Genomic DNA, 144,179 nt, shown 5'->3' on the forward strand with positions numbered 1-144,179 from the left:
GAAGGGAGTCGCTGGGCATGGGTGGATGGAGGGGAGAGAACTAAGGGGCGCGCTGGGTATGGGTGCATGCAAGGCAGGAGGGTCACTGCTGGACATGGGTGGATGGAGGGCAGGGGAAAGAAGGGTCACTGGGTATGGGTGCATGCAGGGCAGGGGAGAGGAGAGGAGGGTCACTGCTGGACGGGTGGATGAGGGCAGGGGAAAGGAGGGTCACAGGGCAGGGGAGAGGAGAGGAGGGTCACTGCTGGACATGGGTGGATGGAGGGCAGGGGAGAGGAGGGTCACTGGGTATGGGTGCATGCAGGGCAGGGGAGAGGAGGGTCACTGCTGGACATGGGTGGATGGAGGGCAGGGGAGAGGAGGGGAGAGAGAAGAAATGCTGGACATGGATGGAGGGGAGGGAAGAGTGAGGGAGGAGATGAGATGAGGGAAAAGGAAGAGAGGAGAAAAACTGCACATGGATGAAGAAAATAGGCAGAAGCTGAGGACCAGAAATGAAGAAGAAAGGAGGAAAGGAAAGAAATAAATGGAAAGGAAGCCCTGGAAATGGAGTTAAGAGGATAGATAGCAACAGAATTGGATACTGGGTCAGCATGATCAGAAAAACAGTCACCAGACAACAAAGGTAGAAAAAAATCATTTTATTTTCATTATAGTGTTTGGAATACGTTCACTTTGAGAATCAGGTGCTCAACATTAAAAGTTTATATTTATTTACTTATGGCATTTTATTGCACATTAAACATGAATTAGATTGGAACCTGGGATCATTTAATTTTTTTTCCTGGAGTAATGCATTGCCACCCCCTCCCAGGCTCTCTCCCTGGCTATAGCCAGCTCTGCAATTTGGGGGGGGCGCAGAGGGGGACGGGGGTCGCAGAGAGGGTCCGGGGAGAGAGCCTGTTGTTAAACATTTACCAGCACACCACTGTGAGGGTCTCAGATAAAAACAGTCACCACCCCTTGGGCAGGACTTTTAACCTCCACTATCCCTGTACAGTCCTGTCCTCCACTCCCGGCTGTTGATATCAGAGTCTTACTTCAAAGCTCACAATGTTACCGCCACACTGTGGCCAAATCAAAGTTCCTTATCCTCCCCATTATTCTGGACTTCAGATAAGTACCTTGTCTTTCTTTAGGGATCCTCCTTTGGGGTCCAGGTCCCGGGGTTTCCAGCCCATCTTTATGAATCCTTTCCTTTGGTGTCCAGCCATAAGTTACTTGGCATCCTTCATTCTTCTTGGGGAGGGAGGGGGGGTCCTTCTCTCTTCTTGGGGAAAGGCATTTTTTTTAATTTGCAAGAAGTCTTTATTAACAGGTCAGGCATGAAGGAAAACATACAATACACCTTTAGTACCATTGTCTTATCTTTACATAAACAAATGTGTAATAACAATAAAAGAGAAATACAAGCAAAACAACATTTCCACCAGCCCAAACACACAGAATGTAGCTAAGCAAAACTTCAGAACTTTTAAGAACATGTTGTACTGAAAAGTTAGCCCACCTCCCTTCCCATACCCCCCTCTCTCATACCCCCCCCCCCACTCGCCCTCTCTTCTAAACAAAGAGGTATAGCCAATCTCCAGCCCAGGCAGTGGCGTACCGCGGTGGGGGCAGTCCACCCCGGGTGCACGCTGCTGGGGGTGGGGTGCCACGCACCTGTCGGCTCTTCGTTTTCATGCTCCCTTTGCCCCGGAACAGGTTACTTCCTGTTCCGGGGCAGAGGGAGCATGAAAACGAAGAGCCGGCAGGCGCGCGGCACCCCCCCCCCCCAGCGGCGTGTACCCGGGGGGGGGTTCTTTCGCTGGGGGATCGGGGGTTCTTTTCCCGGGGGGGGGCATCGCGCTGTTCCGGAGGGGCGCTGCACCCGGGGGGGCGGGGCGCATCGGCGATCCACCCCGGGTGTCAGCCCCCCTAGGAACGCCACTGAGCCCAGGTCACACATTATTCAAACAGAACAATGGCAAATAAAATGCTCTCAAATGGATTCCCATTTATGCCTCTGATGTCTATGCTCTGCTAAAGAACGCTCCATTTCACAAATATACTGGGGAAAGGCATTTTTAAAGGGCTGCTTTCTACCAACCCCACCCTTCCTGGGCTCCTCCTATATTCTGTAAAAGGAACAGAACCTTATCCAATGGGCTTGCCTTCTGCCAAGGGCCCTCCCCTTTCAACTTAGCAAAAGGGTAACCTCTGCCCCTCCCACTCCCCAGCTATCTGTGTCTGGGCTATTGTTGAGGCAGGGCTCCCCTTAGTGGCCTCTACAAAATAACACAAGAGCCACCACCGTTAGAATGCCCTCTAGTGGTCGCTACCCATCTAAGCAGGCTTCTACTCTTGAGCACCCTCTAGTGGCTCCCTTCAGGTCATTACAGCAGTCTTCCACCATAAGAACCTTCCTCTGGTAGATAGGTCCGGTTGAGGCATGTCCTATATTTATCACAGGTGTCAAACACCTGATTTAATAGCAATTGTTAGCCCATAAGAACCTTTTGACCTAGTCTTTCCACATTTTTGTATTTATTCTTCCTGTGCCCCTTTGGCAGTGGACCTTTAAGTTCCTTAGAATTTTATAAAGGTTAAAAGGAGATGGAAAGCTCAGATGCCATAAACAACCCCCTTGAGAACTTTCCTTCCTCACTAACTAGTCCAGAATAGAGACCTGCATGGGAATGGGGTTCACGGGAATCCCCTCCGGTGCTGTGGGGTTCCCGTGGAAGTGTAAGCTGCACCTGCACCAGCCTCTCACCTACCAAGTGCTGAGTGCCACTTTAACAGCACAGATGCAGAATGTCTTCCATTAACCCTCTCTGCTCCTGGGCTGATGCGCAGTCCTCAGCTCTGACACAGGCATGAGCATCGCAGGTCACCTGACCTACTGGTTTGTGCATGTGGCATCCTCTCAGCACACAGTGCCAGTGAATCAGAGATGAATCTTACGTGTGCACACCCGAGTGTTCCAGGTTCCAACTTCAATTCTTCCTTGCCTGTAGTGTTGCGGCTCAAACCCAGAGACAGAGAGCTGACTGGATTTTTTTTTTGTTAAAGGTACCATTAAATTCTTGCAGGGACGGGTAAGGTTCCAGTGGAGACAGGTTAGGTTTCTGTTCCCGTGCAACTCTGTAGTCCAGAATTAGTCAGCCTGGGGGGAGGAGGGATGGTGGTGGAGGACTATAATTAATGCAAAAGTTCAATATCTGATCTTTCTTAGCAATCTTGAAAAGGTCAGTAGTCAAATATATGCAGTCTATCAGCATGTAGACAAGCCTGTTGGAGACTTCCATTGTTGCAATCATGATCAAAAGTCACTAGGCATACAGAAGCTGGGTTTTTGTTTTGTTTTTTTCATGCTACAACTCAGTATCTTGCCCAGCTAAGGCTCAGCAAATCAAATTATGATCCATTCTGGTGGGTTAATGGCTTGGTTTTCATTTAATAAAAAGAATTTAAAATTATGATGTGTCCATGGGTGGGCCACTTTGATAGACAGCTCGGAGGAAACGCCCTAGCAGGTAGACAGGGCCGGTCTTAGTAACTGTGGGGCCCTGTGCAAACCAGTTCAGTGGGGCTCCCTATCTCCTTGAGTAGCCCCGCTCCTACCTAGCCCCACCCCACCCCCTTTTGACAAGATATTTTTTATGTGCACTGCTACCCCCCTCCCCCCCACCTTAATGTGCCCTGGTGGTCTAGTGGCCTCTTCAGGGCAGGAAAGAACTCCACTCTTTCCTGTCCACTGCCGCCACTTCTTCAAAATGGCTGTCAAGACTTCTTCCACGGAAGACTCACAAGGCCTGCTGCTGGAACTCTCTGCTGACATTTTTAAGACTGCAGCAGTGGGCAGGAAAAAGTGGGGTTTTCGTGCCCTGAAGAAGCCACTAAACCACCAGGGTGTGTTATGTTAAAGTAGGTTTGGGGAGGGGCACGGGGCACCTGGGAGCACAAGGCCCTGTGTGGCCGCCCCTGTCGCCCCTGCTTAAGACCGGCCCTGCAGGCAGACACCAAATAGAACTATCACAAGAACTCACCGTGGTCAAGTGCTAGGGAATTGTGAAGAGAATTTCTACAGTTCCCCATCTCAATAACCTGACTTCAGTCAAGCTCAAGATGTATAACGTATCAGCTCCATTTCCCAGGATGCTCACATTTGACAGGTTTCTGAGACTAAGCAGAAAAGGATTATTTATAAAACAGCAAAGGATGGCATCTGTGACCCAAAGACAACCCCCCCTCCACAAAAAAAAAAAAAAAAAATATATATATATATATATGTATATATATATATATATATATATATATATATATATATATATATATATATATATAGTACAGGCTGCATCCATCCATCCAAGTGCTTCAGCTCTCTTCATGCCTCTGAATACAGCTAATTACACATTACAGATCTCTAAGAGAGGAAGCTGACATTCCTTCCAAATAGATTCACATAAACTTGCTAATATCTGCCTTTTCAAGCCAGAAATTCATCAAACTGCAGATGTACAAAGTAGTAATTAACAGCTTCTATCAGCTCAACAGCACAGAGCCAGGAATAAAAGGTTTGCAGAGCAAAGGCATAAGGGGACAGGGATTCTCTGCATTCTGCATGGCATATACTCCATCCCTCCCCGTCACTTGTCTCTGACTGCTCTTTTTCTTTCTATGGAGAACCATGTAGTCTGGGCATGATGAACTTTATTTGGGCTGCCTCGCTACTTCACAAGTGTGGGCAGAATGGGTCCCAACTGTTTCAAGGTTACTACTACCATAATGCCCTGTCACTATCTTCATCCTTTCCTTTAGGATAATCCCATTCAGCAGTGGCGTAGCTACATGGGGCCAAGGGGGCCTGGGCCCCCGTAGATTTGGCCCTGGACCCCCCTGCCGATGATCCTTTCGACCCCCCTCCTGCCGCCAACCCTCCCCCCCGCCGCCGCCGCCGTGGGCTACCTTTGCTGGCGGGGGACCCCAACCCCCGCCAGCCGAGGTCCTCTTCCAGCGCAAGGCTTCATTCTGTTTCTGTGAATCTGAGGTCCCGCTGGCTGATCTGCAAGGCTTCGTTCTGTTGCTGTGAGTTGCTGGCTGATTCTGGCTGATCTGCAAGGCAGAGGCTGAGGTCCTCTTCTTCTGGCACAAGGCTTCGTTCTGTTTCTATGAGTGCAGGACGTCAGACTCACAGAAACAGAACAAAGCCTTGCAGATCAGCCAGCAACCGCCAGGAACTCTCAGAAACAGAACGAAGCCTTGCAGATCTGCAAGTCTTCGTTCCGTTTCTGTGAGTCTGACGTCCTGCACGTACAACGTGCAGGACGTCAGACTCAGAAACAGAATGAAGCCTTGCGCCAGAAGAAGAGGACCTCGGCTGGTGGGGATTGGGGTCCCCCGCCAGCAAAGGTAGGCGACGGCGGCAAGGGGGGTTGAGAGGATCGTCAGCGGGGGGGTTCAAAGTTGTTGGTGGTGGCGGGGGGGGGGGGGCTAAAGTGTGCCCCCTCACCTAGGGCTCTGGACCCCCCTCCCGCCGAAGTCTGGCTACGCCCCTGCCATTCAGTAGCCTTCTTAGGAAGCAATTTTCAAAAGTTACTTACCGGTACCTAGGCAAAGTGGTCTATCTTCAGGTAACATATAGGTTATGGAGCAAGTTATGTTTAACTCAGGGCCAGTGCAAAGGTGTTGAAACCTGCAATTTAGTTGTGTTCAAGCACTGATAAGGAGAATGTCTAGTGCTTGTAAATGCAAAAATTAGGTGTTCTAACTGGTGGGTCTACTGTGGTTTTAAAGAAAAAAAAAAACAAGTGTAAAGTCAAGGGCAAGGGGAAAATCTTAAAGAGACAATCACCAGCTTTGGAAGCAAGGTTACATCTGACAAGTGAAAAATCCCTTACAGACACTCATACAGACAGATTAGGCATTAATAAGTATAAACATTTTAAAAGATTGCACATCCCTAGCACTTAGCTGTAACCTATCTGTTCTCCACACTTTACAGGAAGATTATTATACTTTTCTTAATCCAGCTCTGTGTTTTGGGTCTCAGAGTTCCTGAGTTGTTGATCTGAGTTCACTATCAACATTTTATTTATTTAGTATTTATTAGGATTTATTTACTGCCTTTTTGAAGGAATTCACTCAAGGTGGTGTACAGTAAGCATAGATCAAACATGAGCAATAGGCAGTTACAGCAGTACAACTAACAATACAAAGTATGGCATGGTATACTATTTGCAATGTCAACACAATACGTAATAGAACATTATAATTGGTAGTGAAGGGTAAGGCAAAGTTGTAACATATAGATGAGTTAGAAAGTAAGGTGACTGATTTGAAGAAAGTTGCACATGAGGTCAGAGAGATAGTTAAATATCTCAGCTAGAGTAGCAGTGGATAAACATGTAACAGGATTGCTTATATTGTCGTTTTAGTTCAAATGTTGAAACATTCCTGATGCAGGCTTACAAAATAACATTCAAAATAAAATTGGCAATAAAAATACAAAGACAGCACTGCAAATAGTCAGTCATACAGTAAATTCAACCTCGAGCTCATTCCAAGGCCTACTGAAAATTAAAGCCTTTAATTGATTTCTAAAGGAGAGTACCAGTTGAATTTGTCGCAATTGTTGTAGTAAAGAATTCCACAATTTTGGAGCTGCCACTATAAACACTGTCTCTATATTCTTCTAGTCTCACTTGTTTGAATGATGGAATTTCGAGTAAACTCTGACTCTGTGATCTCATGGAGCAAGTAGGAGTGTAAATCTTCAAACTGGTAGAAAGACATGCAGAAGCTTGATCACATAGTATTTTAAATATCACCGTCATAATCTTAAAGCGAATCCGCAAAAGATGGGAAGCCAATGTAACTGAATTACTATAGGTGTGATAGGATCATAATATGACCCCCTCTGAAATCAAACGGGCTGTAGCATTTTGAGCCACTTGAAGGGCCAAAGAGACTTTTTTCGTAGCCCTACAAAAACAAAAAAAGCACTACAATTAGTCAAATAGTGGAAAAACAAAAGCCTGGACTATATTGCAAAAATTAGTTACACTTAGAAATGCGCAAACATTGCTTAAACATTTTAGTTTATAAAATATTTTCTGACGACTCTTGGCGACATTTACCACCCAACCTAGAGATTGCAAGAACGGCATCACTCGATCCGTGACGCGACAACTCTCTTGATAAGACTTCGCTCTGATTAACCAATCGTCGAGGTATGGATGAACAAGATACTACACTTGATCTTAGCCAAAAGGCCGAGAAGCGAAGTTTTTAGGGTTCCGCTAAACATTAGAGACACCCATAGGAATGCATTGGCGTCTCTAACGTTTAATGCACCCTGAATTTTAATGCGTGCTAAAAAACATGAGCGTGCCTTAATAAAAGACACCCTAAGAGCAGTATCTAAGGTCACTCCTAGATACTTGCTCTCCCCCCCCCCCCCCAAAATGGTAAAGTCACAACCATCAAAGGTGAAGGTACGAGGAAAAGATGGGTCATCCTTTCCTGACAAAATTAATATTTTTGTCTTTGCCATGTTTATACAAAACATGTTGGCCATCAACCAAGGTTTTTATTGTATCCAAACACAAACCAAGAAAGTTAAAAGTGTCTGCAGACTTATCTTTTGTTGGGGGGAAAAACTGTATATCATCTGCATATAGCCAATAATGAGTGGGGTCATGTAGATGTTAAATAGTAATCGGGATAACGAAGAACCTTGCGGTACACTAAAACAAATATTTAACTATGAAGACACATCGTCAGTCAGTTAGAAACGAACCAAACCACTTCAGTACCGGACCAAAGATTCTTAAAGACTTTAGTCTCATCAACAGTAAGTTGAGACTGACTGTGTCAAAAGCAGCTGAAGTGTCTAGAATATCCATTAAAAAATTCAGATGCAGCCTCCACCAACCCAGGAAAGTATGCTGCAAGCATTTGCTTCCCCAGAAAGTATATGTGGGGGGGAGGGTGGAAGTTGTAGCCTAGACAGTCTATTCAACCTATTCCTGAGCCCTTTAGCATTCCTGAGACTCTATAAAATCCATCTTAGACCCTTGCCCTTCCAGATTATTTTACATGCATTGGTAATCTCATAAATAAATAAAATGCTGTGACTCCAGCCACCCGGTGATTACAGAGAGACAGGAGTTGAAAGGGGCAAGATCAGGCCTGGTGAGATCTGGTGCAGCAGGTCAGTGAATGTCATCTGATTCCCTGTGTTTGAACCAGAAGTGCTAAAGGGCTCAAAACTGGACTATTACAAGTTGCTTATTAGTTTACCCAACTCTTAAATACACAGGTTACAATTAGTACAGAACACTGCAATTAAACTTCTCCATGGCCGTAAGATCATGTAACCTCTCTCTTTAGATCTGACTTCTTATATCTTACAGAATCCCATATAAAATTCTTGTTTTATACCATCAAAGCCAATCTTCTGGCCTCCCTTCTTTTTTGGCAAGTCTTTTCATCTCCTGTTCCCCAACTGGGATATGCAGCAAACAGGATGGAGAGATGCTTCAAAGAACAAACAGAAGTCAAATATTCCAAAAGGTTTTTTCTTCTTACAAAGTTACATAAAACACCTGGACCCAACACGGTCTGTGTTTTGGCTGTTATGCATTCTTCAGGGGTCACAGCTCTGAGTGTATGTGACCATAATAACTTGGATAAAATGCCTTATCTGATATTGAACAAATGTGAAATCCTTGAAGGTGTAAAGATGCACATAACGGTTACAGTGGTAAGGCTTCTGTGAAAACAGTGTTAATCACCCCTACCCTTTATAATAGTCTCCTCAGACTGGAAACCTATCTTGATGAGTTTAAATCTCAACTGAAAGTGTATTATTTTTCCCTTGCCTTCCCTGCAACTGCTTGGCCAACTTTTACTTTTCTTCTTTCTATCTATGGCATTTCTGACTGGAGGCTCAGAAGATAGAGATGAAAGATTTTACTCCCACCCTCTGTTTTTCCTTTCCCATTCTTCCCTTGTTCTAAATTGTAACTATCCCCTTCCCGTGTTTTCTTCTTGTATAAGTTCCTTGTGGTTCTGTATTGTACTTGAATGTATTGCTGCTGGATGCACTGTTAGTTTGAATTGTGCTCTCCTTCCTCATATTTGTATTTACTTTGTAAACCACTTAGATTTTTCTTTTTATATATTACTGGTATATCAAATAAACTGAACTTCAAGACAGCATTTCAAAAAGCTCCCCCACTTTGAAGTGTCCCTTCTCAACCCAAACTTCCAGACCATCATGCCTAACTCCTTGCTGTGGAACTGGATTCTCTCATCAGAAACAATGCTATAGACTAAGTTCCCCCTCATTAAAGCGGTCAGGTATTCCATTCAAATGTTTTCCTTACCCCCAAAAAATCAGGGGGACTCGATCCCATTCTTGACTTCCAGAGGTCTTGATGTATTTGTAAACTGAGAAAAATTCAAAATGATCTCACTCTCTACCATTCTCCCTCTCCTAAATCATGGCAACTGGTTAGCTTCCCTCAGTCTCAAAGGTGCTTACACTCTTATCCCAATCCACTCAAACCATTGGCAGTTCCTTCATTTCACCTTCCTAAATTGCCATTAGCAATTTTGGGTGCTACCCTTCAGCCTCTTCTCTTCCTTCAGCGTCTTCACAATGTGTTTAGCTTAGTCTCTGCATGTCTTTGAAAGCAGGAATGCTTCATCTATCCTTATTTTGATGACTGGGATCTCAGGACCCTCCAAGTCTCTGGTAACAATTTCCTTAAGCACCACCATATGCATCTTATCAGTCCTGGGATTCCTGATAAATGCAGAGAAGTCCACTCTATCCCCCAACTCAACAATTAACATTCATCAGTGCATATCTGAACACAATATAGACAAAGCTTTTCTTGTCAAGACCAGTGCTCCAGACTCTTCACTTGCTCTAAAGACCCCCCATATTTGGTCTATAACAACTGTAGAAATGAATAAGCTTTTAGGACATATGGCGGGGCATAATTGAACGAAAACGCCTATCTCCATGGGCGTTTATCTCCGAGAACAGGTCAGTGAAGGGGCGGACCGAACCGTATTTTCGAAAAAAATAGACGCCCATGTTTTATTCAACAATGTGTGAGCTGGGCGTTTTTGTTTTTCAGCGATAATAGAAAATGAAAGCGCCCAGCTCAAAAACGAATAAATCCAAGACATTTATTCGTGGGAGGGGCCAGGATTCGTAGTGCACTGGTCCCCCTCACATGCCAGGACATCAACCGGGCACCCTAGGGGGCACTTTTACAAAAACAAAAAAAAAGGTCAAAGAGCTCCCAGGTGCATAGCACCCTTCCCTTGTGTGTTGAGCCCCCCAAATCCCCCTCAAAACCCACTGCCCACAAGTCTACACCATTACTATAGCCCTAAGGGGTGAAGGGGGGCACCTACATGTGGGTACAGTGGGTTTGGGGGGGTTGGACGACTAATAAGCATTAAGCAGCACAATTGTAACAGGTAGGGGGGGATGGGCCTGGGTCCACCTGCCTGAAGTCCACTGCACCCCCTAACAACTCCTCCAGTGACCTGCATACTGCTGCCAGGGAGCTGGGTATGACATTTGAGGGTGAAAATAAAAATGTGTGAAACATCATTTTTTTGTGGTGGGAGGGGGTTAGGTACCACTGGGGGAGTCAGGGGAGGTCATCCCCGATTCCCTCCAGTGCTCATCTGGTCATTTAGGGCACTTTTTGGGGCCTTATTCGTGAAAAAACAGGGTCCAGGAAAAGTGTCCTAAATTCTAGCTAAAAACGTATACTTTCTTCCCATTATCGCTGAAATGCGCCCATCTTTGTTCGGCAGATAACCACGCCCCAGTTCCGCCTTCGCCACACCTCTGACACGCCCCCATAAACTTTGTCCGCATCCGCGACGGAGTGCAGTTGAAAACGCCCAAAAATCGGCTTTCGATTATACCGCTTTATTCGTTTTTGTGAGATAAACGTCCATCTCCCGATTTAGGTCGGAACTTGGGCGTTTTTCTCGTTCGATTATAAGCTGGATGGTGGTCTCTGTGAATGTAGTTCTCTTTACAAGATTAAAAATGAGTTGTTTTTTTTTACAGTGTCCATCCTTTGACAAGAAAAATACTTCTTTCACCATCTTACATCAGCTTCAAGAAATTGCTCAAAACCTGGCTTTTGTAACAAACCTACCCCACAGCCATGTAGTGACCTTTCTCTACCACTGTTTTCCATCCCTCTGCTGCTTACCTTCCTTATTCACCTCTGCACACTGCCCCTTCACGTCCTTTCTTTTCTCTGCTTGCCTTTTCTCTATTTTTAAATTTGTAAACCGCCTAGATGTGTGACTTATTGCAAATAGGTGGTATATCAAAAACATGTAAATAAACAAACTATGCATTAAACATTCTCTGCAATGATGGTGGATGGATACCAACATAAAGAAAGGATGTCCTTCCAAACCACACAACCATAGTTGTCCCTCACCATGGATACATTCCCCTTTGCAAGGGGAGTGCACTTACAGCATCTACAAACCCAGGGTTTCTGGTCCTCACAGGAAAGAAAACTTCACATCAGTCAACTCAAACTCAAATCAATTTTCAATGTTCTTCAAATCTTTTCCAAGTGGCTAAAGGGAAAGGTGGACCTCATTTGCACAGACAACCAAGTAGCCATGTTTTATCTAAACAAACAAGGTGGATCAGGATCACATCTTTGTCAGGAGTCCATAGCCATTTAGTATTATGTCCTCTCATACTAGATTATGCTTCAAGCTACTTATGTTCCAGGAAATGCAAATCATCTAGCAGATTTCCTTTGGATCCACATGAATGATCTCTGGACCAGTCAGTGTTACATTCTCTGAAATGGGGAACCCTGACAATGGACCTCTTTGAATCACAGGACAAACAACAAGTGCCTCCTCTTCTGGTCTTTAAGACCAGCTTCACAGCCTCTGACCCACAACACTTTTGCCTTCCATTGAGGGTTCACACCTCTATGCCTTCCCTCTCATCATCTCCCAAGTCCTGCAGAAATTAGTATGAGACAAATTTTGTGTTATCTTCATTGCTTCCCGTTGACCGATTATTTTGGGACATCATCCTTTTCTTATGACACAGAACAATAGACAGCTTTTCTACCCCAACCTAGAATCCCTACATCTTATAGCTTGGATTTTGAAAGCCAAATGAGTTTTTACCTTCCCTGGCTCCCAGGGAGTACAACAAGTCATATCAGCAGCTAGAAGAATTACTACCATACAGTTAAACAGCTTCAAATAAAAGGGATATTTTATATGGTGTAGCAGAAGCAACTATATCACAGAGTTTAGATCTATCCAATTCCGGTCTCCGAACCACTTCATGTCATCTAGTTGCCTATCATGACAGGATAGATGATAAACCCATCTTTCTTCATCATTTAGACTCATGAAGATTTCTCTTCCTATCAAACCTCCTTTACATAAACCAACCTGGGAACTCAATGTTGTCCTTGCCCAACTTCTCCAGTCTTCTTTTGAACCATTGGGACCAGCTATGCTCAAGCATCTCACATGGAAAACCATTTTCTTAATTGCAATAACATCAGCTAGAAAAGTTAGTGAGTTTCAGATGTTAGTCTATTCCCTACCCCCCCCCCCCCCAACCCCATACACAATTTGCTCATAACAAGGTCATTCTTCATACACATCCTAAATTTCTTCCCAAGGTGGTATTCTGCCTTTCATATTAATCAGTCATAGTTCTTCCAACCTTTTTTCCAAAACCCCATTCTTCAGAGGGTAAAAGGATTTTACATACCATGGATTGCTGTACAGCTCTGCTTTACTACCAACATCATCTTTACATGAAGACATTAAATATGATCCAATTAGACCCAGACAATATCCAAACAAGTTATCTCTCATTGGATTACTCAGTGTATTAACTTTTGTTACACCAAGTTGGACCTTCCTTCTCCATCATTAGTGATTGCTCATTTTCTCAAAGCAAAAGCCACTTCTGTAGCTCTTCTCCACTCTACTTCAGCGACTTGGTCACCATTCCCTGGATATTGCTTCACAATAAGATATTGCCTTTGAACAATCTGTGCTACGAAACTTTTACTTTTTTCTGTTTGGGTCAGCTAGTCATGTACAAATAAAATGTATATATGTTTCTGCTGACCCTCTCAGCTTTGGAATCGCCATCAAGTGTGCCTGCATGAAGAAAGCATAGTTGCTTTGTAATAGGAGTTTTCTGCAGTGGCATCAGCTCCAGGAAAGTGCTGCTGGCTGCTGTTTGGAAGAGTGCTGACTGCCTGAGCTTGAGGAAATCCTCAGCTGGATTTGTAGATCCCCTCCTGCTGAGGTATTTAATATTTTGGGCTTGCAGGTGGAGGGAGGTATGAAGAGCAGAGCAAAGCAGAACAGAGGGGAGCCAGGGACAGGGGAAGCATGAATTCCGTGCCCACCCAAAATTGGCTGTATGGCTACACCCCTGGTTTTCTGTAGGCAGTAATGGAATATAGCCATACTTTTTCCATCCTGCCAGCATCCCCACTCTTTTTCATTTACTGTGAAATGGACTGACATGCAGTGGGAGGGGCCAGTTTGCTTCGGCAGTGCACAAGCTCAGGGACTGAAAAACAAATTCCAGAACCTAGAGAGCACTGCAACTGGATCCACCTGGAGTCATCATGAAGTGTGGTTGTATACCCCTTCTGTCTACAGAATGTCCATTACAGGTAAACGATTGTGTTTTCTTTATCTACAGCTTTTACTCAGTGTTTCTTCTAATCATAATGTGGACAGAAGGAACTGAGGTAATCGTTGGACACTCCTTCTCAGGTCAGACAATAGTGAAGTGATTCACTCTCCCACTACTCTCACATTTCGTAAAATGTATGCATTGTCTGCACAGCATATACTTGGCACTCCAGCTCACAGATATAAATAAAACTCCCTTAATTTCTGCTGCTTGAAATGGAATGTTTAAGATGAAGTGTTGCAAAAATCCAACAGCTGCAGCTAATTACATCATATCCACTACACCCCTCAAAACCCCCATCAATTTCTCACCTTCATTTTCACCTTAATCCCCCTCTTCCACCTTCTCATTCTTTTCCACCTTCATGGTTCTCTCCTCCATCTTTCCCCCTTCCTCTGAAGATATGATGTAGCGGCAAAGCTTCTCGTATGGGTTACCCCAGCAGCCTTCTTGGCATACTTGCCTCTGTCTCTCAACTAACAAATCCAGCTTATATGCATTCTGCCTCAGATACTGTTTTACTAAAGCTTTCCTGAACCAGCAATGGGGCAGGGTGCAGGAACTCTTGAAGTCTATCCCTAGAGCCCACCCTTCACCCATCACATTCTGCTTTGAACAGGAAAGTGAAGGAGAATGGGCCCAGGGGGATGGGCAGCATGCACTTTTCCACAGCCTACAGTGCTGCTCCGAAATGGTCCAGGAGATTTAGCTCAACAAACAACAGAAGAACAGAGTCCCTCACAAGGCACAAAAGCAAAAAACACAGCGAAGGTGACAACAAAGAAAAGAAGTAGGCTAGATTATGTCAATGAATAACTTCAACTTTAATAAAAACATCCACAGACTCGACATGAATTGTGTTTCGGCCACAACAGCCTGCCTCAGGAATCTAAAAACAAAAACATAATGATTGTCAAATAATGACACAGAAATTAAAACATAATCATGAAATAAATTAAAGGTACATTTACATAGAACTAAAATCTTGGTACAAAGTCTAAGCTATATTTTCATTAAATTAAATAACAGCATACAAGTTCACATTTTTATCTTATTGAAATACATAGTGAAAAGTTAAAACATGAAAAGGTCAAAATAGGGCTACACAATATATATATGGATTGGTTTAGAAAAACTAAAACCTTTGTAAATAATATGTCTCTAATCAGTCTTAATGGTGATTTAAAATACCTTAGAAAGGGATGAATTCAAAAATTCTACTTCTCAAATCTCATTTGGTAATCTAATGTACCTGAAACATAGATAAAATGTAAACTGCAGAGAGTGTATATGTTTAGAGGAGAGCCTATGTCCAATATGCATGGCGTTGCTATTATCCTATATAATAATTCTCACCTCTAATGTTCTGTCTTGCTGCCTGTGTTTGTGGCTGAGTTGGTCTGCTAGGCTTCGAAGCCAAGCTAACGTCACACGCAGCACTGACCAACCGCACGACAGCAGCATGAGGCCCCGCCCCTGCCACCACGGCCCTCCCCCAAGGTTGCCGCCGCCGCTCACCCCTCCACCCCCCCAAAGTTGCCATCGCTCCCCCCCCTCCACCCCCTATGAGGTCGCCACCCAGGCCCAGCCACTTTCCCTCCAGGCCCGCCCACCCAAGCAACCTGCCTAGTCTCCCGCGAAACACGCGGCGCCAGATCCCATTTCCGGCCACTGCTGCTTCTCCTGTTGAGCAGCAGTGGCCACTACAAAAACAAAAACAGCTGTTTTTAAAAAGCAAGCGCGGCACAGCAGGCAGCTATCAGGCATTGGCTGTCGGCTCTGCAGCCGCTCCTCTCGCCTCTCACGTCACTGTCCCTGGAGGATGACCCCGGAGGAGCGCAGCGACGTGAGAGGTGAGAGGAGCGGCTGCAGAGCCAACAGCCAATGCCTGATGGCTGCCTGCGGTGCCGCGCTTGCTTTTTAAAAACAGCTGTTTTTGTTTTTGTAGCGGCCGCTGCTGCTCAACAGGAGAAGCAGAAGTGGCCGGAAATGGGAGCTGGTGCCGCGTGTTTCATGGGAGACTTGGCAGGTCTGTGGTGGGCAGGCCTGGAGGGAAAGAAGGGGATAGAGAGAGAGACATGGGATGGGAGAGGGGGATAGACGGATGGAAGGATGGGGAGAGAAAGAGGGAAAACAGATGGAAGGATGGGGAGAGAAAGACACAATGAAAGGATGGGGAGAGAAAGGGGGAGATGGATGAATGGATGCAGAGAGAAAGGGGAGAGACTGGAAGGATGTGGAGAGAGAAGGGACACTGAACAGAAAAGAAAAGGGTAGAGAGATAGAGAGACACTGGATAGAAGGAGGGGGAGAGAGACATTAGATGGAAGGATCAGGAGAGAGGGTAGATGGGTGGAAGGATGGGGAGAGAAAGAGGGAAGACGCTGGATGGAAGGGTACAGAAAAAAAAGGAGGCACTGGATGGAAGGATGCAGAAAGAAAGAGGGGAAACATTGGGAGGGGGTCCTGAGACCAGAGAGGGGGAGAGGGTCCTGAGATGAGAGAGGGGGGGTGGAAGGGGTCCTGAGACCAGAGGGGAGGGGGTCCTGAGACCTGAGAGGGGAGGAGGAAGATGGGGAGAGGGAGGGGGTCCTGAGACCAGAGAGGGAGGGGGTAGGTATCTCTGTCACACACACACTTTCTCTCTCTCTCTCTCTCTCTCTCTCACAGTCAGTGTCTTTATCTCTCTCACTCTCACACACTGTCTCTCCCACACTCTGTGTCTCACACTGTATCACATTCACTCTCTATGTGTCACACAGTCACTCTCAAACACTCTCTCGATCTCATACACTCTCTTGGTCTCACAGATAGTCTGTGTATCGCACATATACTCTCACACTCTATCTCACACACACGCTCTCTCTCACACACTCGCACCCACACTCACTCTCTCTGTCACACACATACATTCACTCTCTCTCTCACACACACAGTCACTCTCACACACACTCTCTCAAACATACACACTCCGAGGAAAACCTTGCTAGCGCCCGTTTCATTTGTGTCAGAAACGGGCCTTTTTTACTAGTGATATATAAAGCAATTGTAGACGTTAGATATAACATGATTTCGTTAATATCAGCTCGCTCAAGATCTGTCAAGCTATTGTAGTTTCTCACTATTAGACATGTTGGTAGTCCCGGTGTGATTATGGTAAGACAATTATATGTACCCTTCTCCTCCATCGCCAGCAGCTTCCCCACTCAAATGAGGGGAGTTCATTTAAAGAGATTATTGTATTTCATTGTGCCAGTCAATCTTAGCAGTATTAACAGAAGCACAGCCCTATGTTCCTCAACTCATCCATCCACAGGCTAATAAAAAAAAAAAACAGAACACCAAAAAAACCACATTTTTCCCAAAGGAAATACCTAACAGCAGTCAGACCTGTCCTACTCTATGACCGGAATCTGTTTAACCCAAGGCAGACGTGTCGGAGAACAAGTCAGGGTAAGGTGCCTCATACAAAGCCAGCACCTTCTCAAAAGTGTAGCTAATTAAGAAGATTAATGATTTTTCAACACTTCATTTCCTGTGTGCCTCTGCCCTGTTTCTATAGAAACAAGCAGTTCTTCCATTCATTCTCTCCTCCCCCACAATACCAATTTCAATATGAGTAAGAGCTCCTGACCCATCAGACACTGCAGCAGCAGCGCCTCAAGGAAGTGGCACCAGAAATCCCATACTCACATTACTGCTTTCCTCTTATATGTCCCTGCAGCTCTCATGTGACTATTTATCCACATTCCTTCAGAATAGCTCATTGGCATCAGAAATGTATTAAATAGAAAAATGGGGGAAAAAAATCACGAAGTGGCTAGCAGGTGAAAGAATAAAGAAACCAAATCCATCCCTGAGCTTAATGAAATAAAACCAAAGAAAGAAAAATAAGATGATAACCCTTTTTATTGAAATAGCTTAATACATTTTTCTTACCAGTTTTTTTTTGTTTATATTTTATTTATTCAAAGGTAAGACAATACATTGCAACAAGATAGCAAAATACCAAACTCAGATATCATAAACATGCTTAATCTAGAGGCTCAAAAAAAACAAATTTCCCCATCCCCAAACATATTATACAATATACAAAGAACCAGGGTTACAAGTGATCTATAGAAGGTCAAAGAGAAGGGGAGCAACAAAAAAACAAACAAACTAAGAGGTAAGGGCAGCTGCCCTCCAAACTGTATATATGTCCCAGACCTTATAATCAGAGGTAATGCGATTATATTTATAAGCCGTAAATTGGAAATCAAGCAATAATAGTCTACTTTTTTTTTTTTTTAAACAGTCTCAAGTGGTGGAACAGCTTCCGGTACTGTCTTGGCTGCCGAGAAGATTTATGTTGCCAGCAAATGAATTTCCCAGGGGACACCAGCAACCCTGTGATGTAGTAAACAATAGTCAGCATGAAATAGGTAAATAACTGGAAAGAATGTATTAAGTTCTTGAAGCAGCACCATCCAGAAAGCCCCCCTCTCACCAATCCAAACCCACCCCCACCCACAAGGGACCTGCCAATGAAGGCAGAAAGGCATGCCTGAAAGTACATTGTCATATGGGAGAGGAGGAATCATATCACAAGCCCTATGAGACACTAAAAGATAGATGCATCAGGTTATCCCAGGTTTGTTATAAAGTCCAAGCATTTGCCAGGACCGAATTAAGCAGGAACACATGAACCAATAAACTGTAATGTCACAAAAGCAGGAGATCCAGAGGACTGTCTCCAAACTTTACTGCTCAAAATGAAACCAAGAAGGGTAGCAGGAGTATGACCAGTTCCCACAGCAGCAAGCAAAAGGGAGCCCGATTCCTGGCAGGTCAGGTGCACCTTACCCCAAGTGACCCACTACCACTTGGGTCACGTGGCATGAGGCTTCAGGGTGTCAGGTTACAGGGTTTTATCCGGCGGAGACTTGGGGAAAATCCACTGCTTATTTCTGGGATACGCAGCTTAAAATGTATTGAGCTTTTTTGGGATCTTGCCAGGTATTTGTGACCTGGATGGGCCACTGTTGGAAACAGGATACTGAGCTTGATGGACCTTTAGTCTGTCCCAGTGTGGCAATACTTATGTACTTATGGAGATGAAAAGGACTGGAGGTCCAAATCCAGGAACAAGGGTCAGGCTTCTGCCAAAGTTTTCAGGACCTGCAGTTTCCCTTCTAGGTAGAATGCTAATGCAAATGGATGTTGCCAACGATATTTGAGGCCCTTGCCCGTTAAGTATTTAGTCAGAGACTGCAGTTTGTTCCAGTGGCAAAGAGACAGTGCCACCAGATCTTGGTAGATCTCAATGGAATAAGTGTCCCATATAATGGGGATTTGTGCTCAGGCTTAATGCAAAACCGCTTCCTTGGTTTTATAATCCGTAAAGCAGGCAATGATATCCCATGGGAGGCTTGCCCGTAGGTGAGTAATAACTCAATGGGCCCTATCCAGTTTGATATGATCTGGGGGTATAGTCTGATCTCCATTGGAAAGAAGCATGCTAGCACTCTGGACCACCAATTCACAGTTATTATAGTCCACCATTTCTAGGACCCCCCAAATTTGAATATTAGAGTGACAACTCCAATTTTCCAGATTTTCTAACTTTATCCATGAGTGGAAGGTGTTCCATTTGATGTTTCCAAAGTGATAATGGCCTTGTGGTGCTCTTCTAATCTTTCTCAGTCCTCCACCCTCTGACCTAGCTCACTGATCTCCCCTCAGAGATCCGCTGCCAGCATTGAGAGCTCCTCCTGCACAGCCCTGACATCTCATTTGATGTAATGAAGGAGCTCACAGAACTCAGCCAACGGCTCCAAGTGATCATCTATGTTAACGGAGGCACAGGGCCTTCATCTCCCAGCGAACTGAAAAACAGCCAAACACAATCCAAAGGGTTGTGTGGAATGAATGTAAAGAAATGAGGAAAGTGGGAAATACCCTCAGAAACCAAGGCTTCTGCCAAGGTCTAATCAACAAGACACTATTGTCTATAAAAGACTTTGTGCCTGTGATCAAGTTTCTTTCATGGGGTAAATATTCCCTACTCCACTCATTCAAAAATGCCATATAGGAGCATCATGCAAAATTGCCCATAATAGAGCACAAATGTTTTATACAAAAAAGCCCATAATAGAGCACAAATATTAAAAATAACTGAGTTACAAAAACTGGTCAAGCTACAGCATGGCATGCATCAACTTAGCTCAATAAATGCTGGCTTGACAACCCCACAGTTCAACTGTGGGGTTGACAAGCCAGCATTTATTGAGCTAAGTTGATGCATGCCATGCTGTAGCTTGAACAGTTTTGTAACTCAGTTATCTTTTTTTGTTTGTTTGTTTTTTTTGTTACATTTGTACCCTGTGCTTTTCCACTCATGGCAGGCTCAATGTGGCTTACATGGGGCAATGGAGGGTTAAGTGACTTGCCCAGAGTCACAAGGAGCTGCCTGTGCCTGAAGTGGGAATTGAACTCATTTCCTCAGGACCAAAGTCCACCACCCTAACCACTAGGCCACTCCTCCACTCCACTCTTTAATATTTGTGCTCTATTATGGGCTTTTTTGTATAAAAATTTGTGCTTTTATAGACAATAGTGTCCTGTTGATTAGACCTTGGCAGAAGCCTTGGTTTCTGAGGGTATTTCTCACTTTCCTCATTTCTTTACATTCATTCCACACAACCCTTTGGATTGTGTTTGGCTGTTTTTCAGTTCTCTGGAGTATTAGATTACCTGTTTAGGATTAACAGCCCAAACTGTTTTTTTCCTTCATCTCTCAGCACCATCTTTGCTGCTGCCACAAGGGGAGGTTGTGGTTGTGATCAATAAGCAAATTCCTTAAGGCTGTGTCACTGAGATTATGACATTGTACCCCAGATGATGACAGCCTTCAAAGCTGCGTCAAGATAGATAAGTGAAAGCACCCAAGGTCGCAAGATGTCTAGGATAAACTGATGATCTAGAAGAGGGCATCTGGAGCACAAAGCTGAGGCATCCATCTTGGTTCATGATGTCACTCCTCTCCTCTTTACAAGCTTTCAATAGCAAAACCTTCTTCCGGTCAGGTATGAGGAAAGATAACATCAGAATATATGCAAGTGAGACTTGCTGAACTAAACATGTATACTCTGGAGGAAAGGAGAAACAGGGGTGATACAGACGTTCAAATATTTGAAAGGTATTAATCCGCAAACGAACCTTTTCTGGAGATGGGAAGATGGTAGAACGAGAGGACATGAAATGAGATTAAAGGGGGGCAGACTCAAGAAAAATGTCAGGAAGCATTTTTTCACGGAGAGAGTAGTGGATGCTTGGAATGCCCTCCCGCGGGAGGTGGTGGAAATGAAAACGGTAACGGAATCCTATCGGACCAACCATTCACTTGTCTATTAGATTGTAAGCTCTTTGAGCAGGGACTGTCTCTCTTTGTTAAATTGTACAGCGCTGCGTAACCCTAGTGGCGCTCTAGAAATGTTAAATAGTAGTAGTAGTAGTAGTAATTCAAACATGCGTGGGATAAGCATAAAGGAATCCTGTGCCGAAGGAATGGATCCTCAGGAGCTTAGTCAAGATCGGGAGGCGGGGATAGTGCTGGGCAGACTTATACGGTCTGTGCCAGAGCTGGTGGTGGGAAGCGGGACTGGTGGTTGGGAGGCGGGGATAGTGCTGGGCAGACTTGTACGGTCTGTGCCAGAGCCGGTGGTTGGGAGGCGAGGATAGTGCTGGGCAGACTTATACGGTCTGTGCCAGAGCCGGTGGTTGGGAGGCGGGGCTGGTGGTTGGGAGGTGGGGATAGTGCTGGGCAGACTTATACGGTCTGTGCCCTGAAGAGCTCAGGTACAAATCAAAGTAGGGTATACACAAAAAGTAGCAACTATGAGTTATCTTGTTGGGCAGACTGTCATCTACTATGTTACTATGTTACTTTTGGTTAGACCAATAAACGTCACTTCTTGGGGATAATGTGGATATTCCAAAACACAGAGCCAAATACTTATAAATCAAATGTGCTCCTGCCTAGCATCATTTGTGGTTAGCTCATACTAGTGATACTAGACAGGAGCACATTTGATTTGAAAGTATTTTGCTCTGTGATTTGGAATATCCAAAACACAGCCTGTGTAGGGTCACTTGGGTTGCCTCTTTACTACATTGTGGATTATTATTGTTTTTTGGCAAATAAACCTTGTAGAAGCTCTTACTTCTAGTTTGCCTGTGTCTTTTGAAACTGCTTTTTCTTCCACTTTTGACTTCCTACCATACTAATACAACAGTGTCACCTTACTGAGATTTGGTATAGATATTATACAACAGGGTCACCAGGTGAAGGTACTCAACAAGAATTTGGAAGAAAACATATTCTCTTCCCCACAGACATACACAGCAATTCACCAGTTTATCTGCTGAATTGCTTTGTTGTGTTCTCTCTTGACCCCATGTCACCTTGGTTTGTCTCGGGGGCAGGTTTCCCATTTGGGTTACTTTTGTGCATACAATGAACCTCACTCCTAAGACAGGGCATGCGGAGTATGATTTTTAGCATCTGGCCCTGCTCCCTAATATAGCACTCATATATTAATATGATGCAGAAAATGCAAATAACATTTGAGGAAAACCACAAGTAGGATCCCTTCATATTGAATATTTTTCCATGCAGGTAACTGTGGGGCCCTGTGATATGTGCTGGTACAATTTGAAATTTGCTGTATTGCAAGGACTAGTGCCATTCTTGTCTTTTTGAGCTTCTGTTGGGAGTTTTCCACTAATTTTTGCTTCAGATTTGGCAATTGTTGGAAGACCAGCAGTGGGGGAGCTGGAGATAATCATAGTAACTCATTCTACAGGGGTAGTAGCGGTAGCTCTTTTTAAAAATACTTTTCTGTTTATCCAGTTCTGGATTGTTATGTAATTACAACAGGAACACTAAGGTTTTCTTTTCTTTATACCAGCATTAGGTTTTCCCTGGGTGTGTTAAGTGAAGAGGCAATCTGCCTAAGGTTCGTTTTGAGGCTGTAGCCTTTATTTGCAGGATTCAGTCAGGATGTTGAGGTGTCTGTCGCTGGGTTCAGAGTATATACAATAATTATCATATGGCTTGGTTGTGGCTAAGGAGAAATTTATTTTTACCTGTTAATTTCCTTTGCTTGAGTCCCACTAGAACTGTCCATACCAGTGGGATATATCCTCCAACCAGCAGATGGATGCAGAAATGTAGCCAGGTTGAGGGCACGGGGGGAATGGAGAGCGGATTGCCAATGGTGTAGCAACGTATTTTAAATGCGACAGATTGTATCAAAAATAGGCACTAGCGCTGGCTGAAGTCCATTTGGGGGAGCGGCCGCTCACCTGGCGACCCACCTAATTACGCCTCTGGATGGAGGTAGAAAAAAAACAGCTCCCAGTGACATCACTGCTATAACAGTAGGTGCAGTCTGGAGTTAGAGGTCTGACTAACAAAGCCCATAAACAAAAGAAGCCTGAAACATGCTCCAGGACAGGGGTGGGCAACCATGGTCCTAGAGGGGCACAATTCAGTTGGGTTTTCAAGATTTCCACAGTGAATATACATGAGATTGCATGTACTGCTTCCATTATATGCAAATAGATCCCATGCATATTCATTGTGGAAATCTTGAAAACCCAACTGGTCCTTCATGACCATGATTGCCCACCCTTGCTCTAGAACCTTTGCCTAAAAACAATAAACTTTAAACAAATTGAAACTATAAAAGTGCTCTGAAAGATAACCGATCAGGGCCACCTGACCCCCAGGGAATGACTAAATAATCCCAAAGCCTCAGCCTTTCAGACGAAAAGGTTGACTGGTTTAGTGAGACTCAAGGAAAGAAATTTACAGGTAAGAATAAATTTCTCCTTCCTTATTGTCCAGCTCAACCAGTGCACAGTGATGTAGCCTAATGCTTAGTGTAGTGGCCTGAGAACCAGGGGAACCGGGTTCAATTTCCACTGCAGCTCCTTGTGACCCTGGGCAAGTCACTTAACCCTCCATTGCCCAGGTACGTATTTGGTAGCTGCTTTGGCACTTGTGTTCATAGGCACTATATAGCCTGCTGATACTGCTATTTCTACTAGCATTATTGCATCAGTCATATAATTAGTTGCTCTAGCTTACAGAGAAAATTACTGTGGCCCTTGAGGCAGCCAACTCCTTCCACCGAAACACAGCCTTTGTTGGATCCTTCTCCTGGTGCTTTGATTAAAGGAATTTTCAAACAACATCTCTGCATTGGCTCATCATTTGGTCAACCTCTACTCTCTCCTGCTTTGGTTTGTATTTCCATAGAGGTTTCTTTCCTATTTTACTGAAAAAAGTACTTAGTGTTTTCCACAGAGGCCATCAGATCCAACTCCAGCATTCCCCAACAATCCACAATGAGCCAAGCTATCAGGGCTCACTCCCCTGGGTCCAGAGTGCAGTAGCTGAGGATAGACATTGACCACCCCTATGATGTGCATCACTGAAAGATGATTCTTCACACAACTTCACAGCCATCAATCTCCATCACCACTGCCTTTCTCCTGGTCCTGCCCTGATAAACACCCAGAGTGCTTGCTCTTAAAGGATGGGAAGGAAATTTTGTAGGACCACGTGAACTCCTCCTTCTCTGACTAGGTGTCCTGCAGCATGCAATTTGATATACTGCCCATGTAATACAAAATCTATTCTTTTAATTGAACTTGAAAATGACTTAAAGTAGGAGTGTAAAATTGAGTAGATGATAAAGACCATAACTACATTCAGGGGTCTGACAAAAGGAAATAAGAGATAGGAAAGTTTACAATTTATGATAAGAGAAAGGTGGGAAAGGAGACCATAAGAGAAGGGTTTTGAAATACCCTTGATTGCCCACCCTTCAAGAGACACCAACGCAGTCATAGAGGCGCAGATAGGCTAGTTTGGTTGGGGGGGGGGGGGGGGGGTTAATCCTCTCATGCAAAAAGCAAAGTCCGAGAAAAGAAGTATGTTTTTAAAAGGAAAGGGGTGGGATTTGATATACCACCTTTCTGTGGTTTACAATCAAGGTGATTTACATATTATCTACGGGTACTTATTTTGTACCTGGGGCAATGAAGAGTTAAGTAACTTGTCCAGAGTCCCAAGGAGCTGCAGTGGAAATTTTTAGGCCACGCCACTAACCATTAGGCTATTCCTCCACTTCTTGTTTTTAACAAAGACTTAAATGTATGAAATGATGGCTTGAGTTGGAGGTTGCTCCAGAATGTAGGAGCAACTACACTGAAACAAGAGGTCCTATTGGTGCCAAGGTAAACATGGCAAAAAGAGGGAATAAGGAGATGCTGTTGTGATGAACAGAGGGCCCTCAAAGTGGAGGGGAATAAGATGACTAGACAAAAATGAAGGAAAACCAGAGGACTGTAGCTAATGACATAACACAAGGATCTTGTAGGGGATTCTATATGCTATGGAAAGCAGTCAAGAGAGCAGTAATGTAATCATTTCTTTTCCCAGGACAAGGAGGCCATATTCTTACATGTGGGTGACGATATTCACGTCGCCCAGTGCAGAGAATAAAAAAGCAAGTGCCCTTCTGCCCATGGTGAGAGCATGGGACCATCAGTCTCTTCTTATCTGTTGTGAGAAGAGGACATGTTTTCCGCAGCTCCTCACACCATCTTGTGCGTATTTTTCAGAGCAAGTAGTGTCTTCTTAAGGAGATTTCTCTCCTGGTTTTTGTTTTTTTCTCCTTGTGTTTGGTCCCTTATTGGTTTATGTAGTTTTTATCCCCACTTTTAAGTTTCCTTATTTTTTATTTTATTTATTTGCTCTCTGTAGGCCCTCTTAGGCCTGAGCTCCGGTCGGGACTCATTCCTTTCATTTTTTTCAGGTGCTTTGCCCCTTTTTTCTGGCACCTTCGAGCCAGATTTGGCCACAGCTGTTTTCCCTTCCATGTCAGCGAATGTTCCCAGTGGCTTTAAGCACTGTACCTGGTGCAATAGGACCATCTATGGCAAAGACACTCATTCCTGGTGTCTCCAGGGTTTTGGGCCTGAACATACCCCTTCCAGCTCTGTTCTGTGTCTTCAGATGAAGAAAAGAACCCAGATGGCCAGAGAGGCTCACTGAGATAAACATTTTGGAGCCAGGTTCGAATCCTTGACGTCAGTGTCAGCATCAATGTCGAGATTTGTACCTGTATCAGGCACATCAGTCCTTATGGCTGCTAGGCTTGTCTCGAACACTGGCAGTGGGCATGCATCGAGTGGATCTCCTCCTGCATCGATGCTGACTGCTGTGCAGGGCCCCCAGGCCTGGTCAGCATCAGACCCAACCCTGAGGCGACGTGAGGATTCAACATCGTACTCGTCAGCACCAAGAAGTGTCAATGACCAGCATTGTGCAAAGGCCAAGAAGCATCGACATCAATCCCCTTCGATACATAGTGCCAGGAGCTTTGGGGCACCAAGGCAACCCCAGTCTCCAAGAAACGTCAGCACCGGGAGGACCGCTCCCCCTCCATAAAAGACGTGCCAATGTGCAGGTCTCCCTGCAGCCAGGACCTGGCACCCGTTTCAACCCAGCAGTTCAGCAGCCTGTTTCTGACACGACCCCAGCCTTTCTTGATGGCCTCTCTCAATGATACATCTGGGTCATGCTCCATGAACACTTGGTGAGGATTTTACAAGAGTGCATTGGCGTCTGGGGTGCTTGCGCCTGCCATGCCTTTATCTGCTGCCCTGCCATGCCCTCAACCTGCAGTAAGGTCTCCGATACTAGTGCCGCATATGACTCTGGTGTCAACAGCCGCCCGTGCTGGCACCCTCTCAACCTTGGTGGAGGAAGCTTTATTGGAGGCAAGGGTGGAGCAGATATCTCAATGCCCATCTCGAGGACATAGTTCCTTTGTATCAAGACAAGCTAGATCTTGGCCCTCCCATGAGTTTTTCTCGGACACCGATGAGGAGTGCTCATGGGAGTCTGATGAGGATCCACAGTACTTCTTGGCGGAGAAGTCCTATAGTATCCAATCTGACCCCTCCCCTCCTGAGGAAAGAAGAAAATCCCCACCTAAGAAACTTTCCTTTCCATCTTTTGTCAGGGCAATGACGGCTGCCATTCCGATTCATTTAGAGACAGAGGACAAGCCCAGGGCTGAGATGTTCAAGGTCCTGGACTATGATTCCCCTCCTAAAGAGGCTGTGATGGTCCCACTCACAAGATTCTATGGGACACTCAGGTGAAGAACTGGGAGCCCCCTCTGTCGGTCCCTGTTCTGCCTAAAAAGATAGACCTGATGTATTGGATCCAGAGCTCCCCTGTGTTTGATAGGCCCCAGATGCTTCGTCAATCCTTAGTGGTAGAATCCGCGCTCAAGAGCCAGGAGTTCTATGGACTATGCCTTGGCGCCCCCTAGCAGAGAAGCTAGAATCCTGTATTATTTTGGGCAGAAGATGCATCAGGCCTCTATGCTCATCTCCCATATTCAATCTTACCAGATCTACACAAGCTTATACTTATGGAACTCGATTTGTAGTATATCTGATTTGGAAGATTCTCTCCCACAGGAGCAGGCCGAATCTCTTTGCCAGTCGGTCAAGCAGCAGAAGGCGTGTAGAAAGTTCTTGGCCTGGGGTGCTTATGACACCTTTGAAATGGTGTCCATAATCTTTGCCCAGAGTATAGCGATGCACAGACTCTCATGGCTGCATATCACGGACCCTGCGGTCCCATAGAGCTTGGTGGATGCCACATGCTGTGAAAATAACCTTTTTGGAGACAAGGTGGAGGAGGTCACTAACCTCATTAAGAAACACACTGACACCCTCTCCTGCCGGACATCTTCTGCACCTTCCTCCTCATCTTGGAAGATTTTGGGCAAGTCGAAGGGGGGGGGGGGGATCCCTGCTATTCTCAGCGATGTAGGTATGCTCCTTCTTCTCACCTGCCTCAGCAGACTGTCTCTTGTGCTCATGCTCATCAATAGCATACACCCAAGGCCCATCCAGCTCCCCAGTCAAAGCCAGGGGAGAAGCTTTTGACTGGCTCCAGCAGAGCATAGCCACAATAAAAGTGACTGTTCTGAATGACCTACCAGTTGGGGGGGGGGGGGGGGGAGCCTAAGTTTTTTTTTACAAGAAAGGTGGCTCCTTGTAATCTCCGACTGGTGGGTTCTTCAAATAGTCCATCTCGGTTACGCCCTGCAGTGGTGTCAAAGACCACAAAATTGCCCACTGAGAGCATCTCACTTCAGCTCTCAGCACAAGCAGGTACTTGCAGAGGAACTCTCCGCCCTTCTAAAGGCCCATGTGGTCGAAGGGAAGCGATTCTATTCCAGGTACTTCCTTATACTGAAGAAAGCAGGAGGGATTTGTCCCATCCTAGACCTAAGGGCCTTGAACAAATTCCTAGTCAAAGAAAAGGTCAGGATGGTTTCCCCATGAGTAGTAAATTGATTTTTTACTCGTTCCAAAAGTACAAAGACTGGGGGACACTTGAGGAAGTTGCATGGAAATACTTTTAAAACAAATAGGAGGAAATATTATTTCACTCTACAAATAAAGCTCTGGAACTCTTTCCTAGAAGGTAACAGTGGCTAGCGTATCTGGGTTTAAAAAAGGTTTAGACCAGTTCCTGGAGGAAATGTCCATAGTCTGCTATTGAGACAGACATGGAGAAGCCACTGCTTCCCTGGAATTGGTTGCATGGAATGTTTCCACTATTTCGGATTCTGCCAGGTACTTGTGACCTGGCCTGGCCACTGTTGGAAACAGGATACTGGGCTGGATGGAACATTGGTTTGACCCAGTATGGCTACTCTTATGTTCTTATGGGGTTCCAGAGGGTTCTCTTCTGTCTCCACAACTTAATGTTTTTTCTTTTTTTATTGAATTTCAAATAAAAAATTACACTTTGCATAGGAAACAACGCATAATAACTCCAGCCTTAAAAGGAAAACAAAAATAAAGAAGATTCCCATTCAGCACCAAATAATAGTTCACAATAAGGGAGAGCAAGTGGAGAAAGTCTAGAAGAAGACAGACCTACTAATAACAAAAAGACAAAAAAATGCTATCTATAATTCTTATGCCCAAACTAAAGATGTTAAATACCAATGATAGAGATGACACTATCCCTTTACCAGTGTTGTATAGTAACTAAGTAAATGTAATTAGTTACCGTACATAAGTACACTTAACACTCGAAACTCATGCAAACAATACAACCAAAAAGATGTTCTATTGCATGTGGAAACTGAAAAGAATAAGACCATTCTTCCCAAGATCCGTCTTTCGCTGCCTAGTGCAATCCCTCCTATTAAGCCATCTGGATTACTGCAACTCACTATACGCAGGTTGCAAAGAGCAAATACTGAGGAAACTTCAAACAGCCCAGAATACAGCAGCCAGACTCATCTTCAGAAAACCAAAATATGAAAGTGCAAAACCCTTACGAGAGAAGCTACACTGGCTTCCACTCAAGGAACGCATTACTTTTAAAGTATGCACGTTAATCCACAAAATCATTCACGGCGAAGCTCCAGCCTACATGTCAGAGTTAATAGACCTACCACCCAGAAACACCAAAAGATCATCCCGAACCTTCCTCAACCTCCACTTCCCTAATTGCAAGGGCGTAAAATACAAGACGCTACACGCGTCAACCTTTTCTCACGTGGGCACGCAGTACTGGAATGCACTGCCATGCAACCTGAGAACGATCCACGAGCAAACCTCCTTCCGCAAACTATTGAAGACCCATCTTTTTGAAAAAATCTACGGAAAGAAGCAAAACACATAAAGCTCACACTCACTGTTCACTAATGCATCAATGCATCCACTTCTGAACTCTCATCCCCCGTAGTCTCACCTCACTCATACCCTTACTCACAGAAATATGTATACCATACATAATGCCCTTTTAACCTCCCGCTGTCTCCTTCCAATGTCTCAAGGTTTGGTCCCAGTGTTTATATTCCTTAACAACACTTCGATTGTCTTGTATAACTCTTCACAATGTAATCCATAACAAGTTGTAACAAATTGTATTTCCATCATTCATATCGTATTGTAAGCCACACTGAGCCCGCAAAAAGGTGGGAAAATGTGGGATACAAATGCAATAAATAAAAATAAAAGTTTGGTTAGTTTTACTTGTAAAGAAGTACAGGAAAATCTGTTACTTTTACTGAAGTAATTTTAACAATTTTTACTACTTTTACCTAGTTACTTCTGATGCTTACAGTTAAAAGTAAATATAGCAGACAGACCTAAATGATGATTCCTCAGTAAACCAAATGAAAACAGCAAAACCTGCAATAGGGTTTTGCAATTGCAAACCCATCACACCAACAGTGGATCATCTCATCTCAAATTTTGGTGCTCAGGGAATACAGCCTATGAGAACAGTAGAGTTGCCTGTGCTTGTTGAACTGGTTGCTAGTCTCCAGCTAGACAGAACCGTGATGAGTTTGGTCACTTTGAAGCGGAAATGAAGCTGAAGCCGGTTGCAGTTCTTGGTGAACAGACATATGTCTATCACAACAGACTTACTGGGCATCCCATGGAAAAGTTTACATTGGCATGACAGTTCGCCGGATGGATAGTCTGCTTGTCTGGCCTTAAGACTGAAAAGTTTCCATATATACAGTGGGGGAAATAAGTATTTGATCCCTTGCTGATTTTGTAAGTTTGCCCACTGACAAAGACATGAGCAGCCCATAATTGAAGGGTAGGTTATTGGTAACAGTGAGAGATAGCACATCACAAATTAAATCCTGAAAATCACATTGTGGAAAGTATATGAATTTATTTGCATTCTGCAGAGGGAAATAAGTATTTGATCCCCCACCAACCAGTAAGAGATCTGGCCCCTACAGACCAGGTAGATGCTCCAAATCAACTCGTTACCTGCATGACAGACAGCTGTCGGCAATGGTCACCTGTATGAAAGACACCTGTCCACAGACTCAGTGAATCAGTCAGACTCTAACCTCTACAAAATGGCCAAGAGCAAGGAGCTGTCTAAGGATGTCAGGGACAAGATCATACACCTGCACAAGGCTGGAATGGGCTACAAAACCATCAGTAAGACGCTGGGCGAGAAGGAGACAACTGTTGGTGCCATAGTAAGAAAATGGAAGAAGTACAAAATGACTGTCAATCGACAAAGATCTGGGGCTCCACGCAAAATCTCACCTCGTGGGGTATCCTTGATCATGAGGAAGGTTAGAAATCAGCCTACAACTACAAGGGGGGAACTTGTCAATGATCTCAAGGCAGCTGGGACCACTGTCACCACGAAAACCATTGGTAACACATTACGACATAACGGATTGCAATCCTGCAGTGCCCGCAAGGTCCCCCTGCTCCGGAAGGCACATGTGACGGCCCGTCTGAAGTTTGCCAGTGAACACCTGGATGATGCCGAGAGTGATTGGGAGAAGGTGCTGTGGTCAGATGAGACAAAAATTGAGCTCTTTGGCATGAACTCAACTCGCCGTGTTTGGAGGAAGAGAAATGCTGCCTATGACCCAAAGAACACCGTCCCCACTGTCAAGCATGGAGGTGGAAATGTTATGTTTTGGGGGTGTTTCTCTGCTAAGGGCACAGGACTACTTCACCGCATCAATGGGAGAATGGATGGGGCCATGTACCGTACAATTCTGAGTGACAACCTCCTTCCCTCCGCCAGGGCCTTAAAAATGGGTCGTGGCTGGGTCTTCCAGCACGACAATGACCCAAAACATACAGCCAAGGCAACAAAGGAGTGGCTCAGGAAGAAGCACATTAGGGTCATGGAGTGGCCTAGCCAGTCACCAGACCTTAATCCCATTGAAAACTTATGGAGGGAGCTGAAGCTGCGAGTTGCCAAGCGACAGCCCAGAACTCTTAATGATTTAGAGATGATCTGCAAAGAGGAGTGGACCAAAATTCCTCCTGACATGTGTGCAAACCTCATCATCAACTACAGAAGACGTCTGACCGCTGTGCTTGCCAACAAGGGTTTTGCCACCAAGTATTAGGTCTTGTTTGCCAGAGGGATTAAATACTTATTTCCCTCTGCAGAATGCAAATAAATTCATATACTTTCCACAATGTGATTTTCCGGATTTAATTTGTGATGTGCTATCTCTCACTGTTACCAATAACCTACCCTTCAATTATGGGCTGCTCATGTCTTTGTCAGTGGGCAAACTTACAAAATCAGCAAGGGATCAAATACTTATTTCCCCCACTGTATGATATTCTTGCATCAGTTCTTGAAGATATTCAGAGCTTGCCAGACAAAAAAATAGTTAGGACCACACTGATTTCAACTTTGTGAAAGCCTTTTCTGTAACTGGACAGCATGATAATGATAAAGTGATTAATTAGCACTACTACTAATGCAGATGAAAATGATGATAAAGCATTCTTTGCTAGAAGGAAGTCAAATGTTTCAGACAGTGATCCCTTTGATCAATACCTGCAGACCCAGTTAAAAACATCAGTAATATTGCGGCCTGTCCTGATTTGAAGGAACTTTTTATCAGACTGAACAATCCACTTCCCGACAGTGCAGCTGTTGAACACCTTTTTAGCTGTGGTGGATTAAAGACTGACAAGCGCACTCACATGAGTGACAGTCATTTTCATAAGTGCATAAGTGTTGAAATACTGGGAAAGACCGAAGGTTCATCAAGTCCAGAATCCTGTTTCCAACAGTGGCCAATCCAGGTCACAAGAAGCTGGCAAAATCCCAAAACCGTAGAATACATTTTATGCTGTTTATCCTAGAAATAAGAAGTGGATTTTCCCCAAGTCCATCTTAATAATGGCTTATGGACTTTTCTTTTAGGAAGCTATGCAAGCCTTTTTTTAAAACCCTGTTAAGCTAACTGCTATTACCACATTTTCTGGCAACAAATTCCAGAGTTTAATTACACATTGAGTGAAGAAATATTTCCCCCCATTTGTTTTAAACTTACTACTTTATAGCTTCATTGGGTGCCCCCTAGTCCTAGTATAGTGTTAACAAGCGATTAGTTTTAATAAAAGCAAAATAGATTGAATGGTAGAGCAATAAAAATGTTAATACTTGCATTCACTGTAGTTACAGTCCATTTACTTTTTACTCCAAAAGCATATTAGGCAGTAACTTTTTTTTTTTTTTTTAAGTAACACCCCTTTGTTTACTAAGCTGTGCTAGTGGCTGCCCTGCACTAATGCTGGCACTGCCCATTCACTAGCTCCCAACTCCAAAACCTTTTGGTGGTAAGCCAAAAAATTCCTACATCTAGTTTGAATGTATTTAGAAACATCAGGAAAAATTAGCCCCCCTCCTAAAGTTACAGTCCTTCAATCTAATGGAAAGATGCAAAAGAGCTTATTTGTCATGTAGAAATACAAACCAAACCAAAAGGATAGCTCCAGATATCATTTCTTCTGCAGAAGACTCCAAAATGTTAGGTTGAAACTATCAGAGGAAAGAGCTTCCTGATGAGGTTTAGCTAGCAAACTACTGCTCTTCTTAGAGGAAATAGGAATAAAATATATTTTATTCAAAGGTGGCAAAGCTGACTCTTCATACTTAAAATCCTCTTTCAGGAATTTATAAAATATCCAGTGGTGTGCTGGTAAATGTTTAACAGGCTCTCTCCCCGGTCCACCTCTGCACCCCCCCCCCCCCTCTGTGCCCCATGTCCACCTCTGCCCCCCCCCCCCAAATTGCAGAGCTGGCTATAGCCGGGGAGAGAGCCTGGGGGGGGGGGGGGGGGGGCAATGCATTACGCCAGGAAAAAAAATGTAATGATCCCAGGTTCCAATCTAATTCATGTTTAATGTGGGATAAAATGACATAAATAAATAAATAAATATAAACTTTTAATGTTGAGCACCTGAATCTCAAAGTGGACATATTCCAAACACTATAATGAAAATAAAATGATTTTTTTTTCTATCTTTGTTGTCTGGTGACTTTGTTTTTCTGATCATGCTGGCCCAGTATCTGATTCTACTGCTATCTGTCCTCTTAACTCCGTTTCCAGGGCTTCCTTTCCATTTATTTCTTTACTTTCTGCCATTCTTCTTCATTTCTTGTCCTACATCCGAAAGTAAAAGCTGGGTCCTCCGCAGACTTGACTGTCCAGTGGATCCAGCTTCTGCCTATTTTCTTAATCCATGTGCAGTTTTTCTCCTCTCTTCCTTTTCCCTCATCTCCTTCCTCACTCTTCCCTCCCCTCCATCCATCCATGTCCAGCATTTCTTCCTTCCCTCTCCTCCATGTCCAGCAACTCTCCTCTCCCCTGCCCCCCCTCCAGCCATCCATACCCACCCAGCAATTTTCGCTCCACTGCCCCCCCCTCCAGCCATCCATACCCACCCAATTCTCCTCGCTCCCCTGCCTCTGTCGCAGCAGCCGCAGTGAAAGCCCGTCTCTAGCCTTCCCTTCATTTCCTGTCAGTGTCCCGCCCTCCCAGAAAGAGGAAATGTCAGAAGAAGGCAGGACACTAACGGGAACGAAGGGAAGGCTAGAGATGGACTTTCACTGCGGCTGCTGCGATGGAGGTAAATCAACAATTTAAACGCCCCAGAGTGGCAGGGGATGAGGTAAGCATGGCTTGTGGTGCCCTCCTGCCATGCTTACCTCACTTACCGCCGGGTTGCGCCGCCCTGGGAGCCAGCTCACCTGCCACAACAATCGGCTCGCAAGAACTTTAAAAATTTAAGAGCCGGCTCCAGCACACCACTGTATAAATCATTTTATCCTGCAAGACATTTTGAGTAGGTTTCACCTGTTGCAACTGAAGCTCCAAGTTTGTCACCTTAGCACCGATAGCATCAGTATTCACCTCCAAAGTCTGAATCCTTCAAGCATTCTGTGGCAATGCAGGGATGACTTTAGAAGACAAAGAGGCATATTTTCAAAGCACTTAGACTTATAAAAAGTTACTTAGACTTACAAAGTTCCATAGACGCCTAAGTGCTTTGAAAATGAGCCCCATAGTGTATAAGGCTTCCAGGACTTGCCATATTGATTCAAGGGTAATTTTCTCTGGCTTGACTAGCGGCGGTAAACCATCCAAAGGGGCCGCAGCCTGTCCTTCCAGCTTCTCCCCAACTGGCACTCCATTTGAAGATGCTGCCACTGATGACATCACTCCAGAGGAACCACACCCTTCAGCCCACTCACCTGTAACTGGGGCAATGAAACCTGCAAGACTTGGCTAGGGTTCTGACCTGGGAAGCGGGGCAATACTGGGACCTGCAGGGCTGTGTAACTTCACTCCTGAAGCTCACAGTCTTCTCCCCACCACAAGCAGCTGGTTCACTCTGAATAGCACAACTGAACGCCATAATCTCTGCCTGGCGTAATGGAGGAAAAAAAACACTTGACAAGCAGGCTGAGTCTAGGGCTTCCCACAGCACTTCAGCATGGTAGAAGGTAAATGGCAAAATGCCTAGAGAGATCACACGTCCTCATACTGAAGCTGCCATCTTGGTCTCATCAGTTTTTAATGTTTTTGTGTGTCCTCTGAGTAAATATTTGGCTGATTTAGAATGAATATAATATATTTGTGTTGACCTGAACAGAAAACTCTACATGAGACTCCGAGTAATTATATAAATTAAATAAGCAGCAACAATTACTCTGGCTCATGGACATACAGTAGGTTGCATTGGTTATCACTAGGGAAATTCTTCAGTTTCAGAATAGATCTGAAAGTTTTAAGGGCAATTTTAGATTCTCAACTGTCTTTTGAGCCACATATCAATGAATTAGTACAGAAATTCTTTGAATGTACATAAATTAAGAGCTGTAAGATCATTTTGAGTATTGAGAATTTTCAGGTTATTAAGCAGGCAGTTTTAACACCCTATCTTGATTATAATTCCTTGTATAGTGCTATTAATGTGAATGTAAAGAAAATGCAGTTTTTACAAAATACAGGACCTAGACTGATTTTTTTTTTTTTTAAGGTGGATAAATTTCAGGAAACTTCTCCATTGTTATTTAAGCTAGATTGGTTGAAAATGGAGAAGCATGTTAAATTTTAAGGTATGTCTGGTATATAAGAGTTTTATGGTTTGGATTGGAGAAAGTGACTCATCTATTCCACATGTACAATTATCTTTGAGAAATAGTTCCAAATTAACTTTGTATTTTCCTTCAATGAAAAATATTAAGTTAAAACCCATTTGGGAACACTGTTTTGTTATCAGTATGGTAATTGTGCTCCAGTTCATATTAAACAATTATTTAATATTTAGTTTCAAAAAGTTTTAAAAACCCATTTGTTTTCATTGAGCTTTATTTTCACATTCATAAATTTAATTTTACATTGTTAATGTAATTCCTTTCTATTAGAAGTGATTCTTAGTGTAAGCCACTTTGCAGTTATGATTAAAGGCAAAATAGAAATGATATAGAATAGTATATAGGCAAACCCAAACCATTTTTTTTTTCATTTTTAGCTGAAACTGTAGCCAAAACCGGCCATCTCTAATCAGTACAGCACAGTGCTGTACTCAGTCCCCTCTCCCCAAACTCCCACCACCCGTAGGTTTCTCTTCCTCCGGGGCCCACCTTATACAATTGGTGGTCCAGTGATGCATTTGGAGCAGGAGCGATCCCCACACACTCATGCTGGTTCCCCTTGTCAAAATGGTTGCTGTAACTTCATGCAGTACTCTTGCAAGATTGTCACCAAAAGTAGTGGCAGCCACTTTTGAGATTGCTGCCAGCCTGGTAGGAGTGATTACCTATCCATGCCAGCTCCACTCTCAAAATGGCTGCCAAAGACTGCCATTTGAAGTTGTGGAGCCATTTTGAAAACAGAACAAGCAGGAGCAAGTAGGGATCACTCATGCCCTGATTATGTGTGCCACTGGACCACCAATGCTTATAAGGTAGGCCTCGGAGAGGGGTGGTGTGCAGGGAGGGAAGTTGTTCCTGTTTGGGACAGAGTGGGGGCTGCACCAATTTCAGGGAATAGTTTGTTTCAGCCAAACACACACTTGAATTTTCAGTCAAAACCAAAATAAGCCCAAATTTGGATTTTGGGCTACTTTCAGCAGTTAAACCACTGCATTTGTATGTACCCTTATAAGAAACAGTGGTGTCTATAATGCTTAAAACAATGGTTATTATACAAGCAGTGGTGTGCTGGGGCCAGCTCGCAAGAGCCGCTTGTTAAATGTTGACAGCTCTTGCGAGCCGGTTGTTCTTGGGGGGGGGGGGGGGGGGGGGGCGAGCTGGCTCCATTACAGGAGATAAGCATGGCAGGAGGGCGCCATCACAGGCCATGCTTACCTCCCCTCCCACTCCCAAACATGTCCAACGATGTCCTTCGCCCCCACCCTCCCCCTCCGTCAGTTTCTATTACCTCCCTTGAAGAGCCGCGTTATTTAAAGCTCCGCTGCCCGTCTCCAGCCTTCCCTGCTTGCGTCTGATGAGTTTGTGCCCTTAGTCCCGCCTTCTGTCATTCTGATGTAATTTCCTTTTTCCGCGAAGCTGGGACTGAGGGAACGAACATCACGAAACAAGGGAAGGCTGGAGACGGGCAGCAGGGCTTTAAATAACGCGGCGCTTCGACGGAGGTAATACAAAAAGATGGATGTGAGCGGGAGGGGAGGAGAATCGCTGGGCATGGATGGGTAGAGGGGGCAGGGGAGAGACGAGAATTGCTGGGTATGGATGGATAGAGGGGGGCAGGGGCGAGAGTTTCAGGACATGGATGGAGGGGAGGAAAGGGAGAGAGAAGAAATGCTGGACATGGAGGGAAGATACAGGAAGGAGATTAGATGAGGGAAAAGGAAGTGAGGAGAGAAGCTGCACATGGATGGAGAAAATAGGCAGAAGCTGGATCCACTGTACAGTCAAGTCTGCGGAGGACCAGAAATAAAGAAGAAAGGAGGAAAGAAAAGAAATAAATGGAAAGGAAGCCCTGGAAACAGAGTCAAGGGAACAGATAGAGAGCAGAAGAATCAGATACTGGGCCAGCATGATCAGAGAAACAAAGTCACCAAACAACAAAGGTACAAAAAAATAATTTTATTTTCATTATAGTGTTTGGAATATGTCCACTTTGAGAATCAGGTGCTGAACGTTAAAAGTTTATATTTATTTACTTATTTATGGCATTTTATCCCATATTAAACATGAACATGAAGTGGAGAAGTGACCTAGTGGTTAGGGTGGTGGACTTTGGTCCTGAGGAACTGAGTTCGATTCCTACTTCAGGCACAGGCAGCTCCTTATGACTCTGGGCAAGTCACTTAACCCTCCATTGCCGCATTGAGCCTGCCGTGAGTGGGAAAGTACAGGGTACAAATGTAACAAAAAAAATTAGATTGGAACCTGGGATCATTTAATTTTTTTTTCCTGGAGTGTAATGCATTGCCCCCCCCTCCCCCCCCCCCCAGCTATAGCCAGCTCTGCAATTTTGGAGGGGCGCAGAGGTGGGGGGGGGGGGGGGGGGGGCGCAGAGGTGGACCAGGGAGACAGCCTGTTAAAAATTTACCAGCACACCACTGTATACAAGTATCTAGCTCTTATCCCGTGAGAAAAAGTAATGGAGTTGCACATAAAATCTAAGTTTAAAAATATGAGCAGAAAGCCACAACTCCAGTATTGCCAAAAGGGAATATCCAGGTTTCCATAGCAACAGTGGTACTAGATTGTTGAATGTAGTGGTGGGGGACTATTATAGGCCCAGGACCTTACAACAGCAATACACCCTTTATCACCTCATCAGTGTCTCCCCATTCATAAGCAAAGCCCACTGCTTCAATCTTGTAAGATGCACTGTGATTTCTCAAAGTACTGGTGACAAGTACAGCAGTGATGCAACTCCTATTATATCATTCAACCACTGTTGTAAATTCCAATCAAGCAAGCCCTCCAAGGTAACCACTCCCCTATCTTCTGAGGTAAATCCTACATTGCTGGGGTCCCACCATTTGAACTTCTGCCACTGCTTTCAAGGATTCATTATCCATTCATCCATCCTCCCCACACATGCTCCAGCAAGTCTGCAAAGGTGGTTGGTGGTAGGGCTCTATTGAGAAGTGCATTTAGAACAGTATCCACTAGATCAGATAGCAAATACAGTTCTTAAAAATGTGCTACACTGTAGTATCAAGCTATAGCAATACTGGCATCAAGCTCTGGCATTTCAGTTAAATTCTCTGCCCCTTCTTAGTCTCTTCTCAATTCCATCCCTTGGCTTTTTGCTCTTAAATTGTCTTCTTCCTACATTCACTGGTTGGCTGGCCTGCTTTCTGCACTCGTCTGCCCTTTTTCCTAAAATTTTGCCCTTGCTTAGCAGCAGTCTGTCCACAGGCATGGGTCTGTGTCTAAGCAAGCATACAGTCACACCCCCAAGGGGGTTTGAGAAGGCATGATAGCACAAGGCTGAAACTGGACTCTACCCATGATGGTTTTAATTCTCCCCAATGCAGCCACCATCAATGGAATTGATAGGGCAACAAGCTCAGCCCACATGAGCAAGATAGGCACATGCCATCTCCTGTTTGATTACCCCAATCCTAAAGAAACTAGGAGCAGATACCACTGATCCCCTTAATAGCCAAGGTTATGTAGTTGGCTTACCAAATCCTTCTTGGGGTATTGATCAGTTGTCCAATTACAGACCCATTGCTAGTATTCTGATGTTTGCTAAATTAGTTGAGGGCTGGGTTGCTAAACAGTTAACAGATTTAGGGATAAGTTTATGCTGACACCACCACTTCCTGCTCCCGTTTCTTCTACTTTGCTTGCTGTGGGGGGTTTTTCTTTTCTTTTTTTTAGGGGGGGGGGGGGGGTTAGTACTTTTTGCACGTTCAGAAGTGGATGTTATTTATACCATTGTAAATTTAAACAGCTAAAATGATGTGGTTGTGTCCTCCTTGTTAACCATTATCCATTTTTACTACTCAATCATTTTTGTGCAGTTTAATTTTTTTAATGTGTTGGATGTGATTCTGAAACAGAATAGTCAGATGTCTAAAAAGGCTTTCATGTTTTGAGAAAATTGTGCGGTATCAGTGATCCTCCTGAACCACATTCAAGAAAGCAATTAAAGCCTGGCTTTTCAACCTTTCCTTTTCTATAATATCATGTCTCCTCTACACTGGAACAGTATACAATTATAAGTGTTTCCTTATTTTACTTTTATCATAGACATCAAAGTTTTAATATAGTAAATAAACAGGAAGGCACTTGTGTAGCAATTTTCATTAAGAAACTTCTCAGGCTTTTGGATTTGGATAGAGTTAACAGTGGTTTGGGGATCCAGGTTACAGGAGGCTGATTGTTGGTTTTGATGTATATTGCATTTGTGCATGATTGCTTTAGGATTTAATGTGCATGTGAAGTCCTGTGGCCAAAATGTTGGCCATATACTGTGGTTTTATTGATGTAACTGCCCCCCCGAGCCCACATTGGCAAGTGAAATAAATTAGTAAATACAATATTTTAGTTAATGCATTGTTAAGGCTTTACCAAAAACAATTTCCCTAGTCAATACTAACAGGACTTCCCTGGTTACACTGAAATGCTGCTTGTGATGCTGCAACTGCCCTGCCCCCTCTTGATCTGCTGCTGGACCAACTGTCATCCTGGAGCTATTCTGAAACTTCCACTGTAGCAAGAACAGAATGTAGAGGCCATCACATGCCCTGACAAATTTGCCACTCCAGTTCACTGTAGTTATAGAAAGCTGCTAAGTTTGTATAGAGAACATGCTAGAAAACCATGACATGTTTCTTCTTTGCTGACAATCTTACTAAACTTTACAGCAGTAATCTTCAGGGCCAGCACTGAAAGCATCCAGCCTGAGCCAAAGAGTGACCTGGCAGTTCTCCCCAAATTTTTGGGAACAGGAATCAGAAAATTGGAGCTATGGCTGCAAGCCAAGACTTTAATTCTGCTACCATTCTCTACTACTTCCACAGACCCATAATAGTTAAGAAAGCTTATGAATCTTGGTACCTAGTGAAGATTGTTACAAAAAGGCTGAATTCAGAAATTAGTGGAATGTGCAGAAGGCAGGCTTAGTTATTTCTTTTTAAATGCACTATCCCAGTTAAAGCAGTAGCCTCCAGCCTAAACCCTAAAGTGACTGGACATTTAGACATTAAGGTACCAAGGTGGTACATAAAACACCCTCACACTACAATAACTAGATCAGGCTTTTTAATTCCTGGAAATCATGTGGCATGGAGGAGTAGCCAAGTGGTTAGTGCAGTGGACTTTGATCCTGGAACTGAGTTCGATTCCCACTGCAGCTCCTTGTGACTCTGGGCAAGTCACTTAACCCTCCATTGCCCCTGGTACAAAGTAAGTACCTGAATATATGTAAACCGCTTTGAATGTAGTTGCAAAAACCTCAGAAAGGCAGTATATCAAGTCCCATTTCCCTTTCCACTTGAAGGCAGGCCCCAGGCTTACAGAGCACTATAGCCAAGTGCCTGCTTGACAGCACAACCATGGTATGTCAATGTTTGCAGCAATGCAGTTCAGAGCCAAAGGAGCAGGGTAAGTTGGAAATCAGAGAAGGAAAGAGCTGAGGAAGCTTCTACAAAGGCACAAAGAAGGAAAACATCAGAGTGGAGGATACAGACATTTATTTGAAAGCCCAGATACAGATTATGAATGACTGCCCAATAAACACTGAGCAGCAAATAAGCAGTCTACAGGTAGGTACAAAAGGCTTGTTATAAAATGTTTTAATTTTCAATTTTTTTTTGTATTACAAACAGTCACTGAAACAGGTAATGGAATTCTGTTGTGGTTGTCCAGCACCTCCCTCTTCACAATACTGAACCTAGAATAGCTGTTATCAAAATATACAATACATCTCTTCTCTATATAAAACTGGCTTTTGCTGCCCCCTTATGCCTCAAACAGGTATAAAAAATTATAAATATTTACACCTTTTTTTTTTGCTTCTTGCACACTTTCCACACAAACACAGGGAGCCACAGATTAAGCACTTCATGAGGTTTTGGGGATTAACTCCCACTGTTTAAGGTATTTTAACCAAGTCACAACTACCTAACCAAGCTGCTGCCAAATGCCATTTCCAGGCACCTGAACTTGTGAATCTATCAACTTTAAAGGGATACCATCCAGCCACAAGGAGTAATTAGGGAACCTAAAGCTAAGAATTCATTCCACACCCCTCAAGATTTACAAAGAACAACTTCATTTTGTATTGCATGAGAGAAATGTAGGAATCCAAGCTCGGTTAAGTATGCACATAAACCTCTCCAGCAGGAAATGTCTGCATGTCTAAATCCACCAAACAGTACATTGTGAATTCTTAGTCTCCCCCCCCCCCCCCCCTTCCCAGGGTAACATATCTAAGCCACTGATGGAATTCTATAAGAACTCTGAACATGCTGCAGGAATGTAGGCACTTTATGAAAAAGAACTGCTCCGCTTCTCCCTACTCCCATGAAAATTACTTATGGTCATAACCAGAGGTGATTTCATACCCCAATTTATGCAGCCCTGCATGGTGGCTAAGTATGGCCAGAAAATATTCTAAGGAATGAAAATCTTTGCTTCAAATGTAAGCAGTCCCAATACCCTTGTGTATTCCTGAGTCTGCAGGAGAGAGTTCTTAGCTACTCTGCATGGACAGGAGCCAGAAGTGTCACCATATGTGGATCTACAGCCAGTTTCCATCCTGGCTAATAATACCTCTCCAAACTTCTGTGCTACTGCGTTATCTGGTGCACGTCCTACCTGAACCTGTGGTCACAAAGCAGAGTTATCTTACTTGGGGAATTGAACTCTAGACCTTTCCCCCACTGTAAAACAGATTACACTATTGAGAACTTGCAGCTCTGTCTCAAGTCACAGTATAGCCTGACAGCCAGGTAACACCACCTCAAAGCAGGTAGAACAAGCCCAAGGTACATGCAGCACATGCCACTAAAAAGATGGCTGTGAGGAAAAGGGTTAAGACTTTATATAAACAGCTTTGGTCCACAATTTTCAGGACAACACCCTGAAAACGATTTGTTTTGCATCTAAAATTGTTATTTGGAAATGTAAGGCAAGATTAGATTATACATAAAGGCAAAATGCAAGGTGGTCTAAGGAGGGTTTAAAGAAAGCTATAATGCATACAACATAGAAAACTAAGGAAGAGGATTGCTTTGTGCTCCATTTCCACATTCAACAACCCCTTTCAATATTCACCCTCCTAAGAATGGCTCCCTAGAAATACATTCTAGCCTAAAGGTACAAACACTGAAAAACACCTGCTCACAAGCCATTTGTTATTCTTGCTTCCCACAAATCTGCTCAGCCAGTCCTGGTGAACCATTGTTATCACACTCCCACCCCCAGACATGCTATATGTCTGCCAGCCTTCTAAATCTAAATTTCTGAAAAAAAAATTAAACAAAATCTAAACAGCATACAAGGATATGTTACAGAGTAGTAACTGATTACATTTATACCATCTTTCTATAAAAAGAACTTAAAAGCTAAAATTTGCATATAAATGGAGATATTTGGTCAAATGAATATTGCTAGGCACAGGTGACAGCAACTGCAGAGTACAAGGATTTAACCTACAGAAAATATAAGAAAAGGGGACATCACCCCACAAAAGGTAAAGTACAAGAGACTGCATTTGAAAAAAAAGAAAAAAAAAAACAACCCCAAAAACACTTCAAATTAGAAACTTATGAACATATCACCTTATGATTAAAGCAGCAGAAATTAATGTGCAGTGGAGGGTAAGGAGAGGGGGGGTTTGGTTACTGGTCAAACTGGAACCACCTCTTAAGACTACCTTTTCAACACTGACCTCTGGATACTGAAAACCCACAGGTCTCAAGTGTTGCCAAGGAGTCCAGACCTGGATACTGAAAACCCGCAGGCCTCAAGTGTTACCAAGGAGTCCAGACCTTTTAATTTATCTACTTACAGAATCCTCTCTCCCATGTTTCCACTAGCAAGATACTCAGCTAGGCCATGTCCCTTCACCTAGCCTCAGCCACACTGCGAAGGGACCTTTGAAAAGTATGTAAGGCACAGGATGGTGGAATTCAGAACCATGGTTTTGGAAAACCACCATATCACTTCCTTTAACCCCATGGCATGAGGACAAAAAGAGGGCAAATGCACACAAAATCCAACACAGGGAAAAAGGAAGTTACAATGCTTTTAACTCTTGAAGCCTAAAATGGGTAACGAAAATACAAGGCATCAGTGTGAGCCCCACAAGATTGAGGAATAATTGGCTTCCCATGAGATTTCTTGGGTCCATTAACAAAAAAGAGAAGGGGTATTCTCATAAGTTTCTGCAGTGAACGTAAACATGTGATTACCAGTCAGCAAGACAGCCTGTTACCACAAGCTGGACCAGATTTAATTGTTTTAAAAAACAGGTAAACTGATTTGTCTTAAAAAAAAAATAAAATCTCTGGTCTAAGGTCACTTCAGCTGCATTTTTCTTAAAGTGGCTTTTTCTGGAATGATGGAAGTTGTTCCCTGTGTTTGGAGCCTCCGACTTTGGATAATTTGGAGGCTCAAACCACAAGGGCTGTCAGGTCCATTCCTCTGGTTCACCTCTCAGATGGTGGACTTTGAGAAGGACACCCGCAGGTGATGGTTTTCTCCAAGATCATGGTTATGCAGCTCAATCAGAACTTGAATGGCCTCTTCTACGGAGCCCATCTGAATCAATGCCATCTTATGGTCCTTCCTGTACATAAAAAAGCAAGCATATATAGCATGTCAGCGCCCTGAGAGCATACCCACTTGACTAGATAGCTAGCCTAAGTGTGGCTTACAGTTCATCCTAATTCAAATCTTACACCATCTGCTTAACTTATTCCGCTTCAGATGCATCTCAGAAAAATGTCCTTTCTCCAACCCTGTCAAACAGGTGATGTGAATTTACATGGCGGCTCCCTTCCCCTGCTCATCCCAGCGACTATCCACCATTGCATCAGAAATTACCCAAAGAACTTACTGGAAGAATTTGAATCCTTTAACTATAGCACCATTACTAGAAAACAGCATCTTGATGTCATCTTCAGTTATTGCAGGCCTAGAAATAAATAGAAAAGATGTCATCCGCCTGATAATCTCCAAGGAAGCAGCCATATACTGTGAGGAAGTTCAGGACAACATCTCTGCTAGAACCCCTAGTATGAACACATATAGGCTGAAAAGAGGAAGGGTTAGCATCCCTAGGCCTAGAAATGCCCTTTAGAGGAAGGAAGAGCCTCTAAAACCAATCTGTCCCACAGCTGAATAGGGGGGTGAGACTTTGGACAGGGGGAGGTGAAGAGAGCCCATGGAATGTGAATTAAAATTCTAGCCAGAGGAAACAGCCACAGCCATGGAGGAGGAAGGAACTGGTTCCAGGGAACCGGAAAGACCCAAGATGCTAGAGAGATAAGTGTTAAACCTTCCTTTGTATTTTTGTTTTGGATCTAAAAAGGTTTGCCAGAGTATTTTTGGAAGTTGATACAGCAACTGTGGGCGAGTCAGTGTGATTAAAGGGGGGGGGGGAAAAAAAAACACACTGAAAGAGGCTGCTGCTCAGCCCTGGCCGAAGCTAAGAAGAACCAGGGCTGTATTTTCTTTTGAGGAACTGTTGAATGAAATGGTAACTTTAGTGTCAATGAGTTTTTGAATTGGTCCTCTGAAGATATCTTTGACATTCTCTGACTGAAAAACTCCCAGCAATTTTTGAGCAGAGTACTGCAGGGAGAATTGCCTGGGGAAGATTAAGCAGTGCTTGAAACAAGGTTTTGTGAAATTTTTTACTAGGGGAACTTCAACCAGGCTCTCAGGAACAGTACGAGGAGAATAAAAAGTTTTCTTGTGAACTGTATCATACCTATTGGAACTAATTTATTTGTTTCAAACAGTTTTGATTGACAGGATTTTGAAAGAAAGATGGAAAAGCTGAGGACAAGGATTGCTTAAAAGGACAAACTTTCTGCAATTACCCTTTTCCCCAAGACATTACACTCCCATTAAGGGAACATGCTGGATCATTAGAATCTTTTCAGTAATTCCACAATAGCAGCTCAGGACACCTGCACTACACACCCATCTTTCACCTAGGTACTTACGGGATGTTAGACAGATGAAGTGTAGCAGAGGGAGGGAAGATATTCTGAAAGTTCTTTGACCCAGGTTTCTTGAAACGATGGAGAGGAGAGTTACAATAGTCCTTAGTTAGGCCCTGGTCTTCCTGGCCCTCACGAGGGAGCTGTACAGTCTGGTGCTTGGACAGTGCAATACGGATTGGCTTTCCATAAAGCCTCTGGCCATTAAGATGACTCATGGCTGCCAAGATGCATAAGAGGAAGACAATTAAGTATTTCCCAGTATATGTCTAGTAAAAGCAAAACAGTACTAGACTATAATGCAATGTATGAAACTCTGTGAATGCCCCCAAAACAGCTGTTCCAAGTATTGAAAAGAATTTCAGAGTTCAACATAGAATTATTGGTTGGCTAAAGGATAGTAACCAGTTTACAGTTGCCAAGCCATGCTCCATTTTTCTAGCTAGCTGGTGATACTATATATATATACAGTAGGCAGAGTGAGAGGGGATATGTGAAACCTGGTGGCCAGACTCAGGACCCATGTGTACTAGATTCTAGCAGCTCCTTGACTATAGCTGTAGCTACAGCTACACAGGGAGGGAGAGTAAAAAATAATTATGAAAGCCATCAGTTAAGCTTTCTGAGCTGATAAGCTAGAAGAGGGAAATTGCCAATAAGCTGAAATGAGCGGTATCTGAGTCTAGCAAATGTTTTTATAGGCTATGCTTACCCAGCTGAGCCTGGTTTCCATCAGCCATTTGAATCAAGGCATTTTCTTTCTTATTAAAGAGAATCTTCACCCTCTGCACATCACCATACACTCCTTGAGAAAAGCATGGACAAAGTTCAGGCAGCAGGTAATACTTCCAATAACTAAGCAGCAAATCTCTACTAAATTCACAATGCCGGTCATTCCAACTAAAGATATTCTGCTCTGCTTATGAAAAAAGGACAGCTGCCCTGCAGAAAAGAATATAGCCCCAACATTTACAGCAAATAATTTCTGAAGACCCCAAAACCAAATACTAGGGGCTTTAACTGAAAACGATTCACCATGTTACTATATTTTAAATTCCTATAAAAGGCATGCAACACAATCAACCATGCATAATAATAAATTTTAAATAAAATAAAAAAAGCAAACTCCAAACAATTATGCATGCAAAATTATGTGAAATCAAACAGTACATTTCTGAAATGTAAAGTAACTGAAAACAAAAGTAATAAAAGTGCGAACGATAACATACCGAAAAGAATAAAGAGGCAATGGGGTGTAACTCTCTTTAGAGGACAGCAGAGGAAGGCAGCGGAGGGACAGGGGACAGGAAAGGAATCAAGGGAAGAGCGCAGGTTGCAGAAATCGTCCACGAGGAAGGGCAGTCGCCGCAGGAAGTGGCGGGATTGGTTGATGGATGATGATGTTTTCAAGATGGTTAATATTGAAGGACAGGTTGTTTTCCGAACAGCAAGGTTTGTTTGTTTGAGAGGGGATTTTAAAAATTGTTTCAAGCAACAACAGGAAGCAGAAGTACCGTGCAGTCAGTTGGCAAAGAAATTCCGGAACAAGGGAAGAAAAATTTGGGAAAAGGGATGGGGAGAAAAGAAAAAAGTAGCAAAAACAGGTCAGTAAATACACAAGGAAATATGGTAGCGTTCCATCAGTTATATTGAGCTTTCTTACATGTTTATAGAATTATAATATAAGTTTTTACTTGAATACAATGAAATAAAAGCATTTTGACCATGCAGAAGAGGCAACATTACAGCAGGGTCACTGATACATTAACTGGGCAATGCCCTTGATGGAATAAGTAATTTTAAATGGATGTTAAGAGCAAAAAGGGTCTCAACACCCATTAACCCTCACTGACAAGGCAGTCTACCCACCATACAGGTGAAAGCATGTCCCAGTGGTCAGCCAGCTCAAACTCCTCCCCCAATTTCCAAAAAACCCCCAAAAAACACCATTGCTGCATGGTGTCATTTCCACAGGGTAGCTGAACCTGAAAGCCTTCCATTTTCTAACATGGAGTGAGCCTGGGATGTCAGCAGCACTCAATGTCTACAAGAAGAAAATGGAGTATTCAGGGGAATAATCCAATACAAAACTGCAGAGTAAAAGCTTCTTAATCAGTTGTGGCAATGCTTTCACCTGTCTGGATATTAAGTCAGAACTTCCTATTTTCTTGACATTTACAAACTTCTATCAGCAAGAGTTACAGCACTAGTGAAATAATGGGATTTTCAGGAAATCCTTTAACCACATAAGGCCATCTCATTTCTGGTATGTATTAATATGTGGGTCTGGAGAATTCAGAAAAGGGTACAATTAAAATTGCCAGATTTTAAAACCTTGCTGTCAGCTCAAATACTGCCTCAACTGGTTGCAAATTGTAAGTTTCTACAAATATGGATTACAGAAGCAAAGAAAATACATTAGCAAGTTTGCCTGTACACGAAAGCTGAATAGTCAAGAGTTCATTCAAATTTAGGAATGGCACAGAATAAAAATCCAACGAAAATGATTTAAACTCCCATCACTATATGAGAGAGGGGTCTAAAGCACAACAGAAATGTCAACATATACCAAGTCCCTGGCATTCTACACCATGTAACTGCTACAAATTGTTCCAAAAGTTTAAAATGAAACCAGCATATATATACGCCATGGGGTTCTGCTCATACTCTGCTCAGTGGACAGCTCTTCATAGCACTATTAGAACAGCTGCACAATAGAGGTCCTTTCCAAATGGCATCCAGACCTACTTTCTACACATGAGCCAGTAATCACTACCAACGTTGTGGAATGGGATGACTTTTTTTTTTTTGTTAGCAAGCAGATTTAGCCAAGAACCTGTCAACTGCAAGCCCAGAACACAAGAGGTATTAAAATGCCAGGTGGTAGAAAATATTTTCTTTAGCGTTTATGTGAGAATACTTTCATATTAAGTAGAATATTGACTTTTTTTGTGTTGTGCTTCTGTTTTTGTAGGGACCAGCCTTGAGAAAGCTTAGGGCAAAATGTCAGCAAATTGGTCCCCATATCAATGCTGGAAACTAGCTTTAAAACTGCTATAATTGACATTGCTACCGCTTAGAAGCTAAATGCTTGTATGACTTTTACGTTTAAGTTAATGAACTAGAAAATGACTTATGTTTATGTATTAAGTTAATGAGCCAGAATATAAATGAAAATATTTCAAAATTTAGAAACCAGTGAGAATTTGGTACATAAAGCTTAGGTAGCAATGATTTTATGAACTACCAGACTGGTACTGCTGAGGTTCTTGAAATTGGTTTCTAAGGTGTTCCATTATTACAGTAGAGTTCTGTCTATTAGATGTTATATGCTCTACCTTTACTATCTTATTTTTTGAGATAAACAGCAGCTGAAATGTGCTGTTGGGAAAAAGATTCAGCTGCTACAAACAAGTTTCTAAACAGTGTCATGGAACTAGATTTAGTATTTTTGAAAGCAGCACTACATTGATAATGCCCCAAGGCTAATTTAAAGTAATGCATTCTTCAAATACACAAAGCAAGACGACTATACATTTTATCACTTGTGTCCCTCCTATAGACACTGGTTTGTGTTCACATGCAAAAGGGGAGAATATGAAGAAATTACATAAAATTGAACATGTGAAGAACACATTAAGGAATAAGGAAAACTAAGGACTGTTTAGAAATGAAAGATAATGGAGCATGTGTCAGGAAACACTGCCCAGGTATATAAAGGTCACACTAACATTAAAGCAATTCAGTGAATCAAAGGAGAGGGAACAGGCTGGAAAGCAACCTTCACCTTGGTGTTCAGGGCTGATGGAAAAGGAAGGTAAGACTGCAAAGGCAGTTATATAATAATCAGGTCAACAACAAGCTAGGAGGCAGCCTCAGAACTAGTATCACCTACAAGCCTGCATGGGAAGCCAGACCTCAACGTAAGCAAAAGGAGATGAACCCCAGGTCACGACGTACTTTCAGAAAAAAAATAAATGATATGGTTAACATGATAGGCACAAGACTATGAAGTTGTCTGGGTTCTGGAGTGCTAAAGTCAGAGTTCCTGTATGCTAAAAGTTAAGCACACTAACCTCTGGGTTCAGACTGCTCACCAGCAGAACACAGTTCCCAGGCCCAGTGAGACCATGGATACCGAGTCTGCCAGCAGCAGCTGCAGCAGCAGCAGCTGACGGAATAGCCAAAGGAGCAAGTGTTCCAGGAACACCTGGCACTGACAAACCTGCAAAATGGAAGATTCACCAACAGGAAAGTAAGTTAAACACTGCAAATATGCACATCTGTTAAGCCCCTTTGTGAACTTTATTGGAATACAAGAACCCAGACTGCCAAGTTACAATGTACTTTCAGAAATGCCTTGCTATGTGCCCCCCAAATTCACATTAACATCCCTTGGCATATCCCAAATACCACAGGATCAATTACATTCATTTGGCAGCTAAATTCAAGTCATCCAATGAATGCAAGAGTCCAGGCCTTCTATACAGCCATAGCAGGAATGTGTGTTACCTCAACCCCTACCGGGGGAGGGAGGGCTGGGGTTGAAAGGCCAAGTTAGCCCTCTCTTGGACAGTCCATATAAAGCTGCTCTCCAGAAAAGCAGATTTACTGTCCCTCTTAAAAGACTCCTAACTTTAGTAAAGAGCTGATCCTGTCAGCACTGAAGACATAACACAACAGTTGCAACCACTTGCATGCATTTCAACTTCCATGTTACCTGCAGCTTGAGGAATTGCGAAGGTAGGTGGGAAACCTGCTCCTCCATAAGGACTGGCTGAAATGATACCTGGTGCACCTAGTACAAAAAGGTGAAATTAGATCTTACCTGCTAATTTTCTTTCCTCTAGACCCTCCAGACCGGTCAAGACGCGTGGGTTATGTCCTCCTACCAGCAGAGGGAGACTGAGAAAACACTAAGCTTTTGAAGCCTGTATATATAACCTGTGCAGAACCTCCACTAGCCAGTATAACCCTGACAAAGCAGAGAAACAAAAAACACTAACAACAACTAGCAACCCTGTACGTGGTCACAGTAAACTGCAAAAACAAACATCTTCCGCTTGCTCTTACGGAAACATGTTCCTTTGCCTTTGATAAAACAGTTGGGCTTCTACAGGTGGACTATCAAAGAAGAGCCCCACCTGTCCCGGACTCCTATCACAAAACAGAAATAAACAGTCTGCAATTAGAGAAACAACAATCTACAGCAGCCAAGAATTATCCAACAAACACACCTCCTGGCCTCCAATACAGACAGGGCGGGCTCTTGACCGGTCTGGAGGGTCTAGAGGAAAGAAAATTAGCAGGTAAGATCTAATTTCACCTTCCTCAGCGACCCTCCAGACCGGTCAAGACGCGTGGGACGTACCAGAGCAGTAACTAACTTACGGGAGGGACCTACTAAGGCCAGAGGTCAAAACTGCTGCCCCAAAGCGCACCTCGTCCTTTGCATGCACAGGAATCCTATAATGCTTCACAAAGGAATGCAACGAAAACCAAACCGCAGCCCGACAAATATCTAACAGAGAAATCATACTATTCTCCACCCACGAGGCTGCCATTCCCCTAGTGGAATGAGCAGACCAGCCCCTAGGCACCACAGGACCCTTCACCAAGTAAGCAGATGCAACCGCCTCCTTCAACCACCATGCTATGGTCACCTTAGGAGCCGCTGCACCCTTCTTTGGGCCACCATGAAGAACGAACAAACGGTCAGAGGCTCTGAAGTCCTGAGTTCCAGAGAGATAACAACTCAAAACTCTCCTGCATCCAGCTTGGCAATACCACGCTGCTCCGAATCTCCAGCCATATCACCCAACACTGGCAGAGAGATGACCTGATTAACATGGAACTCGGAAACCACCTTGGGCAAAAAAGGAAAGCACCGTCCGCAACGAAACCTTTCCCTCAGAAAGGACAAAAATGGTTCCCTACAAGACAAAGCCTGAAGCTCTGAAACACTCCGTGCTGAAGTAATCGCCACCAACAAGACCGTCTTTAAAGATAAATCCTTACAAGATGCCGATACCAGAGGCACAAACGGAGGCCTGATCAAAGCATCCAAAACTAGCTTCAAATCCCACGGAGGCCCCATCCGTCACTGAGGCTGACGCAGCAACTTAACACCCTTAAAAAAACGCACTACCTCAGGCACAGACGCGAAGGACTTTCACTGAAGCTTCCCACGAAAACATGACAAAGCTGCCACCTGAACCTTCAGTGTAGACAAGACCAGACCCCTATCAACACCATCGTGCAAAAATTCCAAAACTTCCGCCACCGAAGAGCGAAACGGCCGAACTCGATGGTCTTCACACCAGTGCTCAAAGATTCTCCAAACCCGGACATACGCCAAGGAAGTGGATCGTCTACGGCAACTCAACATCGTAGCAAAGCCACTGGACGAAAGCCCCTTCTTCAACTTGTGCCGCTCAAGAGCCAAGCCATAAGCGAAAACCGAGCCGGATCCGGCATGATTATCGGGCCTTGACACAGAACTGATCCCAACAAAGGCAGGGCCGCCGCCCCTGCCAACTGCACCAGGTCTCCGTACCATGGTCGACGCTGCCAATCCGGAGCTACCAGAATCACCCGACCGGAGTGATGTTCGATGCGCTATATTACTCGACCGACTAACAGCCACGGAGGAAACACATACAGTCAGTCCCGAGACCAAGGCAACAGAAGAGCGTCGATTCCCTCCGCTCAAGGGTCTCTTCAGCGACTGAAAAAAAAAAAATCTCTGAACTTGCGCATAGCGAGCCGTTGCGCTAAGATCACCGAAATCCCCAGACCGACACAACTCACTGGAACACTGACAGAAGAAAGACCACTCTCTGGGATCTAGAGTGTGCCTGCTGAGATAATCTGCATCTATGTGACCTACCCCGGCCACATGCGCTGCCAAGAGAGCCTGAAGATGAGTTCAACTGCGCCGCCAAGGCTCTTCGTCCCCCCTTGACGGTTGACATATGCTACTGCCATGGCATTGTCACAGAGCACTCGGACTGCCTTGTGGCGAACCACCGACGTCAAGGCCTGGAGCGCCACCCGAATGGCCCGAGTTTCCAGCCGGTTGATGGACCACTCTGCTTCTGCCCGAGACCACCGGCCTTGAGCTACCTGACCGAGACAATGTGCCCCCCAACCTTGCAGACTGGCATCCGTGACCATTACCAGCCCCTGTGGGGACTCCAACGGCATTCCTTTTCCCAAATTGCGCGGGTTGAGCCACCAGCGGAGACTGAGACGAGGGGCCACCGACAGCGGACAACACATTTCCAAGTCCTGCGACAGAGGGGACCAATGACTGAGCAGAGCTGACTGTACCTGACGCATGTGCGCCCTGGCCCATGGAACTACCTCTATGGTCGCCGCCATCAGGCCCAGGACCTGACGATAAGTACGGGCCGTCGGCGCCTTCTCTGCAAGGAACCGACGAATCGGACCCTGTAACTTGGAACCAAAAGGCTGCACGAAGGAAAGTGAAGATAAGCTTCCGTCAAATCCAGGGAAGTGACCGACCGCAACGTCTCCATCCGGAAAGAGGGCACCTTGAGTGCCGCATTGACCCTTTTGAGATCTAAAATGGGACGAAAAGTGTCCTCTTTCTTGTGGACCACAAAATAGATCAAATAGCACCCTGAGCGTTGCTGATCTGAAGGAACAGGAACCACGGCTCCCAACGCGAGCAGCCACCGCAGAGTGTCCCTCACTGCTGCCCTCTTGCTCCAAGACCGACAGAGGGATTCCAGAAACACTTCGGGAGAACAGCTTTCAAATTCCAGCGCATATCCGCCTCGAAACACCTTGAGAACCCACTGATCTGACCTGATTTGGGCCCAGCTCTGGTAAAACAGACTCAGCTGAGCCCCAACATGCACCAGAGCCTGAGCCCGCACACCTTCATTGGGAATTGCGGCATGAATACTAATCTCCTGCGGAAAAGCCACGCCCTCCGCGACGCCTCTCACGAAAGAACTGAGTGCGCTGGAAAAAACCGACCCGTAGAGGTCCTACTACTATTAAACATTTCTACAGCACTACTAGACTTATGCAGCGCTGTCCAAATTAACATGAAAAGACAGTCCCTGCTCAACAAAGCTTACAATCTAAATTGGACAGACAAACAGACAGCTAAGGGTAGGTCCCACTCGATCTGCCCGGCCTATACCGCTGAGCCTCCCTAAACCGTCCCCGAGAGGAACTAGTTCTGGCCCCTGCCTTGAACCGAAAATCTGGAAGCCATAGAACCTTGGTATCACTAAGACCTCACACTAACTTGTCCAAATCTTCTCCAAAGAGCATAGCTCCCTTAAGTGGCAGAGACCCACAACCATAGCCATATTTTTTGTCTGAAGTAGGCAACAAATCATAAAAGCCTCAGACAAAAAGGATGAACCCATGTCCAAGTCAGCTAACTCCTGACCCCCAGAAGAACCAACATCTACCGAATCATCCAGGAGCTTCTCGGCCCAACAAAAACATGCCCGAGCTACCAGACCCCCACAAACCGAGGCCTGCAGGGCTAGAGCCGACAAAACAAAACTACGCTTGAGAAAAGATCCCAACTTCCTATCCTGAGGATCACGGAGGGCCGTTCCTCCATCAACCGGGATAGCCGTAGCTATAATTACTGCCATCACTACTGCATCTACCGTGGGAGCCTTAAAGGAATCCCTATCGTCCTGAGGGAGGGGATAAAGCCTCGCCATTGCCTTTGCCACCTTACACGGCAAATCCCATTCCTGACAAATCATCTCCCGGAGATCCTTGTTCATAGGGAAGGATCACGCCTGACGCTGAATGCCCTTCACCAACGGATCCTGGACAGTTTCCCCCAAAGCCACCTCAGAACCAAACTGAAGGGAGGACGACACCTGATCTATGAGTTCTGACAGCTCATCTCTATGGAAAATCCGCACTACTGAAGGATCCTCTCCAGGAATCCAACAATCCTGCTCCTGAGAGCCATCAATTCCATCTGACTCCCCCAGATCACTAAGCACAGCTTCTGCAGCCACAGGAGAAAAACATTGCCTGTCCTCTGACCACTCTAACCGTGGTCTCTCAGCCAAGACGGAAATAGCCCCCTCTTCCAATTGGGGGGGGGGGGGGGGGGGGTCCCGATCTCCAGGCCTGATACCGCGTCCAGACAAAATCTGGAGGAAAGCCCACCATTCCTGGACCGTCATTAGGCCCTTTTGTGCCAAAAACGGAGGCCGCAGGCCCAAAAACAGCTGGCTCCACGGGCTGCGTCAGACTCAAGATGGCGGCTGTTCCCGCCGAAACTGTTCCCGCTGACAGCGGCCCTGCCTACGCTCCCGCTGACCCGGAGACTCCCGACACCATCGATCCCTCCGCGGTCAAGTCGGGGGGTGCCGCAGCCACCTTTATAGGTGCACCGCAAAGCTACACTGAGCGCCCGGCGCCTCTACCCCTCGCCACGAGCACGCGCGACATCGGAGGAGCTGGGCCGCCATAAACCACGAGGGAAGGGAAAAGCTGTTCCGCAAACGCGCCAAACCAAAAACTCACTCACACTGCAAAAGCACTGAAGAAAGCGCTGCTCTCTCGTTCCAGCAAGGAATCGAAACCCCCGTTCGGTCCGCTGAAAATAAAGAATTAAATGCCCTTAAAGGCACAATACTCCAACTCTGGCAGCTGGAAATTGTAAGGCACTCAAGGCTACAATACTGAGAAAGCAGCCGAGGCACAAAGCTGCCAAGCAAAACGAAATAGAATAACTGACCTTAAAGGCACAGTACTCTAATTCTGGCATCTGGAAATTGTAAGGCACTCAAGGCTACAATACTGAGAAAGCAGCCGAGGCACAAAGCTGGCCAGCAACATGAAGTAGAATAACTGACCTTAAAGGCATCTTACTCTAACTCTGGCATCTGGAAATTGTAAGGCACTCAAGGCTACAATACTGAGAAAGCAGCCGAGGCACAAAGCTGCCAAGCAAACAGAAATAGAGAGCAGCACAGGGGGAGGGACCCAAACATAGGTGTAACACCCCAGGGGGAAAAACTGGGCCCCACCAGACCCAGGGCCCCAAAGCACTTTTTTTTTTTTTTTTTACACACACGTACAGGGTACTGCAACAGAATAAAGTTTGGAAGGAAAAAAAATCCTACGACCCAATGACAAACTACCTCACCAGATTATTGGAGACTGCACAGGCTATCAACTGCTACCTCTGCTGAGACTGAGAAAATACTGGCTAGTGGAGGTTCTGCACAGGTTATATATACAGGCTTCAAAAGCTTAGTGTTTTCTCAGTCTCCCTCTGCTGGTAGGAGGACATAACCCACGCGTCTTGACCGGTCTGGAGGGTCGCTGAGGAAGAAATGAAGTTTGTGTTACTCATTGTACAAGCAGTAGATAAAACTGCCAAGGAAAACAAGTGAGCATAGGTCTACAATGTGACTAAACCCACTGCTCCCAACTACTGCCAAATCCCAGAAAAGAATGGCTAAACATGGAACAGATATTGAACTGCAGAGAAGTGTTTGGGCAAAATGCTGATCAAGGTTAAAGTGAAATCACATTCAGTGCCAGCATACTGGCTGACACTGAATATCTGGGTTGATCCCAACCTGAAGCACTCTATTGGCGATAGGACAAAAAGGCTGAGTATCTGAATAGTTATCTGATTTGTCCGATATGGCTACCCTCTACCCCGCCTATGCTCTGTCCATGGACCACCTCAGATGGTGCTACAGCAGTCAAAATATTCGAATATCCCTCACTGGCATTTATCTAGTAAGCACCACCAGCTAACCAGTTACGTGCCTTTTAAATATATCAATCCAAACATTTTCTACTGCTACTCATATACTATCCTTATAGCATATACTAAAAATAGCCATCATCTTAGTGGTTGTTTATTCAGAGCACAATGAGGAACCAAAAGTAATATGTATCAGAGGAAGACTGCTAGCAGATAACCTCAAGTCAGAGTAACCCCCACACTTACACTCTCCAACAAGGCTCAGAAAACCTTTCCATTTTATGTCACGGGGTTTAATTTTCAAGAAATTCACACCTGCACTATAAACTGATTGCAGAATACAAGAGGAGCAGCATCAGCAACACTACATAGGATGTGACAAATATGGGTGCCTGATTGGGCTGATAGAATCTTCACACCCCACTTCCCAATCCAGCCTCTAACAGTCTATTGGCATCACCCCAGAACTGATGTCTTTAGTACACTTTAGGTGAGTGAGCCATAGTGTCTACACTCCAGAGTTCTCATGAGACAGCCTAGACTACAAGCAACACAATCATGTGATACAATCTCTGATGCCCCAGGGTTAACACTAGGAAGGACTACATAGTGGAGACAGGGCATATATTCTGTCTGCTTTAGGATTAATGCTTACATTTTTGTGTATTTTGGTTTACTAAAAGTGATCTGAACTTGAGGCAACACTAACTTGCAGTTGCAGCCATTTGTGGCAACAGAACCAACTACAAGAAGGCTCCAGACTTCAAGTCCCTGAAAATCAGAAGCCCTAGTCATGGTGCACTACTACACAGCACTCCATGGGGAATGCAGCAGCAAAGAATATCTGAGCATCTCTCCTATAATGTAGTTTCATACTTTGACAGAGTACACTGAAATCCCCTAAGCGTGCATAAAGGGAATGCAACTGGCCTAGCACTTAGAACAATGACTGCTGCCTTTGGACAAGTCAATATGCTGCCTAGACTAAAGGTCTTTGGGACAGACAGCTAAAAGAAAATTAGGAACCTGGTACTAATTTTTATGCAATACTTTGAAGCCTCCAGCAAAATCTCTTGTACACCTGAAAGCAGATTTCATCATGGCAGCTCCAAACAAATCTTTCAATACTGGCAAGCAAATTAAAGCATGTAAGATTCATGCAACATGAGGATGAACAAATCAATATTTGGAGTGGACTAGTGGTTAGAGCACCGGTCTTGCAATCCAGAGGTGGCCGGTTCAAATCCCACTGCTGCTCCTTGTGATCTTGGGCAAGTCACTTAACCCTCCATTGCCTCAGCTACAAACTTAGATTGTGAGCCCTCCTGGGACAGAGAAATATCCAGTGTACCTGAATGTAACTCACCTTGAGCTACTACTGAAAAAGGTGTGAGCAAAATCTAAACAAATAAATATGCTTCCTTACCAAAGGCAGCCATAGTCTGGTCCAAAGAAGGCTGGCCATCCCCAGAGGGCAGGTCTGGTCTTGTATAGTCCCGGCTCTTGTCATTATTATACTTCACATTCAGACTGGTGAGTTTGGAGAAATCAATGCGCAATGTGCAGCATGCATTGTAAATGTTTTGCCCATCCAAGGACTGCAAGTAAAGCATCAGTTTTAGTAGACTATTTTCTGCCAGAGGGAAAATGTATCAATATGCCAAGAAGCTATAAATGCAAGGGCAAAGAAGTTAAAGTCTCTCCTTAGACAAGGCAGTAACATTTCCCAACTCCATTCCATTACTATGCTAGAACAACATGTTTGGGATGCATATTTTTTAAACTCCAGCATTTGATTTTACTTCAACTTGTTATAGGTTTTGTAACAGTACAGTTGGCACTCACCAGCTTAGCATGCTGAGCACTCATAGGATCAGCATATTGTAACAGTGCTTGGAACTGGTTATTTTTTGTAAATGTAATTATTTTCAGCACCGTCCCAAACTTAGAGAAAATCTGCAAAAGAAAAAAAAAAAATGAAGCTTTCTCCACGAGACTGCTATGAACAGTGTCATCAATACCAATCTTCTGTGCACAATCTGGAGGGTAACTATTTAGGGTTTGCTATACCACATTTTACAAGGCTGGAATATGGCCAGGTCTCAAGACCCACAAGAACTTCTTAAACGTGTCTTCTGAAGTCTGTGGTCCCTGCCTCGATCTCCAAGATCCTTCACAATCTTTTTCAAAACCCTCTGGAAGGGGGGGGGGTCTACTAAACTTAATCTTCATAAAGCCAATGTTGCAAACAGGTTTACAATACAAACACTGGGTGTTAGGGGTAAACATACAAGAGACTCAGTAACAGAATGACAGCAGATAAACACTAGCAGAGACCAAGACTAGTTATGGTTGTAATTTCCATTGATGCAGGTTACTCCCCCTCTATTTCTGAAGTCATTTAAGGTTGGCATCTGAGCAGAAATGCTCCATACTTTTATTCCATCTTCTTGCTATACAGGGATCCTGTTTATTCCACACCCTTTTGAATTCCTTCACTATTTGGTCCCTACCATCTACTCAATGTTGCCTGTAAATTTTGTTTTATTTCATGTCCAGTTTTTAGAAAAGGAAAATAATTTAGTTTGACTTGCTAATTTTCTTTCCTGGAGTACAACCAGAATGCTGCTCTTGTGCTGAGCCACCCCTCTGTTATCAAATATTGTAGTTTTATTTATTTAAAAATTTCTAGCCTGCCTTCAAGTAGGCAGGAAACATACACAATCTGGAATGGATTATCAATGCAAGGAACAGCGGATTGGAGACACGATCACATCGAGACACACTCACCAATAACCTGGCAGAAGCTTTCTGTATTATTTGAAGTGCATTCATCCCCTAGGTCCTGTCTTGTCACTTCTATCTTAATTTGTTTGATGGGTGAGATAGCAAATAAAAGAACAGTAGAGGAGACAACAGGAACCTCATACATATGGTGTCCAAAATTTCTTTACTGAATCTCCTAGGTGATTCCACAGCAAATAAGACCCAACATGATTTGTGTTTCAGCCATACTGGCCTGCCTCCAAGCAGTTCAGTCAAGCTTGAGTCAGACTTACCACTATTGGCTGCTCCCCACAAGTCTTACTCCAGATAAGAAAAGCTCATGACAGATACTGTCCCATGCTCTCCCGCAAACCTTTTTTTTTTAAAGGTTGTGCTAGAAAAGGAAATCTCCAAAAGAGGTTAAGGGAGGTAAGCAGTAAATTCACGGAGCAACACAAAGACCTTAATACCTCCAAATATGACTCTGCAAACTCAAGCCATCTGCAAAGCTCAACTGGGGACCAACTGACCAAGTTAACCAGGAGCAAATCACTCGGAACGAGAGGCTGAAGTGTCTAACTTATAAGGCATCAGCTACATAGGTCATTCTGGATTCTAGGCTGGAGATTCCATAGAATCCTTTTCCTCATATACTTCCATTATTGCCAAATCATAAACATGATATACATGTGACCATGTCTGGGAAATCTTGAGAATGGCCGCTTTCCAAATATTTGGTCCAAAATCAGGGCAGTGGAGTTTGAGTCAGAAGCAATTTTGGGTGGAGTCGGTAAAAACATACTAACTCCAGCTTCAAAACAAAAAATTACATTATAATAGGGCTAATTATTTTATACTAATATATACAGGTATTTACCAGTATTTTAGATCGAGAAAAAAAATATTAAAGCTTATCATCACTACGGCTCAGGTGCATACCTATCCAGACCTTAGACAAACTTTCTCCATTTGTACTAGATTGTGTCACCCCTTCCCTCATGGGTTCCAGAATAATTTGTTTGAGCAGAGCATCCTGAAAGGAATCCACGATTTCCGATTCTGCAGATGGGACATTTCAATCCACCTCTGGCAGACTAGAATCTAGAGAGTACTACCCCTTTCACTCCCAACTTTTGAATATTTATGACCAGATCTGTCCTGTTTGCGTTGGTCTGTAGACACCTGCATGGATGACATTTCATCTTTTTCAAGATGATCCATATTGCTTCCACCTTACCCCAAAGGTTCTGAATTGCAGCTGTTTTAAACATTTCACATACACAGCTATGCTATACTCTTTAGGATAGAGATGGCTGTGCGCTATTCATGTGGCTCACAGAACCATGTCTCTAATAGCAATACTCAACTTCACCTCTAATAGGTCTTCTAGATCTGGAACTTCAAGTCTGCAAATATTTGTGCTCACTGGCTCATCTTCTGTACTCCTTTATCTGTCTTAAGATTAAGACTTGATCACAGCATATCAAGTCTTTACTCAAGTTTGTAGATGGGTCCAAGCATCTGGAAGATAAGCGGGGTTCTCATATGAGCAAGCACATGTAATGGGGAGCAGATTAGTCAGGGACTGTCTTTTTGTGTATGGTGTACAGCGCTGCGTATGCCTAGTAGCGCTATAGAAATGATAAGTAGTAGTAGAAGGTACACAGAAGTCCTTGACATAAGCTTTGTGCCATAAGCAATACCTTGAAGTTAGTCACAGTAAGCCAGTGTTCACATGCAAGATGGTTGGAAGAATAAAGGAAGCTGTTTTCTATAGTTTGGATCCACTGTAAAGGATTTTGCAGAAGTCCAGTTAAGGAGAAATTGGGTCTCAAATGATATTTTCTTTACATTAGTACTTCCTACTATTCAAGAACCTGTGGGAATAGTTTGTCCATCAACCAGCAGGTGGAGATAGACAACTTAAAACTGAGCAGACATCTCTCGGCATCCAGTTCAGAACCACAGTATTTATGTAGACAAGCAGTAAGGAGAAACTCAGAATACACACCTTATACAACTTGCTTAACACTAACCAGACAAGTGAACATGTGTGGTCCTCATCTCTAGACAACTTATAGACAAGAGATATGCAAGATAATCATGCACGGTGACAGTCGATATCTAACCCATTACTTTGCACCAACATCTCAGACACCTCGAGTGGGTCACTGGAATAGTGGGAAGGACTAATGGAAAGAAAGTGATCAAGATTTAATTTCTCCTTCTATTATACAGCTTCCCACTATTCCAGAACCTGTGGTATGTTCAAAATCTATTCCAAGAGTGGGTAGGATCCTAACACTGCCACCTTGAGGACTGAAGCCCCAAAACTGGCTTCTGAGAGCACCACAACATCCACCCTATAGTGTTTAGCAAAAGGTATGCAGCATCAACCACGTCACTGCAAAAACAAGTCTCTACTCAGGATGTCACTGTACATTTTGTAGAACAAGCCTGCAAGGCCTGAGGAGCCTGTTGCCCCACCAGCAAATAAGCTGACGCTATAGTCTCCTTCAGTCATCTAGCAAATTGTGGGCTTGGAAGCCATGAGGTCAAGCCTCTACCAAAAAGCACAACTCATTTGTGACTTCCTGATGAGGACTCTACACAAAAGAAGCTAAGAAAGTGAGCCTCTGTCCTCTTTGCGAAAGGACAACCTCCACAGACTGGTTCAGATGAAATGCTGATACTACTTTCAGAAGAAAGGAACTGTAGGAAGGGAGACCCCCACCTTCCAAAAGGGATGAGAGGGATCCCGAGAGCCTGATGCTACAAAATCCTACATGCTGACGCAACAGCCACCAAGAATGCTGTCTTTAGTGTATTCTTTCAAGGAGGCCTTCCAGAGTAACTCAAAAGAGCCCAACGGACTAAATTAAGGATCCATTCTTGACAGAGTATGAAAGGGAGACCACAAGCATCGAATGATTTCTGGTGAGCTGCAGGATGTATGTCTTCTGTAGTTGGCCCCTGAAACAGGCCAAAACCGCAACCTTAACTTTAAAGAACCCAATGCCAATCCTTTCTGAAGACCTGCCTGGAGAAATACTAGGGTGTGTATGATCTGAGCAGAGAGGGGAGAAAGACTACTCAGAACATCAGCCCTTGAAAATCTTCCACACCCTTGCATACACCGTGGATGTAGAGCATTTCAGAGCCTGAAGCAAGGTAGCAATGACCGACCAGAATAACTTGTCTCAACAGAGCCCTTTCAATGGTCAAGCCATAAGACCAAAGTGGCATAGATCCTCTATGAGCACAAGAGTTTGCTTCACAAGACTGTGTACCTGCAGAATTCAGAGAGGACCCCTGACCAGCAGTTGAATCAGGTCAATATATCATGGCCTCCGCGACTAATCTAGGGCTACGAGCATTCGACCCTGGTGCAATGCAATCCTTTCCAACGGGCAGCTTAGGCCAAGGAGGGAAGACATACAGTAGATGTGTCTCCAGCTAGAGCTGCAGTAGGGCATCGATCCCATCAAGCCCGGCTCTTTCCAACGACTGAAGAACTTGGCCACTTTGGCATTCATTTTCATCTCCAAGTCCAGAAGTGGAGAACCCCTTTGGTCCACTATCAGCTGAAAACCCTGTCTGGATAGTTCCCAATCTCCCGGGTCCAATGAGTGACTGCCGAGAAAGTCCGCTTCCACATTTGAGGACCAAATGATATGAGCTACCGACAACAAGATTTAAACCCCTCATGATCGACGAAGGTGAACTGATGCCAAAGCAGAAGGCTCCTAACTGGAAAGCATCACCAGTGCCTCAGAATAAGAGTACCAAGCTCCTCTTTATGAAACCACAGTAATTCTGGATCATCCCACTCCCTCAGGAGGGAACTCTTCCTCCTCTAATGACTCCACTGAATAGACCGATGTCATATCAGAAGGAGGGAGAAGCAGAGATAGCCTCATCTGCCCACTCCTTGAGGTGTAAACAAGATATCTTAGGAGCCCGAGGGGCTGGACGGCGAGAAACTGAGACACCCTGCAACAACTCTGACTGTCCCTGTTTTAATAAATGTGCTTGGTGTAAGAGCCTAACAACCATACTGGGTCAGATTAAACATCCATTCAGTCCAGTATCCTGTTTTCAACAGTAGTCAATCCAGGTCACAAGTATGTGGCAGAAACCCAAATAGTAGCAACATATAAACCACGAGAAAAACATCCCAATGCAGCTGAATGCTGTCAGGCTCTGAGAATGTAAAATGGCAGCTGTGCTCTGAATACGATCAGCCAGAGGCTGTTCCTCTCACTGCCAGCCGGCCCTGACAAAATGGCACATGATCCCATGCTCTCCTGCGTCAAACTGCACACCTGCTTTGGCCAAAGACTCAGCATATTTGGATGCTATGCCAAATCCAAAGATGTGCTGCCGCAGACCCTTTCCTCCACGTACCGCGGGATTCTCAGCTTGCACACACCACAACACTGGCCAGCGGATCCCAAAGCAGAAATACTGCTTAACTGCCTCCATAAGCGTGGCCATTCACTCGTCACACCACTGCAGCATGGCATATCCCAAGCAGTAAGTCAGGACCCCTACCCTGCACCAAGTAGAACTTGTAGTCCCTCCAAGCGGTTCAGTCAAGTTTGAGTCAGACTTACCACTATCGGCTGCTCCCCACAAGTCTTACTACAGATAAGAAAAGCTCTTGACCGATACTGTCCCATGCTCTCCCGCAAACTTTTTTTTTTTTTAAAGGTTGTGCTAGAAAAAGGAAATCTCCAAAAGAGGTTAAGGGAGGTAAGCAGTAAATTCACAGAGCAACAAAAAGACCTTAATACCTCCAAATATAACTCAGCAAACTCAAGCCATCTGCAAAGTTCAACTGGGGACCAACTGACCAACTTAACCAGGAGCAAATCACTCGGAACGAGAGACTGAAGTGTGCCATCCACCTGCTGGTGATAGAAAATACCAAGGAGTTGGACCTGGGTTTTCAGGATATCCCCACTGAGCAACCCAATCACTGAATAAGACCAAAATCAGAAACTGAATTAAGGGAGGGGTTTGTGCCGGTCTGGAGAGACTAAAGGAAAGCTAATTTGCAGGTAAGACCTAATTTCTCCTTCCACAGCGTCCCTCCAGACCGGCACAGTAGGAAAGTTAACATAGCAGTGACCATTAAGTGAGGGACCTACGCAGCCCCATCTCCAACACCCCGGCTCGAAAAACTGCATCCTGACGGGTCTGCATATCCAATTGATAATGCCGTGCCAAGGAATGCAAGGAGGACCAAATGGGGGAACAAGCTCTGCGCTAAGATGCCTGAGCCCCATGTGGAGCGCACCTTAAGCTGCACTGACAATGGATGGCCTTTACGTACACAGGCCGAGGCCACCACCTCCTTAAATCCATCAGGCAATGGTAAAGGGAATGGGACTTGATATAATTTGTGATTTTTGTAACTACATTCAAAGTGATTTACATATTATATACAGGTACTTATTTGTACCTAGCACAATGGAGGGTTAAGTGATTTGCCCAGTCACAAGGAGCTGCAGTGAAAATCGAGCCCAGTTCCCCCAAGATCAAAGTCACCTACACTAATCACTAGCTACTCTTCCATAGGCAATAGTAGCTTTAGAAGCTGTCTCTCCCTGACCATGCCCTCCAAAATGAACCTGTCGTTCTGCAAATAGACACGAAGCGCCCTCCTTACATCCAAGTGATACACCGCTGATCTGGCATGCCCTTAGCCTCCCCACCAGCAAAACTGACTGATGGAAGAGAGACCACCCTGGGAAGAAATGAAGGAACTGAAAACACCAAATTCCTTAGACATCAAAAAAGGCTCCCTACATGACAGTGCCTGCAGCTCCAAAGTCCTCCTTGCACACAAAATAGCCACTAAGCGTTTTTCAAGGAGAGATCCTTCAGAAAACACAACTGTGCAAAAGGTGCAGACACCATTTCCAGAACCACGTTAAGATTCCACGAAGGTACTGAAGGCCAAGATGCACCACCCAGAGAAAAACCACGTCTGGATACAACGCCAATGGCTTACCTTTGTGTTCTGGCCTTGAAAACATGCCAAGGTCGCTACCTGAACCTTTAACGATGCCAAGGCCAGGCCCATCTCCAGCCCTACCTGCAGGAATTCCAGCAACTGCGGGACCAAGAGTGTGAAGAGAAACCTGACGCAACACCATCCTTCGAAAATATACCAAATGCGTACCTACTCTAGGGACGTAGATCTCTTCCTAGAATGCAGGAGTGTTGCTAGGACTCATAAGAACATAAGATTAGCCATACTGGGTTAGACCAATGGTCCATCTAGCCCAGTATCCTGTTTCCAACGGTGGCCAAGCCAGGCTACAAGTACCTGGCAGAAACCGAAATCGTGGCAATATTCCATACTACAAATCTCAGGGCAAGCAGTTACTTCCCCATGTCTGTCTCAATAACAGACCCCAGGAACTTGTCCAAACCTTTTTTAAACCCAGATACGCTAACCGCTGTTACTACATCCTCTAGCGAAGAGTTCAGAGCTAAAATATTTGTTGAGTGAAGAAATATTTCCTGTTTTTAAAGTATTTCCATGTAACTTCGTCAAGTGTCCCTCTGTACTTTTGGAACGAGTAAAAAAAAAAAATCGATTTACTTCTATTCACTCTACACCACTCAGGATTTTGTAGACCTCAATCATACCTCCCCTCATCCGTCTCTTGTCCAAGCTGAAAAGCCCTAACCTCTTTAGCCTTTATGAGAGAAGTTCCATCTTCTATCATTTTGGTTGCTCTTTGAATCTTTCCTACTTCCGCTTTATCTTTGAGATACGGCAACCAGAACTGAACACAATACTCAAGGTGAGGTCACACCACGGAGCGATAGACATAGTATTTTCATTCTTATTCACCCTTTTCTAATTCCTAGCATCCTGTTTGCTTTTTTGGCCACTGCCACACATTGAGAAGATTTCAGCGTATTATCTACACCACCTAGAACTTTTTCTAGGGGACTGACCCCCAAGGTGGACCCTAACATCAGACAACTATGATTCAGATTATTCTTGCCAATGTGCATTTGTCCACATTAAATTTCATCTGCCATTTGGATGCCCAGTCTTCCAATTTCCTAAGGTCTTCATGCAATATTTCACAGTTCGCAACAATCTTGAACAGATTTTATCATCTGAAAATCTGATCACCACACTCGTCATCCCAATTTCCATATCATTTATACATGTTAAATAGCACTGGTTCCAATACTGATCCATGCGGAACTCTGTTCATCCTCCACTGAGAGAAGTGACCATTTAACCCTACCCTCTTCTGTCCAATAACCAATTCCTAATCCACACCAGAACACTGCCTATCACATGACTAGTTTTCAGTCTCATGAGAAATGTCCAAAGCTTCCTGAAAATCTAGATACACTACATGAACGGGTTCACCTTTATCCACGCCGTCAAAGAAATGAAGCAAATTGGCGAGACAAGACTTCCATACATGCTGACACTGTCCCATTAAACCATGTCTATGTGTTCTGTAATTTTATTTTTATAATAAGTTTCCACTATTTTGCCCAGCACTGACGTCAGGTTTAGTAAGCCTAATTTCTCAGATCAACTCTAGACTCTTTAACCGGTGTCATATTGGCCACACTCCAATCTTCAGGTACTATGGATGATCTTAATGACATTACATATTACTAACAGCAGATCAGCAATTTCATGCTTGAGTTCTTTTGAGTACCCTTGGATGTATGCCATCCGGTCCAGGTAATTTACTACACTTTAATTTGTCGATTTGGCTCAGTACATCTTCCAGGTTCACCAAGATTTTTCAGTTCCTCCACATCTTTACTCTTGAAAACCATTTCTAGTACAGGCAGATCTCTCACATCTTCCAGAGAATCCTTGTTTTCTCAATTGTGCCCGCTCAGAAGCAAAACAAAGACAAAATAGAGCCGGGTTGGACATGAACACTGGACCCTGAAACAAGTCCTGAACACCCCGAAACCAAAGTGGAAAATCCACTGCCAGTCTCCTCAGATCACTGTACTACAGCCTCCATGGCCAATCCCAGAGTCAGCAACATCACTTGACCCGAGTGGAACTCGATTTTCTGAATGACTGCCGATCAGAGGCCGGGTGGGGGGGGGGGGGGGGTACGGGGGAATGTATAGGAGACCAAATGGAGGCCAACCCCACAACAGAACACTGACCACTCTGCCCTGGAATCTCACCTGTGGCTAAAACCTGGGTATTTTGGCATTGAAGGTCACCATCTCTGTAGACTCCACTGCCTACCACCAGACCAAAAGCTTCATCGCTTATGACTCCATTCTCTGGAATCCAGAACATTCCTGCAGAGGAAGTCCACCTGCACATTCTCAACACCTGCCACATGGGCTGCTGAGAGAACTTACAGATGGTACTCTGCCCAAGACAAGAGCAGAGCCACTTCCTCTGCCAACGAGCGACTCTTGGTACTGCCCAGACTATTCATATGGCGACTGACAATCTGTACTGCCTTCTCTGCTAACAACCCCTGAACTGACTGCAGGGTCTGACGAAACACTCATCTCCAGTCGACTGATCGACCATTAAGTTTACTCTTGTGACCAGTGACCCTGAGCCACTTGGTTCTGACAATGAGCTCCCCAGCTGAGAAGATTGGCATCTGTCACCACCATCTAGTTGAGTATGCAAACATCAGCCTACGAACAGATTCCACATCCGCACCACCACTGCAGACTGCACCTAGCCTACCTCCAAGTACAAGACGAACCTCTTAAGTGGAGCTGGGAAGACCACCTGGACAACAATGCTTCTTGAAGCAGCTTCATGTGCCCACTGAACCTCCTCCAAAGACACTGCCATGGACCCCAGCATCTTCAAGTAATCCTTGGCCCAGGGATGACCGAGGATGCACCTGGGACTGGAGCTTCCGAGATCCAAGCCTCAGGGAGAAATACCCCGCCTACCCAAGTATTGAAGCTTATCCCCAGAAACTCCAAGGACTGACACGGTACTAGATGACTTTGCAGAGTTTAACCAGCCCAATGACTGCAACATTTGAACCACCTGGTCCACTCTCCTGAAATGATTTCGCCCAAATCATCCAATTGCCCAGGTATGGATGAACTAAAATGCCGCCCTGTCAGAGCCACTGCCATGACCATCACTACCTTGGAGAACACTTGGGGTGCGGTAGCCAGCCCAAAAGGGAGCACACAGAACTGATAATGGCTCGCCTAAAACTGCAAAGCAGAGGAACTGTTGAGGACTGCCAAACAGGAATGTGCAGATAAGCCTCTCTCAGATCCAGCAACATCAGAACTCCCCAGGTCACACCACCAAAATGACCGAAGAGTCTCCATGTGAAAAGCGCGGAACCCAGAATAGGCCAGAATGAACTCTCCTTCTTGGGCACTACAAAGTAAATGGAATAGAGAACCGTACCCTTCTCCTTGATCAGCCTATCGGACCGACCGTTCACTTGTCTATTAGATTGTAAGCTCTTTGAGCAGGGACTGTCTCTCTTTGTTAAATTGTACAGCGCTGCGTAACCCTAGTAGCGCTCTAGAAATGTTAAGTAGTAGTAGTAGTTATTCCTGTGATCGACCTGTCCAGTCTCCCTGACCATTGCTGCCTTCCACGCGGCCTGGCAGGGAGACTCCAGGACAAGCCATCAGAAACTAGCTCAAGGGGGTTGTAGGGGAAGGATCTGACCACCAGGGTGTGGCACCCCAGAGCTAAAAGAGGCCTCCCACAGACCTCAGCCCAGCTGACAGACACCAGTAGCACTGAGAGGGAATCGACCCCCTTTTTTCATCAAAGACCCAAAAATTAGAGACTCATACCTCACACCAGGAAAGCACAGGTTAAAGCACAACCACCTGATAGAGACTGAGAACTACTGACTCAGGGGACTGCACAGTAGTTATAGGTGTTCTGATGAGTTGGTAGTTCTCAGTCTCCATCTGCTGGTTGGAGTGCCTAACCCTACTTTGCCGGTCTGAAGGGACGCTATGAAGTGCATAATTGCTATTTGGGTCTAAGGTCCATTAAGCCCAGCATCCTGTTTTCAACAGTATCCAATCCAGATCACAAGTAGCCATGGATACCAAAAAAGAAGACTGAATGCTGCTTACCCCAGGAATAAGCTTATGTGTATTTGATTCTTAATATACCACATTTCTGTGGTACAACCAAAGTGGTTCACATATAGGAATCGGCAGTGGATTTCCCAAATCCACCTTAATGGCTTACAAACTTCTTATAGTAACTTATCCAAATTTTTTAAAACTCTGGTACACTAATCCCACATTGCCTGGGAATTTTTGCAATTAAGCTGGATTTTATTGTTTTGTTCAAATGACAGATGGCATCCAACAGGCATTAAGAGGAAGATTTGGGCTTGATAGTTGTGTAGAAAGCCAACTGTACATCTTCTGCTGAGACTTACTACAATTAACTACAAATAAGCTTAAGCTAGATTGTTTGAGTATAGTTAGTGAAAATCAACACAGAAGTGCAGTTATACATTTGGGGTAAAACCAAGGGAATGGCATGATGGTGAAGCTGATGTGCACTGACCAGGCAGCAAAGCAATACGATAGACAACCAATAATAGGGAGAAGGCATAAACTAGAGGTTTGGCTCATGGGTTGAGAAAAACCAATAGGTTCAAATCCTACTTACCCAACTGACATTCTTTAGAAGACTTGTCTCACATCTGTGTATGTGTTTTTTAGGGCCAAACTTACTGAATCTGAATTCATATAAACTGGTTTGAGAAGAATTTGTTGGCTAAATAAGCTAAAACCTAATTATTTTATTACATTTGTATCCCACATATTTGCAGGCTCAATGTGGCTTACAGTAGAACAACAAATACAAGGTGATGTGGTCAAATAAGGTACGTGTGTTTCAGGCACAATAGGGGTCAAAGATAGGGAAGGTTATTTAGTGTCCAATACGATCTTTGGTTTAGCTGTGTTGCAGAGTTTAGGCATTTATGTTGAGTCGGTAGGGTATGCCTTCTTGAACAGGTTGGTTTTTAGTGATTTCCTGAAGCTTATATAGGAGAAGCTGGATGCATAGGTTGCTTTGTATTTGAGTCCTTTGCAGTTTGGGTAGTGGAGGTTTGAGAATGTTCGTGATGATCCGGTTCTGTTTCTGGTTGGTAGATCTATGAGGTCTGTCATGTATCCTGGGAGTTCGCCGTAGATCATCTTTATAAATTAATGGCCCAATATTCAAAGCGATTTAAGAAGGCAGTCAGGAGACACAGTGCTGCTGAACATTGACATTAACTGGCCATTTTAAAAAGTGTAAGAGAAAGGTGTTAGGATGCTGGGGGGGGGGGCTTGGTGGACCTTTGGTCTGTCCCAGTATAGCAATACATATGTACTATTTCCAATAGTGGCCAATCAGGTCACAAAGAGGCAGAGTTGGAGAGAAGCCAGGATTTATGTGGGTACCTGCATAGCTAACCAGGATATAGAACCACATAAATAGCCATCCTAACTTTATCTGGTTAGCTATGCCCGCGGGGGGGGGGGGGGGGGGGGGAGAGAGAAAAGCGCTGAATACAGACTAGCGCCTGCATAGTTTTCAGGTAGTGGCTGACAATATGGTTCAGCTTCCCCCCCTCCCCCGACCTGCACCAACTCCAATCATAAGTTGTCCCCCCACCCCCGCCGGCACCCTCCTAATAGCAGACCCAGCCTCTAAGCCACCCACCTGTAGGTCCCCTGCCCTCCAAACCTACCTTATGCCTTCTGGTGGTCCGATGGGGTAGGATGGGCAGGATTGAGCCCCACTCACACTTATTCCTAGCAGCTCCATTTGTCAAATGGCTGCTGAGATTACTGCTAGAACTTGTGAAAGTTATTTTACAGGTGGTGCCACAAGAGGCAGAACAGGTGGGGTTTGCTCCTGCCTGGTCTACTCCACCGGGTGAGCTAAAGTAGGTCCAGGATGAAGGTGGGAGCCTGGAGCCTACAAATGCATGAAGGGCATGTGAGATCAGTTTAAGAGGAGGGGGGTGATTGGAATTAAGGGGATGACCGTCTTATGCAAGTCCCAGCTGACTTCAATCAGGACTCCCAAGTATTTTATTGCGTCAAGGCTGAATATCAGCCAAGCCCCACAAGTTCAGGAAGCTAGCACAAGTCCGGTGAGAGACCGGCATGGCCCGGAATTGAATATCTGAGATTAATTTACTCAGTGATAGTTTTAATGTAGCGTTTGGCCAGGTCTTCTGCACAAATGAACATCTGCACTCAAAACCTCCAAACACACATTGCTCAGCTAGTAATGTGCACATACAGCTTTGAGGTAGCTTTCTGCATCAGCATCTCAAATACCTGAAAGGTATTAATGCATAAGTAAACCTTTCAATAAAAGCTCAAGAATCATAACACAAAGTTCCATAGTAGTAGAGTAAGGAACAAAACTGGGAAGCGTTAGATGTTTGTAATACTGTCTTCAAATGGTGGTGGAAAGTATTATAAACATGCTTTGGCTTCCTTATGTGCAGAAAGTGAATGAATGAAGCAGAGGCTACAACCTAACAGCAAATATAGCAAATGTGCATTGGGAAGTTGAACATCTTGGACAATAGCTTCACTAGATTAAGTGGTGTAGATTAGTACTAAGAATCAGAAGATAAGCAATCAACAAATGTGTCCAACTTTCCAAAAACACTCAAGACAGTTCAGACAGTACTTGAATAAGTGTTAGATTTCATAGACACTTGCAGCACTTTTACAGCCCTACAGTATAGTTTTCAATAGTGGAGACAAAGCAGATCAGTGATATGGTTCAAAACTTTATTTTCAGAGATTCGCCCAACACAGACTGTGTTTCGCCCACAAGGGTGCGTCAGGGGCTAATAGTCCAAAGCAGGACATGAGATTGAAACGTATAAAACCAGCAGGGTGCTTTCCTCAATCAAGGCGAGGACATCAGCTCAATACACAGGGTAAGTCTGGAAAAGCAGCTGAGAGATGCGACCAGACTTACCCTGTGTATTGAGCTGATGTCCTCACCTTGATTGAGGAAAGCACCCTGCTGGTTTTTTACATTTCAATCTCATGTCCTGCTTGGACTATTAGCCCCTGACGCAGCCCTTGTGGGCGAAACAGTCTGTCGGGCGAATCTCTGAAAATAAAGTTTTGAACCATATCACTGATTGATCTGCTTTGTTTGTCTCCACGTTGGATTTTGCGGATCGCTTGCCATCTTGTTTCTTAGTTTTCAATAGTGTCCAAACTCAAAACAAAGCTCAATTACACAGAACTATAGAAACTATTAGCAACCACAGGTTAATTCCTCCCTTACTCACATACAAAGCAGATGCTATGAAACGGCTGCCAGATCAGAACTTGATTGTCTCCCCTCACCAGATCAAAAGATTGCTTCTGCTGCTATGAGACATCTCCATTCTCCTCTTTGGAATGGGGAACTAATCACTGCTTTCAGTTCATATGCAGAAGGACATGCCCTTACCTGATGCAGCACATCCAGAGTGACAGGATAAAAGAGATTTTCCACAATGACCCTCAGGACAGGGCTCTGGCCAGCCATAGCCATGCCTGCATCCACTGCTGCAGCTGAAGCAGAGAGTGCAATGTTTCCCGACTGGACGGAGTTCACTGCTTGCAGTGCTGCCTGGGCTCTCTAAAATCAACAATAATCCATTAATGACGTATTTACATACTGCCTCCCTCAAACATCAATTCACAAACCATGCAATGACATTTTTCACCTCACTCCTAAATGCAAAACCCTGAAGAAATAAGTCATGCTGGGTGAGAACGGCTGAACCCAGCATGTTACAGTCAACCTGTTATTTGAATTTCCCAAATTCACTCCCTATTGCACTAAGATTTCCAAGCTTCATTGATTTAATGGATGTGTCCTTGACTTGTCCAAATTTCAACCTTGCCATTATGTGAATTCTATAGCTCAATAGAGAAATTCTACACCTAATTTGCTTTCCTTTAGTCCATCCAGCCCAGCCCAGAATGTGACTGATGGGTTGTGAACACCTTCCAGCAGGTGGAGACTGAACTGACTCTAGAGAGCCAATTAACAGCCCTGGCTAGCTAGAAGTAGATTCGGTATTATCAAAGCAGGAAGAACCATATTCTGTGCAACAAGGAACTTGAGCAGCCACCAACGAGCACGTGCTTCTTGTAAAAGTAAATACACTCACTGCACTTTTTTTTTTTTGGTAACAAACTGCAAATGCACAAGCAGCTCTACCCAAACTGCACAAACCAAATTTCATCACTTCAAAATACAAGGAGGGATCTGGGCTGGTCCGGAGGGACTAAAGGAAAGCAAATTAGCAGGTAAGAACTAACTTCTTCCTCTGCGTCCCTCCAGACCGGCCCAAAATATGACTGATAGGAAATAAAGTATCTTTATGGGAGGGACCACCTAATAACCCTGCCATGAGAGCGTTTGCCCCAGAAACTGCCTACTGATGACACTTCTAAACATTACATATTGGAAGTGTAAATGAATGCAAGGAGGACCATGTTGCTGCTTTCAAATTTCTAAAGACGATGCCAAGAAGAATTCTGCCCTCTGGTAGAATGGGCTTTCACTCCAATCAGCAGGAACAGACTATCCGTATGTCTAAAATCATCCACAGATTTCAAATAGTGCTTCAGAACTTTCCTGATGTCTAGGTTCCATAAACACCACTGATCCTCTGATCCGAAGAACCTAACAGGCAAGACTACCAACTGGGACACATGAAACTGCAACAAGACCTTAGGGAGAAAAGGGACAGTGTGTAAACTACTTGCTCCTCAGAAAATTGCAAAAATGGAGACAGGAAAACGCCAGCAACTCTGATACTCTCCTAGCCGAAGCAATGGCTACTAAAAATAGTCTTGAGCGTTAAATTCTTCAGAGAACAGGACGCCAAGGGCTCAAAGGGAGACCTAGTAAGAACCAAGAGAACCAGATTAAGGTCCCAAGCCGGAAAGATGGCCCTAGGACGAATGAGACCCAAGCCACAAGGGAACAGAGTTATATCTGGATGACTAGCTAAGGCCTTTCCCTGAATGCACTCCAAAAACAAGACAGCACCGCAATTTGGACTTTAAGAGAAGCTATTGCCAGGCCTTTATCAAAAACTCGTAAAAAATCCAAAACCTCTGCCACCAAAGCGTGAAAAGGAGAAATGTCCCGTTCTGAACACCAAGCCTTGTCCACCTTCTCTGAGTTATATCAGGACTTGGTGGGTTTGCAACACAACTGAAGCATCATGGCAATCACATTGGAAAAGTAGTAACCCCTCTTCATCAACTGAGCCCACTCAAGAGCCAAGCCATAAGACAAAGTCAAGTTGGGAGACAGATTCTGGCAATTTGAGCAGAGGGCCAACGAGAAGACGAATGAGACTGGCATACCAAGGCCTGAGAAGTCAATCCGGCGCCACTAAGATTACAAGAACCCTATGCGCCTTGATCATCCTTTGAATTAAGTGCCCCAGAAGGGGCCACTGAGGAAATGCATCATCTACACCCTTCGCTTTGAGATCTCTTCTTTGACTGAAGAATTGTGGCAACTTTTGTATTGAAATTTGAGGCGAACAGATCCATGACCAGAAGGCTCCAGCAATTCACGACCGTTTGAGCCCATTCTCCCGGGTCTAGAGTGTTGCAACCGAGAAAATCCACCTGTACATTTGAAGTAGAGAGCTGCACGGCTTCCGTCCCCGCGGGAATCCTGCGGAACCCGCGGGGACAGAGGCAGTTCCTGCGGGGTTCCCGCGGGGATGGAAGCAGTTCTGCGGAGTTCCCGCGGGGACGGAGGCAGTTCCTGCGGGGTTCCCGCGGGGATGGAACCAGTTCTGTGGGCTTCCCGTGGAAGTGTAAGCTGCACCTGCACCAGCCTCTCATCTACCGAATACCAATTTGAGTGTTGTCTCCTCCTCCTCCTCCTCCTCTTCTTCCTTGCTTTAACAGCATAAATGTGGAAAGTCTTCCATTAAGGAGGTGGTAGAGTCACAAATGATGACGGAATTCAAAAAGGCGTGCTAACCTTAAATGGCTGCATGTGTGTGGATATGTCAAGTGACACTTAGATGGCAACTCTGGCTGTGATGAACTAGAGCTGATACCTGGCAGACTTGTATGGTCTGTGTCTCATACATGGCAATCTGGTGTAGGATGGGCTGGAAAGGGCTTAGACAGCAACTTCAGTGGCTGGAACATGAGGACAGTGCTGGACAGACTTTTATGGTCTGTGTCCCACAAATGAGAACATGAATAGGCTGGAGTGGGCTTCGATGGCAACTTCAGCAGTTGGAACATAAGGATGGGGCCAGATAGACTTCTGTGGTCTTTGTTCCAGAAACAGGAAAGAAAGACCATAATCAAGTATATAATATCACACTCTTTGATTTAATGATGAATTGATCATGAGTGTTACTATTGGGCAGAGTGGATGGACCGCTCAGGTCTATTTGCTGTCACTTACTATGTTACTATTAATCCTCTTTGCTCCCAGGCTGGTGCACAGACCTCAGCTCTGACACAGGCACGAGGATCAGATGTCACCTGACCTACTGGCGCGTGCATGTGGCGACCTCTCAGCACACACTGCCATTGAATCAGAGACAAATCTTACATGTGCGCACCAGAGTGTTCCAAGTTCCAACTTCCGTTCCTTCCTTGCCTACAGTGCTGTGGCTCAAATCCAGAGAGACTGAGGGAGCTGACTGGAACTTTCTTTTATGTAGTATTAAATTCTTACGGGGATGGGTGGGGATGGGTTAAATTCTTGCGGGGACGGGTGGGGACGGGTTGGGATGGTTTAAATTTTTGCGGGGATGGGTGGGGATGGGTAAGATTCCAGTGGGGATGGGTGGGGACGGGTAAGATTCCTGCAGGGACGGGCGGGGATGGGTAAGATTTCTGTCCCCCTGCAACTCTCTAATTTGAAGTTCCAGCTACATGGGACACAGAGACAGCAGCCACATGAAGCTCTGCCTAACTCATGAACTGCACTGCTTTCTAACTTGCAACTCCTTGTTCCCCCCTGCTGATTGACATAAGCCACCGCTGTGGTGTCAGAGGATGCGTACCGACTCGCCTACTAGCAGAGGGTGAAAGGCTTCCAGCACCAACTGAATTGCTCTGGTTTACAAGAGGTTCATCAAGCAGGATGTAACCTGCAGAGACCAAAGACCCTATGTACACTATCCCTACCGGTAAGTTTCCCAGCCTCTGAGACTGGTGACTACAATCCACCATGGTGGATCCAGAGGTATTCCCTTGGACAGGTTGGTTGTCCGAAGCCACCAGCAGAGGCTGCTGCGCTCCTGAGTTCACAGTGGCAATCTCATCTGCGGCGACCATCTAGACAGTAGGAACCTATTGCAGAGATCTGTGTGCCCTGACCCAAGGCACTGCTTCTATCGTCACCACCACGGTACCGACCTGTGCAGAAACATTTGAATTTGAGTCTGCAACTTTGTGACATTTATATCCCACATTATCCCAAATACATAAAGAATAGTGCACAAGTAATTTGCTTTAAGAATCCAATTCTACAATACAGTATCATAAACATACTGGGATAGCTATGGATATTTAACATTTAGAAAGTCTATTATGAATGAGAAATTATACATGAAACAAAGAATTCTGGACTGGGAAAGAAACACATGACCCTGCATTGTGTCGGACACCCCTAGACAGTCTAGTGACCGAGACGGAACAAGGCAACTTGAGCAAGTTGACTACCCAACCGAAAGACTGAATGAATCAAAGGAACTGAACCACCTGATCCGTGATCTGTAGACTCTCCCGATACGACTTGCCCTGATCAGCCAATCACCAAGGCAAGGATGAACTAGAATGCCTTCTTTCCCAAGAGCTGCCGCAACTACCACCATAACCCAATTGACAGCCTTGAGGTCCAGAATCAGCCCAAAAGATTCTTCTTTCTTCAGGACAGCAAAGTAAATGGATTAACGCCCCTGTCTGATCTCTGAAGAGGGAACTGGACAAATAGCCTGCAGCTTGATAAGCCTTTTCAGAGTATCCCTGACCACGCTTGCCTTGAGGAGAGACTGATAAGGAGACTCCAAGAAAGCATCTGGAAGATGCTGTGCAAACTCTTAAGGCTTATCTGTCTCAAATAACCTCTAGCACCCACTGATTGGAGGTAATCTGGGCCCACCTCCAATAGAACTGTGTTAAGCGAGCTCCCACAGGAATCAGAGGCTGGACCTGGCAACCATCATTGGGCAAGACAGGCTGTTGATGGGAAAGAGGCTCCTGCATCTGTCTCCCCATTGAGCTCCTCAAAAGGACCGCTGAGCCGGAGCCACTACCAGGCCTATACCAGCAAAAAAAGTTGAGGCACCTTAGTACCTCCCAGACTGTGGAATAACTTGTCTAACTTTTCTCCAAACAAAAAGGGATCCCCGAAAAGGGAATCTGCTCATCTTAGACTTAGAAGCCACATCCGCTGACCTACCTCGAAGCCAAAGAGAACGTCTTACAGCCACACCCAAGGCCACAGGTTTAGAAGAGGCTCTCACTCGGCAAATCGTATAGAACATCCACCAAAAAAGCTGAACCCCTCTCAACCTTAGCCACTTGGGCGACTATCATAGTAACATAGTAGATGATGGCAGAGAAAGACCTGTATGGTCCATCGAGTCTGCCCAACAAGATAAACTCATATGTGCTACTTTATGTGTATACCTGACTTTGATTTGTATCTGCCATTTTCAGGGCACAGACCGTAGAAGTCTGTGCCCAGCACTAGCCCCGCCTCCCAACCACCGGTGCTGCCACCCAATCTCTGCTACGCTTCTGAGGATCCATTCCTTTTGAACAGGATTCCTTTATGTTTATCCCACACATTTTTGAATTCAGTTACCGTTTTCATCTCCACCACCTTCCGCGGGAGGGCATTCCAAGTATCCACCACTCTCTCTGTGAAAAAATACTTCCTGACATTTTTCTTGAGTCTGCCCCCCTTCAATCTCATTTCATGTCCTCTAGTTCTACCGCCTTCCCATCTACGGAAAAAGGTCGTTTGCAGATTAATACCTTTCAAATATTTGAAGTCTGTATATCACCCCTGTTTCTCCTTTCCTCCAGGGTATACATGTTCAGGTCAGCAAGTCTCTCCTCATATGTCTTGTAACGCAAATCCCAAACTATTTTTGTAGCTTTTCTTTGCACCGCTTCAATTCTTGTTACATCCTTAGCAAGATACGGCCTCCAAAACTGAACACAATACTCCAGGTGGGGCCTCACCAACGACTTATAGAGGGGCATCAACACCTTTCTTCCGCTGGTCACACCTTTCTCTATACAGCCTAGCAACCTTCTGGCTACGGCCACCACCTTGTCACACTGTTTTCATCGTTTTCAGATCCTCAGATACTATCACCCAAGATCCTTCTCCCCATCTGTACATAGACTCTCACCGCCTAACACATACATCTCCCGTGGATTTCTACTCCCTAAGTGCATCACTTTCCATTTCTTCGAATTTAATTTTAATTGCCAAACCTTAAACCATTCTTCTAGCTTCTGCAGATCCTTTATCATGTTTTCCACTCCCTCCTGGGTGTTACAAATCTTGGTATCATCCGCAAAAACGCAAACTTTACCTTGTAACCATTCGGCAATGTCACTCACAAATATATTGAACAAAATCGGCCCCAGCAGCAATCCCTGAGGCACTCCACTACTCACCTTTCCCTCATCCGAGCAAATTCCATTAACCACCACACTCTGGCGTCTGTACGTCAACCAGTTCCTAATCCAGTTCACCACGTCAGGTCCTATCTTCAGCCTGACAAGTTTATTCAAGAGCCTCCTATGGGGAACTGTGTCAAAAGCTTTGCTGAAATCTAAGTACATTACGTCTATAGCACGTCCATGATCAAAGCAAGATCATCCAAAGACGCTCAGACCACCGGAAACAGCCCTGGTTACCAATGAATTGCAGACAGCTGCCTGGACCACCAAAGCAGAGACATCAAAAACTACTCTAACAGGGCCTCTATACGGCTAATCCTGAATGTCCTTGAGTGCCATGCCCCCCCATCTACGGGGACAGTATTTCTCTTAGTAACAAGCCAAGACTATAGTATCCACTACAGGAGGCTTGAGGAACTGGATAAAGACAAAACATAGACCTAAAGAGTCTAAAGGAAGAATCCGGCACATCCCACTATGCCTGAATGATCTCAGATATCCTGGTACATAGGAAGGTTCTGCCTGGACTTATGCCCTTCACCAGGAGATCCACCTTACAGCCCTCCATGGCCATGGGCTCCTCTTCTTCAAAATGCAATGTAATGGCCACAAAAGAAATAAGCTCTTGCAAATCCTTTTTGTAAAAGATTCTAAGCACTGACGGCTCCTCCTTCTCTTAAAAGGATCGGTCTCCTCCAACAGGGGCATCTCATGGTCCGGCTCAGAACCCAGATCCTCCTCCAGATCCCAGGATGCCCTAGGCCACTTTGCTGAGACTACCTGCCTCTCCAAGAAACCTCCTAAAGGGGCTAAAGGTGGACCCGGTTTGTGCAACATGAAGGCTTTGTAGATAGATCTGTAGGACAAATTTGAGAAGGAAACCCCCCTCTGGTCCTGCTGGTAGTACAGGCAGAGCCACTCCAGACTGCTCTGCCGAGTGGAACAGCTGGGAAGTCTGCTAGTCTGCCGCCACAGACTGAGGACAAAACAGGAACCAGTGCCTTATCCTTCTGGATCCCTGAATCCAGCTGAGCTGCAACTGCCAACGAGGAAGCAGAGTGAGAGGGACCTGCCTCCAGCGACACTTCAACCACAGTGAAGTACTTGCAGATACCGCTCGCCCCGAGGCCCTGACAACAGTAGAATTTCTCTGCCATTGTGATGCGAAGTGCCGGCACAGCTTTTTTTTATCCCCAGCAGGAACTCGCACTATGGCAGGGCTAGAGCTAAACCCTGGTCAATGAAAAAAATGCCGCTGCGTGCAAAGGTGAAGACAGAACTGCCCTGCTTATTCCTCGATTTTTTTTTTTTTTTAAATAGATGCAACTGCCTCTCCCAGTCCTCAAAATCCTCTTCCCTTGAAGAGGAAGATGACACTGTCAAAGATGCAGCAACGTGCAGCGTTGCAAGGAGACAACAGGATGAGCTGGGGGAGGGACCCAGCCACCCAAGTGTGACACCCCCGAGGCTAAGAGACCCCCCACGGGATTCAGCCTCCAGAACAAGGCAAGAGACAAATGCACAGAAAGAAATAGTACCCCTTAGCCTGCAAAAGATACTGCTGGAAGGTGTACACAACCAGTCACATTCTGGGCCGGTCCAGAGGGACACTAAGAATGTGAATTTACAAGGAAATTCTTCTATTGTCTACAATAATTCCAACACCCTTTTCCTATGAGGGGGATGACTTAATATAGAACCCAGCATCATGCACATCTAATTAGGATGCTTTTTCCTTGTGTTATATCCCTTGCATTTCAATCAAGATTTTTAACGTGATCAAGCCTTTCCCTCTGACCTGGCCCACCCCTCTGACAATCTCCTGTTTTCAGAAGGGGCAGGCTAGGTCAGAGGGAAAAACTTGGTACAGGCCAGAGTCTGCTTATGGCTTGCCGTTTAAAAAGGTACACATGTGGGGGTACAGGTGGAGAGGGGAGGAAGCGATACCAACCATGTACAGTCAGGGGAGAAACGCAGGAGGGAGGCAGAAGGTGGGCAGCACGCAATAATTTATAATAATTAGCACATCACCGCATTAACTGTGATTAACGTGCAGCCCTAGTCCAACTTAAATTTCATGTGCTATTCAGGGGTATAGTCCTCCATCAATCCTCACAATTCATTTCTGTTTTAAACTGAACTCAAAATCTGACCACCAACCTTTTCTAGATCAATGAAAGCTATAGTGGTCCTAGTACAGAGGACAAAAACTTTGACAACTGAGGTACCAGCAAAATTTAATTAGAAGCCAAGGGTAAAAGCACCTTTAGACCCCAACTTGTCTTCTCACTTTAGTCCGATGTATTCATGGCATTTTGTTTTGTAATCTTTTGTCTAACCTCTACCCTTCTCTTCCAACCTCATCTGTGGCTGACCTGCAGTAGTCACTTCAACTTTTTGAATCTTTTTTTTAAAGGTAAAACTTCACAGTTTCCATAGAAAATATGAATACCCCACCCTAAAGCTTCCAAAATGCTCCCCACTATTAACCAAAATCAAATGGCTGCACAGGGTTTGGACTTCTAGCCCAATGCACCTAACTTGTATCAACTAAATAGAAAAATAACCTAATAAAATCTTTAGTGGTAAGGAAACATCACCCCTCCCCCCCAATCATCTGTTGGTAGCCCATATAAATATACTCATGAAGTCAGAATTACGATGTCACGTCAGCATTTTTATAAGTTAGACTGCATGCAGCAAGGCGATTTACTTTAAGGTATACTACATATTTCCCCAACAGTTTAGGTTTGTACCTGAGGCAACGGAGGGTTAAATCATTTGCCCATGATCACAAGGGACCGTAGGATTTGAACTGGGCTTCCCTGGTTGTCAGCCTGGTGCTCTAACCCACTGCTTCTCAACCTGGAGACACACCTTGCCAATCAGATTTTCAAGATTACAATAAATATGCACGAGAGTATATAATGGGTCCCGGATATACAAATCTCTCATGTCACTGCTGTGATCCTGAAAACCCACAAGGCTAGGTGTGTATCCAGAACAGAAATACTCGCTGAACTTACGAGGCCACTCCTTCACATCTGTCCTGAGAACCTCACAGCCAGTCAATATTTTTGGACACCCACAATGAATATACGTAAGGCACTAGTGCAACTGAATTCTTCAGTGTGTGCAGACTGATCTTGTATGTCAGATATTCCAAAACCTGACTAGCCATGACAACTGGTTCAGGTTTAAGAAGCCCTAGTAATGCCTGCAACACGTCCTGCCATGTAGCTTTAAGTTTTCAAACTATAGTTTCATTCTCATCTCTTGATATTTAAATACTACTGTAGTATTTAATATTCTCTTGCCAGTGACAAATGTGAATCATTATTGCCAGTTTTAACAGCACCAGGGAGTAAGATCGTTTCCAGGAACAAAGCTGAAGCATTCCTAAAATGCTTCTGTAGCAGAAAAGATGCTACAAGAAACCCATTACGCACAGTTTTAGTTACTACACTGACCAAGGCAGTGATGCAAGAAATAGATATAAGCAGGAATTGGCTGGATAGAAAAGGTTTCGCACTACTCAGACTGCAGAAATGAACTATCCAGGGCTCTTACACATTTGTTATATCAAGTTTTTGATGCACTACATCCTCCCTATTTGTCATTCATTATGTACTAGGTCATCAGTAGAATGTCATGATTCTCAAATTATCTATTTCAGTTTTTCATAATCTTGCAAATTAGACCCTTTTTTTTCCCATCTCCCCTGCCCCCTCCCACCAAGTTCTAGCTGCCAGAGAGTTTTAAGTTTTATGAAAATACAGGGATTGGCACACTTACAGCTTGGTTTGGTGTCGAGTTGTCCGTTTTAAGCTCCTTGTGGTTTGAGAACTGGATGAAGATAGGTTGACTCCGAAGAACTGGCGTGACAGTAGTGTAGTAACTTACCATCGTATTTGCAGCTTCTTCTGTGTTCATTTCTATAAAAGCCTAAATGAAAAAGGGAGGATTGTAATAAGCTTAACTATTGTTCATACAGCTTTCCTCACCCACTTTCAAACCTGTCAACACATTACCTGATTCTTTCCTTTCAGCATCAGGAGGTTGGTGACTTTGCCAAATGGTAATCCCAAGGAAATGACTTCTGCCTCTGTGACATCACTAGGAAGCTGGCGCACATGGATCACTCGAGATGCAACCCCTACACTTCTGCTGTCGCCCTTGAATTTTTTACTGTCATTTCCATTTGCTACGAAAACATTTGTAGAGAAGCAGGTGATGAGTATAGTAAAAACTCACTGTAAGCCACAGTGCATAACATTTGCATAAATAAAATTTAAGTCTTGCACCTAAAACTTTAGCAACCTTCCTTCACATAAAATAAAGGCCCAGATCATTACCAGCCTTCCTCTTTCAGTACTGTAACTGCCAAAAAGCTCCCTCAGAATACACATGTGAAACCAAATGAGACTCTCTGGGATGACATGACTAAAGTCACCAGAAACAGCCTCTCCAAAAGTACTTAACACTGATTACACTAGTTACAAAACTGTAGATTAAACTAAGCACAGTTATAATTTGGACCCATGACGTGAAAAGTCAGCCACATTTTATCTGTGACTTTAGTCATGTTTTCCCAGTCACAAATTACTTAGTGCTCAACTGGAGTCCTGGACATTCCAGGGTACAGGTAACTAGTACCTTTATAGCTGGGAGAGGGCAGAAAGATAAACAAGTGCTAACTACAAAGCACACTTTAAAGTCCTCAAGATACCCATGCATCTGAGGTAACCTCTCTGGCCAAAGAATGAAGACAGCTTCCTCAATATCAATCCTCAGTGGTGGCTCTATCAGCAGACCTTTCCTTCACCCCATCACTTGGTCAAACCACATACCGGGAAACAAACAAGTGAAATGGTGGATTTCAAATTATACTGGAGACAGCTCTCCTGTTTCATCAATGCGTTAACACGAGGACTCACAGAATGCAGTCATGTGGTGATGTCTGGTCATAGTCTCTGCTTAACCATCATCTCCCTTCCACTTCCTTTAACATACCATACAAAAGGGAGAACACTACTATAGGCAACATGGGAGATTTACAATGAGGCATCTCCCCTACAGCTAACCAAAGATGAAACTCCTGTCAGAGGGCACAACCATCATTACATGAGAAATGTACCTTCGGACATCAAACACCATTGGACACAACTGACAAAAAAGTTCCATGTAACTAAGATCTGTAGACCCATTACCAATGGATGAACCTTTTGATACAGAGGGGCAACAGAATGTACTTGCCCTAGATAATATTGCATTAACAAAGATCAAAATGCAGATACATCACATCAAGTGCCACAATGTTTTATACCCCCATTTTGATACACAGTCCGACATCTTGTCCTGTCAGGTAGGACAATCTATAGAGAAATTTTAAGGGACATTCCCCCCCCCCTTATATCATGAGCTGTCAGAAAAAAGTCAGAACAAGTAGAAATGAAAGATGGCCCTGCTCCTTTACAAGCAGAGCCTTAACATTCATAGACCAGGAAGGTTTTACCTGCAGAACCAGAGTTGCTCATGATAAAGGATCCGTTAGTAACACAAGAGAAAAGTTCGTCAGATCCCCGCTGGAAGAGAAGAAGGAATATTGACTTGATAGTATTTGGTGAAATGTAAGCAGACATTAAGAAAAGAACAAAATCAGAAGTGGAGCTGGTAGGAAACCTGGAGAAATGTGTGGAGAGCTGTAATATGAAGGGATGTTAAATGGAGGAATAAATGCACCTTAGTACTACTTTTTAGATTTGTAGATGCACTAATGTATAATTCAGTGAAGAAAGCCAAAAACAAACCTACATGGCTCTAAAGTCCTTGCAATTGCTTATATCTACTCCTGAACTCATGCCTACTGCAACTTCTGTACAATATCCCTGGTAACTGCACAGCATAAACTATTCATATTTCACATTTTATATCAGCTCATCCTAAATTTACTATAGGGTTAAGGAGAAAGCACATATTTGAGATCAATTGTCCATTTAAGTTCAACATTTATTAGCTGGTCACTTAAAAGCATGTCAGCCACCTTTTGGGTAGCTTGGAGCTGTGTACCATTAAGAACCTGGGACAAATCAGGCAGGCAATACGTTTTGAGTACACTACACTTTAGGGCTTATCATAAACCCCCCAAACACACACACACAATATGTGTAATTGCTATATAGTGAAGATACTTACCTGTAGCAGGTATTCTCCTAAGACAGGCCATTAATTCTCAACGACATCCACATCGCCCAGTGTGGAACATAATACAGAGTACTACAGATTTAACAGCACGTGACAGTGTCCCCACAGCGCATGAAGTGCCTTTCCACCCACGAGAGTGTGGGACTATCAGTACAGTACAAAAGCTATATGAGAACTCAAAGGGGAGGTGGAGGGTATGTGAGAATTAATGGCCTACTGTCTTCTGAGAATACCTGCTACAGGTATCTTCACTTTCTTAGAGGACAAGCAGGCCAAGTTATTTTCACATGTGGGAATCCCTAGCTATGATGCTCACTGAAAACAGGAAAATTGGAACATACAATGGCATGTTGAAATAAGTTGAAATAGCGATTAACCTGAAACTATATACATTGAGTGCAGCATGGGAACAAAACAAAAAAATGGGCCTAGCAGGGTGGAGCTGGATTCTAGACACCAAATTCTGCAGAACTGTCTGTCCAGACTATCACATCAGGCATCTTCTTGCTCAAGAAATAGTGAGATATGAATGTGTGAAGACCACATTGCAGCCCTGCAAATATCTTCTAAGTGGGCTATCAACACCATCATGGCTCTAATATGAGCCTTGACGTGACTCACAGTCAGTCCAGCTTAGGTACAATGAAAGCCTACTGGAGATTGTTTCCTGATGGCGAACCCCCCCATCCTGTTGGGATCAAAAGAAAAAAAAGCTGGGTGGTCTGTAGGGCCTAGTCCACTCCAGTTAGAAGGCCAATGTTCACTGTGCTTTCACCAGGATGGGAATAAGGTTTGGAAAGAATGTTGGAAGGGCAACATTCAGATGGTACTCCAACACAACCTTAGGCAAGAACTTAGGGTGCGTGCGGAGAACTACTTTGTTATAATGAAATTTTGTGTAAGGTGCATCTGCTATACTAAGGCCTGGAGCTCACTGACCCTTCAAACTGAATTAACAGTCAACAAAAATACTGCTGCACTATACCCAATTGCTCCTGGAGCATGGCCAGATGGGCTCATTGAGGGAGCACATCAGGAAAGGCTGAGGTGTCTGTTTCAAAGAGGCTGAACTGTCGGTGTCAACTTAGTACCTAGTCCCGGCTTCATGGAGACTCCAGTGCCGTACTATCAACAGAAGGTGAGCGCTCCTCCTGGTGCAGACACTTCTTGAGGAACAAATCCCCTCAGTGCCCTGGTGCTCCCAGTACCATGTGAAGGGGATCAATACTTGTGCTTCTTGGCCCAATGTTGAGCATCAACACCCCTCGCTGCCGACAAGGATGTCAAATCCTCATGCCTCCTCAGTGTCAAGTCCGATGGTAACTGGTCCCGGGGGCCGTGCACAGCGGAATGTGTAGAGGCAAGTAGAGACTTACTCTATGCACTTTCACTTCCAGTGTCAGACAGGAGTCTAGGAACCATAGGGAACGATGCTGGTGCAAGTGCCAACGCCCATGTCGATGATTCAGACCTGGCTCCAAAACTGGGCCTTTCTAGACAACCGTGGTTTTTTTTTTTCTGCATATGCAGGTAAAAATGACAGATGGTAGAGTTATGTTCTGGCTCCAAGCACTGGGATACTAGGAATGGCTGTCAGTTCCGGAGATGGTCAGATTTCACCAAGCACAGAGCTCGAAGCCACTGAGAACCTACGATGACATGGAAGGGAAAACAGCTGTTGCCAAATCAAACTATGATGATAGAAAAAAGGGGCAAATCACCAAGAAAAGAGGTGGGGAAATCCCAACCGAAACAGGTCTGATCGGGCTTCATGAGCACAAAAAAACAAGAAAATTTAAATGGGGAAAAAACTGTAAAGGGAAAGAAAAAAAAAACACGAAGGGAAGGCACAAAATAGCTGAAAAAGCAGACATACCAGATGCTTGAGAAGCCACGAGCAATGTGTTCTCTCCTCACAACGTATGGAGAGGCTGATTATCTACATAAGTATTGCCATACTGGAAAAGACCAAAGGTCCATTGAGAATACTGACCATTTAACCCTGCTGTTTTCTATCTTTTAACCAGTTTTTAATCCACAATAGAACACTACCCTCCTATCCCATGACTCTCCAATTTCCTCTGTAGTCTCATGAGGTTCTTTGTCAAACGTCTTCTGAAAATCCAGATACACAATATCAACCGGCTCACCTTTATCCACATGTTTGTTCATCCCTTCAAAGAAATGTAGTAGATTGGTGAGGCAAGATTTCCCTTCACTAAATCCATGTTGACTGTCTCATTAATCCATGCTTTTGAATATGCTCTGTAATTTTGTTCTTAATAGTCTCTACCATTTTGCCCGGCACCGACGTCAGACTCACCGGTCTATAATTTCCCGGATCTCCTCTGGAACCTTTTTTTAAAAATCGGCGTTACATTGGCCACCCTCCAATCTTCCGGTACCATGCTCGATTTTAAGGATAAATTACATATTTCTAATAGCTCCGCAAGCTCTACTCCAGTTTGTAGAACTGCCCCAATTACATCCTCCAGGTTTACAGAGAATTCATTAAGTTTCTCCTACTGATCAGCTTCAAATACCATTACTGGTATCCCACCCAAATCTTCCTCGGTGAAGACCGAAGCAAAGAATTCATTTAATCTCTCCACTATGGCTTTGTCTTCCCTGATTGCCCCTTTTACTCCTCGGTCATCTAGCGGTCCAAACTATTCTTTTGCCGGCTTCCTGCTTTTAATACACATTAAAAAAAATTTTACTATGTGTTTTTGCCTCCAACGCAATCTTTTTTTTCGAAGTCCCTCTTAGCTTTCCTTATCAGCACTTTGCATTTGACATGACATTCTTTATGCCATTTCTTATTTTCAGTCGGTTGCTTCTTCCATTTTCTGAAGGATTTTCTTTTAGCTCTAATAGCTTCCTTCACCTCACTTTTTAACCACGCCGGCTGTCGTTTGGTCTTCTGTCCTCCTTTTTTAATACGTGGAATATATTTGGCCTGGGATTCCAGGATGGTGTTTTTGAACAGCATCCACGCCTGATGTAAATTTCTGACCCTCGCAGTCGCTACTCTAAGTTTTCTTTTCATCGTTCTCATTTTATCATAGTCTCCTTTTTTAAAGTTAAACGCTAACGTTATTTGATTTCGCGAGCAGGAAGGCACTTGCAACAGCATCTCCATTGTGCATGCATATGTTCTTAAAGCCACAGTATGCTGTAAAAATGTTACGCACAGGGTGACATGGATGACATCACCCACATGTGAATACATGGCCTGCTTGTCCTCAAAGAAAAGCTATAAATATGTCTTATAACTTTAAAACTGATTAACCTATATAGACATGCAGCATTCCACAACAGGCTTAGCTTGTGATAAGATGCAGGCAGCCCTCCCCCCCCCCCCAAAAAAAAAAAAAAAAAAAAGAAGAAACACACCCTACAGAAGAGGCACACTCATTCTGTTCAAATGAGAAACTCAGCACTGCCAAGTACTACAATTACTGGTGTGAAGTAGCAGCCTAGTTACAGCAACTGGGTAAGATCTTGGGCAAGTCACTTAATCCTCTTGTTGCCTCAGATACAGATTGTAAGCCCTCCAGGGGACAGGGAAGTATCTAGTGTATCTGAATGTAACATCTTGAGCTACTACTGAAAAATGTTTAAATTAAATCAAATTACTGGAATTGCAATAGGCACAGGGATTGCCAACTGCATCAAGTGACATTACCACTTCAAAACCTATACACCAAAATCTAAACTTCTGTACCAAGGACAAAAAATGGTCAATAAAACAGAAAAATGACAGCAGAGACCATACAGCTTATTCAGTCTGCCCATCTATAAGGTAGTCAGCGTCCTTAATTCTCCCAGTCTAACACCCTTTCCCCACCAGATACATCATAGCCCAGTTCTACAATACCCATCCCGGTTGGACTCCTTATCGAACCTTGACAAAAGTATGAACATTTAGAAGTGCTCTAACAAGTGGTCATTAAGTAGCAAAAGGCATTCTACCATGTGTATAAACAAGGAAATAACAGAGCCAGTTTGCTTACAAACAATTGCTATCTGCCATTTCGTACTAGCTCACGATTTGCGAGATTTTTAATTCACTGATCAGATAATCAGCTCTAACCATTAGTCAAATTTCACTAATAAAGGTTTTTGTGGAGTTTATTCACATTTAAATACAATATTGTACGATATATTCCCAAAATAAAACCAACCTGCAAATTCACAAGATTTTTCTATAAGAATGTCAGTAATTAAGAGCAGTGAAGAATGGACAGTGCAGTTGCTTACCTGCAATAAGGGTTCTCCACAAACAGCAGAGGAATGCAGCCACCCTTATAGGTCACATCCTCTAGAGAGACCCTGTATGCGGTGCTCTCCTCAAGCTCTGAGAAGTCTTTTGTATTCCAGCCTTAACCAATGTTACTAGTAAGCTCATTACTTCATATCAAAGTAACACTTCAATATATTTAAAAAAAAAAAAAAAAAAAAAAAAAAAAAGAGGGATATGGAGGGAAAAGTGGCTGCATTCCCATCTACAGAGAAACTCCACTTAAGATAAATCATGTTTTCTCCATCGAAAAGCAGGAGAGATGCAGGCACACTTACTGGTGACCCCAAAGCAGATGGGAGATAATTTCTTAATTTAGGAAAGATTTTTAAGAACAGACTGGCCAAAGCTCAAGTCTACGTGAGACTGTCGAGCAATGTTTAGTAAACATGTAGACCGCAGATCATGTAGCTGCTCTGCAAATGTCGAAAATAGATGTATATCTCAAGTTAGCTATAGAAGCTGTTTTGCAAGAAAGGCATGATCTGTAAACATGTCTGGTGATATGTCCTCAAAGAAGGGGAAAAAATACAGAGATCCATCTAATGCTACTTTAGAAATTGAAAACACCCAGATTACTGAGACAGAGAAACTGAAGATGTGTTATCTTTGCTAAAAAGAGAAAAAACAGTCCAGGCTGCTTTGTTAGAATAAAGAATGGGGGAGAAAGGGTTATAAAATAAACTGATTAATATGGAAGTGATACCTTAAGAAAAGAGATGTTTGCATAAAGGATTTTGAATTGAGTATATGGTGGATAATGGATTAATACCTGTAGCTGACATGGCTATTAGAAATACTATTTTCCACATGAGAAACTTAAAGGTCAGCTCCTGTCAATGGAAAAGGGATCATGAATTCATAAGACTTCTCAAACCTTGATACAAGAGGATGCACTTATACTGGCTTTGACTATAGATAATGCAGTAAAACGGATTTGCAATGAAGTATGAAGGTCTAATTGGATAAATGCTGCTATTCCAAAATCTCAGGACAGGAGGTCAGAGCTAGGGTTTTATCAATGTTCCATGTCAGGAAATGTGACCAGACATGTACGATTTAGTGTTTCAAGGTTTTCCTGAACTACTTAACTTCTGGGAGGTTTAGGTGGGCTCTGATTTCACCAACCATGCTGTTAGATATAGTGACTATGTTTGAATGTAGCAGATTTCCATGTTGAATTGAGATGGGGAGAAACATGAATAGGTGGTTGTCTTGCTAAGCCAGATGTAGAAACCAGTGTTTGGACTGTTGTGAGGCTACTAGAATGACTGCAGCATTGTCCTGAATTATCTTTTGAATAACAAGAAGGAAAGGTGAAAAAGGAAAAACTGAATCCAAGAAAGGGTGACTATCATGCAGCTGTCAAGAGGCTGCCAGGTTATGAACAGTAGAGTGCATATTTGTGGCTTTTTTTTTTTTTTTTTTTTTTTTTTTTTTTAAGAGACATCTACTTCTGGTATTGCCCACTTCTGAAGGATGGGCAATAGACCATTTTTGAGGCTCTAGGAATTGACTTATGAATCGATTGTTTCCCATGACAGACTGCTTGAAGGGTCACTCGAAGTGAAAGAGCTAAATTCCAGCCTTCTTTACTCCTCTGCAAAGATGCAGTGATACCAATTCTCCCTTATTTGTTCACATGAACATGGTCACTTGATTGTCCTGATTTGTTCTGAAGCCAAGTTTGAAAGGATGACATGCACAGAAAATAGCTTGTATTTCCAGACAATTTATGTGTAGTGATTTTTTTTCTTATGGCATCCAGAATCCCTGAGTTCACAGGGCATCTGTATGAGCTCCCCAACCCCATGGAGATATATCCATGGTTAGACAAATTTCAGGTTTATGTTAAAAAGGACAACCTATTTGCAAATTGTGGGCATTCTGCCAATTTGGTGACTAACATCGTGAGGAGAATTCTCAAGAGATGCTGGAAGCAGATTCCAAAGTTTCAGATGATATTACAAATGGCCGATATAAAGCCTTGCTAAGGGGATAAACTGTAGCTACCACATGCCCTAGTAGTATGTTGTGAACAGAGGTTGACATTGAGACAGTAAATTGCAAACTATGATAATCCTGTTTTCCATGAAGAAAAGCTCTGGCTTTATGGGTATTCAAGATTGCCCTGATAGAGATGCATTGAATCAGATACATGGTAGACTCACATTATGAAGCCCAAAGCACTCCTAGAAATATTGCCAAGGATTTTATAGGAACCTTTAAAGATAACAGAATGGAGTTAAAATATGTAGGTTTTAGGATAACTGGAGCACCTAGAAAGTGGTTTAATGAATTTTGACAAAACTTTAGGCTATAAAATCACATTGCTCTTCCTGACAGAAATCCAGAGGAGCAATATGAACCACAGGTTGGCACAGCAAGACATGATATTAACCAGGATATTCATGAGATACTACAATACAGATCTCTTAATTGGTATGATATCTGGAGAGAAACTTCCCTGGAGAACAAAGCTAATCATTCAAAATCATCCACATGGGTCTAGATTGGGAGACAACCCAGCCATTTCCTGAAGGATATGAAAAATTGATTGAGCACTGTACGAAAATTGTGAAATGAGCAGAAATGTCTCACTGAGAGGGCAAGGAAGATTTAAAGGCTAGGCTCCTGCAGATGTTAATTTAGCAGAACTGTACAGTACCTTGATTTTGCTCATTTCACATCAAAAGAAACAAGTCAGACCGTTTCTTACCGTTAGCTGCTGAATGAGAATACAGGACTTGTTTTCAGTGTATTATCTTTTCCAGGTTTACTCTGCAGCTCCGTCTCAGCTATTCTCTAGCTGTCCAGCATAGGGAATAGCAGATGAGAAGTAAAGAGCAATACAGTCACATGGAGCTTAATGGCTTGCTGCTTAGCACTGGAATATCCATGCATGCCCAGAGACCCTCTAAAAGGGTTCTCTCAGCTTGAGAGCACCACACACAGGAACCATCCAGAGGATGTGCCTGCATCTCCCCTGTCGGAGAAAGGATGATTCTGGATAAAGGTTTAAGGTCAGTTAATATAGAATGCTCTTCCTCTGCACAGCTCTGGCCTGAATAGTTTTTAATGACATTTGGTGGCTCAAAGGATAAGAATCTATGCTCCACACAAACATCCCCCTTCCAGCTATGAATTTATTTACTGCTTCTTAGTTGAGAATTTGGAGATAAAGACAAACCTTTCAACAGTGGATATATAAATTTCATAAGAGCCTGTCCTTCCAAACATAGTAAATGGTAGAAACAAAAAAATGGTCCACTGAGTGCCATGTTTGCACTGGGTTTGTACCTGCCACCCAATACAGGCTACTGTCCCCATGATCAGAAGTGCAAAAATTAGATATTTCCAGCCAATCTTTTTCTATGCTTGGTTTACATCCTCTTGCCTTTTAGGGATCCACTGTGTACATCCAACTCCTTTTGGGACGTCCACTATGTTGTAGTTCTTGGTTTCTCTTTCAGACATTCCACTACTCACCATTCCTTCAAATAAATGCCTATTTTTAATCTAATTCAACACTTTGGGACCCATCCCCAGGCTGATCAGTTTACAAACGCTAACAGAAAACATACTTCTCAGCATTCCCTTGCCACCTACTTGACGACTCCTTCATATTACCCAGCTGGCAGAAATTTCAGGTGAGAACACTGGCCACCTTTGTTAAGATTTGAGTAAGGCTGGTCTTAAAACATCTATTCTCCCAGGTTTTTCCTGTAGATTAGCAACCTGCATTTGATCTTGTATCAGAATCTCACCTATTAGTTTATCTCTGGTTTCTGTTGAAAACCTGTTCTTTTCACCTTTCCTGTTCATTAATGGCATTCCTTTCCATTTTGTAATTAGTCTGTGCACACCTCTTTGCTGTGGCAATTTGGCACTATAGTCCTTAAACAGACTATTAGTCCCACCGCTACATAGAGAGGCTCTCACTTCCCAGTCTAGCCTGTAGGTGTGCTGTTGCAACTCAGACTAAAGGGTTGTGCTCAGAGATTAGAAGCCTGCATGGATGGTGGGACACAAGCTGCTTTAGCAGAGGAAAGCAGTTTTGATGAAGCTAGTGTGCCATTATGAAAATAATTATGCCCAGCCCCTGTTGAAACCTTGGTAGTCTGCTATGTGTAGGATTGGAAGATAAGTGTAAAGCAGAAGCCAATTCTGAGGTATTGTTAAAGCATCTCCCAACTAATGCAAGCAGAATGGGTGGACTGAACCATAATGCAGCAGCTTTGCATTTTTGATGCGAGTGAATAGACCCAAGTCCCCTAAGCTCAGACAGTCTGCAGGACCCTGTTGCAAAGACTGTAGCACTTAATTCTGGAAACAAGAGAAGAAAGTTGCTTGCAACTGTATGTGAATTGCTATGACAAAATCCTAATCTTTGCTGCTTGCTGACAAACCAGGGCAACTTGGTTTTAAGTTCAAAGCGATCAAGACGGACAGAAACACAAAAGCATGAATACAACTCCAAATTCCAGATGACTGGAGAAGCAGGACTTCAATCAAGTCCCTTGAGATAGGAACAACAGGGTCCCAAACCTGTGCCTGAAGCTTCATTTTCAGTACAGAATGACATTCCAGTACAGAAAAGGTACACCTTGTGTGCAATTGATATACACCACTACAACATATTTTGTAACTGAACAAATGTGAGTATATTTATACTGCACTTTATGCATCTTATGCATGAGCAACCAAAGGGTTTACAAAATAAAAACAAAAATGTGTATGGTCATGTCATTAAAGGAAAGCTCCTGGATAGAGGGTGGGTGGGTTCACTACACTGGAACTTAAATCAATTGAGGTAGTCTCATTTTTAGACAAACCAAACTGTGCATTGCAACAGGCACAACCCAACATCTAAATATACCCTGTACAGTGGCTCCCAAATGGAGACTGAACCCATATGCAAATCACATCAGGAGATAGGGATCAAAGAAACAGGAGTGGCCCCTTTCCATCTGGACCTCCATCATGACCTATGTCCAATAGTCAGCACTGGGCCTGTCCTGTGTGGGCTTCCTGTTAGGACTGGAAACCCATACAAAGTAATGGAATCCAAGTTCACACTAACAGGTTTTGTACTTTGCTGCTATTATTATCACTACTGCTACTTCATGCTTTAAGTTTATACAAGGGGAGGAGTCTTATGTTTTCATCAATCTGAGTTACTTGAATTTCTGTGTTAAAGAGAGGTTATACTGGCTAAATGTCTAGAATGACACCTAAACACAAAGTCAGCCTATAGGGTATAAGTTTGAGTTCTGGAAGTTGATCACAAAGCCCAGACTCTGGAGAAGGCAAACTCATTCTTGAACAGAAATGCAAGGTTCTGAGGACACTGCCAAAGCACAGTCAAGGTAGGGAAAATTTATCTTTGTTTATGAAGATGTGCAACTGCAACAAGGCATAAGGAAAAAAAACACAGGGGCCTGATGAGAGGCTGAAAGAAGGACTTCACTGATAACAGTACTTGCATAGTTGAAAAACAGAAATCATTTGTGGCCCCTATGGATTGGTATATTAATAAAAGCATCTGAGATCCAAAGTACAATCTCTCTTCAGGAAAAGGTAGAATGGAGGGAGGCACATTCAATTTGAATTTCACTTTGCAGAGAAAAAGGTAGAGATCCTTGAAGATCCAGGGATAGGGTTGTCTCCTGTTTTCTTGGGAATAAGAAACAATACAAAGCTTCAGTCACATTTGAGAGGCACTGGTTCTATGGCATCAAGCAACAGAGTGGTGAGGGTCAGGGTCTGGTAGGTTTGCTCCTACTGCCTAGAAGTCCACCCAATCCCCTGCAGGTAGGTTTTTAATACTGAATGCAACAATGAGCCAAAAAATAGATGTTTTGGTTGAGTAGGTGTGGCCTGCTTTGGTTGGCACCTGTCCTGCTGATGTGGGCTAACCAAGGACACAGCTTGTATGAGGTATTTCTGGAAGACAAATATATTTCATGGCAATTTGAGATACTGAACAGTACTAAGTTTTAGAAAGCAAATCTTTTTTTCTAATACATACCACATTACTTCCCTTCTAATGTGCCACAGAGTAAGCTGAAGGTGTTACCAGGCTAGTTGCCTAGCAACTATGGGGAAAAGTAAAATTCTTGAATCCAGTGGGGGAACTGTGCATTGCCAGGCTGATTAGCAGTAATGCAGAATAAATAAGATGGATTCTTGAAGACGTTTCCTAAATGGTCTAAGGCATGGGTCTTTACTAGGTTATCCATGGTGGCGTTAACACTAGAGAATGCAAGAGCTGGATCTAGTTGAAAAGATGGCTTTTGTTTAGGCAGCCATCTGTTTGCACAGTGACAATGGTCTGCTTTGTTCTATAGAAACATCTTAGAGAGACCCAAAGTATACTTGAATGAATATTGGGTAAGTATGGAGTTTTTGCAAAAATACACACAGAGGCCATACCTTGTTAGGGTGGCATTGCTCTGGCTCACTCTTGCAGTTTTCTGAACTGCTCCAACATGCTGTACTTATTATTTACTTGTTGCATTTGTACCTCACATTTTCCCACCTATTTGCAAGCTCAATGTGCCTTACTTAGTACCGTCAAAGGTGTTTGCCCAGTCGGTGGATACATACAAAGTTGTATAGTGATCGTATGAGGTATAAGTGGAGGGTCGGAATGGATGACGATTGCGTGATGTCCTGTTCGATCATAGTCATGCTGTGTTGATAGGTGAAGAGGGTTATTTGGGGTCGTTGGGGTAGGCCTTTTTGAAGAGGTAGGTTTAGTGATTTCCTGAAGTTCAAGTGGTCGTGGATTGTTTTCACAGCTTTTGGGAGTCCATTCCATAGTTGTGCGTTTACGTAGGAGAAGCCGGCTGTGTATGTGGTTTTGTATTTCAGTCGTTTGCAATTTGGGTAGTGTAGGTTTAGGTAGGATCTTGATGATCTGACTTTCATATTGGTAAGTCTATAAGGTCTGTCATGTATCCTGGGACTACATCATACATGATTTTGTGGACTAAGGTGCAGATTTTGAAGATGATTCGTTCTTTGATTGGGAGCCAATGCAACTTTCCTCGGAGGGGTTTGGCACTTTCAAAGTGTGTTTTGCCGAATATCAGCCTGGCTGCTGTATTTTGGGCGGTCTGAAATTTTTTTTTTTATGAGTTCTTTGCAGCCCGCATAGATTCCATTGCAATAATCTGCAAGGCTTAGGACCATTGATTGTATAAGGTATCGAAAAGTTCTTGGGAAGAAAGGTTTTAATCCTTTGGGCTTCCACATTGAACAGAACATTTTCTTTGTTACAGAGTTTACTTGGTTCTCGAGGGTAAGGTTGCGATCGAGTGTGACACCAAATATTTTCAAACTGTCCGAGGTAGGGAGGGTATGTCCTGGAGTATTTATGGTTGTGGGTTTGTATTTGTTATATGGAGAGGAGAGGATGAGGCAATGTGTTTTTTCAGTGTTCAGTTTCAGTTGGAATGAGTTTGCCCAGGAGTCCATGTTCAGACTATCATTGATTTTGTTGGTTACTTCTGTCAGATCATGTCTGAAGGGGATGTATATTGTAACATCATCTGCGTAAATGAATGGGTTAAGGCCTCGGTTGGATAAGGACTGTGCCAGTGGAATCATCATGTTGAAGAGTATTGGTGATAATGGTGATCCTTGAGGTACTCCGCAGACTGCTTTCCACGGTGGTGCTATGTTTGATTTTGATTTTACTTGATAAGTTCTGGTGGTTAGAAAGCTTTTGATCCAGTTAAGTACGTGTCCTTCAATCCCAAAGGCTGGTCTCGAGGCCCAGAGAATCAAACATGGATTTGGAGTCCATATGCTGGCACAGAACTATACTGAAGTCCATTTCAGGAAAGAAATGTATGACCAATAACAATAGAAGTGCTCTGTGCAAAGACTGTAGATAGAACTTCTCCATTCAACAATGCCATCTGTGCTAAACTAGAAACAAAATCACAGCACTGTGTGACATGTTATTGGCATAAAGTAGTTGTGCAGAATTCTTAGCACAGAGCATGTTATCTAATCTGCACTGAAGCACTGAGTTGGCTGTGAACAGGAGGAAGGTGTATCCCTCCTATGTGATGAGGACCCAAGATGGCTACTAGCACCAAGGAAAATATTCTAAGGCCTCAGCAACAGTCATATGATGTACAGTCCATGTTGAGGTTCTAATTTTATACATCATGGCCTCAAGCCCTAGAAAGCATTGAAGAATATTTCTGGCCTGGTAATTTCCTCAGAGTTCAGTCACTGTAGAACTGCCACTAAATTTTGCTCCCATGTGCAAGGAGTTAAATGAACACTCCAGGAAGAGGACGTCAGCCAAACAAATCAGTCAATCTTTGACCATTAATTTCTTCACATTGGCTATCTGCAAGAACCCCTAAATCAATATTTTTGGAGTCTACAAGATAGTCCATATTAAAAAAAAAAAAATGTGGAACTGCAGAAGGCAATCACTTGAACACGAGTTCTCAACCTACTCCTCAGAACACACCTAGCCAGTCAGGTTTTCAGGATATTCACAAAAATATGCATGAGATTTGCATAGAATGTTAGTGCATGCAAATTTCTCATGTATACTGTGGATATCCCAAAACCTCAAGTAGTTAGGTGCTCTCCCCCCCCCCCCCCCCCCCCCCCCAGAATAGGTTGAGAACCCGCGTATTTGGGTAATGGACGCCCGGGCAGAGCGTACAAGATGAGGATCTCTATTACATTATAACAGCAGATAACGACTAAGCACAGTCCATTTAGCCAGCACATTCTGGAGGTGACTCAACTGGAAACTTGGAGCTGAGGCACAGAAACCATGTAAGCTGCAAGTCATGTTTAAGCATGCACTCCAGGTTTAGAAAAACACTGAACCCCCGCAGGAGCCTAGTGAACCAGCAAGAGATATATTTATAACAAGGACAGGCAAGCAGACACCTTTGCTGGTACAACAGTTCTTGGTGGGCCTACCCTTTGTTTACTATTTAGTACTCATCTTGCTTCATGACTGGTTTCTGTTCTACCCTGCCTGGACCTAGTTGCTCCATCAATTCTGCTGGTCAGTGGAGGTCCTGACACAAAGTGACAAGCACAGCAACAGAAGCACATAATTCATTAACGTATAACATTAAATCAGAATTTCAGATAGTGCAGATTAAGTTTTTAATAAAATGTCACTATCCATTCTATTGTACTAGATACCAATTATACATAGTGCATTATTTTTGATCAGCAATGCCTTGATTTGGACTTTGCTCATGGAAAGCAATATATAATGCAATGTATAACAACAATTTAATCACCTCATTTAATAATGAAACCAAGGGAACATTTGATCTTACATTATATAACAACTTCCGTACCCCTTTGCTGTACACTTCCTAAGCTATCACTGAGTAAATAAAGACTTGCGCCCTTCCCCAATCTGTACTACCATGGAGATATTTTAAAACAAACCTTTCCTAAGACAGTGAATAAAGGGTGGGGCAAACCTTAACTGCCAGAAATTCCTGTGCTCAAAGTGCAGCAAAGCATCACACTTCCATTCTGCCAGTGCCTGGAATGAAAGCAAACCAGGAGCTTCATGCTCCCAGCTTTTAAAATAACCTCTGTGCACCCCTTCAGATAAGTGGTAGCACATTACATGTTTCTGCATTTTTTAAATGTTTAAGTATAAAAGCAAATGCTGGATTAGAAATGTTTTGCTATGAATCTGAACTATAAACATCTTGTACAAGTTACATATTAGCAATGATTTCAGGTCAAGTAACCTGAGACAGCAGAAATCAGCAAAACATTTGAACATGAATATTGCTTTCCTGGAAAAAATGGCTCCCAAATGTGTTTCCAGGTTTTTTGTTACATTTGTACCCCGCGCTTTCCCACTCATGGCAGGCTCAATGCGGCTTACAGGTACTTATTTGTACCTGGGGCAATGGAGGGTTAAGTGACTTGCCCAGAATCACAAGGAGCTGCCTGTGCCTGAAGTGGGAATCAAACTCAGTTGCTCAGTTCCCCAGGACCAAAGTCCACCACCCTAACCACTAGGCCACTCCTCCACACGTTTTCTACATTCCCAAAGCCCTCACCACTGTGCCAAGGATTAAGGAAAAGCCACTAAAACTTTGGACATGCCATTGATAACTCATAGCCAACTGCAAATCTGCACACAGCAGCTCATCCTATGGAGACAGCAAAATTTAACCAAGCTGATAACCTGTGGGAGGGTGAAGGCTTACAGACATGATGCTACACTCGTGTAAAAGTGTCAACATACAAAGCAAACTCACTGGATAGCAGTCATGTGAAATATAAAACATGAGACCAAACATGTACCAAAAGTAGGTCTCATCCTGAAAGTGATCTCTCTCTTCATGTATAATGTATAGCTCAACTCAGGGCCCAGTGAATGCCAGTAACGAATGCTGTTTAATTTCCATTTAATGTGTTTTTCATGCAATTACAGAATATAGCTTTATCACCAAAGGAACTGCTTTTTAAGCTTGCACATCCTTTTAGTTCAAGACAAGAAACAATGGTCAGCCTGATAAAGAGTATGCTATATGTTACACCTCACAGAAGAACTAGAGGGTTGCAATACCTAGACCTTAGTGAGTTGACCGAGACCAAGGTCTGAATGTGGTCTACATGCATGATCATGTTTGTTAACAACACACCCTAGAACCACCAACTCACTGCTGGCTTTGAACCGATGCCATAGGAGGGAACTGGAATTTCCTCATCACATTCTTGGCATGAGGCCCAAACCAGTAATTACTGTTACTATGGCAACAGCTCTGGTTTTCAAAAGGCATTTCTATGAAGTCAGCCTGCGTCATACTTTGAAAGAAGACTAGTTAATTCTTTTAACTCGGTTTCCAGCTCAATCAGAATCAAGGCCTAAAAGTAAAATTCTTAATCTAAGGCTTACAGAAACATTCACAAAATTGTAAATTGCACTACCATTTATCACAATGTAAAGCAGCCAAACCTGCTTGCTTTTGGCAGATCAAAGTAGCATAAATCCAAAATTGAGTCTCCAAGTTTCACTGCTTATATTCCACTCTACCCAGTAACCAGACTGACTACCACAACGCATAAAATACTCAAACATTAAATAAGCTGAATCCAAATTCCCATTAAAAAAAATCTTGTTTCACTACTGGAGATTTGAAAAGCATCAAAGCACAGATAGACTATCAAGGGAAAACCATGGGCTACAGGAAAATCTAGATACTTTAGTAGATAACATAAAACATGGCACATGTTAAACAGGATCAAACAAAGCAGGAACAAATAAATCCATACCTTTGTACCAACTACTATGTCTTGAACAATGCTGTAGAGAAAAAAAAAAGAGGGAGTTAGGCATTTTATCAACACAACAGATACAACAATGAACAGTATGTGGGAAAAAAAGAAAGCACTGAGCTAGTTGCTAGTCTCCCTAACACTGCCCATCTTTCTCGGGAATACAGTAAAAAGTGTTTTACTTTGATCAGCATTAGAGACTAAAGGAACTTAAGCAATTAGCTTGATACTTCAAATATGGCTATGCAAAGTGAAGCAGCACCAACTAAGAGCATCTGAATTAGGTTTTCAACAGTTTGCTCTGCAGAACTGTGGAAAGATGTCGGCTTATTTACATTTTCAGCTGTACCCCTATGTCTGCTCTACATTATACATGCCAACTTGTGACACTGAGCTCCTCAGCTGGAAATGCAAGAAAAATTATTACCTTCCTCTTCACAAGTCCACCTGCCAATGCAGCATAAAAAAGTATCTTAAATTATGTTCCCTGGTGTTTCCCAGTTAAGCCATTCTAAGGTTCTTATTGAATCCCACCAAATATGGAAATGTCGCCCACTTTCAAAAGCCAACTAGCACACCACAATATGTGTGTGCATTCTGAGACGAGTTTTGCTTCCACCACAGATACTATGAATCCCCCAAACCAAGAGAAGGATCATACAAAGCATTTCAAGCCTTCATAAGGGGGTGCAAAGTCAAACTGAGGGGCCAACATAGAAATCCACTGTGTAAGATCAGCACAGGGCTTCCTAATCTATAGGAAAATGTACACCAATATGGGAGAGCACACAATTCTGTACTAACAGCAGCTATATTTTGCACAAATTGTATCTGCACTTAAGTTGTATATTCATACATCTATGCACGTGCAGGAATGCTATTCTGTGAATTCTTGCCAATACCAATATTTATGCGACTAGCATTCCAGCACAGAGATAGCCATATGTGCATACCAACCTACAATTTTTTTTAATTATATTTGTCAACACACACATCTTCCCTTCAGCCCCTCCATAAAAAATTGCAGATACCATATGAATGCAGTAAGACATTGGAAACCCTCTCTAAATGCTGACCAAAGAATACGCTAATCTTACTTCAAAGACATTGTTAAAGCTCCAGAATTACAAACTTTACATTTAGCCTCTGAGCTTCCGCATACTTCTCTACATCTGCAATTGAACTTGCAACAAATATGTATGATTTTTTCCATATGCTAAACACTTGGCTGTTTAGAAAGTATTTGGATTGTCTGCTATCTCTAGTAGGCAAATTTTGTTTAGGAATTTATCCTAATATTGTTTAATTCTTTTAATCTGTTTATATCCTTTTGCGATCTTTTTGACGTTTAGTATATCTTACTTTTTCTATGTATATTTTTTGGTAATCCACCTTGAGCCACTGATTGCCTAAGCAGAACAGAAATTCACAAGTAGCTAATACCTTCAATTAGCATGGGATTTGCATGTGCTGCATGCTATTACCTGAATGCACACAGTTAACTTGTATACAAAACTCTTAATACAGAGTGCCAGGATCAAAACTAGCACAAAGCCTAGCACGCTACAGTACAGACTACTATCCAACCTTTGCTAATTCGACCACACTGCATATCCGACAGATTCCCCCTTCCGGTGACAAACACGGCTTCTCTTCTCGTTTTCCAGCTTCATGTGCTGCAAGGAAACCATCTTTCAGCCATGTTTGAGCTGAGACCGTGCTTCTACGCAAGGGAACCATGCTTTGCAGCTGATAATCCTTCATGAACCCCTCATCCTAAGGAAGCACCTTAATTCTCTTCCCGATTGACTTGAGCCCATGCTTCTATGCATGAATTTTTGGATCTGGGACCTCGCTTTTGCAATGAGGGAACCATATTAAGACCATGCTTTTCCTTTTTATTTTGAGACCATGGTTCTATACAAGGGAACCATAATTTTTGGACCTGGGACCCCACTTGTGCTGCAAGGGAACTTGAGAAAGTTTCAAACTGAGACCTTGCTTTTATAGTATTACAGTATGGCAGTCGGGACTCTGCCAGTGCAGCAAGGAAACCGTATGGCAGCAATTTTTGGCCAGTACAAAGAGGAAAAACGTTTTATTTAGATTTTGCTCACACCTTTTTCAGTAGTAGCTCAAGGTGAGTTACATTCAGGTACTCTGGACATCTCTCTGTCCCAGGAGGGCTCACAATCTAAGTTTGTACCTGAGGCAATGGAGGGTTAAATGACTTGCCCAAGATCACAAGGAGCAGCAGTGGGATTTGAACCGGCCGCCTCTAGACTGCAAGACCGGTGCTCTAACCACTAGGCCACTCCTCCAAGTTTTGTCTATAAACTTTTGCAGAAAGGAAGTGCTAAAGTGAACATTAAAAATGTTTTGAGCTGAGACCTTGCTTTCCTGCCAAGGAACCCATTTTTGATCCAAGACCATCCTTTTTCAGAAATTTTTGGACCTACACAATGTGAACAGAGAACCCGCTTTTCCTGCCAGTGATCCATTTTTTATCTAAGGCCATGCTTTTGCAGAAGTGAAACCATGGTAAGATTCTTGTGCACAATGAGTTTTATGCGGTACCATATGTAAACCTACTGTAATCCTGTTCGTTTACATTTACAGCACTTTTTGTTCTTATTAACACATCTGGAGGGTTTCCACTTGCAGTTCTGTCTTGAGACATGGGGCTCTGCTTGGTTCTGTTGTCTTGATTTCTGCTTCATACCCTACTGATTGGAAAAAACTTCTGTACTTGAACAGTACTATATTTCTATTCACACTGTCTGCTGTACAACAGCTGTGCATACTGCTCTGTATTTATACACAAATTGCCTGCTGTACAATTTTTTTTCATGTTAACAATATTTTAAAGATACATTACACCTGCTCATGCATAAAGTACATTTTCCGGGCATTGAGGGGTTACCATTGTTTTCCGTATTATCCTACTTTTCACTTACCCAACAATGGGTCGATTCTGTTTACATAATATAATTGAGATTGTACTGTGTTACATCGGCCCCCAAGTTTGTCATCATGCTTTAAATAGCTGTCTTTGGCTAGTGGAATCTGGAAACACCACCAGACTTGCTGTCATCACCATCATGCATAAAGCATATTCAGGCCAAGCAGCATGGCAGGCTGGACAAGCAACCCTGGGACCACCACCTGCATTTCCACTACCTTCCCTCATGATTCATCTTCTTTGTATATAAAACACCAGTCTCCCATCTTTTACTGGACCTCTTGTACAAGTTGTACAAGTGGTGTCCAAGAACTTCTGAGGTTTATTTCCTTATTTGATTGGGAAGACTTTAATTATATAAAGATTCATTATATGTTCCTTCAGCTATACAGTTGTTTAATAGTGGACTTTGCTACTGGATTTTCTTCATTCTTAACAGTCACCCCCAAATATCCAGCACAGCATTCCCACTTACAGCCTTTTCTTTGTTTGAATCTAACATTGTGCTCCACTGGATTACTGTCCTGCACACATTTCCTTTAAAGCAAGTGGATCCTACCACAGGAAACTGCTCATTTCTCTAAGTTGGCCATCTAGCTGTAGTCTACGCTCTGATTTCAGTTGCTGCAGTACATTACCTACTTTGAAATTTCTTTCCAATTACATTTTGACCCCCACATTTTGCCATTGCCCACTCTATTCTTGTGATCTTCAACACCTCTTAGACTGTGCACCACATCCTCATTTCCAGGATACTACTTGTTCCCTAATCTCTATGCTTAGCGAAGTATCACTAGCAAATGGAATGCACCTTATCTACATATCCAGAACAAATATGGAATAAAGGATGATTGCCACACACATTTTAACTAAAATAAACTACTGTCTTAATAGTGCATCATATCCAGATTCTATCTGGTATATGTCCTTCATTAGCTGTATGTAAGCCTCTGATATATGCTTTGATGCAAACGCCCAGTCTCTGGGCATCCTTTACTCAACACTTCTACAGAAAGTTTACATTAAAAAACTTGACAATCTAAATGGAACATCTGTACCAGTTTATCACCACCTCATGATTAATCAGCATTATCCATTATTGCAATCTTGACAATCCTTTGGTATTTTACTTTTCAGTCTGTGAAGCCTTAGTAGCTGTAGTGTCATTTCATCCATTTCCTCGACTGCAAAGCACCTAGGCCTACAGTTCCCCATTCAACATCCCTGCAATTTCTTCCTTGCTTAGTCTGTTGACAGCCATATTGTTTCTTAAGCGCTGGCCTAGTATTTTGTGCGTTCAATCCATTCAATAGAATCTCAAAGTATTCACAACACCTATTTCCAGCCTGGATTATTTGACCTTTATTGCAGACAAAAGACCACAAAGATTAACAGCACATCAAAGCTGAACCCAGGTCAGCTATATCCACTTCCCTACCCAACTTATGCCATGGACTACTAGGATAACCCACACTAAGCATTATTTAATTATAACACTATGGTTTTGGTACTACTTTGAATGGGAAAGGTGGGATGGGTGACTGCCTCCATACGAGAACTGCTGCTGTTCAGATTAGGCCATCCGGATCTTTGCCATCATTATGCTTTTGGTACTGTTTTATCTATAAACCCCTTGACCCACACAGCCAGGTGTCTTGCTCTGTGCAAGATTTAAATGTGATTTTTTTTTATCTGCTTAGATTTCAACATCTTCATGTCTGTTCACAGAAACCAATATTTAACCACTGCTAGTACTTATATTTCATCTGTTGCTCCTTGCTTCTGATTGTCAGCTAATAGCACATTAAAGGAGAAAACCTGGGCCTCCATATTAGCTAATTTCCTTTTCTGTTCATTGGTCAGCCTACTGACCAATAACATGGACTAGCCTAGTTAGTGCAGCAGCCCAAGAACCAGGGGAAAAGAGGGTTCAATTCCCACAGCAGCTCCTTGTGACTCTGGGCACGTCACTTAACCTCCATTGCCACAGGTACAAAGTAAGCACCAGCAGGTAATATGTAAAGCTCTTTAATTGTAACCACAGAAAAGCAGTATATCAAATCCCATCCCCTTTTCTACTGCCAGGTTTGTGAATATTTCCTTTGTATCCTCAACACGCTGTTACTTTTGTTTTCCCTTCCAGTTCTGCTTTAGTCCTCGATCTCCGGAAAGTCAAATACCTATACTTTCACAATATTAACGCACGTAATAAACACCACGTAATCGAATTAATCACTCTCTTGGGCTGAAGGAGCTACTAGGACAATAACTGAATATACTGATTACTATATCCATGCCTGAAATACTAAAAGCTTAACGCTGGCCAGTCTCAAGGACCACCCAAACCTTGTCTCACCCTTTGAAAGAAGAGACTCAAGCAGCACTCCTGCACACCAAGTCAAACAGTGAGCTAGCTGCTAAAGAAATCAGTACACAAACTGAAGACAAGCTGGACCTATTGCAACAAACGGGAAGCAAAGAAAGCAGGGCGAGGCGAAGCAGCGCTTCCATGTGGAGGACAGCGTGGCCAACCGAGTAGCCTGAACTATAGCAGAGCAGCCAGTTACGCCCGCACCACACAGAACTTTGGCCGAAACAAGACGCGGAAAATCACCGCACATTCGAGAGCTGGTTTCCACTCCCTTCTCCCCCCCCCCCCCCGCTCCCAAAGGAGTTCTCACTTCCTGGTGCCTACAAATGGCCTTTTGAGGGGAAGTTGGACGGGAAAAAAAACCCGGGAAATAGACCTATTCTCCAGAACCGGCCTGGATCTTGTGATCCGAAGAGCCGTTGCGCAGATCTCTGACCTACACTGAGCCTCCCGGGGGGGGGGGGGGGGTAAATGGAGGTTCTGTGCACGGCTTTCCCTGACCTTAACCCCCTCCCCCCCCCTTCCGCACACCAGAGTTAGGAAACAAAGGCTTCGCCCGTCTCGGGCTGCCCTAGCCACCGTCACACACACTTCTATCAACAAAAGAACGCAAACTCAGCGACTTACGGGCGCGACCCTCGTGAAAAAAAAAAAAAGAGCGAGAACCAAAATGGTGTGTGAGGAGGGAGGGCGTTAAAGCGACCAAGAGTCCAGGCAGAACTCCGAGTCTCACAAAACCCAACGAGGCCGCACCGGGCGCTCCGGCGAGCCGCTCCCGCACACCAGCACTCGCTCCAGCTACACGGGCGCGGTAAAGAGGCGGAACTCACCCGTCCATTGCACACGGAAACCCACTGGGAAAGGAAGTAAGACGAGGCAAGAGCGAAACGCCGCCAGACAGCCGCCTAATATAGACTCACAAAATGGCGGTGACGCCCGCCGACGCAGCCGTGCGTACTTCCCATTGGCTTAGCGGCCTGTCACTAAGAGCGAGGAGGAGGCAGGACGCGATCACCATTATAGATGGGTTTCCCTCCCGCGCCTGGCACTACCAGGGGGTGGGTGGGGTTTTGACGGTATTCTCGCGTACGGTACAGCCAGCCAGGTATGATGAGTGCACCACCCAGCCTGGCACGGGTTACTGAATGGGTAACGTTTCCCCTCCGCTCCCCTCAATAGGTAAGGGACGAGCATCATTTCAGCTAATAAATATCCTCCCTGGGAAAAGCGAGATGTCTCCTTCTTCCCCCCCCCCCCCCCCCCAGGAAGCTCCGCTCCGACCCTGGCTCCTCCCTTCCACGCAATACCGGCTCATTTCTCTTGGATTCTTTTTTCTCTGTTGATTATTTTCATTGTGTTTCACTGTTTGCCTTGTTTTCTTTTTTTTTTTTTAAAGGTTATAACACTCTTTGGTTATACAAATTTTATAAAAAAGAAAGATGTGGTAGCCGTGTTAGTCCACTTCTAAAGCCAGTCAATAGAAATAGAATAAAATAAAACATAGAAAAGACCTTTTTTGTATTGGACTAACAATACATTATTTTGATTAGCTTAATACATTTTTTGGATTAGCCCTTCTTCGTCAGAGAAGAGTGGACTAACACGGCTACCACACTCCTCTACTTCGTCAGATCAGAAATAAGCAAATTTTGATAAGTGAAACATCAAAGTATTTCAGTGACAGTCTGGCAGGGTGGGCTAGGTGAGAAACTGGCTGAGAGGATGAGGGACAGGGAGATATGCATGGTGATCAGAGGGTGACAAAACAGTGAAATTTCATGGTTTATAATGGGCTAGAAAACCCAGATCGTTGTTAAGTCCTTTCTGGTGGGTGTCAAAATATTTAATCTTTTTGACTTCAAAGGTCTTGCATTCCTGTATTGTTTTAAAGTTCTCATTATAAAATCATTAGTAAAGTGATTATTTTGGGGTTGTAGCCTTTCTGTTCGAAGGATGCAGTCAGGATTTTTAGGTGCCTATATCTCTGTCCCATGGGTCAGAGCAGATAAGGTGGTCTTGTGGCTTGGCTGTGGATAATGGATTTTGTTTGTATGTGAAGGGTGGAAGCTTTGAACAGAAAGGATACAACCCCAAAATAATCTCCAAGAATATTGCCTCCTCCCTTAAAACACCCAGAGAAAATCGGCTACAATACAAGGAAAAGAAAGCCACAGACAGGACCTCCCTTATAGTGATATACAACCCAGAGCTGGAAAAACTGAGGAAATCATAAGAGATCTGCAGCCACTACTCCAGGAAGATGAATTACTGAGAGAGATATTCCTATCCCCACCAGTGCTGGCCTTCCAACAGCCACCCAATTTAAAACACAAGTTAGTGAGAAGCAAGCTCTCAACAGAGACTCAAAAAGAAGAGAATGGCACACATCCTTGCATTATATCCAGCTGCAAACTATGCCAAAACATTTCACAAGACCCCACAGTCATTCACAAAGGAAACATATTCAACATAAAGGAATCCTTCACATGCTCATCTTCCAATGTAGTATATGTCATCATCCAGTGTAAAAAATGTGATGAAGGGTGCTATATTGGAGAAACAAGCCAGATGCTGAAGAAGAGATTTAATTTACATAGACTTCATATGAAAAATGCCAGTTCCAATCAACTACTACTACTTATCATTTCTATAGCACTACCAGATGTACGCAGCGCTTCACACTTGAACATGGAGAGACAGTCCCTGCTCAATAGAGCTTACAATCTAATTATGACACACAGGACAAGTAAGGGATAAGGGTTAGGACAGACAGGACATATCATGGATAGGGGACAGTTGAAGGTTTAGGTTTAGGAGTTAAAAGCAGCATCAAAGAGGTGGGTTTTTAGCCTAGATTTGAAGATGGCCAGAGATGAGGCTTGGCGTACCGGCTCAGGAAGTTTATTCCAGGCATACAGTGCAGCAAGATAGAAGGACCGGAGTCTGGAGTTAGCGGTGGAGGAGAAGGGTGCAGATAAGAGAGATTTGCCCAGTGAGCGGAGTTCCCGGGGAGGAGTGTAGGGAGAGATGAGAGTAGAGAGGTACTGAGGAGCTGCAGAGTGAATGCATTTGTAAGTCAGTAAGAGGAGTTTGAACTGAATGCGAAAACGGATAGGGAGCCAATGAAGTGACTTGAGGAGAGGGCTAATATGAGCATAACGACACTGGCGGAATATTAGTCGTGCCGCAGAATTTTGAACAGATTGAAGAGGAGAGAGATGGCTCAGTGGGAGACCTTTGAGAAGCAAGTTGCAGTAATCTAAGCGGGTGGGTGATAAGAGTGTGGATGAGGGTTCTGGTTGCATACTCAGAAAGGAAAGGGCGAATTTTGGTGATGTTATAGAGGAAGAAACGACAGGTTTTAGCAGTCTGTTGAATATGTGAAGCGAAGGAGAGGGAGGAGTCGAAGATGACCCCAAGGTTAAGTGCTGATGAGATGGGAAGGATGAGCGTATTATCCACAGAAATAGAGAAAGGGGGGAGAGGAGAGGTCGGTTTAGGTGGAAAGATAAGAAGCTCAGTCTTGGTCATGTTTAGCTTCAGATGGCAGTGAAACATCCAGGCAGCAATGTCAGACAGGCATGCTGAAACTTTGGCCTGGATGCCTGCTGAGATTTCTGGTGTAGAGAGGTAGATCTGGGAGTCGTCGGCGTAAAGATGAGATCAGAGTACCAAGCAAAGATGTTTAGATGGAGAAGAGTAGAGGGCCCAGGACAGATCCCTGAGGTACACCAACTGACAGCGGGATAGAAGAGGAGGAGGATCCACCAGAGTATACGCTAAAAGTACGTTTGGAGAGAGAAGAAGAAAACCAAGAGAGAGCAGAGCCTTGAAAACCAAGCGAGGATAGTGTATCGAGGAGTAAGCTGTGATCGACTGTGTCAAAAGCAGCAGATAGATCAAGAAGGATGAGGATAGAATAAAGCCCTTTGGATCTGGCCTGGAGCAGGTCGTTGGAGACTTTAGTAAGCGCCATTTCGGTTGAATGACGGGTGCGAAAGCCAGATTGAAGTGGATTAAGAATTGCTTTAGATGATAGGAAGTCAAGGCAACGATGGTGAACAGCACGTTCAAGCATCTTGGATAGGAAAGGGAAGAGGGAGATGGGGCGATAGTTGGAGGGACAGGTAGGGTCCAATGAGGGTTTCTTTAGGAGTGGTGTTACTACGGCATGTTTGAAGGCATCGGGAACAGTCGCAGTGGAAAGTGAAAGATTGAGGATATGACAGATGAAAGGGATGACAGTGGGTGAGATAGTGTTGAGTAGATGAGTGGGAATATGGTCAGAGGAGCAGGTGGTTAGTTTTGAGGAGGAGAGAAGAAGTATAGTTTCGTCTTCAGTGATTTCAGGAAAGGAAGAAAAGGAGGCGGGGGTTGGGGAGTTGAGAGAATGGACTAAGGGAAGGAGAGGTGGGGGTGAACTGGTTGAGAATTCAAGTTTAATCTTGTGGACCTTATCGTGGAAGTACTCAGCTAGAGTCTTGGGAGAAAGTGAGGGGGGAGTTGGAGGAGAAGGCACTTTGAGGAGAGAGTTGAGAGTGGCGAAGAGGCGTCGAGGGTTTGAGCCAAGAGAGTTTGTCAACTGGATGTAATAGTCAATCAAGATGTTACCTCTGTGGGACAGCACTTTACAAAACCAGAACACTGTACTAATGATTTATAGTGAGAATACTTAAAGGAAACTTTAAAACAATACAGGAACGCAAGACCTTTGAAGTCAAAATGATTAAATATTTTGACACCCACCAGACAGGACTTAACAAAGATCTGGGTTTTCTAGCCCATCATAAACCATGAAATTTCACTGTTTTGTCACCCTCTGATCACCATGCGTATCTCCCTGTTCCCCATCCTCTCAGCCCTCTCTGTTTCTCACCTAGCCCACCCCTCCTTCATCCTTTCAGACTGTCACTGAAATACGTTGATGTTTCACTTATATATGCTGTTACTTATCAAAATTTGTTTACTTCTGATCTGACGAAGAAGGGCTACCTTCCAAAGCTAATCAAAAAATGTATTAAGTTAGTCCAATAAAAAAGGTATCATCTTATTTTCTTTTCTATGTTTTATTTTATTCTATTTCTATTGACTGGATAAAAAAGAAATAAAGAAAACAGCAGTTACACACAGAAATAGATGTTTGAGTCTACCCACGCATTGCATGTTCGCGATCCTAGGTTGTGGGTTTGTAAGATATATACACTTATCAATTACTTGCATATCCATAAAGACTTAGCTAGACCATTTGTACCTTCCACCTTGAACTTCTGGTAAAGTAGTTAGCTTTTAAAATAGACTTAACCTATGTATGTTTGCCTTCAGAGCTTAGATGTCATGTTAGAAAATGACTCTCCCATTGTAAACAATGCTTTTATTAAATTGCCCCAACCTATATAACTGAGCTGGGTGGATCATTTTCAAGAGTGGACTTGTGCATACTAAATAAATGCATGGGATTCATTTCAAACTCAAACTATGCCTATGTTTTTTTTTCTTTTGAAAACATATAAATTATGCATATACTTGCCACACAAGTTACATGGCCTGTCTAATATTACCCTCTCTATCCCTTTGCAGGGGTAGCCAGACCTGATCACGTCTAACAAGCCTGAGCTCACTCTTTTCTGATAGTGGAAATTTGGAAAGATCAATTTTCAGCTTGCCTCATGCATTAACCACTTTCCCAGTGGAACAGTGAGAGATGCTTGCTCAGGTGCTTTTCTGTGGTGTAGCAGTTACATATGTGCCTTACTATGTTGAACTTTTCAGTTCAGTGTGCAACAACTGTTATAAAAGCAAATAGAATATTAAAGATTATGAGAAAAGGAATAGAGAACAAAACTATTATTTTGCTCATGTATAGGTCTTGGTGTAAGTGAAACATGAATATTGTGTGCAGTTATGGTAGCCCCATCTCAAAAAAGATAAAGTGAAACTATAACAGATTCAGAGAAGTGTGACAAAGGATATGTAGCATCTCCCTTATGAAGAGAAGATAAACAGGTTAGGGCTCTTCAGCTTGGAGAAAAATGACAGAGTGGCTGTGACAGAAGTTTTATAAAATTGTGAGTGGGGTGGAATGGTTAAATATGGAACAGTTTAACCTGTCAAACAAAATAAACAAGAGGACAATATGAAACTTAATAATTAGACTGAAAACAAATGGTAGAAAGTTGTTTTTATTCCTTCATATAGTGCACAGTTAAACTGTGGGATCTGTTGCTGGAACACATGATCAATGTGACCAATACAACAGGATTGAAAAGTTTCTGGAGGAAAAGGTCCTAAAGAATTAGTAGCCAGATAGACTTGGGAGAGCCATTGTTCGTTCTTGGAAATATGCTTTATGACCGGAATCATACTTTGGGATCTGCCAGGTACTTGTGACCTGGACTAGTACTTGTGACCTAGACTAGCTACTGTCAGAGACAGGATGATGGTCATGGACCTTGATCAGACTCAGCCTGGCTTTTCTTGTTTTCTTTTTATTTATAATTTCTTATATACTGCCTGCAAGCTTGAAGGTTATCAAAGTAGTATACATTCAGGTACTGTAGGTATTTTCCTGTTCCTGGAGCAGAGATGACTGAAGGGATGGTGATGCCATGAGACAACTTCCTTCAGCACCCTGCCCAGACCCCTCACATCAGTGGCCCCCACCATTGGCAATGCCCTCCTTCTACCTGCTTTGGCACCCTTTTCCTTGTGGTTCAGAATCTGTCACTACTGCCCATGGTCCTGCAAACCTGGCAGCAGCAATGTGAAAACGGGCAGCCTCTGGGTCTTCCCTCTATTGTGTCCCACCTACTCGAATGCAGTTTCCTGTGGGCAGGATGTTGGCTGAGGAAATATCCAGGGACTGGCCAGAGGCTAGCTTTTTTCATGCTGCTGCTGGTAACTTTGCAGGACTATAGGCAGGTGGGCGGGGGGAAGAGGGAGCAATGCTGGAGCAGAGGGGGGGGAGAGAGAATTATTGGACCAGGGCAGTAGGAAGATAGATGTTGAACCCATTGGGAGGAGAGGGCCAGAAATGTACATAAGTACATAAGTATTGCCATACTGGGAAAGACCAAAGGTCCATCGAGCCCAGCATCCTGTTTCCAACAGCAGCTAATCCAGGTCACAGACACCAGGCAAGATCCCAAAAATGTACAAAACATTTTATACTGCTTATCCCAGAAATTGTGGATTTTCCTCAAGTCCATTTAATAATGGTCAATGGACTTTTCCTTTAGGAAGCCGTCCAAACCTTTTTTAAACTCCACTAAGCTAACCGCCTTTACCACATTCTCTGGCAACGAATTCCAGAGTTTAATTACACGTTGAGTGAAGAAAACTTTTCTCTGATTCGTTTTAAATTTACAACATTGTAGCTTCATCACATGCCCCCTAGTCCTAGTATTTTTGGAAAGCGTGAACAGACGCTTCACATCTACCCGTTCAACTCCACTCATTATTTTATAGACCTCTATCATATCTCCCCTCAGCTGCCTTTTCTCCAAGCTGAAGAGCCCCAGCCGCTTTAGCCTTTCCTCATAGGGAAGTCGTCCCATCCCCTTTATCATTTTCGTCGCCCTTCTCTGCACCTTTACTAATTCCACTATATCTTTTTTGAGATGCGGCGACCAGAATTGAACACAATATTCAAGGTGCGGTCGCACCATGGAGTGATACAAAGGCATTATAACATGCTTAACCATTGCAACATTTGAGACACAGGCAGTGAAGTCAGCCCTTTACGGCTGGCACCCTGAGCCAGTGCCTTTCCTGGTTCAATGGCTAAGCCAGCCCTGCTCTGGAGAGCTTACAATTGAAGTTTATACCTGAGGCAATAGAGAATTAAGTGACTTGCCCAAGATTACAAGGAGCTGTAGTGGGATTTGAACCAGGTTCCCCTGGCTAAGGTTATACTAAATTCCCCTAGCAGGCCATCTGACTTAAATGGAAAATATGCACATTCTTTCCCTCTTAAATTCCCCCATGGACTGTAAATGCACACTTTTACAGCTGCAATTTAGTAAGCACAAATTTCCTGGTTTATTTCATACACATATGTTTGTCTTTTATAAAGAATGAACCTACCCCTGGGAAACTCCTCCGCCCAGGGTGTATGCACAGAAACAGACGTGTTTAGTCTGGGCAGTTTTTCTATATAAAATGTTGTTGGGCCTGTGGAAGTGCCTTTTAAAACGAGCCCCAGTATTATGGTACGTAAGGAGCCATTAGGTCCATCTAGTCTCTGGCCAGCTTTATTCCCAGTGCAGCGACACAGAGCCCAGTTGATTTTCAACTATCCCTTTGTTTCTTTGAAATGAACAGCTCTCTTTACAGATCTCAGGCTTTTTTGTTTCTGTTGCTGTTTTTGTCTTTCACCACTTCCACCCAGGAGACAGTTCCATGCATCTACCACTGTGTTTCTGTGAGGTGCCCTTGGAGCTACAGACCCTGACCTCTTGTTCTGGAACATTCTTTCTCTGAAAGAGGTTTTTCTTCTTGTACCTGACTTACACCTTTGAGGTATGTGACTGTTTGCTATTGTGCCCTCTCCTCTGTACCTTTTCTCTAGAAGGATGTCCTGTATTCCTTGTCACAGTCAACAAGTGACTGTTAGAAATCCTGACCTTCCAGTGGTATTCAAATGCATGGATGTCCTTTGGGTGGAAAGAGGGAGTCGCAAAATTCTTTTGAAAATTGTTCTCCTCCCCCATCCCAAGGTTGTATCACATTCTTTAAGAACAATGTAAAATCATTTGCCATCCTTGAACAGTTCTTTTTCCACATTTTGAATTTGATTTTGTAACTGGATACCTTGGGTGAAAAGTCTAGAGATGCCTGTTTTATAAAGATAGATTGTAAGCTCTGTCGAGCAGCGACTATCTCTTCATATTCAAGTGTACAGCGCTGCGTACATCTAGTAGCGCTATAGAAATTAGTAGTAATAGTATAACCACCCAGTTCCAAAAGTGCACTTCAGATACTGTGTGCAGTTCTGGGCACCGCATCTCGAAAAGGATATAGTGGAATTAGAAAAAGTACAGAGAAGGGCGACAAAAATTATAAAGGGGATGGGACAACTTCCCTATGAGGAAAGGCTAAAGTGGCTAGGGCTCTTCAGCTTGGAGAAAAGATGGCTGAGGGGAGATATTACAAAGGTCTATAAAATAATGAGTGGAGTGGAATGGGTAGATGTGAATCGCTTGTTTACTCTTTCCAAAAATACTAGGACTAGGGGGCACGCGATGAAGCTACAAAGTAGTAAATTTAAAACAAATTGGAGAAAATATTTCTTCACTCAACATGTAATTAAACTCTGGAATTCATTGCCAAATAATGTGGTAAAACCAGTTAGCTTAGTGGGGTTTAAAAAAGGTTTGGATAACTTCCTAAAAGAAAAGTCCATAAGCCATTATTAAGATGGACTTGGGGAAAATCCACTGCTTATTTCTAGGATAAGCAGCATAAAATCTCACTCTTTTGGGACAGTGGCGTAGCCAGACAACCAATTTGGGTGGGCCTGAGCACAAAGTGGGTGGGCATAAAGTTTCTCTCTCCCCCCCCCCCTCTCCCCCAGCACTTCCCAACTCAAAATATAAATACTTTAGCTGATGAGGATCCCCAATCTCCGTTAGCTGGGGGCCTCCACCAGAGATGACCAGAACTCCTCCCCGCCAAGCCCAGCAGGCAGTAGCAACTCCTCGAGCCACTGATGCCAGCACCCCATACATGCTTAGTTGTCAGTGGCTCCAGGATGCTGCCCCCATCTGCCAAGCTTGGCGGAAGGCAGCTCTGGCCAGCCCCGGAAGAGATCCCCAGCTGGCAGGGCTTGGGGATCCCCACTAGCCACAGCAAGGGTCAGGGCTGCTGTTAACCATGCTGGTGACTAGGGCAGAAAATAAAGAACCCCCTCCTCAATCTCTTCATCTGCAGTTACAGTCACACTGACAGACCCTCACAAATTACAGAACAAGGGATCACAAATTAGAAATAAAAATATGTAGACAAAATTGAACTGGGAACCTCAGCATGCACTGCAACACTGGAGAAAAAAAAACAAACAAAAGCGCATTTCCTTTTCTACTTAACACAATAAAAAGACATCCACTATGCACATTTTCCAAAACTAATATATTCCATTTAAAACATTCAAAATAAAATGATTTTTCTACCTTTATTGTCTGGACATTTTATTTTTCCATCATGTTAGTTCCAATTTCTCTTTCCTGCTTTCCTGTCTGTCTTCTGTTAATACTTCAAGTGGCTGTCCATTTGTCTTTTTTCTCCTGTCATTTCATTTCCTCACTACACCTGCCTCTGAAATATTGATCTTTCCATTTTAGCTCTTTCCTTTCTTTCTTTTTTCTTTTCTGCCTCTGTACACTCAAATTTCATCCTCTTTCTAAATCTTTTCTATCTTCTTACTTTTCAGATATCTATCACATTTCCATTTCCTTTCACTCACTAGCTCTCCCATTCCCCATCTCTCTCCTTCCTAGCCTATCATTCATCTTCAATCTACGCACCATTACCGTATTTCTACTCCTGTAATCACTGTTCTCTCATTTATTTCCTTGCCATCTTCACTCCCTGGGCCTCTCCCCCATGCTTTCCACCATTCTCAGTGTATCCCTCCCTCCACCCTTCCAGCCCAGCATCTGTTCCCTCTTTCTCCCATCCTCACCCTCTAGCCTGATATCTCCCTATCCCTTTTACCTCCCACCACCAGCATCTTCCTGTCCCATCTCTCTCCCCTCCCCGCCTCACCACTGTGTGGCAGATCGCCTCCCTTCAGGCCTTCCCTCCATGTGCCCCGCCCTCGTCTGATGTAGCTTCCACAAGGGCGAGACACAGGGAGGGAATGCCCGAAGGGAGGCAATCTGCCGCTGCCTACTGCACTTTCACACAGAAGTAAGGCGCTGTGATTTCAATGCAGGGGGCCCGGTGGTGGACAGAGGGGGGCGGGTAGAGGGGAGGGCGGCCTTGCCCCGGGCCCAGCCCAGTTTCTCGGCGGCCATGTCCTATGGACGTCGCTAATGTTTAGCGCGTGCCCAATTTTTGCGCACACTAAAAACGTGAGCGCACATTAGTAAAAGGACCCTCCTAATTTGGCCTTCTTTATCTGCTAAACAATGCCAAAGATTATTGTGGAGGAAGGAATTACAGAAAGCAAAGTTGTTTAAGCCATTGGTGTGATGAGGTCATGCAGTGATCCTCTAATGAAGCTGAAAAGGGCATCTCTTTTGACAGGATCTAATATGGCTTTCAGAAGAATATTTATCATGTGGGACACTAATGACTGCACCAATATGCATCAGTTAGATGGGTAAACTTGGAATGGGCAAACTGGGAGCCACTTCAACGTAGAAATGTCTAGCTCTGTTTTTTCAGAGCTGGGAATGTTGTGGCATTAAGGGGTCAGCCATTGAGAAGACACTAACTTTGAAGCTGTTCTGTTTTCCATATTTCATATCTGTTTTCAGTTTCGTGCACTCAACACCTGGGCCTGCTGGGCAAAGTCTGAAGAAAGAGAAAAGGTGTTTCTCATTTGTATCAGTTAGCATTGTACTAGACCAGTGATTCTCAACTTTTATTTCACTGTGACACACCTGACAGACAGTCACATCCATGACACACTGAACACATGGCTGAATAAAAAAAAAAAAAATCCCTTATATATCATTCATTATTGATGATACAAAAAAAAAGAAGAAGGTGACTGCTGGGGGGTTGGGGAGGAACAGCAAACTTGGTAACATTTCCAGTTGAGGCTGGTGACAGCAGTGAGTATTGTGAGTAACAGTGAAGCAGAACAAACCCAGTTATGTGGCTTTCAAGTACCTGATTCTCTTCTCTGCTGTCCCCAATCCACAGACACACATGGTTGTTAAGGAAAGTAAGGAGTTGCTGTCTGCCACATTTTAACACTGGTTGAGAACCACTGTACTGTATAAAAATGATGTATTCTCTAGTGAGAAGAGCAACAGGCATTCAGTGTATTTATTTAACTTTTAACGGACTCTGTTTTAACCAGCTGAAAGTGATGTTACAATCTTGGTCAGAGATCAGCAGAGATCAAAGATGATCATTTCACTTCTTTGTATTTAGTTATTTACAGACACTTGATATACCAACATCCGCCATAAAAACAGACTCTTCAAAATACTACAATACAGGTCTGCTTTTCTGCCCGTAAATTTGACCGCATTACCCCTCTTTTCAAACAGCAATTTGATTACTCATCCTTTACCATAGTCAACATGTACATATGGTTTGTTATATACAAGTATTCCCTACTACCTTTCCTCCGTTATATTCCTTCCAGGTTGCTACACTCCTCATCTGCAAATCTCTTTACCACCCTGGCAGTTCACTGCTCAAGACTGGAATCAACCTGTCATTTGGCTTTTTTTATTTCCTGTTGCCCCATCACTCTGGAATTCCCTGCCCTCGGAGATTCATTCAGAACAAGTTACTCCAAATTTAGAACCCTAATGAAGACTTATCTTTACATTCAAGCTTTCCCGGAGGGAGTTGGGACTTGACCAGACTGACAGGTTATGTTTGTGGTTGCCTTTTTCTTTTTTTCCAAAAAAGCTTGTCCCTTATCTTCCCTATTTCTTTCCTGTCAATTGTTTTAGTTCTTTTTGTAATATTTGTAATTGGTAAACCAATTAATGTTTTACTCGAAAGCCAGTATATCAAATTTTAATACTGCTCTTAAAGCTGAGGTGTAGCAGAGTTGTTTACAGTAAACCACAAGTAAAGGAAAAGAAGAAAAATTGAATGATAATTAAGGTAGGAGGAAGGGGAGAGGGCGTGGAGGTTAGAGTGAGCAGGTGAGGGAGTTGGGGGAACAGGAAGGGAAATTTGGAAGGTCCCTAAAATTAAATTGTCAAACTTTGTACTAAAGGCCAGTTGGAATACCTAAGTCTTGATTGCTTCCTTAAATTCAGGACATGATGATTCTGAGCAATTTTGAGTAGGAAATAAATTCCAGCGATAAGGTTCTAAGTAAGAAAAGGTAAAATCCCTAGAGATGTCAAGTTGAAGATGTTTGGAAGTGGGGAGGGAAAGGAGTCCTGCTTGGGAGGATCGGTGGGAGCATCCTGGAACATAAGAGGATAAGAGAATAACAGGTCCTATGTACTAAGATCAAGATTTTAAACTTCATGTGTGCTCAGATGGGAAGCCAATGGCAGCCATTATGTATGAGTTTCACAGCAATAGACTAAACCAGTTGAAAGCACTTAAGAGACCTAAGGGACAAAGCATTGCAGTAATCCAAATGAGAAATAACTATTGCAAGAATAAGAATTTGAAGAAGTAAAATGGGAAAAACAAGAAAGAGGAATGCACCACAGAGTCAAATTTGTGGTTTTAAAAGAGAGGCCTAAATCTGATATCCCCTAACACTCTAATTATGTCTTGGAATTAGAGAATGGAACCTTCCCCATTGGGGAGAGGGGAATACCAAAACAAGGCATGGGAAAGTGCATCGTTTCGTGAGAAACAAAGGTTATCTTGTAGCCAGTTACTGACCGTGTGAAGGCAGGTTTCAAGGGGAGTAACATTGGAAGTAGCATCAAGGGTGAGCAAGATTTGAATATCTGTGTAAAGGTGGGGACTGCAGCCAAGTCATTGAAGTGGAAGTGATAAGGGGGCAAGAAACAAATAAGAAGGGGGCTAATATGAACTCATGATGGACACCACAGATAATTGGGCAGGAAGAGTAAAGATAGGGAGTCGGTACAGATCTGATATGATTGGTTTGATAAATATGAGGCAACCCAGTTAATTACAGTATCACAGATACTAAGATCCTTAAGCCAGTGGAGAAGAAGAGTGATCAACTAGATCAGGGCTGGACAACCATGGTCTCAAGGGCCACAACCTAGTCAGATTTTCAAGATTTCCACAATGAATATACATGAGACCTATTTGTATACAATATGGAAATCTTGAAACCCCGACTGGGTTATGGCCCTTGACAACCATGGATGCCCACCCCAGAACTAGATCAAAGACAGCTAAAAGGGCGAGCAAAACCAATATAGCTAAGTGACATTTGATCTAAGTTGGTTCATATCTCATTATCATTGCACTGAGGAGAGTTTCAGTACTGTGGCTCTGAAGAAATCCTGCCAACTGAGGATGAAAGGCTAGGAATTTATCAAGACAGGGAGAGAGATGAAGCTCCGGGATACATGACAGACTTGATCGACCTACCAACTAGAAACACATCCAAATCAACACGAACATACCTAAATCTGCACTACCCAAGCTGCAAAGGACTCAAATACAAATCAACTTATATGTCCAGTTTTTCCTACATAAGCACACAACTGTGGAATGCAGTACCAAAAGCCTTGAAAACTACTAAACTTCGGAAAACACTAAAAACTAACCTGTTTAAAAAGGCATATCCTACCGATCCAACATAAATGCCTGATCTCTGCAACACAACAAAACTAAAGAACGTAGTGGACATAACACAACTCTTCCGTTGTACGATTCCCTAGTGTGGCTATGCCACATGAACTTTATCTTACCACAACATCACTTTGTATTTGTTTACACCGGAGTCTGTAACGCCTCTCCAGTACTATGCCACTTTGAGCCTGCAAAAAGGTGGGAAAATGTGGGATACAAATGTAATAAATAATAATGTAAGCCACATTGAGCCTACAAATAGCTGGGAAATGTGGGATATAAATGTAACAAATAAATAAATCTAAGACCATTTCTCTAGCAGTTTTTAGATCAATGGCATGTTAGAGAAGGCCAGGTCATAGTGTGTAGAATTTGTAAATTGGCATCTGGGATTTCATGCCCCAAATTTTGTTTTAGTAGAGCTGCCTCAAATGGTATATTTCCTGCTTTTGCACAGAGATTGAGCTGTCTGTAAGCTTGAGTCGTGTGATGCAGGAAGTTCACAAAGCCTTGTGGTCTGAAGGAACTTGAAACTAGGAGACCAAGCTGAACTTCCTGGACCACATGGCTTTAACTTCATAAAAAAACAAATAGCAGTGGAGAACTAGAAGCATGCTGTTTCTTCAGGGAATGAAGCCTGCAAGATGAGGGAGAAAGGCTACAGTGTCAGAGGGACTGGATTAAGGCTGGGGGGCTGTATTACAGAGAGAGAGACTGAGTGAAGGCTTGGGGATTGTATGAGAGAGAGACTGAGTGAAGTCTGAGGGATATGAAAAAAAGACAGACTAGGTGAAGGCTGGGGGGGGGGGGGGGGTTATGAGAGAGACACAGACTAGGTGAAGGCCTGAGGGGTATATGAGAGAGAGAGAGAGAGAATGAGTGAAGGCAGGATTGTGTGAGAGAGAAACTGAAGCCTGGGGATATGAAAGAGACAGACTAGGTGAAGGATGAGATGTATGACAGAGACACAGACTGGATGAAGGCTTGGGGGCAGAATGAGGGAGAGAGACACAGACTAAGTGAAGACCTGAGAGAGAGAGAGAGAGAGAGAGACATACACTGGGTGAAGGCCTGAGGGGTATATGAGACAGAGCGACTGGATGAAGGCTGGGGGGAGGGGGTGAATGAGAGAGACCGGGTGAAGTCTGGGTGGTATATGAGTGAGAGAGAGACCAGGTAAAGTCTGGGTGCTAAGAGAGAGAGAAAGACCGGGTGAAGTCTGGGTGCTAAGAGAGAGAGAAAGACCGGGTGAAGTCTGGGTGCTAAGAGAGAGAGAGAGAGAAAGACTGGGTGAAGTCTGAGCGCTATGACAGAGAGTGGGACCGGGTGAGATCTGGGCAGTATGAAAGAGAGACCGGGTGAAATCTGGATAGCATGAGAGAAAGACCGGGTGAAGTCTGGGTCAGTGGCGTAGCCAGACTGCCAATTTTGGGTGGGCCTGAACCCAAAGTGGGTGGGCACAAAATTTTCTCTCTACCCCCCCCCCCCCCCCCCCCAGCAAAATTTAGTCACACTCAGATGCATTTGTCACACAGGATAAAGTGCTGCTTTTCAGTGCATCCGATTTCAGACAATTTATTTAATAGCCTAATCCTTTTCAGTGAGCTTTCAGAGGCCAAAACCTCCTGCCTCAGGTCAGTATAATGCTGTTACGGTATCCTCTCCTGACCTAAGGAAGGAAGTATTGGTCTCTGAAACTTTATTAACACCATATTACTTTATCCTAAATTAAAAATGAAATTATTTTCTTTACCTTTGTTGTATGACCATTTACTTTTTTTCATTGTGTTGCTCCCAGTCTCTAGATTCTGCTTTCCTTCGTTTTCACTTAACTCTTCTGCCAGGGTTTCCTGGCCATTTGTCATTTATCTCTCCTTTTTCTTTGCTTTCTTCAATATTTTTCTGCCTCTCTCTGTGTCCAGATTTAATTCATTCTTACTATCCATTCTTTAATTTCCTTCATCTACTTATGGCTTTTCATCACCCTTGTTCTCCCCATGCCCCTTCCTCTTATTCTCCAATCTTTCACTACTCCCCCTTTCCATGCAGCAGCTCTTCTCTTTCTCTCCCCATCCTTCCAGTGTCTCCCCTCTCTCTCCCCATCCTTCCAATAGTCTCCCCTCTTTCTTTCTGCATCCTTCCATCGTGTCACCTCTTTCTCCCTACCCTTCCATCCAGCGTCTTCCCTCTTTCTCTCCCCATCCTTCTACCCATCTACCTTCTCTCCTGATCCTTCCATCTATTGTCTCTCTCCCTCCTTCTAACCAGTGTCTATCTCTCTACCCTTTTCTGTTCAGTGTCCCTTCTCTCTCCACATCCTTCCAGTCTCTCCCCTTTTTCTCTGCATCCTTTCATCCATCTCCCCTCTTTCTCTGCCATCCTTCCATCTGTTTTCCCTCTTTCTCTGCCATCCTTCCATCTGTTTTCCCTCTCTCTCTCCCCATCCTTCCATTTTCCCTCTTTCTCTGCCATCCTCCCATCTTTTCCCTCTTTCTCTGCCATCCTTCCATTTTCCCTCTTTCTCTGCCATCCTCCCATCTGTTTTCCCTCTTTCTCTCCCCATCCTTCCATTTTCCCTCTTTCTCTGCCATCCTCCCATCTGTTTTCCCTCTTTCTCCCCATCCTGCCATCCATTTTCCCTCTCCCGATTCAGGCCCACCAGCCCCAGCTGGTGCGAAGCAGGGGCAGTGACGTAAGAGATGGGAGGAGCCTGCAGAGCCAGCATCCAATGCTTCGAGGCTGCCTGCGGTGCCGCGTTTTTTTAAAACATTTTTTCTCGTTGAGTCATCGTTTGCGTTGGTGCTCAGCTCAGTCAGCTGAGCGCTTCTTCTTTTTGTAGCGCCGGCCCTGCTGCTCATCAGGAAAAGCAGCAGTGGCCGGCAATGGGAGCTGGGGCTGGCGCGGGCCTGAAGGAAAAGTGGGTGGGCGGGCCAGAGCTGAAATTGGGTGGGCCTGGGCCCACCCAGGCCAACCCATAGCTACGCCCCTGGTCTGGGTAGCATGAAAGAGAGAGAGAGGCCAGGTGAAGTCTGGGTAGTATAAGAGAGATAGAAAGACCGGGTGAAGTCTGGGTAGCATGAGAGAGAGGCCGGGTGAAGTCTGGGCAGTATGAGAGAGAGAGAGAGAGACCGGGTGAGATCTGGGCGGTGTGAGAGAGAGACTGGGTGAAGTCTGGGTGGTAAGAGAGAGAGAGAGAGAGACTGAGTGAAGGCTGAGAGGGTATTAGAGAGAGAGTGAGACTGGGTGAAGGTTTGGGGGTTTTAGAGACAGACTAGGTGAAGGCTGAGGATGTGAGAGAGAGAGAGATTAGGTGAAGGCCAGGGGTGAGAGAGATAGACAGACAGACTGACTAGATGAAGGTTTGGGAGTATTAGAGACAGACTAGATGAAGGCTGAGGATGTGCGAGAGAGACTAGGTGAAGGCTGGGGGTATATAAGAGAGAGACTGGGGGAGGAAGTGACGTCATGGACCAGGATGGCAGTTTGAACGCGGAACTCCGTCGGGGTATTGTTTAGAGTGAGCAAATCCCACAGACTTGAGCAGTATCCAGAAGAGTGCATCGAAGGGGAAAGGTCCATGAGGTATGCCGCCGAAGAAGGGACTGGAGCGATTCCGTTTTTCGACGGATCAAAGTAAGAAAACGCCAGCGGCTTCAGTGGGGCTAGAGCAGAGTGACGCAAAGATGGCGGCGAGTCCGGCTGCGGCCAGGGAGGAGTACGCTGAAGAGGGACTCGAGGCTGGCAAGATTGCAAAATCAGAAGTAGTGGCTTGGTTTCCTCCCATTTCTAATTTACCTAGATCTCTTGAAGAATGTGATGTAATACCTCTAACACATTTTTAGGAATCATTTTATTACATTGGTTTATAAGTGGCATTCTAACAGTACAAAATAATGTTTAAAGTGTGTAAGATAAGTTGGTTAATGCGCTATGGAGTGTCTAGATTTTGTCCCTTTGGTGCTTCTTCATTATAGCATATCACCAAGATGGAATTATCATGTGTTTAAAAAATGTTGTCATTGTTCCTGAAAAGAATTTCTGACTAATCAGCTGTTCGCCTATGTGCTGATTGTACATAATATTATACCAGTGATCTGTTAATATCATAGCTTCTCAGCTCTCCCACCCCCCTTGTGCTCTTTTCTCCGCCCCTTATCTCTGTTATTTCAGTCTTTTCCTGTCTTCCCTGTCTTTTGGGTGTTCTGAGTCATTTCCTGGAGTAAATAGCAAACTGCTGGAAAAAAATGGGGTTGTTTAGCCTTTTTTTGTTGTTGTTGTTGTTGTTACACAGATGGGGAAGTGCTTGAACAGTCCCATTAAGAGAACAGTGTTCACACAGCATGTTTACTCATGTAGATGGCTGTAAAGTTTCAGGAAGATTTTTCAGAGTTTTTGAATAGAAAAATGTGGCCATCTTATCACTAGGTTGCCTTGTCCCCTTTTGTAACATCTTTCAGGTGGATTTTCATTTTAGTTTTGCTGTTACACAAAAAATAATCTTACTCTGCTAAAACAGGAGTTTAAAATAGGTTTTGCTTTGGAAAAACAGCACATGCTTTGTGGATTACTAATGCATAATGCAGCAGCCTCCTGATTTATTCATGTGTGACGAGCAGAATAGTTTTTACCTGCTTTGTAGACCTTACAGTTCACACTCCATAACATAGGCAACTGTGACACCCGGACCCAGCCACTTTTGCACTCTGAACCCAAATTAATAAATAACATATACACTTTGTTAATGAAGTAGGAACAACTTGGCCACAGCTTTATTGAAAAGACATGATGGTTTTCAACATAAATGGCCAAAAGAGGATACCAGAGCCAAACTGTAAAAGCTATAAATAATGCACCCAAGTCTGGTGCCAGAAGCGAGACTGACCAATGCACTAGATGCTGTAACCAGGACGCTCCCACCATGCAGCAAGGTGCATCCAGCCCAGGTGCAGTATACCTATCTACACCAAACCATAACTTGATGACTTAGTGCTACTCTAATCACCCAGGCTGGGATATTCCCGCGCTCCAAACTGTGACATGTATTGAACAGAAAAAAAACAGCAAGGGGTGGGCGATAGGCTGTTCCCATTTGTGTCCTTAGGGATAAAGATGGCTCTTCCAGCAAACTTGTGGGCTTTAAGCCCATGATTCTGGCACCTCCCTTCCCAGCAGGGAGCCCAGCTTCAGCTGGGGGGAGGGGTGGGAGGGAGTTCTCTTCCAGCCATCAGGACTGCCTGCAGCTCTCTCCCCACAGCTGGGGATCAGTACACAGGTGCATGGTGCCATGTCAAGGTCAGCTCCGTGCACCCGGGCCCTCTGCCTTATTACTAACATATGCAACCATGACACCCTAAGCCCCTTTTGTACTCTGAACCCAAATTAATAAATAACACATACACTTCGTTAATTAAATGGGAACAACTTGGCCACAGCTTTATTAAAAAGACATGATTTTAAGACAAACAGCCAAAACAGGATACCCAAGATAAACTGTAAGCTCTTAAAAGCTACAAATATAGGGAGATCATATGATACTGTGATCCCAGCATAGCTCCCAGCATAATTGCCCCAGTTGAGATCAATCCCGTTCACTTTCTTAAGTTTGTGAATCATATCTTCCACAATCTGCAAAAAACAGGACAAAGGAATAAGACTGAACCATGCAGACATTAAGGATGAGTTGTTCCCACTTTTTGTCCCACAAAAATAAAAGCCCCAAAAACTAAGACCTAGATGCCAACTGAACCATCACACTTGGGCACTCCCTGGCAGGCATGCACAGGAATGGATGTCACCCAATCCACCCTGTCCAGACCCCAAGTACAGGCACAACAATGTTCAATACAATTAACATTTTTACTGCTCTCTTTACTGGTTCATTGTGTGTCCACCTCTGCAAGCCATCCCCTGACCAGCACATCCCGAGGACAAAAATGGATTGACTTCAGAATGAGTACTTAACGACATGTGTCTTCAAGACACCTCTCTTTGGATTCGGATAATGACAAATTTGTCAACCCACAGTACTGCGGAAGGAGAGTCATATAAAAGATCTATTCCAAAAGGGGTAGCTAGGCCCAGTCATATCACCATACAAATGTATGTATGGATAGACATTGCCAATCAGTATGAGTCTCTCCTGTCCAAGTTTGACTTTGGAGACCTGGAGTTACCCGAACTGCCTACTTAGACAGAGGAAGCTGGTACTTCCATATCTATGATGTTTAACACCCACCAAAAACAGTCAAGTCAAATTATGAAGCCATGTACTACGCACTGGTCCCTGACACAACCACCTGTAAGGAATTCTACTGAGCAAAATAGGCTATCTCCATCGCAGCAACCCACAGAAGATAATCTGTTTATTCTTGATGAAGAATACAGCCCACTTAAGATTCCTGCAGCACCACACTGATGCCTTGAGAACACATATGCCCCAAATGAAGATCAGAAGCTGCGTGAATTGGAACCTAAAAGAGACCACAAGAAACAAATTTTGCTTTATCAGGCCTTGAACTCAACATAATCCGTATACCCTTAACTGCATAGCAGCCTTGCGGAAAACTTTCACAAACAGACACAGCCTAATGGGATGCCCCGTTATCTTGGCTGCTGCAAAGACTGGTTGGGAAATAGAGGACACCAGGCCCGCCGAGAGACTGGGCCGGACCTGGGACAAGGCCGCCCCTGGGCCCTGCCCCCACTGCCACCCCCAGGTTGTCGCCGCCCCGCCTGAGGGGGGCCCGGCGCCACAGTCCCACCCACCTCCGCCACCAGGTCGGGCCTCTTCCACCCGAACCCCCGCCAGCAGAAGTGCTGTCTTCTGACTCCGGTGTGCGCGGCCCACAGACGCGCTCCTCTCAGCTGATCTTCGCTGTACTCTGTAGGGCTTCTGTGCGTCTGACATCCTGCACGTGCAGGACGTCAGACACACAAAAGCCCTGCAGAGTACAGCGAAGATCAGCTGAGAGGAGCACGTCTGTGTGGGCTGCGCATGCTGGAGTCAGAAAACAGCACTTCTGCTGGTGGGGGTTCGGGTGGAAGGGGCCCGGTGGCGGGTGGGACTGCGGCGCCGGGCCCCCCTTGGAGGCCTGGGCCCCGGGAATTTTGTCCCCCCTGTCCCCCCCTCTCGGCGGCCCTGGAGGACACCGTACGAGCATATGAACTGCTCCACGCTAGACACCATCAGCCACTCCATTCCCAAAGCTGACCACCACACACAGAAAATGAAAGGTTTCTTTCCAGTGCCCTTACATTTTTGTGCGTGTGTGTGTGTGCGCATGAGCCCACCATGAAGCTATAATCTTGAGGTTCAAGTGCAGCCACCTTCTTTTTTTGATGAGACTGAAGGAACCCTAAGGGCTGTAGTCTATCTGAAGGCTGCAGATGCACATGAAGGAGACAAGGCTGGTTGCTGATTTTCACTTTTAGCAAGAGAACATAAGCCTCACAAAAAAGAGGTAAGAGATGAATCTAAATGACACATTCAGCCAATTCAGTCAAAGCTCAACAGTAATGGCAAGGAGGTAGTAGTGGCCTAGCTAGGTGGGGAGCCAGGGGAGCAACCGCTCCCCCAAACAGACTTTAGATGGCGGCAGTGCCTATTTTTCAGCCAGTCCATCGCATGTACGTTGTGCACGTATGCACCTACACAGTGTGCGCGTGCCTCTGTGCTCCCCCTGGCATCACAACCTGGCTACACTTCTGGGAGGTAAAGGGCAGTATCAATATCCAAGACCTGGGATTTAAAAAAAGATGAGCAGCAGAGCTACCGGAAATCAAAAATCAAAGCAGGCAGAATGACGTGCTGTGCACCGAGTGATGCTACAAGAGCTGTTCCACTTCTTTGTCAGACACTGGTCATATGGCTGACAAAACAGGATGAGATTTACCAACAATTAAGTCTTGTGATGCTCAATTCAAGTAGACACAGTTGAAAAGTGTCTAAAAACTATCCTTCCCATCCTTTAAAGAATTTCGACTCAAGACTTTTCTCAAGCCTATTCTCTTACCAACCCACCAAATTTTGGAACGCCCTACCGACACCAATGCTCAACATCAACTGCTACACCCAATTCCGTAAAGCCTTAAAATCCATTCTATTCAAGAAATATGTCTTACCAAACTCCTCGTAAATCTGTTTCGCCAACATGACATTCTTAATACATCTGACGTCAAACTGACGTCCCTTTCTCTGCATCTATGCATTAGATGGACTTATCTGCCTGCTAATCTGCTCTGTATTCTGCTACGAAACTTGACTTCCCAATGTAATATTATTGATTCTCTTTACTTTGTAATCCACTCCGAACCTTTCGAGATGTGAGCAGACTATAAGCACCTGGTAAAGTAAATTGGTGGACTCATAATCCAGGAAAGAGTGATGATAAAATATGAATACCTTAGAAGGAATGTGTTATCACATAAGCAAAACTCCTGAACGACTTACCACAAACACTGCTATTGCCATTCCTTAATAGGAAAGGCAAGCATCTAATGAAAACCAAAATGCTAAAGTCCTAAGCAAAATAACAGAGCAACTAGAAATTTAAGTGAAGGAAAGAAGAACAATGAAGAGGTATCTCAATAATGCAATCCAGATACGATGTCTGTCTGAAATTTAGATGCAGTGGCACAAAGTGTCTGTGACCTGAGGCAATAACCTCCTATTAGTGAAGAATCAAGCCAAGGATTTTCCAAGCCTGCCCACATGCCACCAATCAACTTATAATGAAGAGAACACCAAAGATAGGACATCATGTGAGGAAAACCCACCAAACACATAGTAAAGACAGCAGCACGCCTCCCAATTCCTATGATTGGCTTCAAGAAAAAAAAGCCAATGGCACTAAAGTACGTCAGTACCCCTTAGGGGAGTTATGACCACACATATTGTACCTTATAATGGGCAATACCCACCACACTTTGAAACACTGACACTCCTATTCTATTCATTAGTCTTGTATACCATGTCTACCCTTAAAAAGATCCCAAAGTGGTTTACAAAAGAAGTAGACTACAGGATACAATACCCAAAGAACCAGAAAGAATAGAGAGAACTCAGAAACTTTCAGGTATCAGTGGAATAGAAAGTCTTTAAACATTTTCTAAATATAAAATATGAATCAGAAAATCTAATGACCTCAGGAAGAATATTCCAAGTTGAAGCCTCCTTATAAGAAAAAAAATACTCCAGCATTCTCTTTAATCAAACACCTAAGGAGGGAAACATAAGCTTAAAATTGACCATCTACCACGAAGCTTACCATTGGTAAAAGATACAATGGACAAAAAATCCTCAGGAATAACCTCATGAAAAATTTTAAACGCAAAACATGAAATTTCAAAGTCTATTCTTCTGTTAACTGGGAGCCAATGTAGCTCTTAGAAGCGGTGAGATGTGGTCAGATCTAGATTTCTGAAAGATCATGTGGGGCAACTCTGTTCTGGACTAACTGCAATCTTTTTTACATGCCAACATACAATTGAATTGCAGTAGTCCAGATACAAGATGATATATTGAGTCAGAATTGCAAAATGCTGCTGTTCAAAAAGTGCCACACAGGTCTTAATTGCTTCAATTTTGAAAAGCACTTTTGTACAACATTATTTACTGGAGGATAAAACGTAAGAAGAGAGTCTAAAATAACTCCCAGAACCTTTGAGGTTCCTTCAAAAGGAAGAGAAATATTTTCCTCAAGTGAAACAGAAGGAAGGAATTGGTGTTCCAAACCACAGGAGGCTGGTCTTAGAAGCATTAATCTTCAACCAAAATCTATCAGCCCATGATTGACTCTTAGAAATACAAAAAGTGATGTTTGAGAGACTAAAACTTGCCTGACAATTAACTACTTGGTAGATAGTAAGGTTCCCAAGGGGTCTGTACTGGGACTGCTGCTTTTTAACATATTTATAAATGATCTTGAAATAGGAGTAACTAGTGAGGTAATTATATTTGCTGACGACACAAAGTTATTCAAAGTTGTTAAATCGCAAAAGGATTGTGAAAAATTACAAGAGGATCTTACGAGACTGGGAGACTGGGCATCTAAATGGCAGATGACGTTTAATGTGAGCAAGTGCAAAGTGATGAATGTGGGAAAGAGGAACACGAACTATAGATACATGATGCAAGGTTCCACATTAGGATCCCAGGAAAGGGATCTAGATCTCATTGTTGATGATATGCCGAAACCCTCTGCTCAGTGTGCAGCGACGGCTAAGAAAGCAAACAGAATGTTAGATATTATTAGGAAAGGAATAGAAAACAAAAATTAGAATGTTACAATGCCTTTGTATCGCTCCATGGTGCAACTGCACCTCAAATACTGTGTGCAGTTCTGGTCACCACATCTCAAAAAAGATATAGTGGAATTAGAAAAGGTACAGAGAAGGGTGACGACAATGATGGGATGACTTCCCTATGAGGAAAGGGTAAAGCGACTAGAGCTCTTCAGCTTGGAGAAAAGATGGCTGAGGGGAGATATAACAGAGGTCTATACAAAAATGAGTGGAGTGGAACGGGTAGACGTGAATCGCTTGCTTACTTTTTCCAAAAATAGGACTAGGAGGTACACAATGAAGCTGCAAAGTAGTAAATTTAAAACAAATCAGAGAAAATATTTCTTCATTCAATGTGTAATTAAACTCTGGAATTTATTGCCAGAGAATGTGGTAAAAGCAGTTAGCAGGGTTTAAAAAAGGTTTGGATAACTGCCTAAAAGAAAAGTCCATAAGCCATTATTAAGATAGACTTGGGGGAAATCCACTGCTTATTTCTAGGATGTACTACTGTCAAAGCAAAAACTAAGCCAGCACTCCGTCGAGTGTAAAAAATCACAAAACATGCAAGCAAATATGAATGCAATTTTTTTGTAAAGTGAAGTAGAGTCTCATATATATGACACAAAGAAAGTTTTTTCTTTTTTTTTTTTTTATCAGTAATAAAAAGACGCCGTCGCCATCTTTAGTTAGATAAAGCAATGGAACACACGCACTTGAGGCAGTTATCGGGTAAGCCATTAGCGATTTAAAATGAATGCAAGTTACAATGTTTCTTAAAAGAAATTTATAGTCCTTTTTCTCTCTCTTTTGTACAACAGAATTGGTGACTCCCCCTTGATAAAGTTAACACGAAACGGGGACCTGTCGGGGTTTCTGAGTGCACCAACCTGCCAAAGCTAAGTGCTGTGCACATTTTGTTGATTATGATCAGATTGTGAGAGTTGGACTGATAAAAGTTATAAGTTAGTTATCAGTAAAGGTTGGTGGAGGTTTAGTCAATGATTACATCATACACACGAACTATACATTCACGTATTGAGTGAGAAAAAAACTTTCTTCGTGTCATATATATGAGACTCTACTTCACTTTACAAAAAAATTGCATTCATATTTGTTTGTATTTCTAGGATGAGCAGCAAAAAAATTTACTGGTTTGGTATCTTGCCAGGTACTTGTAACCTAAATTGGCCACTATTGGAAATAGGATGCTGGGCTTGATGGACCTTTGGTCTGTCTCAGTATGGCAACACTTATGTTCTTATGTAGAAATTCAAAAAAAAAAAAAACTACCCAGGCACACCCACCAACAAAACCATGGATTGTGGGCAGGATCAGAGCACCTGGGACAGCCCCATTGGCATGACAACATAAACACAATGTATTAATATGTGTAACAAGTATCCATGGTTTTCCATACTTGTGTACTGTAAAGCCCTGTGTGGAGAAAGCAAAGATCCTCCTGTATGAAGAAATGTCAAATCCCACTGCTGCTCCTTGTGATCTTGGGCAAGTCACTTAACCTTCCATTGCCTCAGCTACAGACTTAGATTGTGAGCCCTCCTGGGACAGAGAAAGATCCAGTGTACCTGAATGTAACTCACCTTGAGATACTACTGAAAAAGGTGTGAGCAAAATCTAAATAAATAAATAATGCAACAGACCCTAAGCAGTCTCTCCAGGCCACTTCGGAAATCAGTTGGTGGCGAGTGCAGGAAAAAAAAAAAAAAAGAGACAAATCATGAATCGAGGTGGAGGAACTAGAGGAGTGAATGGTAATCCATTATCCAGCCTTACAATTATATATTGTCTAGGGCCCAGTATAATGTCAACCTAGCCTTTCTGAACTCACTCTACCCCACTCAGACAAGCTGAAGTGTGACTTGTACCTTAGGCAACAGCCAGGCAGAACCCTTTGCACAGTCACCAATACAGGAGGAAGGTAACTGCAGTATAAGGCTGGAAAGATGCAGTAGCCTTCTCCCTAGTCTGAAATTTAGGAATAATCCCATTGAAGAGAGGCAACTCTATTCTATAAGAAAGTTATCAGAGAACAGCTGTCACACTTTCAGCCAAGTCCAAACTGATACGGACAACCTGTTTTGAGACGGCTCCATAAGAGTTTGGCCCCAGCTATAAGAATCTATCACAATAGGGGATATTTATTCACAGCAGAGTACTCACACGTCACAATGTATTATAAACGTACTCCTGATAAAGTGATACAAATAGTTTATTGACAATCAATGTATCATACATACCCACACTACATACAAAACTGGTGTCTAAAGAACTCACTTATTCATGCCTTTCACATCACCATCCAACCCCATGCCTAAGAATACTTACTTACACATATATTCACAAATAGTCCCAATTTCCAGCAGCAATACCACCCAAGCTGCAAAGGACTCAAATACAAATCAACCCTCTCATCCAGCTTCTCCTATATAAGCACGCAACTATGGAACGCATTACCAAGCGCCGTGAAAACAACATATGACCACCTAAACTTCAGGAAACTACTAAAAACCAAGCCTGTTCAAAAAGGCATTCCCTAATGATCCAACTTAAATGCCTTAACCCTGCAACACAACAAAACCAAAACTCGTATTGGACATAGCTTAGCTCTTCCTCCTCATGATTCCCCAATGTGTCTGTCACACATGACCTTTACTTTACCACAACCTCACTCTGTATTTGTCCATACCAGTATTGGCGATCTCCTCCATGGTACTATGTAAGCCACATTGAGCCTGCAGATAGGTGGGAAAATGTGGGATATAAATGTAACAAATAAATAAATATTCTCTATGTATCCACACAATGTCTTGTGCCAGTTCCAAAATGAAACTTCCACACAATCAATTTTCCTGTATATTGTGTCCGCTGGCAGTCTTTGTTAACCATAGGACCCTTGTGTTAAAGAAAATCCCTTGTTCATAGCATATCTTCATAGACTCGCTTACTGGTTCAGCGCAGCTTGAAGAGAGCTGCCATTCGACTCCAACTGAAGCCATAAAGATAATTTCACTTTAGCTCCTCAATGCGAGACCGCATTTCGTGTTGCCCGTCATCAGGAGGAGCAACGCCCGTATCCTAGAATGATAACGCAATATAATAATCTCCCTCCATCTGTTATTTACTTAAATATACATTATCCTACATTCATCAAATAACATTTAAATTGCTTGATGGCTGCCTACCTACGGGTCTGTAAAACAGATTACCAAGCAGGAACTCCTCTGATCGACGCCGTTAGCAAATGGAGAACCCACCCGACACGTGTCCTTTAAACCGGACAAATCTCACCATTCTCTTGCCCGTAATGTCTTGTCTGTCTGTTTTACCTAGATTGTAAGCTCTTTGAGCAGGGACTGTCTATGCCAAATGTTCAGCGCTGCATGCGTCTGGTAGTGCTATATAAATGCTATTAGTAGTAGTAGTATTTGTGAATATATGTGTAATTAAGTATTCTCATAGGCGTGGGGTTGGATGGTGAAGCTTCTTCTACTAACCTACAAATGCGCTCAGTCTGCAGCCCCTCATTACCTCTCTACCCTCATCTCCCCTTACGCTCCTACCCGTAACCTTTGCTCACAGGACAAATCCCTCCTCTCAGTACCCTTCTCCACCACCGCCAACTCCAGGCTCCGCCCTTTCTGCCTCACCTCACCCTATGCTTGGAATAAACTCCCTGAGCCCATACGCCAAGCCCCCTCCCTGCCCATCTTCAAATCCTTGCTTAAAGCCCACCTCTTCAATGTCGCTTTCGGCACCTAACCATTGTACCTTTATCCAGGAAATCTAGACTGCCCCCAATTTGATTGACTGCACTTTTTTGTCCTTTAGATTGTAAGCTCCTTAGAGCAGGGACTGTCCTTTGTTAGATTGTACAGTGCTGCGTAACCTTGGTAGCGCTTTAGAAATGTTAAATAGTAGTAATAGTAAAGGCATGAATGAGTTCTTTAGACACCAGTTTTGTATGTAGTGTGGGTATGTATGATACATTGATTGTCAATAATAAACTATTTGTATCTTTATCAGGAGTACGTTTATAATACCCAGCTATAAGAAGCCAACTTATCAAAACAATTGGAAGTGCTAAACCCAATGGAAATTATCCCTCCCTGTACACAGCCAAGAGTTTGCTCAGTATTAGGAGATATACAAGCTCTCACAGAGCTGCCTCCTGTGATCCTAGCTACAAAACCAACTGTATTACCCAATCAGTCTTGTCAGCACTGGTATTCTATTTGGGCCAGTGTTAAGACATACCCACAGCCCCAATTAAAGAAAGTCCCAGGAGAAAATCTGCAGGGTCTCCCTGACGAGATGGGCTGAAAACTACAGTGCAGCAAGCCTACCTGTGGGGCCCTGTGCTTTCCCTGCTAGCAGACGCCCACAGAATTGTTCTATGCTCTGATAGTCAGGTAGACAGAGGCCTCTCATATGCCAGACGCTGAACCGAGAGGAGGGAGGGAGGAGAAAGGGTGGCCTCTGCTTTTCAACTTCTTTGCTTTTTTTTATGTATTTATTTTTTATTTGGATAAAGGTCTGGCCAGTTAACCCCTCCCCATGCATTCTCTGATCAGCAACTCGCCACATTTATTTGTGGCGACTGGCGAGTTGGTACGTTTACACATTCAGGTTAACTGGGTATTTTTGTAGAGGTTAGAGCCTGAGGCTAAAATACAGCAGACTCCCACTCCTCAGGTAAGAGAAGCGATGGGCGTGAGCGACTCCAGTTGCCAGCACTTATCAGACTCCTTCATCAGCGAGAGAGAAGAGGGGGGGGGGGCGGACTTCGGTGACAAGTACCGATCTCCATCCCCCCCCCCCCCGGCCTGGGGGAGGAGTAGGAGTCGCTCGTGCAGTACTCCATTGCTCTGCTCTGTCCTCCCCTCGTGCCTCGGTTCTGTAGCAGAGCCAGGCAGCCCTGAGAGTTTCTGTTGATCACCTGAGGGGGAGGGGGAGCAAGCAGATTGTGGCGTTAAGAAGAGCAACCTCTCCTCTCTCGCCTGAGATAGATTATTCGAGTCGGGTTGTAGGGGCTGAGGGGGCAGCAGCATAAGTCAGTACTCTAAATTGGCAGTATCACTGAATTCTCTTTCAAATGTGGAGGAGTAGACTAGTGGTTAGTGCAGTGGACTTTGATCCTGGGGAACTGAGTTTGATTCCCAATGCAGCTCCTTGTGAATCTGGGCAAGTCACTTAACCCTCCATTGCCCCTGGTACAAAATAAGTACCTGAATGTATGTAAATCGCTTTGAATGTAGTTGCAAAAACCTCAGGAAGGCGGTATATCAAGTCGCATTTCCACCCATTCGGGGACAAGGGTCTCCCTCCCTTCCAGCAAACTTGTGGACTTGGCCGAGAATCTGGCATCTCCCTTCCCGGCAGGGAGCTTAGCTTCAGCCTGAAAAAGCTCTTTTCCGGCCATCCCTGTTTGCAGATTCCCCCTCCCCCGCAGCCGGGGCGTGGGTACATAGGAGCACGGCGCCATGTTAAGGTCGGCTCCGTGCACTCGAGCCCTCCGCTTTGTTTTTGAAAGTTGTTTAACTTAAGAAACGCTGTGTTGGCAGCAGCTCAGCAAGAGAGATTTGGGAATGAGGGTGGGTCTCCTCTGACTCGCCTGAGCTTGGGAAACAATGCATCAGTTTAGGGGAGCGGTCTTCTCTTTTTCACTATTATCGTTCATTTGTCAGCCTGCTAAGATCTAATTTCAGGGTCGGACTCGGAGCTTTCAGCTAAACATGGGCCCGGCCTTCTCGATGAGCCCGAGAATCTGTACAATGAGGGGAAGGGGGGTTGGTAGTATTAACTATTGGGGACAGGATAATGGCAGTCCCTCCCTGCTAAAAAAAAAAAAAAAAAAAGCCCTTATGTGATTAAATGAGGGTCCATTAACAAATTCAGAAGTGGGAAAGTCAGTGTCCCAGCGAGCCAGAGAAGCAGGACAAAACGAAATTCAGGAACCGGGGGGGGGGGGGGGGGCAGGGACTGTGGGAGGTGCTTTCCTCCACATATGTGCCAGTGCTATTTTCTCATAAACTCCACTTAGCGTGAGTAGCACCGGTCAGAGCTGCTTCCCTGAAGAGTTGCTGATGCATCCAGTATATAGTGCTCTAAATTCTGCAAACTCATGAGCCCCTGCGCCTTTAAGAGCTTAGAATTTATGGGGCGCTGGCGGCCCCTTTCAGCCCGCTTCATCCCATGGTAAATCTGACGCTGCCCTCGATTCAATAGAAAGATCTTACAAAGAAAGCACTGAAAATCGACTGATGGGAAGATGTGACGTGCATGAAGAGACTGTGAACTTCCTCCTTGTGGTTCCTGTTCTCCACTCCCTTCCCCTATTCTGGCCTCCGCGGGACAGAGTGGTTTGGTTCCAGTTCTGCAGCATAGTTTGCATTCCACAGTCAAGAATGAACATTTATTTAGACAAACAAACCCCACGCAGAACACATCTCAAGGAGAGGAAAAACAGCTCCTTCCTGCTCTCAGTCTTTGTCCTGTGCTACAGATTGAAATGCTTCAGTATCAGCTGTGTTTAACTGTAAATCTACTCAGAAGATGTTTTCATTTCTGTACCATGACTGGATAGAATCAGTAGTAGTAGTAGTATAAAATGGATTCAGACAGGTACCCAGATTCCTTCTGATTAATTTGTAATACTTCCGATTTTGTAATCTCAAGGCCTGATAAATGCAAAAGGTCCTTATGTGCATCTGTCTGGGAGATTTACATTACATACAAATTGCACTTATAACCTACCATTACTAAGCTAGTTCTAGACAGTTCACAAAAGAATAGACTGAGTAGTTCTCAGGATAATTAACAACGACAGTAACATTACATTAAGACTGCTTAGAAAGTACATATTTCTGAAATAAAAGCACTTTCAAAGATTTACGAAATTGTGTATAATTTGGACATACATTTCAAGGAGCATGGTAGTAGATTCCAATTTTTTTGTGACTTGAAAAGTGAAAATAGTTGAAAGTCTCATCTCTATCTAACCTTTGACACAATTTGGGTAGTGAAGGGCTAGGAAATGTTTGGAGAAAATATTACATTTTTTTTTTTTTTTGCTAAGATCTTAACCAGACTCAGCATATAGGCCGGGGCCTGACCATGTAGTATCAGAAATACCAATACACAAATTTTGAACATCACCCTAGCTTCTATAGGAAACCAATGTAATTTTACTAATAAGGGTGATATCCTATCAAATTTAGGCACCCGGCATATCAATCTGGCTGCCGTGTTCTGCAATATTTGCAATCACCTCAACAGATATTTATTACACCCTGCATAAATAACTGCAATAATCCAGGTGTGTCAAAATAGGTGTCTGCACAACTATTTGAAAAACATCAGATACATAAGCTTTTATCCTCCCAAGCTTCCAGAGTGTTCTAACTACTTTATCTTTCACTTGTGGCTCCAAAGAAAGTATAGTTACCAAATAGTACGCCCAAAAAGTTCTTTTTCCAACTTTTATGTTACACCATTAATAGAAAAATCAACCAGCACTATAAAATTTGTCTTCTCCTTATTAAGCTTCAGTTTAGATTGAAAGCCCAGCGTTCCAGTATGGCTAGGCCTCTTTTAATATCTACTAGAACTTCAGCAAAATCCCCAACAACAGGTATATATATCATAATGGCATCAGCTTATAACTGACATGGGATTTTGCCCATTTATAATCGTTTACCTAGTGATGCCATTAAAATGTGGAATAGTATTGGTGAATCGGTGAGCCCGGAGAGACTCCACAACTTGGAACCCATGAAGTAGAATAGGTCTGATTCATTTTAACTTGATTTGCTTGGTTCCTCAAAAATCCTCAAAACCAGTTTTTAACTGGATCACCAATTCCATATTGACAGAGTAAATTCAATAAGATATTATGGTCGACTAAGTCGAATACACTTGACATATCAAGTTGCATCAATAGTATTCGTTTACCAAGGCTACTCTCACTTCTGACCTTATTTTTTTGTCTGTACTGTGGTGATTTTTGAATCCCGATTGGGATTCATGCAGAATATTAAACACACAAAAAAAGAGAGGACACAACACCCCTATATAAGGTGACCCATCAAACCAGAAAAAGTAGGGATGGACAAAAGGCCTTCCAATAACAATCCAGAGGCAAAAGTTGAAGGTAGATAAAAAGTCAACAACCATGTCTGGACTCTACATGCATCACTATATAAAGAGACTCGACATGAACCCGTGTTATGGCACACAAGCACCTGCGTCAGGAGTCATGCGATCTATAGAAAGACATAAAGAAAAATGTTATCACAAATTTAAAACAAAATTGATCTCATGTTGCAAAGCACTAAAAAACATCAGAATTGCATAAAAGTTCATATATGTATATGAAAAAATTGTTCACATGTTCATTGCCAATACCCTCTCCCCAAAACCTTCTACTCTGTCCCTGACCTGGTGAAAACATTTCTGTGGTATAGGCCATCATTTCCTTCTGTGCATTGCAAAGGAATACTTAGTGACTTCATTACCATACATTTCAATGTAATTTGGTAAGCATGCATGTTAACACTGGTGCTTGAGCCCAATAAGGTGTGCACAAACCCTGCATATTAATGTTGGCAGTAGCTTTGAGTATCAGCCCTTGGGTTTGAATATGGCCTGAGAAGGAGAATGATGTACTGACTTGGGAGTTGGTTATGGAGAAGAAGAGATGTTGATAAGTGTGAGGTTTAAGAAGGAGCTGTATGTGTGGGTAAGAGAAGCTTGGACTGCATGCAGGAGTGGATCAGGAACCAGTGTAGTGACTGGAAGACTTTCATAGTCATAGCATTCTTGAGAGTAAGGGGAAATGGAAAGGAATTTGGTACAGTCAAAGCAGTTTACATATTACTCTTTGGCTCTAGTAGGCTTACAATCTAAGTTTTGGGGTTTTTTGAGGGTTAAGTATGTCCAGGGTCACAAGGAGCTGCAGTGAGAATTAAACCTGGTTTCCTAGGTTCTCAAGTCACTGAACTAACCATTGTGCTACTCCTCCACTCCAGCTGAATTTTGAACAGTTTGTAATGAAGAAAGATGGTTACTTGGGAGACCCACAAAGAGCAGATTGCAATAGAGATGATAAGAGCATATTCAGAAAGGAGAGGACAGATTTTAGAGATTGTACAGAAGAAACAACACTTTTACACTTTCCCCCAGATTCTATATTATTACAGTTAATTGGCGGCAATTAGAATTTGCATGCACATCTTCCTGAGTGCTATTCTGTAACACTGGGTGCTCAATTCCACTAGCATGTATCTCAAAAAGGGGCATGGCCAGGGGCAGGGCAGGGTGTTTCCAAAAAATTGCTCACCCAAGAGTTGGGTGCCAGCATTCACACCACATTTCAGCTGGTATAAATACTGGTGCCCAACTGTGGACATGGGAATCAGCTCTAAATGCTATTCTATAAACAGTGCTCAACCTGGAGTTCCAGTTGCTTAGCCAGAAATTTTGAACAGGGGGTGCGTCTCACGTTGCATCTCCCTCCCACTGCTCCTTCCCATACCTTAAAATCACCTCCAGTCTTCACCCAGGCAGTGCCAGCAGCACTGATAGGCTGCCTGCGGCCTGCACTAGGGCTTTCTCTCTGAACCATCCCGCCTTTCAGAAAAGAGGAAGTTGCATCAGAAGGAGTGGGGCGGTTCAGAGAGAAAGCCCGGAGCAGGCCGCAGGCAACCTGTGAGTGCTGCTGCTGCTGGCACTACCCAGGCGAAGACTGGAGGTGATTTTAAGGCATAGGGGGAGAAAAGGAATTGCAGGAGTTTTGTGGAGAAGGAAAGGGAGAGATGTGGTGGGAAGGAGAAGAGGGGGACTGACTGGGTGCATACGCAACACACCTTGAATGGATACGACACCGTGGAGTGTCGTTTATAGAATAGTGCTCCACGTTTTCACCACCATTTATAGAATTTACCCATTTATGCTTTAGCAGTCTTTTGAATATGTGTAGAGAAGGAGAGAAAAGCATCACAGATGACCCCTAGTGTAAAGGCTGAAGGAACCAGAAGGATAAAACTGCTACCCACAGAGGAAGAAGGGAAGTGGATTTTATTTTTTATTTATTTATTTGTTACATTTGTATCCCACATTTTCCCACCTATTTGCAGGCTCAATGTGGCTTACATAGTACCGTACAGGCGATCACCAATATCGGTATGAACAAATACAGAGTGATGTTGTAGTAGAGTATGAATCATGTGTTACAGACACGTTAGGGAATCGTAAGGGGAAAGAGTTAAGTTGTGTCCAGTACAAGCTTTGACTTCGTTGTGTTGTAGGGTTAAGGCATTTAAGTTGGATCTTTAGGGTATGCCTTTTCGAACAGGTAAGTTTTTAGTAATGCGTTCCATAGTTGTGTGCTTATATAGGAAAAGCTGGATGAATAGGTTGATTTGTATTTGAGTCCTTTGCAGCTTGGGTGGTGGAGATTTATGTATGTTTGTGTTGATCTTGATGCGTTTCTGGTTGGTAGGTCTATGAGGTCTGTCATGTATCCTGGGGCATCTCCGTAGATGATTTTATGAACCATGGTGCAGATTTTGAATGCAATGCATTCTTTGATTGGCAGCCAGTGCAGTTTTTCTCGTAGGGGTTTGGCGCTTTCGAATCTCGTTTTTCCAAATATAAGCCTGGCTGCTGTGTTTTGAGCAGTTTGGAGTTTCTTTAGGATTTGTTCTTTGCATCCCGCGTAGATTCCATTGCAGTAGTCTAGATGACTTAGTACCATGGTTTGTACCAAATTGTGAAATATTTCCCTCGGGAAAAAAGGTTTTACTCGTTTGAGCTTTCACATCGAGTGGAACATTTTCTTAGTTCTGGCTTTCACTTGGCTCTCCAGTGTGAGATTTCAGTCGATTGTAACTCAGAGAATTTTTAGGTTGTCTGAGATAGGGAGGTTGTGATTTGGGGTGATTATGTTGGTGGGTTTGTTCATGTTGTATTGGGATGAGACTGTGTTTTTTCTGCGTTAAGTTTTAGTTGAAATGCATTCGCCCATGAGTTCATGATGTTTAGGCTTAGTTTGATTTCATTGCTGATTTCTGTTAGATCATGTTTTTAGGAGATGTATATTGTGACATCGTCTGTGTAAATAAAGGGGTTAAGGCCTTGATTGGATAAGGACTTAGCTAGTGAGGTCATCATTAGGTTGAAAAGGAGCGGTGATAGTGGTGATCCTTGGGGTACTCCACAGTCTGCTTTCCATAGTAATGATATGTTCAAATTTGATTTCACTTGATATGTTCTAGTAGTTAGGAAACCCTTGATCCAGCTAAGTACACTTCCGCCAATCGCGAAGTATTCTAGGATGCTTAGTAGTATATTGTGGTTTACCATGTCGAATACACTAGACATGTCGAATTGTAGGAGAAGTACGTTTTTGCCTAATGCAATTTCTTGTTTGAATTTGGCTAAGAGAGTAATTAATACTGTTTCAGTGCTATGGTTGGCGCGAAATCCTGATTGTGATTCGTGTAGTATTGAGAATTTGTTTTATGTAATCAGTAAGTTGTTTGGTTACCATGCTTTCCATCAGTTTGACTACCAGTGGGATAGATGCTACTGGGCGGTAGTTAGTGATATTGTTTGGTTTTTTCTTGGTATCTTTTGGTATCAGGGTGAGGAGGATGTTGCCGTTGTCCTTAGGGAAGAGACCATGTTGAAGCATGTAGTTTATGTGGGATGTGAGGTCTGCTATGAAGCGGTGGGGGTGGATTTTATTAGGTAACTGGGGCAGGTATCCAGTTTACAGTGAGTCTTGGAGACCCTGTTAGTCGCTTGATTGACTGTTTCAGTTGTGAGGAGAGCGAATCTTGTCCAGAATCTGTTCGCTGGGGATTCATTGGGGTTTGGGTCCATACATTCAATGAAGGTTTCGATGTCGGTGATGTTCTGAGGTAGTGTGTTGCGCAGATTTACAATTTTTTCCTTGAAGTATTTGGCAAGTTTGTCTGCCGTTGGGGTGTCTGTATTGGTTATGGTGACCGCGGTGGTGTCTAGTAGTTTGTTCACGAGTTGGTATAATTTTTTCGTGTCTTTGTATTTAGGCCCTATTTTGGTGTTGTAGTAAAGCCTTTTGGCTTGTCTTATTGCGTATTTGTATTTTCTTTGAGTTTGTTTCCATGCGTTGAGTATTTGTGCATCTTTTATTTTTTTTCCATGCTCTTTCGAGTTTCCTGGATTGTGTTTTTAATGTTTTCAATTCTTCATTGAACCATGGTATCGAGTTATGTCTACGTGAGGTTCTTGTTTGTAAGGGTGCTATTTCATCTAATAATCCTTTGCATCTTTCATCCCAGTCTGAAAGATAGTAGTGTCTGTTTGTGCTGACCATTCATTATTGTACATATGTTGCTAGAATGTTTCTGAGTCTATTTGGCCTCATGTGCTGTAGGTTGTATGTTCTTGTATATGGTGTGAACCCTTTTTCCGCCAGAGTAGGGATAAGTTTAGTTTGTAGTGGTCTGACCATGGAAAAAGATAAGTTCAAGGGCCCTTTTTTAAAGGCACGGTAGGCATTATGCGCACGCAGAGCACACCAGACCAAGACTACTGCCAGGCTAGTGCACCCCCTGGCAGTAATTTTGGATTTGGTGTGCACCCATACCACTGGGACAAATACTTTTTTACTTCCTACCACGTGACGTTTCCGTTGTTAATCGGCAGTTGGTGTGTGCCGACTGATCAGTGCACGTGTAGCATATGAGCCCTTACCACTAGATCAATGGGTGGCATTAAGGGCTCAGGCCGTAAATAGGCACATGCTGGTTTCAATTTTACCACAGGCCCTTTTCCTGGGCCATTAAAAAAAAGCCCTTTATCCCAGACACAGGAAAAACTGGCCTGGCGTGCGCCAAAAATACACACCCACACTACCACAGGCCACTTTTTGCCACGGCTTAATAATAGGACCTTGGCTGTGTTACATTTAAAGAGGCAGCAATGCCAGACAGCTTGAGATTTGGGATTGATGACATTTTTGGGGCACAAGTAGATCTGGAAGTCATCAGCATTAAAATGGTTGTAAAGGGGTCACGTGACGCTATGGTGAAGAGAGGTCGCAGGTGAACTTCTCTCCGAAGCCTGCCTGTTAATCCCCATATCTGCAGGAGAATCGAACCCCTCTAACTTGCAATACTCGCTAGAGCAAGACTCAGTGCAAACATCTGGCCAAGCAGAACGAGCGAAAAATTGGACATGGCGACGAAATCAACCCAAAAAGAAAGGCAGAGGGGAAAAGCG

At 43.7% G+C, this 144,179-nt stretch overlaps 1 protein-coding gene and 1 pseudogene across 2 annotated transcripts; both read right to left on the reverse strand.

Moving 5' to 3' along the window:
• Positions 1-7,182: 7,182 nt before the first annotated feature.
• Positions 7,183-7,268, reverse strand: LOC115481263 (annotated as a pseudogene).
• Positions 7,269-41,318: 34,050 nt separating this feature from the next.
• Positions 41,319-107,100, reverse strand: PTBP1 (polypyrimidine tract binding protein 1). 2 transcript variants are annotated; one of them, XR_003943768.1, is made up of 16 exons: positions 107,012-107,100; positions 100,846-100,876; positions 84,553-84,622; positions 83,069-83,241; positions 82,833-82,982; positions 72,799-72,969; positions 58,401-58,511; positions 57,982-58,153; positions 50,538-50,615; positions 49,894-50,042; positions 47,047-47,080; positions 46,530-46,622; positions 45,821-46,037; positions 44,707-44,784; positions 43,637-44,436; positions 41,319-43,587 (listed from the first exon to the last, which is right to left on the reverse strand). XR_003943768.1 is itself a non-coding variant. In XM_030218243.1 (15 exons), exons 1-15 carry the CDS (start codon positions 107,017-107,019, stop codon positions 44,304-44,306), a joined length of 1,668 nt encoding a protein of 555 aa, XP_030074103.1. In that variant the 5' UTR covers positions 107,020-107,100; the 3' UTR covers positions 41,319-44,303. The 2 variants fall into 2 exon arrangements, 1 of the variants encoding a protein (XP_030074103.1); XM_030218243.1 differs by having other exon boundaries at positions 41,319-44,436.
• Between the last annotated feature and the right edge of the window lie 37,079 nt (positions 107,101-144,179).

This window comes from Microcaecilia unicolor, chromosome 11, assembly GCF_901765095.1.
Source record: "Microcaecilia unicolor chromosome 11, aMicUni1.1, whole genome shotgun sequence".
NCBI lineage: Eukaryota > Metazoa > Chordata > Amphibia > Gymnophiona > Siphonopidae > Microcaecilia > Microcaecilia unicolor.

Bases quoted from the DNA above. Each gene is read 5' to 3' on its own strand.
- PTBP1 (XM_030218243.1), bottom strand. The intron at 47,081-49,893 runs GTTAGTGTGCTT...TGTCCTCTAAAG, and splicing joins TGAGCAGTCTGAACCCAGAG to AGAGTTACACCCCATTGCCT. The intron at 44,437-44,706 runs GTAAGTTCTTTG...TTTTATGTACAG, and splicing joins AAAGGATTCAAATTCTTCCA to GAAGGACCATAAGATGGCAT.